Here is a 144,179-nt window from a genome sequence, read left to right as displayed (position 1 = left end):
TAGTCTTTAGTGTCTGGGAGTATGGGTCTCACACTCACACACACTATTATCTCGATCCCACCGCTATGCCACCAATATGTCACAAACCACCGGGGGGGTCACTCAGAAATCCCCCGCGCTGGCTACCAGTACGTCACAATCGGGGGGTAACAAGTGGGGGTCACCCCTCCTTTATACCTCCCGACCGACAGACAGAGCACGTGACGCGCTCTCTAGCGCCCCTCTTATAGTCAGGCCAATTATGGAATTGCCCGACAATAAGCAAGGAGGCCGCTATACTACTTATGCCGATTATTGAAGGGTCCCCGGTGAGAGTAGGGTATATATTCCCCCGACCTCCGCGGGCGGAATATATAAAACCTCCCTGAATCTCACTGGCCTCCCCACAATAATCCTTGGCACAACTCGCTGCCACCAACCGCTTCACGGTAACTATTAGCCGAACACACAGACGTGGGATTCAAGATCGAGATAACAGAACAGCCCAGGATTAATTATATAATTTAATCGCCTAAAGCACACTAGAAACTACAATATATACAATAGGGAATCTACAGAATATACAGTTATGTCAGAGTACAGTTACAGACAAAGCATGGTTTTCAAACAGGTATGCAATTCAATCAGTTACCTTGTGCGTCTGGCCACAGGGGGGCGCTGTAGACCAGGTTTCCAGGAACTCCCACAGATGTTTCCTACACGTGCCCCCAGCGAGAAGAACGCTGGAAAATGGCCGAAGTAGGGTTATCAACCTGGGCAGATCCAGGTCCCCTCCTACCTTAGTGACCTCACAGGGAAGCACTGCCACTCCCCCTGCATGGATCAGAATTATCCAGCAAAAGGGGATTTTGGCTATAACTTTGCCTGGGAGCGTCGTAGGCAGACGCCAATGCTCTCATTGTGACAGTTATGAATTTAGCTACAGAACGAGGGGACTCATGACCTGTCTGCCAGTTCCCCATTGGCTGATATCACGCCTGGGGCATTTCCCAATGTCCTGTTCCCATAAAAAGGGGGTGCCGGCATCGTCCACATGCGGAGACACCATTTTTATGGTTGCCATATTTATCGGAAATATGGCTTGCGAGATATGAACCATTTTTTACTGGAGTCGTTCTGTCTGGCTATTTCCATAGCCTTGCTAACTAGCTAGCAGCTCCTACTACAGGGTGACGGCAGGGAGTCATCCTGTGTCCATTGTCCTAAAGCCACCTAATTTCCATATCACAGGACATGGCCATGGATTTGTTGCTAAACCAGTTGTGTGAAGGGAAGGGGGTGGGGTGACACCAGGAGAGGGCTTCCTGACATGACTTGAATGTCATGATTTATCGTCATATCTCCGGATTTACCTCACAACACCGTACACAATAATAATTTCGGGCTTGCATCCATGCTGGGCTTATGACTTCCTTATTCTTCGTTTCCTATATACATACATGTGATTGTCCTTTTTGGTAGCCGGGGCCTCTTGATCTTTTGGCTCCGATCACCATTTATGTACATGTAATAATATTGCTCCTTGCGCATGCTCATTTCGAGCTCTAACACTGTCTGTGCATCTGTTGCACCTTTTTGAGCCTCTCGTCGCTCCGTACTGGCTCTGGCGCATGCGCATAAGCCCAGGGATAACATCACTATGCCGAGGCCCGGCTTGTGTGCTCTGCGCCTGCGTACGCACCTGCGCCCTCCTAATTATGGTCCGGACCGCGCGCCAGCGATGATCCAGCTGATCGTGAGTAACCCTCACCTATCTCCTTATATAGGAGCCTGTCGTCACAGTGCACTGTACTTTCCCTGACGAAGCCGCAGCGGCGGCGATACGCGTGGGGTGATCCTTTGTACCCCGGGTATGCGCCCCTCCACATTGAGTACTGGCTCTCTAATGGACCTTGCAGTGTTGTCCCCTTGATATTTCCTTATTGCTCCACAGGACTTACACTGCCTCCCCATAACCGCTCCTCTGCACCCTACTTTAGGTGTGCTGCCTCCCACTCCGAATTGACCATACTCCTGGATTGCCAGGTATCTAATGGGGGTTTCATTCCTTGTTGTCCAGCAGGGTGATGATGTCCTCAGGGGCATATAACAACTTATATTGCGTGTTTGGGGAGATTACCATGTTTTGGCTGGTCCCTTTATAGACCTCTCTTTATGGTTCCATGCCTGGTCACTACCCTTTAGCCTTCACTATTGTCATTGGTTATGTACCTTCTTTATATGTGACATTTTTCTATTGTGCTTGGATTAGGGTATACTAGGCTGCTACAAATTTTTCCCCTTGTGGCGGGGCTATGTGACTGCATTATTGTAATATTGTACTATTATCTATTACTATTCACCTGTGGGTACAGGATCCTGTTTATATTATATGTTTTAATTGGTTTTAAACTTTATTGTGCACTGTTAATAAAGGTTCTTTTTTCACATGACATCATGGGTTGTGCGATATATGCAATGTCTTTTCTCCTTTAATTCATTATGCTTTTTTGATGCGCTTGATGGTCACGTAAGGGGTGCTGGATTCACCTTTGGAGTTGTCAAGCATCAAGTCTAGGGTAACATTTAGGTCCCCGCATAGTAAGACTATGCCTTGTACCAGGGGGGGGGGGTTACGGTACATACTAATTTGGAAATAAAATGGTCATGGTGTTGGTTGGGAGCGTAGGTATTAATAATTGGAAAAGTTTGGCTACCAACAATTAAAGAGAGGATAATGTATCTGGCCTCACTGTCCACCCTACAATCCAGCACCTGGTGGGGTAGTAATTTGTGCTTGGCTATCGCTACACCCTTGGAACGGGAATCAGGGTTGTTTGTTAAAAAACTAGGTTGTGTAATATTTGTTCTTGATTGCGGGTGGGTGTCCCTGTTTAAAGTGAGTTTCTTGGAAGCATATCAATTGAACCTTATGTTTGTGAAAGTGGTAGAGGATTTGCGCTTGCTTCTCTGGTGTGTTGAGGCCTTTTGTGTTAACATAGTAACATAGTTTGTAAGGCGGAAGGAAGACATTATGTCCATCTAGTTCAGCCTATTTTTAGTGCAGCTGTTCTGCAGTGCTGAACCAGGGGAAGGTAAAAACCCACAGCGTAGGAGCCAATTTTCTTCATAGGGAAAATATTCTTTCCCGACTCCTAAGCTGAGTCAACTATCTACCTGTAATATTATGTTATTCATAACCTTCTATACTGTTGCTTTCAAGAAAAGCATCCATTCCTCTCTTAAATTCATTCAGTGAGTTGTCCATAACCACTTCCTCAGGAAGAGAGTTCCAGAGCCTCACTGCTCTTACCGTGAAGAACCCTCTTCTATGCTGATGTAGACATTTTCTTTCCTCCAAACGAAGAGAATGCCCCCTTGTTCTTGTCACAGTCCTTGGTACAAAAAGATCATGGGAAAGATCTCTGTATTGCCCTCTGATACACTTGTACATATTTATTAGGTCTCCTCTAAGTCTTCTCTTTTCTAGAGTAAATAGACCTAATTTTGATAACCTTTCTGGGTATTGTAATGCTCCTACTCCATTTATTATTTTACTTGCCCACCTCTGAACCCATTCAAGTTCAGTAATGTCTTTCTTGAGCACAGGCGCCCAAAATTGCACACAATACTCCAAGTGTGGTCTGATGAGTGATTTATACAGAGGGAGAACTATGTTTTCATCTCGTGCCCCCAGATCTCTTCTAATACATCCCATGACCCTATTTGCTTTGGTGGCAGCTGCCTGACACTGGGCACTCCAATTTAGGTTCTTATTCACTAAGATGCCTAAGTCTTTTTCCATGTCTGATTTCTCCAGCAGTTTCCCATTTAGTAAGTAATCGTAGCATCTGTTTCTCTTTCCCATGTGCAGAACCTTACACTTATCTGTGTTACACCTCAGCTGCCATTTTTCAGCCCAATTCTCCAATTTACTCAAATCCATCTGTAGTTACAAACTGTCCTCCTTTGTGTTAACTATCTTACATAGTTTTGTATCATCTGCAAATACTGATATTTTACTCTGTAATCCATCCTCCAGATCATTAATAAATATATTAAATAGTAGGGGGCCCAATACAGACCCCTGTGGCACCCCACTAGTAACCGTGGCCCAATCTGAGTATGCACCATTAATAACCACTCTTTGTTTTCTATCACTAAGCAGCTACCTACCCATCTACACACATTTTCCCCGAGCCCAAGCTTTCTCATTTTACTTAGCAGTCTTTTATGTGGGACAGTGTCAAATGCTTTACCGAAGTCGAGATAAATGACATCTAATGATTCTCCCTGGTCCATGTGAGAGCTTACATCCTCATAGAAGCTGATCAGGTTAGTGTGACAGAAGCGATCCTTCATAAATCCATGCTGATATGTAGTTAAACATTTATTAAGATATTGCATAATAGAATCCCTTAAAAAACCCTTCAAACATTTAACCACAACAGATGTTAAGCTTACCGGCCTATAGTTTCCAAGTTCCCTTTTAGATCCCTTTTTGAATATTGGTACCACATTTGCTAGCCGCCAATCCAGTGGAACAGACCCGGTTTCTATAGAGTCTTTAAATATAAGGAATAGAGGCCTGTCTACCACATTACTTAACTCCCTTAATACCCGAGGGTGAATGCCATCAGGGCCTGGTGATTTGTCAATTTTAATGTTACTAAGTCGGTTCTGCACTTCTTCCTGGGTTAGGCAGGTCATACTTAATGAAGCGTTTACATTATCACTCTGCATTTCCCCTGGATTATCCTTTTCCTGTGTGAACACAGTTGAGAAAAAAGTATTTAAAACATTTGCTTTTCCCACATCGCTCTCTATGATTTTACCCTCATTGTTCTTTAAAGGGCCGACACCATCAATTTTAATCTTTTTTCTGTTTATATAATTAAAGAATAGTTTGGGATTTCTTTTGCTTTCCTTAGCAATGAGTCTCTCAGTTTCCACTTTTGCTAAATATATTTGTTTTTTACACATTTTATTTTTTTCTCTATATCTTTTTATTGCTTCTTTGCTGCCTTCTTGTTTTAGCTTCTTCACTGCGTTCTTATTATTTATTGCCCCTTTTACATCCTTATTTAGCCACATTGGTTTTCTCTTGTTCCCCGCCCTTTTATTTCCGTATGGTATGGCTCGCTCGCAGTGGGTGTTTAATACGGATTTAAAAATTTCCCATTTATTTTCTGTGCTCCTATTTTTGAGGACATTGTCCCAATCAATTCGGCGAAGGTCTTCTCTTACGCTGCTTTCACACTACATTTTATTAACATGCGTCCTGTACATTTTCTTAATGCAAAAACGGATCCAGTGCAAATGCGTTTTCATTTTAATGCATCTGGCTTCCGCCCTTTACACTCAACAGAAACTGCCCTTGTCAAAGTGACCAATGACCTATTGACAGCAAAACGTAATGGTGACCACTCTCTGCTTATCCTTCTTGACCTCTCTGCCGCCTTCGACACTGTTGACCACCATCTCCTTCTCACTATGCTCCATTCTATCGACCTAAAGGACACTGTGCTCTCGTGGTTCTCTTTCTGGCCGTTCATTCAGCCTATCATTTGCTGGCTCCACATCTTCTCCTCTTCCTCTCACTGTTGGGGACCCTCAAGTATCAGTCCTTGGCCCTCTTCTTTTCTCCCTCTACACTGCCCCAATTGGAATGACCATCAGCAGATTTGGCTTCCAGTACCATCTTTATGCTGATGACACCCAGCTATACACCTCATCCCCTGAGCTCACCCCCGCTGTACTACAGAACACAAGTGACTGCCTGACTGCAGTTTGCAACATAATGTCTGCTCTCTATCTGAAACTTAACCTTTCCAAAACTGCCCGCTCATGCCGCTTGCACCTCAAGAACATCTCTAGAATCCGTCCCTTTCTCACAATGGAAATGACAAAAACACTCACCGTGGCCCTGATCCACTCTCGCCTTGACTACTGTAACTCTCTATTAATTGGTCTCCCCCTAACTAGACTCTCTCCTCTACAGTCCCTCCTTAATGCAGCAGCTAGGGTAATCTATCTGGCTAATCGTTACTCGGATGCCTCTGCTCTGTGCCAGTCATTGCACTGGCTGCCCATATATCACAGGATCCAATTCAAACTGCTTGTTCTCACCCACAAAGCTCTCCACAGTGCGGCACCCCCCTACATCTCCACCCTCCTCTCTGTCTATCACCCCACCCATTCTCTATGCTCTGCAAATGACTTTCGACTAACATCCACACTAATTCGAACCTCCCACTCCCGAATCCAAGAATCCAAGATTTCTTTCGAGCTGCACAAAACCTCTGGAACGCTCTACCCCAAGAAGTTAGGACAAATCACAACTTACTCAGCTTCAGACGCTCCCTAAAAACGCATCTTTTTAGGGCGGCCTATCACACTCCCTAGCCAAACTAATTTCACCTAATCCCTCTACAACTTCTCAGAACATAACCCCACGTCAAACTCCATGGCACCCAAATGCATCTCAAGGCTCTGGCCTATTGGTCCAGGAAGCCATTATCTATCCCCCATTTCCTTGAGATGGCTGGATTGTTATTGTAAATAAGCACTTGTACCATGCCCCTCCCCCCATCTCATTGTAGATTGTAAGCTCTCACGAGCAGGGTTGCCTTTTTTCCCTTTAAATATTGTATCTTCTATAATTGTTACTTGTTTGTATATGTTTATATATATGATATGTATATGAGCCTCCTGAATTGTAAAGCGCTGCAGAATACGTTGGCGCTATAGAAATAAAGATTATTATTATTATTATTTGCAATGGACTCGCATCAACATGCGTTTACATGTGTTTGCGTGCAGTTTAGTCAAGATCCAGCGACTTGCAGCTTTTTTAACTTTTTTCAAAAACTCTACTTGTAGCTTTTTTGAGCTGCGTCCAAATATACAGTGTTCATTTTAGGACTTGATCATATATCAGTGTCAAACATTAGAAATACCTTGTTTGATCACTGACAACTGATATCATTGAGAACTGATACCAGATCACTGACAACTGATACCTGACAACTGACAACTGATTTCTCATACCTGACTTTTTTTTCCTATGATATATTTCTACCTAAATATGAAATCCTATAAATAATGAACCTAGAGCTTAATGGTAAGACATCAGTGTCACACACAGCATTATCCTTTCAAATAAAAAAAATAATACACCCATCCACTAGGGGGGCTACAACCCAGAGCTCTGGCCTTTCCCACTTTTTGCCAAATGTACCGTATTTTTCGGACTATAAGACGCACCCTGGTTTTAGAGGAGGAAAATAGGAAAATAAAATTTTAAGCAAAAAATGTGGTCATGACACATTGTTATGGGGCGAGGATCTGCTGCTGACACTATTATGGGGGTAATGTCCCCAAATTCTCTACTATGGTATCCCATTCTGGTAATGATCCTCCTGCCTTGTATATGCAGTATATGTCCCTCATCCTACTATATACCGTCATCCTGCCATATGGCCGCATCCTGCTATATAACCCACCATGGCATATGGCCCCATCCTGCTCATAATATAGCCCCATCCTGCTCATATACCCCCATCCTGCTCATAATATACCCCCATCCTGCTCATAATATACCCCCATCCTGCTCATATACCCCCATCCTGCTGATATGCCCCCATCCTGCTCATATGCCCCCATCCTGCTCATATGACCCCATCCTGCTCATATACCCCCATCCTGCTCATATGACCCCATCCTGCTCATGTGACCCCATCCTGCTCATAATATACCCTCATCCTGGTCTATGGCCGCATTCTGTGGCACATAAAAAAAATAAACGTTCATACTCCCCTCACCTTACCTCACTCCCTGCAGCATCGCTCGTCCTCCCGTCTGTGTCAGCGGCAGCGCCACTGAATGGAGCCGTCCCCGTTACCCTGCTGCATCGCGATCATCTCCTGTGTCTGTGCCGGCGGCTGCGTGTGGATGCGTGCGCACAATGATGACGTGATCACTGTGCTAGTCTCCACCCAGCCGCCGGCACAGACACAGGAGATGATCGCGATGCAGCAGGGTAACGGGGACGGCTTCATTCAGCGGCGCTGCCGCTGACACAGACGGGAGGACGAGCAATGCTGCAGGGGATTGGTGAGTACTGTACACTGATTCACTGCTCCCCGCGCTGATGATGATGCACGGGGAGCAGTGAATACAGCCGCACATGATCACTCCAGGCCGTAGTTGCCAGGGGTGATAATGCGGGCCGGCTGTTTATCCCCCGCCCATCATCCCGCCCACCTGTCAGTGCCTGCTTCAGCGCTGAGGGATGATGGGCGGGGGATGGGCGTGCATATTAAATGAGCGGGTCCACGTGGTCACGGCAGGCTGCTACAGCCTGCTCGTGCCCCCGATGACCCGCTCCACCGCAGCACCCACATTCCCCGCAGCCCCCATCAGACCATAAGATGCACCCCCACTTTCCCCCAACATTTGGGGGGAAAAAAGTGCGTCTTATGGTCCGAAAAATACGGTAAATGATATGTGAGTGTGATCAGTGAGTGGTGATATATGAGAAGGTCACTGCTCAGGTCTCAGACATCAGACTGAGAATTGGCTAGACTGCTGAGACCATACTACCCTCAAACCAAACCCTTCCATGTCCGATTAACCACTCCGAGACAAGTTAACCAAAAATACAAACTTTATTAGGAGAGCTTTATAAAATCAGTAAACAACTCTCATCTTTTGTTGTGGATGGAGGTCGGTCACAGCACAATTAACCATTATAAATAACCACTTTCAAAACGAAACTTTGTGCCAGGCCGGACTTACGGCGCACTTTAGCTTTCGTAATTGAACTGTGTTCCTTGAAACCGCTGTGACTGTAAAAGAATAACCAAAAACTAGGGAGGGAGGATGGGACAGCACCGTCCGGATCTCACAAGGTGAGGAGAGACCGGATACAGGAAAAGAGGGAATATTTATAGGGGGAAAGAAAGGGATTATGGGAACATCCCCATTGGATAAACCCCTTGGAAGGGGAGGAGGGAGAATCGGACATGAGAGGGGAACATTAACCCCTTACTAACCGGGCACAGCAGTCAGGGTGCATTCAGTAAAACACTGACATGCCCCTGAAGACTGCTGAGACCATACTACCCTCAAACCAAACCCTCCCATGTCCGATTAACCACTCCGAGACAAGTTAACCAAAAATACAAACTTTATTAGGAGAGCTTTATAAAATCAGTAAACAACTCTCATCTTTTGTTGTGGATGGAGGTCGGTCACAGCACAATTAACCATTATAAATAACCAGTTTCAAAACGAAACTTTGTGCCAGGCCGGACTTCCGGCGCACTTTAGCTTTCGTAATTGAACTGTGTTCCTTGAAACCGCCACGGAGGAGCAGAGGCCCTAGACTGTGCTCCGACCCCCACCCATAATGAACAAGGCCTGCTCAATACCATCTTGCAGGCCTGATAAAAATATGTCTAGGCCAATGTTATTCAAATGAACGCCATCGTTCAACATCAGGGAGGAATTATCCCCTTCCAATTGCCAGTGTCTAACGACGATCCCTGCCTTAAAGCGGACAAAACGCGAAATACGTGAGTTGAGTGTCCGCCTCGAACGCTCCAGAGCCGCAGCTCCTTGAGCCCCTCGCCAAACAGGCCGGGAAATGACCTCGGACCAAACAAGGACAAGTTCAGGAAAAAAGGCATGAAACTTGTCCACGTCAGACCTCATTGTGGTGATAAGCTCCGCCAAACGGCGGGCACCGAGGTCATTACCCCCAGCGTGAATGACGAGGACCACTGGAGCTAAAGCAGACCTCGCAATGTCCACAACCTCCGGTATAACTTGAGGCCATATGAGACCCCTGACGCCTCTCCAATTGACTTCGAAGCCACGAAAGCCAAGGGCACGTCCTCCAGGTCGATTCTCAGCCCGCTGTCCTGCCCAGAAAATATAGGAGTGTCCCAATAGCCAAATGACAGGCTTGGCAGCTCCTAGAAGAAGAAAACTGTCAGTGACACATGTACAAGAAGGCAAACCTGTGCAAAAGAAATGGATTAATGAAGCAGTAATTCTGGTCTAATATATCTCGCAAAACACGCAGAACGCCACCGGCCTATGCGTTGAATGACTTCATTAGGCAATCCTGCCCGGGCGGCCTCAGTTGCCGCCTCAATCCGGAAGGAGTGAGTACCAAATTCGCCGGCAGGAAAGCCGAGGAACCTTAAACATTTACGGAAAACAGCTAAAAATTGGAATCTCGTCAGAGGGGAACCATCTTCATGTACTAGGAAGGAAGAACTACCATGGCGCAAAGCGATATAGTTAAGCGTCAATGTAACAGGGCACACTGGGCCATGAATGGCAAACAAAGATATCCAGAAGCCATTTCCGGTTTGATCGGTCTTAGATTTCCGAATTATAATCCTTAAACCCCCATTACACAATGCGACGTCGTCGTGCCGAAGGCCCCCATGAGTGCCTCTGGCAGGAGAAACCAACTCGCTAATGCGCAATGCGCCAAAAAAGGCAATAGCAAAAGAGGCGGAGAAAAGAGCAGACTCAAAAGGAGGGGGACAAACAGCAGAGATATGTCCGATGATACGAGAAAGAAGGCTAAAAGAAACCGGCCTTCTACACTCCCTTCTGGGCTGCCCCCTACCCCACCCCTTAACTGCTTGCTGGACTATAAAAAACTTAGTAACGTCCGACCAACCTCGAAGCTTGAAATGAAAGGCAAGTCCAGACAATCGGTTCCGCGCTACCGCGCAGGAAGCACCTTTATTATACAGATGATACAAATACCGGCAGGTAACGTCCAGTCTGGCAGAATCAGAGGTGGAAACCGGATAATTAGCTGCAACAGATAGCCATTCCTCCCATGCCTTACCGTAAGCCAGCCAAGTCCTCGGGGCCAGTGAAGACGTCACCAAAGGCATCAGCTGCATTCCAGCAGGTCCCATATGCTGGGTGGACACGACATTCCCTCTGGTTGTGCCCGAGGACACAGCTGTCGAAATTTCTGAAATTGAAAACGGGAAAGTGAGTCAGCGATAGCGTTGTACCTGCCAGGCACATGGCGAGCCCTAAACCACATATTGAGCTCGAGGCAATGCAGCACAAAAAATCTAAGTAACTTTAGGACTGGCAAAGAGGATGAAGTCAGATGGTTTATCGCGTGAACCACGGACATATTATCAGTCCAAAATAAAATCCGTTTATTTCTGAAAGCTGGGCCCCAGATCACAACAGCTGTTACAATGGGAAACAATTCAAGGAGGGTCAGGTTGGACACGAAACCTCTAGCGTGCCAAGATTGAGGCCATTGCTCAGCACACCACTGATCGCCAAAAATAACGCCAAAACCCAAAGATCCCGATGCATCGGAAAAAAGTGATAGTTCTTCATTGGAAATAACGTTATCCTGAAAACAAGTTTGACCATTATACCTGGATAGAAAATCATTCCAGATAAACAAATCAGCTTTCAAGCAGGGGGTAAGCCTGATGCGGTGATGAGGAAGGCGAACCCCTTTAGTGGCAAGTGATAACCTCCGGGAAAAAACTCGTCCCATTGGCATGACACGACAGGCAAATACAAGAAGGCCCAGCAAAGATTGCATCTGACGAAGGGTCACACTACGAACTGAACAGAAACCCATAATCAGCGAGCGCAGCTTTTCTACTTTGTCATCCGGAAGGCGAAATAGCATTGCATTGAATCTATTTCAATACCGAGGAAGGAAAGAACCTGGGAGGGGCCGACTGTTTTCTCCCTCGACAAAGGGACACCAAATCTGGACATCAAACTGCAAAACGTATCCAATAGAAGCTGGCAATGAGTGGAATCTTGAGGGCCAACAAAAAGGAAGTCGTCAAGATAATGAATAATAGATTGGGAACCAGATTCAACCTTCATGACCCATTCTAAGAAAGAACTGAATAGCTCAAAATAGGAGCAAGAGATCGAACAACCCATGGGAAGGCATGTATCGTAATAATAAAAACCATCTACGAAACATCCCAACAGATGGTAGCAATCCGGGTGGACCGGGAGTAGGCGGAAAGCCGACTCAATATCTGACTTGGCCATCAAAGCCCCCGGTCCCGCTCGCCTAACTAACGCAACAGCTTTGTCAAAAGAGACATACGTGACAGACGCATCCGATTCGGGTATACCATCATTGACGGATAAACCCTTCGGATGGGAAAGGTGATGAATTAATCGAAATTTCCCAGGCTCCTTCTTCGGAACAACCCCCAGCGGGGACACCCGTAAGTTGTAAAAAGGAATCGAATCAAAGGGTCCCTTTAATCTGCCTTTTGCTAACTCACAGGTTATTTTATCCAATAAAACTTCGTGAAGCTCCGTCGCAGACTTTAGGTTACGGGCAAAAAGGGGGTGTCTATTAAGTTTAAAAGGTATAAAGAAACCAAAAGAGAAGCCGAAGCGCAGATGCGCGGCCGCATCCTTATTGGGGTACCGGTCGAGCCATGGCCCCATCTCGGCCACGCTCACCGGCGTCCCGATTCTCAGGTGGGTTTGACTGCTTTGTTGGCAATTTCGCCGAAGGGCGGGGGCATTTGGCCGCTGCATGGGAGCCTCCGCAAGCAGAACATTCATGTTTATATCTGCAGAGACCAAAGAATCGGCAGTGCCCTTCGTTGAATTGCCAACATGTGCCGGGTCTACGAACGGCCACTGAACTGGAACCGGCGGAGTTGCCAGGGGCCGCGGCATGAAAGGGGGCTTTAGGAGTCATCATGAGACGCAACCAGGAATCAGTAGCTTTAACCCCCCACCCTAAGTGAGGTTGTAGGGCCAAACGACGCCTGAAATCCTCATCATAACGCCACCACGCAGATCCGCCGTGTGCTTTGTATGCGTTATAAATGGAATCAACATATATAAAAAGTTCCGAACAGCGTTCGGGATGTTTCTGACCCATAACACCTCCCAATACAAAAAAGGCTTGCAGCCAGTTATTGATAGTTTTTGCGACCCTGTGTTTTTTGTCAAAGGGGCGTTCAGCGGAGCGCCTCTCTTTGTCAATCGTAAATTGGTCAGTGGAAACCAGTGACCAAATGTCTACGTAATCATTAGCCCATATCTTGTTAACCGTCTCTGAGTCAAGGTGGGATCCTAAAGGGGACATACCACAAAAGAATGTGTCCTTATGTATATCAGCCCGAGGAGGAGGCTGAAATCTCTTCTCGGGCTGATTTCCAAGTAAGAGAGGGTTAACCAGAATTTTATTACCCGGGGTATTTAAATGAGCTAACAGAGCTTTTAACGACATAGCAGTATTATCAGCGGCTCCCCACACCCCAGAATAGTTGTACTCACCGACCGCTGGAGCATCTGTGGGAGTCACCGATACTTGTGGAGCCGGTACCGAGTCGGCAGCCTGCGGTTGAACCAAATAGGGTTCGGCATCTCTCCGGCGGCGTAATGTGATTTTCCCTAGTTATGAGGTTAAACCTGCAAACACTGTGTATAAGTCACTCTGCTGTGTGAGATGTGACTTCTGCACGGGCACAGATCAGCCATTACTGCAGATCCACACAAACAGGAGAATTTAAAAAGAGTTACATTTTATTTTCCCACTCCTGGGATGGAACCGAGGAACCACTCTCCAGAGGCAGCAACTTTACCCCTCGCCATTCCCTGGAGACATGGGGGAGGCTTTCTTGCCTTATGAGATTAACCGAGAGAATATTCTGCTCTAGTCCTGATTCTCAGTCTGATGTCTGAGACCTGAGCAGTGACCTTCTCATATGTCACCACTCACTGATCACACTCACATATCATTTACATTTGGCTGGAGGAGGGCAGTGGGAAAGGCCAGAGCTCGGGGTTATAGCTCCCCTAGTGGATGGGGGTATTTTTTTTTTTTATTTGAAAGTATAATGCTGTGTGTGACACAGATGCCTTACCATTAAGCTATAGGTTCATTATTTATAGGATTTCATTTTTAAGGAAGAAATATATCATAGGAATAAAAAAGTCAGGTATCAGAAGTCAGTGATCAGGTGTCAGTGATCAGGTATCAGTTGTCAGTGATCTGGTATCAGTTGTCAGTGATCTGGTATCAGTTGTCAGTGATCTGGTATCAGTTGTCAGTGATCTGGTATCAGTTGTCAGTGATCTGGTATCAGTTGTCAGTGATCTGGTATCAGTTGTCAGTGATCAGGTATCAGTTGTCAGTGATCTGGTATCAGTTGTCAGTGATCAGGTATCAGTTGTCAGTGATCAGGTATCAGTTGTCAGTGATCAGGTATCAGTTGTCAGTGATCAGGTATCAGTTGTCAGTGATCTGGTATCAGTTGTCAGTGATCTGGTATCAGTTGTCAGTGATCTGGTATCAGTTGTCAGTGATCTGGTATCAGTTGTCAGTGATCAGGTATCAGTTGTCAGTGATCTGGTATCAGTTGTCAGTGATCTGGTATCAGTTGTCAGTGATCTGGTATCAGTTGTCAGTGATCAGGTATCAGTTGTCAGTGATCAGGTATCAGTTGTCAGTGATCTGGTATCAGTTGTCAGTGATCAGGTATCAGTTGTCAGTTCTCAGTGATCAAACAAGGTATTTCTGATGTTTGACACTGATATATGATCATGTCCTAAAATGAACACTGTATATTTGAACGCAGCTCAAAAAAGCTACAAGTAGCGTTTTTGAAAAAAGTTAAAAAAACTGCAAGTCGCTGGATCCTCACTAAACTGCACACAAACGCATGTGAATGCATGTTGACGCGAGTCCATTGCAAATGCATTGAAATGAAAACGCATTTGCACTGGATCCGTTTTTGCATTAAAAAAACGTACAGGACACATGTTAAAAAAAACGTAGTGTGAAAGCAGCCTAAGGCCTAAGAGAGAGAGAGAAAGAGAACAAGAGAGAGGAAGAGAGAGAGAGAGAAAGAGAGAGAGAAAGAGAGAGAGAAAGAGAGAGAGAAAGAGAGGGAGAGAGAGGAAGAGAGAGAGAGCGAAAGAAAGAACGAGAGAGGAAGAGGGAGAGAGAGAAAGAGAACAAGAGAGAGGAAGAGGGAGAGAGAGAAAGAGAGGGAGAGAGAGGAAGAGAGAGAGAGAAAGAGAGGGAGAGAGAGGAAGAGGGAGAGAGAGAAAGAGAGGGAGAGAGAGGAAGAGGGAGAGAGAGAAAGAGAGGGAGAGAAAGAGAACAAGAGAGAGGAAGAGAGAGAGAAAGAAAGAGAGAACGAAAGAGAGAGAAAGAGAGAGAGAAATAAAGAGAGAAATAAAGAAAGAAACAAACTCACTCTCTGGTGTACTGAGCATGCCCAGAAACCACAAACAGGATCCTGTTTATCAGTATACCAGCGTTCACATGCGTTTGCGTGCAGTTTTGTCAGAATCCAGCGTCTTGCAGTATTTGGACGCAGCTCAAAAATGCTACAAGTAGCGTTTTTGAACAATGATAAAAAACTACAAGTCGCTGGATTCTGACAAAACTGCACGAAAACACATGTGAACGCATGTTGACGCAAGTCCATTGCAAATGCATTGAAATGAAAACGCATTTGCACTGGATCCGCTTTTGCAGCAAAAAAGCGTTCAGGACGCATGTTAGAAAAACCTAGTATGAAAGCCGCCTTAGAGAAGACATTCACCGAATTGATTGGGACAATGTCCTCAAAAATAGGAGCACAGAAAATAAATGGGAGATGTTTAAATCCGTATTAAACACCCACTGCGAGCGAGCCATACCGTACGGAAATAAAAGGGCTAGGAACAGGAGAAAACCAATGTGGCTAAATAAGGATGTAAAAGGGGCAATAAATAATAACAAGGCATTTAAGAAGCTAAAACAAGAAGGCAGCGAAGAAGCATTAAAAAGATATAGAGAAAAATAAAATGTGTAAAAAACAAATACATTTAGCAAAAGTGGAAACTGAGAGCCTCATTGCTAAGGAAGGCAAAAGAAATCCCAAACTATTCTTTAATTATATAAACAGAAAAAAGATTAAAATTGATGGTGTCGGCCCTTTAAAGAACAATGAGGGTAAAATCATAGAGAGCGATGTGGGAAAAGCAAATGTTTTAAATACTTTTTTCTCAACTGTGTTCACACAGGAAAAGGATAATCCAGGGGAAATGCAGAGTGATAATGTAAACGCCCCATTAAGTATGACCTGCCTAACCCAGGAAGAAGTGCAGAACCGACTTAGTAACATTAAAAGTGACAAATCACCAGGCCCTGATGGCATTCACCCTCGGGTATTAAGGGAGTTAAGTAATGTGGTAGACAGGCCTCTATTCCTTATATTTAAAGACTCTGCAGAAACCGTGTCTGTTCCACTGGATTGGCGGCTAGCAAATGTGGTACCAATATTCAAAAAGGGGTCTAAAAGGGAACCTGGAAACTATAGGCCGGTAAGCTTAACATCTGTTGTGGTTAAATGTTTGAAGGGTTTTTAAGGGATGCTATTATGCAATATCTCAATGTTAATAAATGTTTAACTCCATATCAGCATGGATTTATGAAGGATCGCTCCTGTCACACTAACCCGATCAGCTTCTATGAGGATGTAAGCTCTCAAATGGACCGAGGAGAATCATTGGATGTCATTTATCTCGACTTCGGTAAAGCATTTGACACTGTCCCACATAAAAGATTGATAAGTAAAATGAGAAAGCTTGGGCTCGGGGAAAAGGTGTGTAAATGGGTAGGTAGCTGCTTAGTGATAGAAAACAAAGAGTGGTTATTAATGGTGCATTCTCAGATTGGGCCACAGTTACTAGTGGGGTGCCACAGGGGTCTGTATTGGGCCTCCTACTATTTAATATATTTATTAATGATCTGGAGGATGAGTTACAGAGTAAAATATCAGTATTTGCAGATGATACAAAACTATGTAAGATAGTTAACACAAAGGAGGACAGTTTGTAACTACAGATGGATTTGAGTAAATTGGAGAATTGGGCTGAAAAATGGCAGCTGAGGTGTAACACAGATAAGTGTAAGGTTCTGCACATGGGAAGGAGAAACAGATGCTACGATTACTTACTAAATGGGAAACCGCTGGGGAAATCAGACATGGAAAAAGGCTTAGGCATCTTAGTCCATAAGAAGCTAAATTGGAGTGCCCAGTGTCAGGCAGCTGCCACCAAAGCAAATAGGGTCATGGGATGTATCAGAAGAGATCTGGGGGCACGAGATGAAAACATCATTCTCCCTCTGTATAAATCACTCATCAGACCACACTTGGAGTATTGTGTGCAATTTTGGGCGCCGGTGCTCAAGAAAGACATAACTGAACTTGAAAGGGTTCAGAGGCGGGCTACTAAAATAATAAATGGAGTAGGAGCATTACAATACCCAGAAAGGTTATCAAAATTAGGTCTATTTACTCTAGAAAAGAGAAGACTTAGAGGAGACCTAATAAATATGTACAAGTGTATCAGAGGGCAATACAGAGATCTCTCCCATGATCTTTTTGTACCAAGGACTGTGACAAGAACAAGGGGGCATTCTCTTCGTTTGGAGGAAAGAAAATGTCTACATCAGCATAGAAGAGGGTTCTTCACGGTAAGAGCAGTGAGGCTCTGGAACTCTCTTCCTGAGGAAGTGGTTATGGACAACTCACTGAATGAATTTAAGAGAGGAATGGATGCTTTTCTTGAAAGCAACAGTATAGAAGGTTATGAATAACATAATATTACAGGTAGATAGTTGACTCAGCTTAGGAGTCGGGAAAGAATATTTTCCCTATGAAGAAAATTGGCTCCTACGCTGTGGGTTTTTACCTTCCCTGGTTCAGCACTGCAGAACAGCTGCACTAAAAATAGGCTGAACTAGATGGACATAATGTCTTCCTTCCGCCTTACAAACTATGTTACTATGTTAACGCAAAAGGCCTCAACACACCAGAGAAGCGAGCGCAAATCCTCTACCACTTTCACACATTGTAAGGTTCAATTGATATGCTTCCAAGAAACTCACTTTAAACAGGGACACCCACCCGCAATCAAGAACAAATATTACACAACCTAGTTTTTAACAAACAACCCTAATTCCCATTCCAAGGGTGTAGCGATAGCCAAACACAAATTACTACCCCACCAGGTGCTGGATTGTAGGGTGGACAGTGAGGCCAGATACATTATCCTCTCTTTAATTGTTGGTAGCCAAACTTCCAATTATTAATACCTACGCTCCCAACCAACACCAAGATCATTTTATCTCCAAATTAGTAGGCACCGTAACCCCCCCCCCCCCGGTACGAGGCTTAGTCTTACTATGCGGGGACCTAAATGTTACCCTAGACCCAAGGCTTGACAACTCCAAAGGTGAATCCAGCACCCCTTACACGACCATCAAGCGCATCAAAAAAGCATAATTGCAACTACAACTCTATGACACATGGAGAATCCAGCACCCATCTGATAAAGACTACAGTTTTTACTCACCCCCAGGACTCGTACAGTCGATTAGATTACATCCTTATACAGCACAGTGCACTCCCTTGGCTCTCATCCACTGGGATTGGTAACATTATATTATCTGATCACGCGCCAGCCTATTGTGCCATTAAAGTCCCCTCCCTGCCAAACATGAGGGGGTCGTGGCAACTCAATGAGTCCTTGCTCCTGGATGAACTCTGTATGGTGGATGTCCACGCTACAATTGACCACTTTATCACTGATCACTCGCGGCATGACATGGCGCATGCTTATAAATGGGTGGCTCTTAAATGCGTCCTTCATGGTACGTTTATCAAACATGGATCACGTATTAAGAAGGACAGGGCTGTTGCCCTTAAGGTGGCTCTACAATTGGTCACCAACCTAGAGCTGCTCCATAAAAAAGCCTTGTTGCCCGCAACCATACAAGCAAACAGCTGCTGGACTCCTCCTATCAGCGCCTACTCCAGTCGGGAAGGGGTAAATGTTATGAGTTTGGGGACAAACCGGGCAGTATGCTGGCTGATGCCTTGAGGTCCAAAAGAACCCAGACCCTGAAACCCTGTATTAAAAATACACATGATAAACTGTCTTACACCACCCCTGACATTTCAGACACCTTCCACTCATATTACACTAAACTTTAGAATTTGTCCCCCAGACCCCCTACCAACCCAAATATAATTCCTGCCCCATCCTCCCCCTTCAAAAAGCTCAATGGGGTCCTGGTGGATGAGCTGGAGAGTCCTTTTACATTGGAGGAACTTCAGTCTGCAACCCGTGACTCACCCAGAAACAAAAGCCCTGGTCCAGATGGCTTCCTGGCCAAGTTTTATAAATCTTTTTCTGAACAATTAGCGCTCATCATGCTTTAAATTTTTAATTCTATCTCAGAATCCACACTCTTCCCAGCTGACTCTACATTAGCACACATAGCTCTAATTCTTAAACCCGGGAAGGACCCCAACTGCTGCAGCAGCTACAGGCCAATTTCTTTGCTTAATGAAGATTAAACTCTATGCCAAACTCCTCGCTAATAGATTGAACCCTCTCCTCCCTGGTCTGATACACCCGGATCAAGTGGGTTTTCTCGCTGGCAGGGAGGCCAGACACAACACTCTGAAAACTATCGATCTGGTCCAACACGCACGCACTCAGAAAATCCCCATGATGATCCTGTCGTTTGACGCTGAAAAGGCTTTTGACAGGATATCTTGGAGCTCGGTTTTACAGGCACTGCACAATATAGGACTGGGTCCTATTTTCAGGTCAAAAATCCTCGCCCTCTACCGCTTGCCATCTGCACAATTAAAAATCATTGGTTGACTCAACCTCTGTCGTGTGTCCTTGTGTGTACCACATTGAGCATGGAGAAAAGAAAGAAGACCAAAGAACTGTCTGAGGACTTGAGAATCCAAATTGTGAGGAAGCATGAGCAATCTCAAGGCTACAAGTCCATCTCCAAAGACCTGAGAGTTCCTGTGTCTACGGTGCGCAGTGTCATCAAGAAGTTTAAAGCCCATGGCACTGTGGCTAACCTCCCTAGATGTGGAAGGAAAAGAAAAATTGACGAGATATTTCAACGCACGATTGTGCAGATGGTGGATAAAGAACCTCGACTAACATCCAAACAAGCTCAAGCTGCCCTGGAGTCCGAGGGTACAACAGTGTCAACCCGTACTCTCCATCGGCGTCTGAATGAAAAGGGTCTCTATGGTAGGATACCCAGGAAGACCCCACTTCTTACTCCGAGACATAAAAAAGCCAGGCTGGAGTTTGCCAACACTTGCCTGAGAAAGCCTAAAACGTTTTGGAAGAATGTTCTCTGGTGAGATGAGACAAAAGTAGAGCTTTTTGGGAAAAGCCATCAACATAGAGTTTACAGGGGGAAAAAAAGAGGCATTTAAAAAAAAGAACACGGTCCCTACAGTCAAACATGGAGGAGGTTCCCTGATGTTTTGGGGTTGCTTTGCTGCCTCTGGCACTGGACTGCTTGACCGTGTGCATTGTATTATGAAGTCTGAAGACTACCAACAAATTTTGCAGCATAATGTATTGCCCAGTGTAAAAAAGCTGGGTCTCCCTCAGAGGTCATGGGTCTTCCAGCAGGACAATGACCCAAAACACACTTCAAAAAGCACTAGAAAATGGTTTGAGAGAAAGCACTGGAGACTACTAAAGTGGCCAGCAATGAGTCCAGACCTGAACCCCATAGACCACCTGTGGAGAGATCTCAAAATGGCAGTTTGGAGAAGGCACCCTTCAAATCTCAGGAACCTGGAGCAGTTTGCCAAAGACGAATGGTGTAAAATTCCTGCAGAGCATTGTAAGAAACTCATTGATGGTTACCGGAAGCGGTTGTTCGCAGTTATTTTGGCTATAGGTTGTGCAACCAAGTATTAACCCCTTCACGACCGGCCGATTTTTCGCTTTCCGTTTTTTTTTTCGCCATTCTTTTTCTGAGAGACGTAACTTTTTTATTTTTCAATCAATATGGTCATGTGAGGGCTCATTTTTTGCATAACGAACTGTACTTTTAAATGAAATCCTCAGTTTTACCATGTAGTGTACTGGAAAACGGCAAAAAAATTCCAAATGCAGAAAAATTGCAAAAAAAGTGCAATAGCACTATGGTTTTTGAGATATTTTATTCACTGTGTTCATTATATGGTAAAACTGATGTGTGGGTGTGATGCCTCAGGTCAGTGCGAGTTCGTAGACACCAAACATGTATAGGTTTACTTTTATATAAGGGGTTAAAAAAAATCAGAAGTTTGTCCGAAAAAAGTGGAGCACGTTTTACGCCATATTCCGTGACCCGTAGCGTTCTCATTTTTTGGGATCTATGGCTCAGTGACGGCTTATTTTTTGCGTCTCAAGCTGGCGTTTTTAACGGTACCATTTTTGCGCAGATGCTACGTTTTGATCGCCTCTTATTGCATTTTGTGCAAAAGTTGTGGCGACAAAAAAACGTCGTTTTGGCGTTTGGAATTTTTTTGCCGCTACGCCGTATACTGATCAGATTAATTGATTTTATATTTAGATAGATCGGGCGTTTCTAAACGCGGCGATACCAAATGTGTGTATATTTTTTATTTTTTTAACCCTTTAATTTTCAATGGGGCAAATGGGGGGTGATTTTAACTTTTAGGTTTTTTTGTTTTTTTTAATTTTTTAAAACTTTTTTTTAACTTTTTTTTTTATTTTACTAGTACCCCTAGGGGGCTATTGCGATCAGCATTCCGATCGCTCTGCAGTATCTGCTGATCACAGCTACAAGGCTGTAAACAGCAGATACGCTCTCTTTCTCTTTAGCTGTGCCGCGGGCACAGCGAAAGTGAAAGCAAGTCAGGTGTAGTACAGGAGTCATCACATGACCCTGTGCTACCATGACAACTATTGGGAGTCACGTGATCGCGTCACGTGACTTCCGGTATCGGCGGTAAGTAAAATTTTACCGCGATCGTGCTTATAATGGCGCTGTCACATATTGACAGCGCCATATAAGGTGTTAAACGGCACGAGCAGATAACGATTCTGCTCGTGCCTAGCAGGCACACATCTCAGCTGTGAAAATCAGCTGAGATGTGTGCCGATCGCAGCATGATGCTGCCGGCAGACCGCGGGCAGTAAGGTTATGACATTTAGGACGTAATTTTACTGCCCGCGGTCGTGAAGGGGTTAAGCTAATGCGGGCGTCACACGAGAAGATCTATCGTCGGGGTCACGGTTTTCGTGACGCACATCCGACATAGTTTGCGACATCGTTTCGTGTGACACTTAAATCGGTCACAAATCGTGAGTCGTGTACACGTCGCTTATTTTTAAAAAAATGTTTATTTTTCATGGCGCCGGTTGTTCATCGTACCCGAGGCAGCACACATTGCTCCGTGTGACACCCCGGGAACGATGAACACAGCTTACCTGCGTCCCGTGGCACCCGCCGGTTATGCAGAAGGAAGGAGGTGGGCGGGATGTTTACGTCCCGCTCATCTCCGCCCCTCTGCTTCTATTGGCCGGCGACTGTGTGATGTCGCTGTGACGCCGAACTTTCCTCCCCCTTCAGGAAGAGGATGTTCACCGCCCACAGCGAGGTCGCTCAGCAGGTAAGTACGTATGATGGCGGTTTAACGACTTTGTGCGACACGAGCAGCGATTTGCCCGTGACGCACAAACGACGGGGGCGGGTACGATCGCTCGTGCAATCGCACGATAGATCGTATCGTGTGATGCCTGCATAAGGGTGCCAATACTTTTGTCTGGCCCATTTTTAGAGTTTTGTGTGACATGATCAATGATTTGATTTTTGTTTCATTCTCTTTTGTGTTTTTTTATTGCAAGCAAAATAAATGAAGATAATAATACCAAAGAATTTGTGATTGCAATCATTTTCAAGAAGAAACTGAGTATTCTCTGACAGAATTGCAGGGGTGCCAATACTTTTGGCCAGCACTGTACTTATTTTCCCCACTGTATATTTTTAGATAGCAATAAAACAAACTTTGCACAAATCTATAGTACAGATGACAAATATAGAGTTTGTAAAATATGTCATGAGATAGATTTACTTTGATTTTTCCCTTTCGCCCATGACAGCACCACCTGAGAGATAGGTTCCGCCCACATCAGGTCAGGAAACCCACTGATAAAAAGGCGGTACCTCTCCTCCACATCAGTTTGGTTTCCTGTGCTGATGGGACAACCCATGGATTCTCCCAGGTCTGACCCGGAGTGGAAGTTTGGTTTCTTACCAAAAGCCGGCATTCGGGCCTGGATGCACCTCCCCAGGGCTTCGGCTGTCTGCGGTGGTGGGGCGCGGGCGCTCGGCTCTGCGTCGCCCCAGGCTATGTGATCCTCACACGGAGCCCGCGAGACGGGCGCCCTGCTGACGGAACGCCGGGGTGAAAAGGAAGTGACGCGGCACCCGGAAGTTCATCACCTGTGCATGTGCAAGGTGTTCCAAGATGGGGGCGCCCAGTAAACGGATTTCAGGTGGGAAATTTGAACTAAGGAGGTATGAGGAGTCACCTTCGCTGCATTCTGGTGAGTATGACTTCTCCCCTATTCAGGATGGAAGACAACTCTCCTCCAGAGCAGGATGTGCTGGAACAGCATACAGATTCCCAGGGCAGCGAGGGGAGCGCTCCTCCGGCAGGGCTAGTCCGTCCAGTCCGGCAAGTCGACATTCCAGGGGATCTGAGAAATCCAAATCTGGAAGTCATAAACTGCCTCCGAAACTGGTACCAGATCTGCCATCTTGGGGGGTGAGTGTCTGCTGCAGCAGCATTTCATTGTTTAAAAGTCCCCCCTATGTTCCCTTCTTTCTTCAGGAGGTACCTCTAACAGGAATCCTAGGAATTGTGGGGTTTACAAGGACAGTCTATCCTCAGATTACCAAGGGGGCCTTGTCCCACCTGTCTCAGACCCGCAACACACATCCGTTTTTTTTGTACGTGTGCAGTACGTATTTGCACGTACCGGAGACACGTACACACGGAGACCCATGTTATTGAATGGTAGATGGCACACACACGTAAAATCACACGGAACATGTGTCCGTGTGATAAGTACGTGTGTGCACTTTTCTGCACGGACGACATGTCCGTTTTTGGCCGGCAGCACGCAGGCACGGACCCACTAAAGTCTATGGGTCCGTGCCTGCACGGACCGCACACGGAGTATGTCCGTGTTCAGCACGTTTCGTGCATGTGCGTTTTTACACTAGCGATCTTATTTTTATTTTTTTTTAAATTAAATTCCGTATACTTACCTTTTTTTTCTGCTGTTCTCAGTCATACTTACATTGGCGCTCGGTTTTGTTCTTCCCCTGGCTCATACCGCTCCCCGATCACCAGCGCGGCGAGGAACAGCTGTGCAGAGAATACGCGGCAACAATTACATTGAATATGCCGGCCGCTCATTAATCAATCTCGTATTCCCTGCTTTCCCCACCCACAGACACCTGTGATTGGTTGCAGTCAGGCACGCCCCCCACACTGAGTGATAGGTGTCTCACTGCACCAAATCACAGCAGCCGGTGGGCGTGTCTATACTGTGCAGTAAAATAAATAAATAAATAAAAAAATGGCGTGCGGTCCCCCCCAATTTTAATACCAGCCAGATAAAGCCATACGGCAGAAAGCTGGTATTCTGAGGATGGGGAGCCCCACGTTATGGGGAGCCCCCAGCCTAACAATATCAGTCAGCAGCCGCCCAGAATTGCCGCATACATTATAAGCGACAGTTCTGGGACTGTACCCGGCTCTTCCCGATTTGCCCTGGTGCATTGGCATTCGGGGTAATAAGGAGTTTTTGGCAGCCAATAGCTGCCAATAAGTCCTAGATTAATCATGTCAGGCGTCTCCCCGAGATACCTTCCATGATTAATCTGTAAATTACAGTAAATAAACACACACACCCGAACAATCCTTTATTAGAAAAACCCCACTAACAAATTGCCTTGTTCACCAATTTTATAAGCCCGAAAAAGCCCTCCATGTCCGGCGTAATCCAGGATGGTCCAGCGTCGCTTCCAGCTGTGCTGCATGAAGGTGACCAGAGCTGCAGAAGACACCGCCGCTCCTGTCAGCTCCACGCAGCTGTCACTGAGGTTACTCGCGGCCAACGCTGAATACAGCTGATCGCGCTATTCCCTTCATTAGCTGCGTGGAGCTGACAGGAGCGGCAGTGTCTTCTGTTATAATATGGGGGAACCACATCCACTATTCTCTATTGTTAACCTTGCATACAAATCAGAGTGAAGAGGGGGTTAATGCCGCGCATCAGCCAAAATGAAGATGTAGCACGTTGATGTTATAAACGTATTCTTTTATTCCATCGGTCTACGTGTTTCGAGGATATACCTCTTCTTCAGGACCAGTGCATCAACATAGTATCTACTACTGTTACTATGTTGATGCACTGGTCCTGAAGAAGAGGTATATCCTCGAAACGCGTAGACCGATGGAATAAAAGAATACGTGCTACATCTTCATTTTGGCTGATGCGCGGCATTAACCCCCTCTTCACTCTGATTTGTATGCACATCCACGTGGGGCTGCAGCAGACGCCATCATCCTATGCTTTATCAGTGGTTGTGACTATCACAACCTTTTCAGGTGAGTGTATTTTTCCTGATCTACCTCACTGATCTGTTGGTATTACACTATCAGCGCTCCTTATTTTTCAGTTTCTATTGTCAACCTTAACAGGCTAGGTAAGAAACTATTGTAATATGGAAACTAACGTCTATTGTTCTCTGTTCTCAGCCATTCAAGCTGGGAAAAAAAACAACGGGGTAATCTTAGTAGAAGGAAACTGCATCTCTTACTCTTTGGTTTTGGCTTATGTATGGAAGCACCAAGCCTCAAGGCTGAGTTGAGAGATATTAGCCGTGCTGAAGTCAGGGAAACACATAAACAATCCACTAGGAATGATGGGGGAACTTCAGATAAATCAGGCGGCTCTGAACGGGGTTCCAGAAAATTTTCACCTGCCTCTTCCTCAGCCTTGGATTCCTCATCTTCCTCAGACGTGGACGGCAGACTATGCTTCCCATCCTCTGAGGTGACACCCCTAGTGGAAGCTGTCCACTCCACTATGGGGCTGGTGGATGATAAAGATCCTGAATCCACACAAGACCTCATGTTGGAGGCCTGGAATGCAGGTCCGTGGTACCTGGAAGGCTGCAGCAGGGGCTCTTCGCCCGGCGGTGGCAGGTACATGTGTAACAAGGTCCATAATGGTCTGGGTCCAACAATTAGAAGACTAACTTAAGGGTACCGTGTCTAGTAAGGACATTATTTCCTCATTTCCACGTATACAGGGGGCGGCAGACTTCTAGCGGATGCTTCCATCGACTCGCTCAAATTATCTGCAAAGGTAGCAGCTCTTTCCAATTCAGCGAGAAGGGCCCTCTAGTTGAAATGCTGGAAGGGAGACGTACAGTCCAGGAACAGACTATGCAGGATACCTTGTGAAGGAGACTTTTTGTTTGGATCACAACTGGATGACCTTTTGTCCAAAGTGGCAAACAATAAACAAGGATTTCCAGCTGTACAAACTCCATTCCATCGTAGCTGTCCGTTTCAGAGGAAGCAATTTTCCATAAGGAGCCTCCCAGAGACCAGAACTCCTGGAAGGATAGATGGAGGGGTCCTCAGGATTATGTTTGATCCATCATCCTCTACCAAGCCACGAGGCCTTCAATGACTCCACCATCCCAGTGGGGGGGAGGCTCTCCCTCTTCCTTGAGACTGTTTCCTCCAGCCCGTGAATTCTACAGCTCATTGCAAAAGGGCTGACATTACAACTGGAGTCGCCCCCTCGGGGGTATTTTATTGTAACATCTACAGTGCCTACAAGTAGTATTCAACCCCCTGCAGATTTAGCAGGTTTGATAAGATGCAAATAAGTTAGAGCCTGCAAACTTCAAACAAGAGCAGGATTTATTAACAGATGCATAAATCTTACAAACCAACAAGTTATGTTGCTCAGTTAAATTTTAATACATTTTCAACATAAAAGTGTGGGTCAATTATTATTCAACCCCTAGGTTTAATATTTTGTGGAATAACCCTTGTTTGCAATTACAGCTAATAATCGTCTTTTATAAGACCTGATCAGGCTGGCACAGGTCTCTGGAGTTATCTTGGCCCACTCCTCCATGCAGATCTTCTCCAAGTTATCTAGGTTCTTTGGGTGTCTCATGTGGACTTTAATCTTGAGCTCCTTCCACAAGTTTTCAATTGGGTTAAGGTCAGGAGACTGACTAGGCCACTGCAACACCTTGATTTTTTCCCTCTTGAACCTTGAACCTTGAACCAGGCCTTAGTTTTCTTGGCTGTGTGCTTTGGGTCGTTGTCTTGTTGGAAGATGAAATGACGACCCATCTTAAGATCCTTGATGGAGGAGCGGAGGTTCTTGGCCAAAATCTCCAGGTAGGCCGTGCTATCCATCTTCCCATGGATGCGGACCAGATGGCCAGGCCCCTTGGCTGAGAAAAAGCCCCACAGCATGATGCTGCCACCACCATGCTTGACTGTAGGGATGGTATTCTTGGGGTCATATGCAGTGCCATCCAGTCTCCAAACGTCACATGTGTGGTTGGCACCAAAGATCTCGATCTTGGTCTCATCAGACCAGAGAACCTTGAACCAGTCTGTCTCAGAGTCCTGCAAGTGATCATGAGCAAACTGTAGACGAGCCTTGACATGCTTTGAAAGTAAAGGTCCTTACGGGCTCGTCTGGAACGGAGACCATTGCGGTGGAGTACGTTACTTATGGTATTGACTGAAACCAATGTCCCCACTGCCATGAGATCTTCCCGGAGCTCCTTCCTTGTTGTCCTTGGGTTAGCCTTGACTCTTCGGACAAGCCTGGCCTCAGCACGGGTGGAAACTTTCAAAAGCTGTCCAGGCCGTGGAAGGCTAACAGTAGTTCCATAAGCCTTCCACTTCCGGATGATGCTCCCAACAGTGGAGACAGGTAGGCCCAACTCCTTGGAAAGGGTTTTGTACCCCTTGCCAGCCTTGTGACCCTCCACGATCTTGTCTCTGATGGCCTTGGAATGCTCCTTTGTCTTTCCCATGTTGACCAAGTATGAGTGCTGTTCACAAGTTTGGGGAGGGTCTTAATTAGTCAGAAAAGGCTGGAAAAAGAGATAATTAATCCAAACATGTGAAGCTCATTGTTCTTTGTGCCTGAAATACGTCTTAATACTTTAGGGGAACCAAACAGAATTCTTGTGGTTTGAGGGGTTGAATAATAAATGACCCTCTGAATAAACTTTTCACAATTTAAAAAAAAAATAAAAAAAGAAATAACATTCTTTTTTGCTGCAGTGCATTTCACACTTCCAGGCTGATCTACAGTCCAAATGTCACAATGCCAAGTTAATTCCGAATGTGTAAACCAGCTAAAACTGCAGGGGGTTGAATACTACTTGTAGGCACTGTATATGACAGGGAGAGAAAAGAATAGTGATCTCCATCTTAGAGCACTTAGGGTGGATCATAAAACAGGAAAATCTAGAACACAAACCTCAACAGTGTCGGTCTTTCTTGGGGCTGATCCTGGATTCAGTCGCTCAGAAGTCTTTTCTCCTGGAGGAGCAGATACTGAAGTCTCAATCCCTGGTCACCTTGGCGATTGAAAAACCAGTCATGACCCTCAGACAGGCTATGTCTCTTGTGGGGACCCTCACATCCTGCATCCCCACGGTTCTTTGGGCTCAGATAGATACGAGATCCCTTCAGATGGAGGTCCTGGTCTGACAGCAACAGTCAGGAGGCTTCTTGGATTTGAGACTCCGCTTGGATCCAAAGGTGTTGCTTTCTCTGTCCTGGTGGCAGGACTTAACTCTATTGTCCGCAGAGGTGTCCGGGTGTCCCAACATCACGGATATCATCCCAACAGATGCAGGTCACTTAGACTGGGGAGCTTACCTGAGAACTCACCTGTTACAAGGACTATGGGACGATCATGTGAGGACTCAGTCCTCAAACTTCAGTGAACTAACTGCAATAAAATCAGCCAGGGATCATCCCATGACAATAGATGCAATGCCGATCTCCTGGTCACAGGGTCTTCTATATGCCTTTCCACCCCTGGTTCTTCTTCCGGCGGTGCTTAGGAAGGTTCGGGAAGACAGGCCCTCATTATCGTCATAGCTCACTTCTGGCCAAAAAGAGCCTGGTTCTGTTGGCTCCAAAGACTGGCAATATCAGACCCTTGGATACAACCGGACAGGACAGATCTACTAGTCCAGGGACCAATGTGCCAACCCAAGGCTCCTACCCTCCACTTGACAGCGTGGCATTTGCAAGGCGGCTGCTCCTAGCACAGGGATTCCCCTGAGAATTTAGTAAAACTCTCCTTAAAAGTAGGAATCCGGTCGCCACTGGTATTTATTGAAGGGTCTGGTGAAAAATCCAGCAAGTTTCCTGGGCACAGATTGGGGGTCCCCCTCTCTTCCCGGCCATCCTGGAAATCCTTCAGTAAGGGTTGGATTGAACTTATCCACTAGCACCTTGAAGGTACAAGTTTTGGCCCTAGGAGCCCTCTATAAACATAACCTCAGAGAATAGATGGATTAGCAGGTTCATTAAATCCTGTGCTAGAGCGACTCCTGTCCCTTCTCCTTGCATGCCTCCCTGGGATTAAATCTTGTCCTTGATGCCCTTATAGACACCCCATTGAGCCCCTTTCAGATGTTCCCTCCAAGACCCTGAAGGTGGTACTACTCATTGCTTGACGTCCTCTAGACGGGTGGGTGACCTACAGGCGCTCTCCATTGTCCATCCATATACCCAAATTTTGGTCGGTAAGGTGGTATTGCGTACAGATCCCTCATAGCCTAAAGTGGTCAAGCCCTTCACAGGTCCCAGAAATTTATACTGCCTTCCATTGTGACCCTCCTTCCAATGACAAAGTGGACAGGCTCCATAACTTGGATCCCCCGGACTTTCCCTAGAACGTATCTACAAGCACCTTGGCTAGGTGAGCCCGGGATGCTATGTCACTGCCCTACTCAGCTAAGGGGGTGCCAGTTCCCCTGCAGATTAGGGCCTTTCCACTGGGTCACTTTCTACTACTTGGGCTGAGCGGGCAGAGGTGTCTATTGATCATATATGCAGGGCCGCCACTTGGTCCTCTTCCTCTACCTTTTTCTGTCACTATAGACTTGACTTGTCCTCCACGGCCGACCCTTCTTGGTAGACGGGTATTACAGGCGGTGGTCCCTCCCTTAGGTGATTGGTCTCTAGAATCTCTCAGGTGGTGCTGTCATGGGCGAAAGGGAAAAATCTTAATTACTTACCGGTAATGGGATTTTCAGAAGCCCATGACAGCACCCTTAGTTCCACCCTATGCACTGGTTATGGGAACCCTTCGGGGAGTGTTAGAGTTAATGGTGTATTCCTTTGGTGGTGGTGTGATTAACATTTTTGTTTGTGTTTTGCTGGTCCTCTCTGGCTCCGTAAACCTACTGATGTGGAGGAGAGGTACCGCCTTTTTATAAGTGGGTTTCCTGTCCTGGTGTGGGCGGAACCTATCTCTCAGGTGGTGCTGTCATGGGCTTCTGAAAATCCCATTACCGGTAAGTAATTAAGATTTTCCAATCTCAGGCTTTTCTTAGGTACAGCTCACTAAATGTTTCACATCAGATTGCTTCAGTCTATGAAGAGGGGGGGAGGGAGGGAGCAAGTTTGTGGTGTATCATATATGCTCCAGGGACAAAGAAACTGATAACAGAGCTAATAACTTGATGTTTTGGCTTCTATACCTATACAAGTCCTCATATAAGTCCTCATCAATCCTGTTGATGTATTTTCCCTGTATATTGTATGTATATTGTATAGAAGCTATCCTCCCAAAAGTACATGCGCTCAAAGAAAAAACAAGCATCAAGCATACAGAGGACATACAGTATACTGGACTATTTATTTATGCACAGTTTATTGAAAGTTTAAATATGCTTTAAGAAGTAATGACCTTAATCTTGTTATCCCGTTCACTCTAGCAGTCCTGAGATGAGTGCGGCCTTCCTTCTTTCTGAGTGTGGTTACTTTTTAGCCTTGCCTGTAGAGGAGGAGCTTCACTGGTGCTCAAGTGCAGCACAGACTTATCTCAGCTGAGACAAAGCCTAGATCCTCAGGCTACATACATTCACACACAGCGGTTTTGCGGATCCGTTTTTTGCAGTGAAATGCAGTGACTCTGGGCATCCCAGCAAAGTCAATGGGTTTCAAGATATGACATTCAGACACATCGTTTTGTGAGGATCTGTTTTTGGGCTCAAAAATGGATCCTCACAAAAAATGAGCATGTCAGATTGTGTGGCGTTTTTCTAATCTGCTTTTGCTATTGAAAACATTATCTATGAGCTCAAAAACTTTTCAGGTGATGCAGTTTTTTAAAAAGCTGATCTGCTTTTGCAGCTGAAAAACATATCCTCAAAAAACACAGCAAAAGCGCTGTGTGAATGTAGCCTTAAGGCTGCTTTACACGGTACGACCGATTGTAAACCAATTGTGACCAATTTCACAATCGATCGTACCCGCCCCCGTCCTTTTTGCGTCACGGGCAAATCGCTGCCCGTGGCGCACAAAGTCGGTAACCCCCCATCACACATACTTACCTCCCGTCCGACCTCGCTGTGGGCAGCGAACGTCCACTTCCTGAAGGGGAAGGGACGTTCGGCGTCACAGCGACGTCACGCGGCAGCCGGCCAATAGAAGCGGAGGGGCGGAGATGAGCGGGATGTAAACATCCCGCCCACCTCCTTCCTTCCACATAGCCGGCGAGAGCCGCGGGTCGCAGGTGAGCTGCTGTTCATCGTTCCCGGGGTGTCACACGGAGCGGCGTGTGCTACTCCGGGAACGATGAACAATTAAATTAAACGATATTATGAAACCTAGCGACCAGTACACGACTCACGATTTGTGAGCGATACTGCGTCGCTAGGAGGTGTCACACAGGCCGGCATCGCAAGCAATGCCGGATGTGCGTCACAAAAACCGTGACCCCGACGATCTATCGCACGATAGATGATCTGGTGTAAAGCAGCCTTTAGATTAGGAATAGAACAGCCATTTATAGGACATTTCATAACTTTCCCAAATTCCTATGAAAAAAATATTCAGCACATTCTGCATTGAACTACAGTACCAAATTTATTATATATTTTACGAGTCTGAGTCGGTCCATTTTATACAGATTCCACCAAAATGAACACCAACTCCGACTCCACAGCCCTGGGTGCATATCCCGGCATCCTTCTGGGTGAGGGTGCAGAAGTCATTTAACCAATTTGTTTGGTTCAAGGTTCGCTCCTGGCTTCGCAGTGGCATTCTCTCCAGACCAAAAGATGCGGGGGGGGGGGGCTGACGGACTGTAGATGTTGCGCCCTGGCAGCCGCTCACGCAAGGATCCTGGACCTAATGCTCAATTTGGAGTGTAAACTATGGGTCCGACATGCTTGGGACTTATGTTCCCTTTCTGTGCCAACTCTCCCATGGACATGGCCCGTGCTCCCCCGTCACAACATTGCAATGTCCTACGCCACTGAGCAGACCTTGTTAACTGTCCATTCCCCCCAAACTAATAGGCCTTTGCTGCACCCTCTTGGGCCCCTGATGCCGATAACGGACAACCCGGGGTTTCTGCCTGGGGCTTCATCTAATTCTTTTTTGGGTGGCTCCAGACAGAACCCCTTACGTCTGCTTCATGTGGCCCCAGACGGGGTCCTACTCCCGCTCTCCATAATTATTGTGGTAAGATACCCAAAATGCATTATCATTTTGAATATGCTCAACTTCGACATTTCTGAAACTCACAGGTTTGGGCTGAGTCACCGGTGTCCACCATCTCCACCATCGAATCTCTGTGGTTGACACAACTTAGAACAACCAACATACACGGACATTTAAACCGTGCCATGATTTGTACATGGATCGAGCCATATACAGAACATAAATGCAAAGAAAGAAAAACTGTACAAAGGCAATTTATGAAAATTGTATAAATTTATTAAACAATTCAGAATAGACATACATAAATATAATCAAAAGATTAAAATAGAACTTTGGTGAGAGGACCAGCAGGTGGCGCACTCACTCCACAGCTCCGTGACCAAAGGTAACTAGATAGAGGTATTGAGAGGGGAAAATAGCTGCAGTAAAACACTACACAGAGATGTCCACTGATTACCAAATAAACAGATAAATAACTAAATATAGCTAGCTGCCTTAGTGCATAAAGCAAAAAGGGCAAAGTGTCCATACAGCAGCAAAGCATATAATAATCACTCCACGACTCAGGTATTATATATATATATATATATATATATATATCTTTTTTCTGTTTTGAGGAGTTTTTTTTGCTGCTGTGATTGCACTTACCTTTGTGTCCCCTGGCCCTGGTTATTATATGCTTTGCTGCTGTATGGACACTTTGCCCTTTTTGATGAGAATAATGGGGTTGGGGGAAAATATGTGTAACTGGGTTAAAAACTGGCTCAGTGATGGGAAACAAAGGGTGGTTATTAATGGTACGTACTCGGACTGGGTCTCAGTTCATAGTGGGGTACCACAGGGGTCAGTATTGGGCCCGCTTCTTTTCAACATATTTATTAATGACCTTGTTGGGGGCATGCGGAGTAGAATTTCAATATTTGCAGATGATACTAAACTCTGCAGGGTAATCAATACAGAGGAGGATAATTTTATATTACCGGGAGATTTATGTAAATTGGAGGATTGGGCTGAGAAGTGGCAATTGAAGGTTAATGTAGATAAATGTAAGGTCATGCACTTGGGTAGAGGAAATAACATTTATGATTATGTACTTAATTGTAGAACACTGGGTAAAATAGACACAGAAAAAGACTTGGGTGTATGGGTGGATGGTAAACTTAACTTTAGTGGCCAGTGTCAGGCAGCTGCTGCCAGGGCTAATAAAATAATGGGATGTATTAAAAGAGGTAGAAGTGTTCATGAAAAAAATATAGTTCTACCTCTGTACAAGTCACTAGTGCGACCGCACTTATATACTGTGTACAATTCTGGTCACCGATATATAAGAAGGACATAGCTGAACTGGAGAGGGTGCAGAGAAGAGCCACCAAGATTATTAGAGGAATGGGGGGGCTGCAATACCAAGACAGGTTATTAAACTTGGGGTTATTTAGTTTGGAAAAACGAAGGCTTAGGGGGGGATCTAATCACAATGTATAAATATATGAGGGGACAGTACAGAGACCTTTCCATAGATCTTTTTACACCTAGGCCTGCGACTGGAACACGGGGGCATCCGCTACGTCTTGAGGAAAGAAGGTTTAATCATAATCACACACGAGGATTCTTTACTGTACGAGCAGTGAGACTGTGGAACTCTCTGCCGCATGATGCTGTAATGAGTGATTCACTACTAACATTTAAGCAGAGCCTGGATGCCTTTCTTGAAAAATTTAATATTACCAGTTATGTATATTAGATTTTATGACAGGGTGTTGATCCAAGGAACTAGTCTGATTGCCGGATGTGGACGAAGGAAGGAATTTTTTTCCCAATTGGAGCTTGTTTGCCACATTTTTTTTTTTTGCCTTCCTCTGGATCAACATGTTAAGCTATGGGTTGAACTAGATGGACTTTAGAGTCTCCCTTCAACGTTAAAAAACTATGGTACTGTGGCACTCCATTGCAGCCTTGAATATTGGGTTCCCTGGCGGTGTAAAGGTTAATCTCTGTGACACTCCACTCACTGCAGTCTTGAAAATTGTCGGGTTTCGCGGTGGGTGCATGACAGGCGGCGGGTGCGCGAAGCTCGGAAACGCAGCCAGGAGCAGGCGGGCTGATTAACCGGAGAGGAGGCGTGGCAGGAGAGGAGGAGGCAGTAGCGGCGCATGCGTAGTAAGCGATGCGAATTCTGGCCTGTCGATCATTTAGCCGCTAGTAGTGGCCAGAGGGTAGCGTCTACAATAGTTGATTTTTTTGAGGGAATGATGTCACCAGAAGGGGCGGGTTCTCCTCGTGCCGTGAAGATCTGTGAGCAGGAAGCAGCAGTGCTCGGGCTCGGTTGCGTCTAGTTCAGAGTTGATGTTTTGTGCTCCTCTGATCTAGCTGCTTCAGCAGTGAGCTGGCTATATCGGAGTTGATTTTTGGAGGTCTCATTTTCTCCACTCTGATCTAGTCGGTCACTACTGAAGTGTCTAGATCAGAGTGGGGTTTTTTGTGGTCCTCATTTTCTCCACTCTGCTATAGACGGTTCAGTGCTGAGGTGACTAGATCAGAGTGGATTTCTTGAGGCCTCGCTGTAGTCACGTGTTTGATCACCTCATTTTATCCACTCTGTTCTAGCTGATTCACCAGTGAGGTGGCTAGATCAGAGTGGATTTTTTGATGATCTCTCTGATCTTTTCTCCATTCTACACAGTTCAGTTTCTACAGCGGGGTCTCCAGGCCTCAGAGCCGCACACACTGCAGGTCTTCAGGATTTCCTCAGCATTGCACAGGGGCTGGAATCAGATTTATAATTGGAATGATTTCATGTTTTTATTTATTAGATAAACGGTTATATTTATTATTTTTTTTTCCAAAGGGCAAATTTTTATTTTCATTATTATTAAAACTTACATTGTATTATTGCTTTTTACAATATAAATAATGACACACAGCGCCGATTGTTCAGTTTTGGTAGAATTTTAATTTTACTATATTTCCACGAGTCGTGGCCGCAGGACTGACATTGAAAGAGTGGGCGGAGCCTCACAATGAAAAACGGAACCGCGCAGCTGACAGTCTTCATAACTTACCATATTGGGTCAGAGTGGATTTTTTGAGGATCTCCCTGTAGCCTTCATTCTGTACAGTTTGGTACTGAGGTGACTGGAATGGATTTTTTCAAAGAGTGGGAGGAGCCTCAAAGCAAAAAACGTAACAGAGCGCAGCCGAAAGTACTCATAATATACACATTGTATCGGAGTGGATTTTTTGAGGACCTCATCATAGCCTCCACTATGGACAGGTCGGTGCTAAGGTGACTAGAATGGATGTTTTTCTGAAGATTGGGCAGAGCCTCACAGGGAGAAGAGTACAGAGCGCAGCAGAGTCTTCACAATCTACAATATTGAATTGTAGTTGCTTTTTGAGGACCTCATTTTAGCAACTCCATTCTAGATGACTCACTAGTGAGCTGTCTAGATTGGAGTGGATTTTTTGATGATCTCCCTGTAGCCTCCACCAGGGGTTATACCACCAATAGAGGCACCGCTATAAGGCCCGTGAGTCACTGGGGCCCGATGCCAGTGCTGGCATCGATTCCCCCCCTCCCGCGGGCCCCCTGCCGAGGATCGCACTTTCATTTATATCGGCATCACAGATGCCAATACAATTGAAAGGAATGATGAGAGAAGGAGCAGAGCACTCCCTTTCTCATCATTCTCCCGCTGTGTGTCTGTGACACTCTGATGTGTCAGCACAGAGGAGCGCGGTGACGTCACTACTGCGCGCTGATGTGCTAAAATGTCAGAGCGGCAGAACAGTGGACACACGCTGAGGAGACCGGGGCAGTGGCTGAATGAAAAGAAGTGAGTATATTTTTGTATTTAAAAAGGACAGCCAGAGGACTATGGGGAAGCATACTATTATATGGGGGTTGCAAAATAGTATATGGGGGTTGGATATAACTATATGTTGGTGCACAATATTATATTGGGGCACCCAATATGGTGGTACACTATATGGGGCTTGCATACTAGTATATGGTGGAATGTAAGGGGTGCATACTATTATATGGAGGAATATAAGGGGTGTATACTACTATATGGAGGAATATTAGGGGTGCATACTACTATATGGAGGAATATTAGGGGTGCATACTACTATATGGAGGAATATAAGGGGTGCATAATACTATATGGAGGAATATAAGGGGTGCATAATACTATATGAAGGATCCCTTTTACATGGACTATAGGGGTACATTATAAATTGAGGACTATGGGGTTGGATAATCCAATATGAAGGACTATGGGGTGCTTTATAATATATATAGGACTATGGGGTTTGCATTATATGGAGAACTAATGGGGTTACCTTATACATGGACTATAGGGGTGCATTATATGTAGAGGATTATGGGGCTACAAAATACAATATGAAGGACACCTTATACATACAATGTGAAGGTGCATTAAACATGGAAAACTATGGGGCTGCATAATACCATATGAAGAACTATGGGGCTGCATTATAATACATATACAGTCAGGGCCAGAAATATTTGGACAGTGACACAAGTTTTGTTATTTTAGCTGTTTACAAAAACATGTTCAGAAATACAATTATATATATATAATATGGGCTGGAAGTGCACACTCCCAGCTGCAATATGAGAGTTTTCACATCCTAATCGGAGAAAGGGTTTAGGAATCATAGCTCTGTAATGCATAGCCTCCTCTTTTTCAAGGGACCAAAAGTAATTGGACAAGTGACTCTAAGGGCTGCAATTAACTCTGAAGGCGTCTCCCTCGTTAACCTGTAATCAATTAAGTAGTTAAAAGGTCTGGGGTTGATTACAGGTGTGTGGTTTTGCATTTGGAAGCTGTTGCTGTGACCAGACAACATGCGGTCTAAGGAACTCTCAATTGAGGTGAAGCAGAACATCCTGAGGCTGAAAAAAAAGAAAAAATCCATCAGAGAGATAGCAGACATGCTTGGAGTAGCAAAATCAACAGTCGGGTACATTCTGAGAAAAAAGGAATTGACTGGTGAGCTTGGGAACTCAAAAAGGCCTGGGCGTCCACGGATGACAACAGTGGTGGATGATCGCCGCATACTTTCTTTGGTGAAGAAGAACCCGTTCACAACATCAACTGAAGTCCAGAACACTCTCAGTGAAGTAGGTGTATCTGTCTCTAAGTCAACAGTAAAGAGAAGACTCCATGAAAGTAAATACAAAGGGTTCACATCTAGATGCAAACCATTAATCAATTCCAAAAATAGACAGGCCAGAGTTAAATTTGCTGAAAAACACCTCATGAAGCCAGCTCAGTTCTGGAAAAGTATTCTATGGACAGATGAGACAAAGATCAACCTGTACCAGAATGATGGGAAGAAAAAAGTTTGGAGAAGAAAGGGAACGGCACATGATCCAAGGCACACCACATCCTCTGTAAAACATGGTGGAGGCAACGTGATGGCATGGGCATGCATGGCTTTCAATGGCACTGGGCCACTTGTGTTTATTGATGACATAACAGCAGACAAGAGTAGCCGGATGAATTCTGAAGTGTACCGGGATATACTTTCAGCCCAGATTCAGCCAAATGCCGCAAAGTTGATCGGACGGCGCTTCATAGTACAGATGGACAATGACCCCAAGCATACAGCCAAAGCTACCCAGGAGTTCATGAGTGCAAAAAAGTGGAACATTCTGCAATGGCCAAGTCAATCACCAGATCTTAACCCAATTGAGCATGCATTTCACTTGCTCAAATCCAGACTTAAGACGGAAAGACCCACAAACAAGCAAGACCTGAAGGCTGCGGCTGTAAAGGCCTGGCAAAGCATTAAGAAGGAGGAAACCCAGCGTTTGGTGATGTCCATGGGTTCCAGACTTAAGGCAGTGATTGCCTCCAAAGGATTGGCAACAAAATATTGAAAATAAAAATATTTTGTTTGGGTTTGGTTTATTTGTCCAATTACTTTTGACCTCCTAAAACGTGGAGTGTTTGTAAAGAAATGTGACAATTCCTACAATTTCTATCAGATATTTTTGTTCAAACCTTCAAATTAAACGTTACAATCTGCACTTGAATTCTGTTGTAGAGGTTTCATTTCAAATCCAATGTGGTGGCATGCAGAGCCCAACTCGCCAAAATTGTGTCACTGTCCAAATATTTCTGGACCTAACTGTAGGACTATGGGGGCTGCATTATATAAGGACTAATGGCGTTACCTTATACATGGACCATAGGGCTGCATTAGAATACATGAAAGACTGCCGAGACCCACCCACCGGTTCCCCCTCCCCACGGCGCAATGAATGAGACCACACATGGATTACCTTTTCTTTTGTACTTTATTGAAGGTATCCACCATTCAATGTTGATATAAAAGGGGGTTGCTTGTTATTTTGGCCACAGCTCTAAACACAGGCACAAATCCACCTTAAACCTGAGGGAGGAGGCTCGATACCTAAGGCCAACCGTGGCAGGTTGGCTCTCACCAAATCCTTCTTCCACCGGCTGTGACTTCTGAACTTGTAACAAAACCTTAATGGAGGGAGGGCGGGCGATGCTCACCCTGAGGGCAGATTGTTGTAAGAGGAAGGAGGGACTCCGGAGGCTGCTTATATGACCTGGAGGAGGTCCCAGCAAGGAAGGGGGGCATTGCACAGTGGGGAGGAGGGAGAGGTGACCGTGGAAGGACATAGCAAGGGGCTCAGCAGTAAGGGGCAGCGCCATCAGCCGCAGTGCCCTGCAGATTGCCGAGACCCACCCACCGGTTCTCCCTCCCCACCGTGCAATGAAGGAGACCACACATGGATTATCTTTTCTTTTGTACTTTATTGAAGGTATCCTCCATTCAATGTTGATATAAAAGGGGGTTGCTTGTTATTTTGGCCACAGCTCTAAACACAGGCACAAATCCGCCTTAAACCTGAGGGAGGAGGCCCGATGCCTACGGCCGTCCGTGGCAGCTTGGCTCTCACCAAATCCCTCTTCCACCGGCCACGGAGTGGCGAAGGCCCAAGCCTGAGCTGCGACCCCCACACAGGGCCCTTATGGCCTGTTCGACCCCGTCCTGAATGTCCGACAGGAAAATATCTAGGCCTATATCATTGAGGCTAAAACCATCCTCTAACACCAATCGGCTGATATCTGACTCCAACATCTCGTGTTCCAGCACTATATCTCTTCCTACCGCTACAAATTTGGCGATCCGCATATTAACGTGCCGCTTTGACCGCTCCACAGCTGCTATATTCCTTGCCCCTGTCCAACTCAATCTCGGTAATATACTGGACCATACCACCACTGCGTTGCTGAAGAAACTGCTAAACCTATCCAGGTCCGCTTGCACGACCGCAAGCAGCTCCTGGATCCTTACGTTTACTAGGTCATTTCTACCCGCGTGAATAGCCAGCACTGCCGGGCCCGTGGCTATCCTTGATATGCTCACCACCTCGTGCAGGACCTGTGTCCAGGCCAGGCCCCGAACTCCTCTCCAGTGAAACTTGAGGTGACTAAATCCTAGCACGCTTCCACCCGATCTCGACTCGGCCCGCCGTGCTGCCCACAATATGTGGGAGTGACCTAGGATCCAGATGCTAGGTCTCGACGGATCTAGGAAGAAAACTGTTAGCTACTGTATCCAGCATTTTTTTTTTTTTTTGCATAATGTCAGCGACCATCTTTGTATTTTATCTATTTATTTTTTGTGTACCATGACGTGATAAACAGTGCAAACCTGGTGGCGGGAACGAACGATTAGATATGATTAAAAATTGTTTAAAAAGAACTGAAGTCCTCAGTGGTTGATACCTTTCAATGGCTAACTGAAAAGTGGTAATAGCAGCTTTCGAGACTACTCAGGTCTCTTCATCAGGCATGGTATACATACGGTACAAAGATATATTTTACCTGTATTAGATATGATTAGTTATCTGATGGATGGGGGAAAAGGTATAGCAACGACCGTGACCGGTTCAAGGGTAAACTTTGTGGTTGGCATGGATCGGGGGTTAAATTAGATCTGGTCTGATATAGCGGAAGAAACAGTCGGATTTCCAACGCCCTATCTGCTGTATCTCCTCATTCGTGAAGCCGGCCCTCGCTGCCTCGGTTGCAGCGCCGATGCGGAAGGAGTGCGTGCTATAATCCCCTGGCTGTAAGCCCAGGCTGGAAAGTGACATTTTGAGCAAGGCCGAAAACTGTGTTGCCGTGAGCGTGGATCCATCCGCATGCTCTAAAAAGAATTTGTTGGGAACCCGAGACTCTAGGTAACGCTGCAAGATAAGGATGGGACAGAGGGGGCCGGGAAACGGGAAAATAGGGAACCAAACTCCTCGTCCGAGCTGATCTTTTTGCAGCGCCCTATGCGAACCCGTAACCATCATTGCAGATTATAACATTGTCGCGTAGCAGACCGCCGGGACAAACTGAGGATCTGCTGACTAATATGCAAATCCCCGAAGAATGCGAGCGATAAGGCCGCCAAGAGCAAGAGGACCTCGCTGTCATTGGTGCATACGTCGCCTAGCTGGTTTTTTATGCCTGAAAAGATGGCGAATGAAATGGGCCTCCCGCTTTCCGTGCACCGACGCTTCCAGCCTTTAACAGCCTGCGTGAACGGAAAGGCCTTGGTGACATAGGGCCATCTGCGAACCCGAAAGTGAAAGGCTATGCCTGCGAGCCGCTGCTGCGCTACTGTACCAGACACGCCGTTAGTATGCAAATTGCGCTATATACCGAGCAACGGCATTGCTGAGAAAAACGCGGTCACCAGGCTAGGCAGCGGTTGAGCTAGATTTAACCATTCTTTCCAAGCCTTACCGTACGAACGCCACGTTGATGGAGCTAGGGATGCCTGGACCAAAGGCATCAGCTGTTCTCGGGGACCGTCCAGAGGAACTGTGGACACTTTTGGCCATTGCTGTCCGCTTCTGGGTGCAATGCTTGGAACGTCTGAAATTCAAAACGCGATAAGGCATCAGCAATACTGTTATCGATCCCTGGCACGTGACGGGCCCTTAACCAGATGTTATGCTCGAGGCACTTGAGAACTGAGTACTGTAGTAAGCTGATCACTGAATATGAAGGACTATGGGGACTGCATTATAATACATGGAGGACTATGCGGTGCAGTATATGGAGGACTATGCGGTGCAGTATAATATACGGAGGACTATGCGGTGCACTATAATATACGGAGGACTATGGGGTGCAGTGTAATACATGGAGGACTATGGGGTGCAGTATAAAATATATGGAGTACTATGGGGTGAATTATACATAGATGACTATGGGGTGCAGTATATATAGGACTATGGGGTTCAGTATAATATACGGAGGACTTTGTAGGCTGCATTATAATACATGGAGTACTATGGGGAGTTCATTATACAGTAATACATGGAGTACTATGGGGGCTGCATTATAATATATGCAGGATTATGGGGACTGCATTGTTATACATGGAGGCCTATGGGGTCTGCATTATAATACATGATGAGCTGTGGGGTGCATTATAATACATGCATGACTGGGGGCCTCATTATAATATATGAAGGTCTATGAGGGCTACCTTATCCATGGACTACAGGGGTGCATTATAAAACATGACGGACTATGGCGGTGCAGTATAATACATGCAGGACTATGGTGGCTGCAGTATAATATATGGAGGACTATGGGAGTTGTATTATAATATATGGAGGACTATGGGGTGCATTCTAATAAAATGAAGGGTTACATGGGACCCAATACACTATATGGAAGGCTATGTGGGGGCCAATATAATATTTGGAGAACTATACAGTCATATGGAAAAGTTTGGGCACCTCTATTAATGTTAACCTTTTTTCTTTATAACAATTTGGGTTTTTGCTATTTCAGTTTCATATATCTAATAACTGATGGACTGAGTAATATTTCTGGATTGAAATGAGGTTTATTGTACTAACAGAAAATGTGCAATCCGCATTTAAACAAAATTTGACCGGTGCAAAAGTATGGGCACCTCAACATAAAAGTGACATTGATATTTTGTAGATCCTCCTTTTGCAAAAATAACAGCCTCTAGTCGCTTCCTGTAGCTTTTAATGAGTTCCTGGATGAAGGAATATTTGACCATTCCGGTTTACAAAACAATTCCAGTTCAGTTAAGCTTGATGGTCGCTGAGCATGGACAGCCCGCTTCAAATCATCCCACAGATTTTCAATGATATTCAGGTCTGGGGACTGGGATGGCCATTCCAGAACATTGTAATTGTTCCTCTGCATGAATGCCTGAGTAGATTTGGAGCGGTGTTTTGGATCATTGTGCTGCTGAAATATCCATCCCCTGTGTAACTTCAACTTCGTCACTGATTCTTGCACATTGTCAAGAATCTGCTGATACTGAGTTGAATCCATGCGACCCTCAACTGTAACAAGATTCCCGGTGCCGGCATTGGCCACACACCCCCAAAGTATGATGGGGCTCCACCAAATTTTACTGTGGGTAGCAAGTGCTTTTCTTGCAATGCCGTTTTTTTTTGCCTCCATGCATAATGCCTTTTTGTATGACCAAACAACTCAATCTTTGTTTCATCAGTCCACAGGACCTTCTTCCAAAATGTAACTGGCTTGTACAATTGTGCATTTGCATACCTCAGGCGACTCTGTTTGTGGTGTGCTTGCAGAAACGGCTTCTTTCCCATCACTCTCCCATACAGCTTCTCCTTGTGCAACGTGCGCTGTATTGTTGACCGATGCACATTGACACCATCTGCAGCAAGATGAAGCTGCAGGTCTTTGGAGGTGGTCTGTGGATTGTCCTTGACTGTTCTCACCATTCTTCTTCTCTGCCTTTCTGATATTTTTCTTGGCCTGCCACTTCTGGGCTTAACAAGAACTGTCCCTGTGTTCCTCATTTCCTTACTATGTTCCTCACAGTGGAAACTGACAGTTTAAATCTCTGAGACAACTTTTTGTACCTTCCCCTGAACAACTATGTTGAATAATCTTTGTTTTCAGATCATTTGAGAGTTGTTTTGAGGAGCTCATGATGCCACTCTTCATAGGAGATTCAAATAGGAGAGCAACTTGCAAGTGGCCACCTTAAATACCTTTTCTCATGATTGGATACACCTGCCTATGAAGTTCAAAGCTCAATGAGGTTACAAAACCAATTTAGTGCTTTAGTAAGTCAGAAAAAAGTAGTTAGGAGTGTTCAAATCAAGACATTGATAAGGGTGCCCATACTTTTGCACCAGTCAAATTTTGTTTAAATGCGGATTGCACATTTTCTGTTAGTACAATAAACCTCATTTCAATCCAGAATTATTACTCAGTTCATCAGTTATTAGATATATGAAACTGAAATAGCAAAAACTCAAATTGTTATAAAGAAAAAAGGTTAACATTAATAGGGTGCCCAAACTTTTTCATATGACTGTACATACAAGGGGGCACAAAGACACAAGCTTGGGATGGGAAAGTTTTGTGCTCATGGAAAGAGGCTCTTTCCCGCAGCACCCAGCTTTCCAATGCTCTGATATGGGAAAGCTGGGTGCTGAGGACAAGATGGATAACAGAACATAGTAAAGCTGGGTGATTATAGAAAGAAGGATTTCAGATCATGGGAAACCTGGGTGCTGAGGGAAAGATCCAAGCGTTAACGTCATTATCCCATACCCCGAGTGTTAGCGTCATTATTCCATACCCCAAGTGTCTGTGCATTATCCCGTACCCCGTGTGTCTATGTTGGGGGGGGGGGGCCCAGGTCCAAACTTTGCACTGGGGCCCATCAAACTCTAGTTACACCACTGCTCAGTACAGAGATGACTAGATTGCAGTTATTTCACTGAGGTTCAAGATTTCTGGGCACTGTACTGTCTATAAGGCCAGAGTCACACTGGCGTATGACTCGAGAAAATCTCGCATTGACCTCGGCTTCATGTTAGACAATGCTGTAGCACAGATCTGCGATCTTTTCTTCAGTCCCAATCGGACTGAGGAAAAAATGGCAGCATGCTGCGATTGCAGGGAGTCTGGACTCACTTGCACTCATACAAGTCTATGGGTGCGTGTGAAACATCGCACTGCGCTCGGATGACATCTGGATATTCGCAGAGAAAAGTAATGAAAAAGATGGAGAGATTAATTCCTCCCTCTCCCCTGCACCTGTGATCCGATCACTGGATAGGATCACAGTATAATGACACTCGACTCACACTCACAGCAGAACCTGATCCGAGTGCCATTAGCATATCTCATATGATGCCTTAAGCGGGATTTACACGCTACAATATATCTAACAAGATGTCGGCGGGGTCACGTCGTAAGTGACGCACATCCGGCATCGTTAGTGATATCGTAGCGTGTGACAGCTATGAACGAGCAGAAATACTCACCTTGTTGTTCATCGTTGACACGTCGCTCATTTTCTAAATATTGAACGTCCAGTTGTTCAATGTTCCCGAGGCAGCACACATCGCTCCGTGTGACACCCCGGGAACGATGAACACAGCATACCTGCGTCCCACAGCTCCCGTCGCCAATGCGGAAGGAAGGAGGTGGGCGGGATGTTTACGTCCCACTCATCTCCGCCCCTCCGCTTCTATTGGCCGTCCGCTGTGTGATGTCGCTGTGACGCCGAACGTCCCTCCCACTTCAGGGAAGTGGATGTTCGTCGCCCACAGCGAGGTCGTTTGGAAGGTATGTATGTGTGACGGGGGTAACAACATTGTGCGACACGGGAAACAAATTGCCCGTGCCGCAAAAACGATGGAGGCGGGTGCGATCGCACGACACATCGACACGTGTAAAGCAGGCTTTATGCTAGTGTGGCTCTTGCCTAAGGAAAACCCTCTGAACAGTAACTCCATTCTATCTCACTACAGAGGTGACTAGATCAGAGTTGCTGCACTGAGGCTCATGATTTCTGAGCCCACTGTACTGTCTATAAGGACGTCTGGTGTACATCAACTCCATTATAGATGTTTCAGTAGAGATGACAAGATCGGAGTTGTTGCAACGAGGTCCATGATTTCTGGGTACTGTCTATAAGGACGTCCTCCCTGCAGCAACTCCATTCTAGCTGTCTCACTACAGAGGTGACTAGAGCGACCTAGGTCCATCATTTCTGGGTACTGTCTATAAGGACATCCTCTGTACAGTAACTCCATTCTAGCTGTCTCACTACAGAGGTGACTAGAGCGACCTAGGTCCATGATTTCTGGGTACTGTTTATAAGGACGTCCTCTGTACAGTAACTCCATTCTATCGAACTACAGAGGTGACTAGATCGGAGTTGCTGCAGTGAGGTTCATGATTTCTGAGCTCACAGCACTGACTATAAGGACGGCCTCAGCCAGTCCATGCATTGTGTTCCGAGATTGTACTGACGTTCATAGATGTTTGAAAAAGCCCTTATACAGATTACATGAAAGCTCCCATACACATAGGGATAAAGTCGCCCGGATCAGACATCAATCCGATGAGTATTGGGGCTTCCCGACTTACCTCAAGAATGGATGTAAAGGGAGGGAAGGAACCGGCGTGTTGGAATTCCACTTGTTGATCCTTTTGTTCTCTTGAAAGATAATCCACCCCCAGAGGAGGCAACATCTGCTCTCAGAGAAGAAAAGATCATTTGACCGAGCACTCCTGTATGTGATAGTCCAGAGAGAGCTGTCAGCCAAATGACTGTAGGGATTGTTTACAGGCCTTAAAGGGATTGTTTAGTGAAAACAAGTTATCACCTATCCATGGGCCAGGTGATCACCTGCTGATCAGTGTCCAATCACTGGGACCCGCACTGATTGGGAAAACAGGGAATTTTTATCCATGTTTCAGGTATGTGTGACATCCATTTTTAACATGGATGCCACACGTACCCATGTTATCTATGGTGTTTCTCACACATGCATGTTTTTACATGGACCGTGTGGCCCCACATTTCGCTGCACGCAGACATGTCCGTTTTTTCTCCAGCAGCACGGGGGTCACACACTGATGTGATCCGTATGACACGTATGGGAGAAAATACGTGTCTATGAAATAAAATTATTTTTTTATACTCCCTTGTCTTCAGCCCTGCTGTCTTCGACTTCGGCTCTGCTGTCACTTGCTTCGGATCCCCGCTCATTATACTCAATGAATATGCACTGCACGGATTACCTAGAAGCAGCAGCACCAGAGACATCAGTGCCAGGGACAGCATCACTGGGGGCAGGTGAGAATCCAGCAGTGTGTGCGCAGTGAGGTCAGGAGTATTCAAGGAACTCTGATGATATCTTGACGATACCCACCCTACTGCAGGTATAGTGACAGTGACTTCACGGGTTCATCAAAGTTCATTGGGTACTCCGATGAACCCATGACCTTACTGCCGCGACACCCACAGTACCACGGACGTCACAGGGATGTCATCCGAATTCATTGTGAACTCGGATTAACCCGTGACATCACTGCCGCGCCCGCACACATACTGCTGAGGTCGTCCCTGCGGTGACCTGAGCTCACCTTAGGATATCCAGGTCACCGAACGGAAGCATACACAGCAGTGTGTGCGCTCTCAAAATCAATGAGGAACGTTCTGTTCTCCATTGAATGAGACAGCAGTGTGGGATTGACGTGGCCACCCCAATTGGATTTTGGCAGACCAGGATTAGGGCTTTGATAGAGATTAATTTGAAAAAGAGGGTGTCTCGTCTTTATTTATTGAATGATTCTTTTTATGTCTTTCCAGGTTTGCTTTTGGGGAATGTCATGGGACCTCACCATGGATTACGGCGGAATTTTTATTTTTAAAAATCAAATAAATTGGTGAATGAGGGCCGAGTTGGAGGTTTTTTGCTCAAATAAACTTTGTTATTCCTATTTCAACTACTGGATTAGTAATGGCAGTGTCTGCTAGACGCCACCCATTACTAATACCAAGGCTTGATGCCAGCTGCAGCTGGCATCAATCCTACAATTACGCCATTTGCCATTGCACCAGAGCAACGGGAAGAGCAGAGTCCAGCACCAGAATTGGCGCCTCTAATGGATGTTCAACTTCTCAGGCGTTTGTGGGCTGCTATTGTAAGGGCTCATGCGCACGTAACTGCTGAATATTCGGCAGCGATTTGATAGCACATGTGCGCTTCAAATCGCTGCAGAAACACTGCATAATGTACGCCATTTTTTTGTTAAAAAAAGACTATTTCATGCGCACGGGGATGCTGCCCCCACCATAGACAGAGCGGGAGCTGCATCCATAGCACACGGAATAATTGACATGCTGCTTTTATGAACGCACGGATTTGGGTCAAAATTTTAGCAACCAAATCGCGGCATTCAAAAAAGCAATGTGCGCACGTATCATGCACAATCTACATAGATTGTGCAGGCGACGCAGGACACATGCATTTACGCTGCAGTGCTATACGCAGCGTAAATGCATGTAAGTACGCAACGTGCGCATGAGTCCTTAGGCTGGAAAGGGCCAAAAAACCAAGGCCATTTCCACCCTAATAATATCATCCCACAGTTGTCTGCTGTACCATGGGCTGGTTTTTAATAAAATGGAGGGGACCCCACAACATTTTTTAAAATCTAAAAATTTAATAAATAAGCATGGGATCCTCTCTATTTTTCATAACCAGCCAAAAGGTACAGCAGACAACTGAGGGTTGCAGCCTGCAGCTGCTGCTGTTCCTGTGCTAGACATGAAAATTGGGGTACCTTGCGTCTTTTTTTTTTTTTAATTAAAAAATAAAAATGGTGTAAAACAGCTGGTCAAGCTAACTATCTCTATATCACTATTCTATCTGTTCTATTTATCTTTATATATGTATTTATAATTTTTCAGGCTTTACACATTAAAAAAAAAACCCCAAAAAAACACATTCATTTCAGTATGTTACTTTTTTTTACCAATACCACACGGACGACCATACCGGCACGTGTGACTTGCACCTGTTTAAACACGGACATCTGAAAGGGGCCTTATAGATACCCATCTACTGTATGTACTATCGTTTTGAGTTGCTGCAAATTATGATGTTCTCCTCCTTGGCTAAAAATACTTCTCAAAATTTCTAAGGAGTATTGTTACCCCTCTAAAATATGTAGTGTGACCTCTGCCAGAGCCTGTCCTATGGAACAGCGGTGGCACCAGCTTCAGACGCTCAGCAAAATGCAACTTACGTCCCTTTAAATAAAATAAAAGGTTTCGCCCCAAATGACCTGAATCAGGCGGTGTGAGCCTCATGGAGTTATGTCACCACAAAAGGAGGGAAACACCAAGAAACAGGACTGGGGCCTAATAAATGGGGGGCATAATAGGATCAGGGGGCTATTAAAACACAAAATAAACTGTCAGCGAGATCTGAACAGTTTACTGTGGGTCTACATGTGAGGACTGGAAACTACCTCCAGCAATGTGTGACCGCAGCCCGATACAGATCCAACCGGCAATGTGTGACCGCAGCCCGATACAGATCCAACCGGCAATGTGTGACCGCAGCCCGATACAGATCCAACCGGCAATGTGTGACCGCAGCCCGATACAGATCCAACCGGCAATGTGTGACCGCAGCCCGATACAGATCCAACCGGCAATGTGTGACCGCAGCCCGATACAGATCCAACCGGCAATGTGTGACCGCAGCCCGATACAGATCCAACCGGCAATGTGTGACCGCAGCCCGATACAGATCCAACCGGCAATGTGTGACCGCAGCCCGATACAGATCCAACCGGCAATGTGTGACCGCAGCCCGATACAGATCCAACCGGCAATGTGTGACCGCAGCCCGATACAGATCCAACCGGCAATGTGTGACCGCAGCCCGATACAGATCCAACCGGCAATGTGTGACCGCAGCCCGATACAAATCCAACCAGCAATGTGTGACCGCAGCCCGATACAGATCCAACCGGCAATGTGTGACCGCAGCCCGATACAGATCCAACCGGCAATGTGTGACCGCAGCCCGATACAGATCCAACCGGCAATGTGTGACCGCAGCCCGATACAGATCCAACCGGCAATGTGTGACCGCAGCCCGATACAGATCCAACCAGCAATGTGTGACCGCAGCCCGATACAGATCCAACCGGCAATGTGTGACCGCAGCCCGATACAGATCCAACCGGCAGTGACTGATCACTAATGTCACACCGAGCGTTATCATTATAGAGATGAACATTCAGCCCATACGTCTACAACAGTTTTATTAAAACAAGTATCAATAATTCTAACAAAGAGAAATATTTATAGTTTTATTTTTATAGAGAACCATAGATTCCATGCTGCACAAGTGAAGGGGTAACACAAAATACAGATATAAATTACAGTGAATAAACCAATCCTCACAGACGGGTGCAGAGGAGAGCCGTGCGTTTTAGGTGTAAAAATTGTATTTCTGCAGTTACCATAAAAATCCTCTTGTTGAATACATTGGAGGACACAGAAGGGTGACGTGGATTAGACCACACTGTTCTCTCCGTCTCTAAGGTGGGACGACGGGGGGCAATTACACCCAGTGCCGATAGCCACAAGCTGTATATGAAAAACAAAGGGAGAAGATTAATAACACACATAGTTCCCTGTGCGAGCCTCACCCCCCCCCCCCCCCCCACGTGCAACACGGCCCTCTGCAAGCCCCCGAAAGTGCTGCGTCACCCCCTACCTAGTGCGAGCCCCACTAAAATGTGCAGCCTCCCCCTGCGAGCCCCACACTACGCGCAGCCTCGCCCCGCTGCCCAGGGCGAGCCCCACACTACGCGCAGCCTCGCTCCGCTGCCCAGGGCGAGCCCTCACAACTCGCACCAACGCCCCGTGCGAGTCCCCCAAACGTGCAGCGTCACCCCCTGCGAGCTTAACCAAACATGCAGTATAGCCCCCTGCAAGCACTTTCAAACGTACAGTCACCCCCTGCCCAGTGTGAGCTCCCCCCCCAAACGTGCAGTGTCACCACCTGCAAGCCCCCCCCCCCAAACGTGCAGTGTCACCCCCTGCCAGCCACCCCCCCAAACGTGCAGCGTCACCTCCTGCCAGCCCCCCCCAAAAGTGCAGCGTCACCCCGTCAGCCCCCCCCCCCCAAAACGTGCAGCGTCACCCCCTGCAGTGCCAGCCCCCCCAAAAACCGTGCAGCGTCACCCCCTGCCAGCCCCCCCCCAAAAAACGTGCAGCGTCACCCCCTGCCAGCCCCCCCCCCAAAAAAACGTGCAGTGTCACCCCTGCCAGCCCCCCCCCAAAACGTGCAGCGTCAACCCCTGCCAGCCCCCCCAAAACGTGCAGCGTCACCCCCTGCCAGCCCCCCCAAAACATGCAGCGTCACCCCCTGCCAGCCCCCCCAAGACGTGCAGTATAGCCCCCTGCAAGCCCCCCCAAACGTGCAGCGTCACCCCCTGCCAGACCCCAAACGTGCAGTATAGCCCCCTGCCCAGTTCCAGCCCCCACCAAACGTGCAGAGTCACTCCCTGGCAAGTGCAAGCCCCCCAAAACATTCCACATTGCCTCCTGCAAGCCTCACCCCAAACATACAGCGTCGCCTCCTGCCTAGTGTAACCCCCACACATTATGGAACCCGCCACAGCATCATCCCCTGTACCCTGTAACCCCACATATCCCCCTTCCTTATGGAAGCCTCCACAGCCCTGTGCTGCAGCTTCAGCCCCTTCCCTGTGATATATACACGAGCTGCAGCCCCCAGTAGTGACAGGAGACACTTTTATTTCTTCCCCCAAAATCCAGTGTGACCTCAGCTCTATAACTAATGAGGAAAAGCTGAATCTTCCCACCTCAGGGTCAGGATCCGTCCGCTCTGCACAGGAGCCCGAGCACTGCTACTTCCGGTCACAGATCAGGGGAGATGCTAGAGAATACAGGCTGCTTGCAGATTATGACGTCACTTCCGGGGCGTATTCAGGTACTGTTAGGGGGCGTGTCCTTTATTCAGCGCGGCCTGTAGCTCTAGGCTCAACCGATCTGGATTTTGGGGTAAGAAATAAAAGTGTCTCCTGTCACTACTGGGGGCTGCAGCTCGTGTATATATCACAGGGAAGGGGCTGAAGCTGCAGCACAGGGCTGTGGAGGCTTCCATAAGGAAGGGGGATATGGGGGGGCTACACAGGGCAGGGGGCGATGCTGTATATTGGGGGGCTACACAGGGCAGGGGGCGATGCTGTATATTGGGGGGCTACACAGGGCAGGGGGCGATGCTGTATATTGGGGGGCTACACAGGGCAGGGGGCGATGCTGTATATTGGGGGGCTACACAGGGCAGGGGGCGATGCTGTATATTGGGGGGCTACACAGGGCAGGGGGCGATGCTGTATATTGGGGGCTACACAGGGCAGGGGGCGATGCTGTATATTGGGGGGCTACACAGGGCAGGGGGCGATGCTGTATATTGGGGGGCTACACAGGGCAGGGGGCGATGCTGTATATTGGGGGGCTACACAGGGCAGGGGGCGATGCTGTATATTGGGGGGGCTACACAGGGCGATGCTGTATATTGGGGGGCTACACAGGGCAGGGGGCGATGCTGTATATTGGGGGGCTACACAGGGCAGGGGGCGATGCTGTATATTGGGGGGGCTACACAGGGCGATGCTGTATATTGGGGGGCTACACAGGGCAGGGGGCGATGCTGTGGAGGCTTTCATAAGGAATGTGAGAATAAAGGCCCTGTTACACACAGGTAAATCTGCGGCAGATCTGTGGTTGCAGTGAAATTGTGGACAATCAGTGCCAGGTTTGTGGCTGTGTACAAATGGAACAATATGTCCATGATTTCACTGCAACCACAGATCTGCCAAAGATTTATCTGTGTGTGACGGGGCCTTAACACTAGGCAGGAGGCGACGCTGCACGTTTGGGGGGCTTACACTGGGCAGGGGGCTATACTGCACATTTGGGGGGGCTCGCAGGGGGCGACGCACGTTTGGGGGGCTCACTGTGCATGGGGCTACGCTGCTTGTTTGAGGGGCTCGTAGGGGGGTGACTGTATGTTTGGGGGAGCTTGCACTGGACGGGGCGACACTGCACGTTTGGGGGACTCGCAAGGGGGTGGTGCTGCATGTTTGGGGGCTTGCAGGGGGTGACGCTGCAGTTTAGGGGGGGCTCACTCTGGCCAGGGGGTGACGCTGCACATTTGGGGGGTTTGGACTGGGCAGGGGGCAACGCTACATGTTTGGGGGACTCGCAAGGGGGTGGCGCTGCACGTTTAGGGGACTCGCAAGGGGGCAACGATGCACGTTTGGGGGACTCGCAAGGGGGCAACGCTGCACGTTTGGGTGGATCGCAGGTGGCGACGCTGCACTTTCGGGGTGCTCGCAGGGGCGACGCTGCACGTTTGAGAGGATCGCACTGGGCAGAGGGCGATGCATGTTTTGGGGGGGCTCGCACTAGGCAGGGGGCGACTGCATGTTTGGGGGGGCTCACACTGGGCAGGGGGCGACTGCATGTTTGGGGGGGCTCGCACTGGGCAGGGGGCGACTCTGCACGTTTGGGGGGGCTCGCACTGGGCAGGGAGCGACGCTGCACGTTTTGGGGGGCTCGCACTGGACAGGGGGCGATGCTGCATGTTTGGGTGCGACGCTGCACTTTGGGGGTGTGCAGGGTGTGCTGAGCAGTTCGCCATGTTGCACGCTGGGGGGCTTACACTGGGCGATGCATGTTGTAGGGGGCTTACACTGGGCGATACTGAACATTGAGGGGCGTACACTGGCTGATGCTGCATGATGGGACCACATCGGGGGTGGGGAGTGTAGGAAGGATGGATGGGGCACATCGGGGGTGGGGACTGTAGGAAGGATGGATGGGGCACATCGGGGGTGGGGGCTATAGAAGTCCATGGCTTATAGGGAACCTGTCACCACTTTTTTGGCGAATAAGCTGCGGCCACCACCGGGCTCTTATATACAGGATTCTACCATGCTGTATATAAGAGCCCAGGCCGCTGTGAGAACATAAACACTTTATAATACTTACCTAACGGTCGTGCGGTCGGCCATATGGGCGTCTCTGTTCTCCGGTGCCAGCACCTTCTCTTTCAGCCATCTTCGTCGTCTTTCTGAAGCCTGTGTGCTTGACGCGTCTACGTCATACACACTCGCCGATCCTGCGCAGGCGCACTACAATACTTTGATCTGCCCTGCTCAGGACCTGAATGCCGGCGAGTGTGGATGATGTTGGACGCGTCATGCACCGCGGCTAGAGAAGGAGGACGAAGATGGCCGAAAGGGGCGGCACCAGAGAACGGAAACACCCATATGGCCCACCGCACGACCGTTAGGTAAGTATTATAAAGTGTTTTTTATGTTCTCATAACGGCCTGGGCTCTTATATACAGCATGGTAGAATCCTGTATATAAGAGCCCGGTGGTGGCCGCAGCTTATACGCCAAAAAAGTGCTGACAGGTTCCCTTTATCATATTTCCTCCAGCAGGATATATATTTTCTCTTCCTCCTTTATGGACCTGAAATCCCGGGAAGATATCATAGTCTCCTGAAGTGAGTGTCCCTCACTGCTGAGTGTCCCTCACTGCTGAGTGTCCGTCACTGCTGAGTGTCCCTCACTGCTGAGTGTTTGGTGCAGTGTAGCAGGAGGTGGGTTTCATCCTTCCTTGGCCTCCAGGTCAGTGTTGGCACAGTCTGTCCTCCCTGGGCTTGTAGCTCTGCTTGTGTGGGAATTGATGGCTAGACTGTGGGCACTGAGTCTATATTGGCTCATAGTCCTGCGGTCTCTGGGGTCTGGGGGTTTCTCCAGATATGGGGTCAGTCTGTAGTCTCTGGTACGTGGTCAGTTTCTGTGAGGTGTAGACATCGGTCCTCCAGTCACTGACACCTCTCCTGGCCCTCGTCTACCATCTTCCTGATTCTGGCTTTTGTCAGGCTGCTGTGATTGGTCATTTTGTCCTGTTGGGTTTGGGAGAGCTGTGCCAGGGGTCCTGGTCCATCTGGACCACCTATATGTATCAGGGCTTTATGGTGATGGGAGCGTGGATTGTTATTCTGTAGGTGAGACTGACATGACAGTGCCCTCTTCAGAACTGCTAGGTGTAGAGGGAATCTGCCCAGCTCGGCCTGACAGGCGCTGTTGGAGGTGCTTTGATGGACGTGGAGAAGGCGCCTACAAAATTCCAGGTTGAATATTTATGTTGGGCTGGAATCCCACCTTGATCAATCTGGGTAAGCCCGGTTTCACACATCCTTCTTTTTGCCGGTTTTGCGGATGCGGCGAACTCCCGTACAGTGTATACAGTATAATGACAGCGCTGTAACGTCCGGGTCACATGCGCCGGTTACATGACAGCATGTGACCGGCGCTTGTCGCACTGCCACTGTACTGTATACACTGTACTGGCGTGCGCTGCATCCGCCAAACCAGCGAAAAGCCGGATGTGTGAAATCGGGCCAAGTGTGAGGGCCCCAGACTTCACTGCCGTACAGGAGGATTTCGGTGATGATGGAATTGAAGATTTTTAGCCAGACCCTCACTGGTGGCTTCAGATGATAGTTTCCTTCGGATGGCATAGCAATCTCTATTGCTTGTTTGAAGCTCCCTGACTGGTGAATTTCCAGGCCCAGGTAGGTGTATGTGTCCGTTCCTGTATGAATGCAGTTTTAAGACAAATGAAGGTGCTGGTCCGATCTTCATTTTTCTCTTCTGGAACTCTATGATGTTGGCCTCTTTTTAGGTTGATCAGTGGCGCACACGTAGAGCTGAATTGCTCCAAGATTTGTAGGTTGTCTTGGAGGCCTTTCTCAGTTGGTGTCAGCAGCAGGAGGTCATCTGCATAGAGAAAATGTCACCTGGGCGTCATGGAGTGTGAGACCTGAAGCTGTGGAACATTCCAGAGCAGTGTACGCTCATTGATAGAGATATTAAAGAGCGTTAAGGTGGCTTTACAGGCTACGACATCGCTAAAGTGATCTTGTTGGGGTCACGGAATTTGTGACACACATATGGCCGCTTTAGCGATGTCGTTGCGTGTGACACCTATGAGCAATTTTGAATCGTCGCAAAAACGTTCAAAATCGCTCATCGGTGACATCACCCCCTATTCCCAATTATCGTTGCTGCTGCAGTAACAATGTTGTTTGTCGTTCCTGCGGCAGCACACATCGCTACTTGTGACACCTCAGGAACGAGGAACATCTCCTTACCCACGTCCCGCCAGCAATGAGGAAGGAAGGAGGTGGGCGGGATGTTCGTCCTGCTCATCTCCGCCCCTCTGTTTTGATTGGGCGGCCGCTTAGTGACGTTGCTGTGACGCCGCACGAATCGCCCCTTAGAAAGGAGGCGGTTCGCTGGTCACAGCGACGTCGCTAGGCAGGTAAGTAGTGTGACTGTTCCTAGAGATGTTGTGCGCCACGGGCAGCGATTTGCCCGTGTCACACAACCGGTGGGGGTGGGTACGCACGCTACCGATATCGGTAACGATATCGCAGCGTGTAAAGCGGGCCTAAAGGCTGCTTTACACGAGTCGATCTATTGTGCGATGCATCGTTGGGGTCACGGATTTTGTGACGCTCTTCCGTCATTCGTAACGACATTTTCTCATGTGACAGCTCCTTGCGAGTCCAACCGATGCCTAATCGTTTGAAATTCGGCCATCGTGTACTCATCGTTTAATTCCATAAAATCGGTCAGTTTAGTCTTAATGAACGACACGTTGCAAAGTGTGACACCGTGTAATCGGCCATCCTCGTAGTTGTTTGTGACGTCAGTAAACGTTCAGGGCGTATTTGTGGTTTTAAATAATCACGCCTAATCTAATCGGATTGGTTGTAGCAGATGCGTTTTGATTGGTTATTACTGTTATAAAATACGGAGCTGTAGTCATGATGTCAACATTCAGCCTTGGCGTCATGCACAGTGTTTTATAGTGCATTACTCCTAATTTTTCTTACGTTTGTTTGTTCGCTGCCAATCGCCCCATTTTGTGACTCCGGAATGTAAAGCATACTTGTTGATGACCTTGGAATCTCATGATCTCTTGTGAAGTCAAGTAGATCAAAATACCACAGCCGTGGGACATAAAGATCGGCAGTCGCAGCCCCTGAACATCGTGACTCCTCGACTTTATTGAGTTCCTTTTTATATACAGTGCGTATTCCTTGTATTTTTTTCTTGATAAGATTTACATCCACAGGCTCATTAGGAAAATGGTTTTTATAGATAGTAATCAGATCCGCATAAGCTGCTTGTTTGATGCGTTTGTTACTATATTCAGGCGATTTAATTTTCAAAAGACAGGTTAATGTGCGATATTTTTCAATGAAATCACGCAAAAATAATTTGTTTTGATGAGCCGTCATCTGGGAATGAATATATGAGAACATTTTATTTGACACTGTTATAATAAACATGTAATCTTTTTTCTTTTTAAAAGAACAAAAAAGAAAAAAAAAAACAAAAAAAACATTGTGAACGGCTAAATGACAATAAATAAACCATACAAAACCAAATTTAACCCACCTTTGGAAGATAGATACTCTGAATTCGTCATAAACCAGACCACAAACAACAAACAAGATTGATGCTAAGGACACACGAGGCAACAAAGACAGACGCAGAAGAGAAACTATATATATGGTATGTAACCAATCAACCACATTAGCAGAACTGGATTGAGCAGGTCAGAAGAATTCAGGGCGTGCAACAATCCAGACAACGTCACGGAGGGCTGTATAGCGCCTAATTACGCCCATACAAAAGACAGATTGACCAAAGGAAAACATGTGTGAAGCCTTTTGGACGTCCGCCATGGCCAATCAATATATCGATGAGCGCTTTGTGGTCGTTTGACAACACTCAACGTGTGACACATGGACAACTACCTATCAGCGATACAAACCAAAAAAAAAAAAGACTTTGCCAAATAAATCGCACGATGGATTGACTCGTGTAAAGCAGCCTTTATACTTAGGCTGCAGCCCTGTCTGACTCCTCGGCTCTGCTGGAAATAAGCCATTCTTCTACCATTCACACTCACACTGCAGGGGTTCTCGGTTTAGGAGCTTTTGATGACATCGTAGGACTTTCCTACTATTCCGCTCTCCAGAAATTTCAAGAACAAGCCCGGGTGCCACACGGAGTAAAAAGCCTTTTTAACCCCTTCACGACCATGGACGGATATATCCGTCATGGAGCGTGTCCCGTTAAGCCCCGCCCCCTGCCTCGGGCAGGCGGCGGCGGTCGGCACACATATCAGCTGTTTTCAACAGCTGACATGTGTGCCTGCTAGCCGCTGGTGGAATCGCTTCCATCCGCGGCCATTAACCCCTTAAATCTTGCTGCCAAAGTCTGGCAGCAAGATCTAAATGCGCGCGGCCATGTTTTATACTTACCGCCGCCCCCACCGGAAGTCACGTGCGTGATCACGTGACTATCGGTGGTTGCCATCGTAGCACAGGGTCATGTGATGACGCCTGCAGCTATGATGTTTCAGTTTCGTTTTCCCTCGGCACGGATCAGAGGGAAAAAGAAAGTGACTGTATCTGCTGTTTACAGCTGTATAGCTGTGATCAGCAGATAGATAATAGCGATCGGATTGCTGATCGCTATAGCCCCCTAGGGGGACTAGTAAAATAAAAAAAAAAAGTTTTAAAAAATAAAAAAAACACAAAAAACCTAAAAGTTCAAATCACCCCCCTTTCCCCCCATTGAAAATTAAAGGGTTAAAAAATAAATAAATATACACATATTTGGTATTGCCGCGTTCAGAAATGCCCGATCTGTCAAAATATAAAATCAATTAATCTGATTGGTAAACGGCGTAGTGGCAAAAAAAATTCCAAACGCCAAAATTGCAAAAATGCAATAACAAGCGATCAAAATGTAGCATCTGCGCAAAAATGGTACCATTAGAAACGTCAGCTCGAGACGCAAAAAATAAGCCATCACTGAGCCATAGATCCCAAAAAATAAGAACGCTATGTGTTTCGGAAAATGGCGCAAAACGTGCACCACTTTTATTGGACAAACTTGTGAATTTTTTTAACCCCTTAGATACAAGTAAACTTATACATGTTTGGTGTCTACAAACTCGCACCGACCTCAGGCATCACACCCACACATCAGTTTTACCATATAGTGAACACCGTGAATAAAATATCCCAAAAACTATTGTGCCATCACACTTTTTTTGCAATTTTTCCGCATTTGGAATTTTTTTGCTGTTTTCCAGTACACCATATGGTAAAACTTATGGTTTCATTTAAAAGTACAACTTGTCCCGCAAAAAACAAGCCCTCATATGGCAAGATTGACGGAAAAATAAAAATATTACGGCTCTCGGAAGAAGGGGAGCAAAAAACAAAAACGGAAAGTGCCCCGGGGCTGAAGGGGTTAAAGTCCACAAAACAGGTGTATAACTTCACGTACTTTGTTTTGTGGATGTGGTTCTGAATGAGACTGTGCAGGGTGTAGATGTGATCCGTGGTGCGGTGGTTTGGCACGAAGCCTGGTTGGCTCTTGCTTAGGACATTGTGCTCGGTGAGGAAACTGAGGATCCTCTTGTTCAGGAGGCTGGTGAACAGTTTTCCCAGGTTCCTGCTGACACGTCTTCCTCTGTAGTTGGCAGGGTCATACCTGTCCGCACTCTTGTGGATGGGTGTGATAGACGCTTGCTTCCAGGTACGAGGGAAGAAACCGGCACTGAGCACAATATTGAACAGTTTAACCAATTCAGCTTGTATTTCCGGTGGGCTTTATTTCAGCATCTCTGGGGGGTTTCCATCCGGACCACTGTTTTTTTTTTACACCTTATGGAAGAGATTCTTTCTGCAACTTCCTGTAATGTAATTGGTGTATCCAGAGGGTTTTAGGAAATTTTTTACTTTCTCCTCCATCGCCTTTAGTTTTTAAAACTTTGAATTTTTATTGAGATTTTCAATTTACGTTTTTCATACATAAAATAAAACATAAAATTCACAATTCTTATCGAACCTAGACAAACAATGACAGGACAGGTGAGGAGGGTTAGGAGGGGAGAGGAGAAATAGGAGGGAAGAGGGAAGGGTTTCAAGAGTCCATGCTCCTTCCATAGGACCCATAGGCCTCAGTCTCACAGATCCTCCTGTCCCGCAAAGTAGTCCCATGGTGCCCACACGGCCTGGAAACAGTCAACTGTGTCATGCAATAGTGCCGTGAGATGTTCCATGCGTCTAACGTCCAGTAATCTATACTTGAGGCTCTGGAGTGAGGGTGTCCCTGGCTGCCTCCAATTCTTTGCAATTAAGCATCTGGCCGCCGTAAGGATGTGGGACAAAAGCTTAGAGGCCGTTTTTCCCAATCCCCCATTCCCAAGACCCAGAACATAGATCAGGGGATCAAGATCAACCTCTATATATAGTACTTTATGGATCAACCCTCTAACCCGCTCCCAGAAGGGGACTATCCCTGGACAGGACCAGAATATGTGCAGAATGGTGCCCCTGCCTCCCCCGCATCTCCAGCAACAAGCCGGTATGGAGGGGTCTATGCCATGAAGGAAATCTGGAGTGTGGTACTAAAATAGCTAAATTTTATTGATATTTTCCTTATATAGTGTGCATATTGACGTCTTGGTGGCGTTTCCCCAGATTGCTGCCCATTCCTGAGGAAGTATCCGCCTTCCCAATAGAGACTCCCATTTCCGCATGTATGGAAAAGACCCCTCGGGCCCCTCCCGTGACTCAGAAAGCAAAATGTAAATTTCCGAAATCAGCCCCTTAGTATCAGTGCCCCTTCTGCAAATTTTCTCAAAATCTGTGGGAATCGAGGCCCCTTCCCTGCCAAACAAGGAGCCAGCCAAGTCTCTGATCTGCATATATTGGAAAAACTCTCGATTAGACAGAGAGAATTTATCTCTAAGGTACTCAAAGGAATGGATCTACATTGTACTTCCATCTATAATGTCTGCAAATCTGAATAGACCTGCCTTGAGCCAGGGGTGCACCATGTCCGACTCCAGACTGCTTGGGAGCAAGGGTTGGTATATGAAGGACACCAGAGGGGAGCAGGGGGATGCCAAAGGAAATCTTCTAATGCAAAATGCCCAGAGGTCCCTAGTGAACTGCATCGGTCCAAGAAGAGGGGGGGGCGAATCACACCGGGCCGGGGGCCACAGGAGCGCGTTTGGATGTATAGGCGCCAGCCAAAGTTTTTCAATCTCAGTCCACCTGTTTTATGCCCAAAGGGACACCCAACAGGGGATCCTCCTAAGATGGGCCGCCCAATAGTATTTTAGGATGTCCGGGACAGAAAGCCCCCCCCTGTTTCTCCGAGCCATCAACACCTCCCTGGCCACCCTATGAGATTTATTTGGTGTAACAAACGTAAGGATAGCCGCCTGAAGGGACTTCAGCTCCTTTATTGGTACCTTAACTGGGAGGGTTTCAAAGAAATATAATAATTTTGGGAGCAAGCTCATTTTAACCGCCGCAATGCGCCCCATCCACGAAAGAGGGAGGGGCAACCACTTGCTCAAAAGAGTTCTCAGCTCTCGGAAAAGGGGGGGGAAGTTAAGGTTATAGAGGGAATCATAAGTAGATGTGAGGTTAACCCCCAGTAACTTGACCGCATCCAACGAAACTTAAAATTCAAACGCAGGTAATCCAGGGCCACCGGGTCGAGATTCAAGGGCATTGCCTCCGTTTTGCTAGAGTTGATCTTATACCCCGAAAGGCTCCCGTACCTACCCAAGGTGCACATTAAAATTGGAAGGGACACATGGATGTTAGTAAGTGTAATGAGCACATCGTCGGCAAAAAGCGAGATTTTAAACTGTTTATTCCTGACCAGGACCCCCGAGATGTCTGGGTTGCTCCTGACCGAGGCCGCGAGGGGCTCTATGCATAGCGCAAAAAGGAGGGGGGACAGGGGGCACCCCTGCCTGGTGCCATTGGAGATGAGAAAAGGCTTAGAGATGTGGAGGGGGAGTTTGATAGAGGCCGTAGGAGCGCTATACAGGGACTTCAAGGCCCGCATAAAGCCACCCGAGATCCCAAAGACCTCCATTGTCTTGAAGAGAAAAGGCCACGCAAGGCGGTCAAAAGCCTTCTCTGCATCTAGACTCAACACCAACGCTGTTGCTTCGTCCGATTTGCCACATCCACCAGGTCTATGACCTTCCTGGTGTTGTCCCCCCCCGACGGCAAGGGACAAAACCCACATGGTCTTTATACACTAGTTGGGGCAACCATCGATTAAGCCTGGCCGCCAAGAGCTTGGTGAACATCTTCAAATCGGAGTTCAAAAGGGCTATTGGTCTATAATTAGCACAGTCCAATGGGTCCCTGGGTGGCTTGGGCAGGAGGATTAAATGGGAGTGTAGCATGGATGGAGGGATAGGGTCACCCTGAAGGAAAGAGTTAAACAAGGCGGCCATGTGTGGGAGGAGCTCCGCCGCAAACACCTTGTAATAAAAATAAGTAAAGCCGTCCGGGCCCGGTGACTTCCCGCCAGGCAGGGCTTCCAGAACTTGCTCCAGTTCCTCTGTAGTAATCTCTTCATTCAAAGCCGCGGCTGCTCCGCAAGGCAGTGAAGGGAGCTCAAGGGCCGAAAAATAGTCCCCAAGTGCCCCAGCCCCGCGCGAAGCCATGCCCGGGGGAACCGGAAGGTTATAAAGCTTGTTGTAGTAATTGAAAAAACTGTCAGCTATTGAAGCGGGGTGATAGTGGATAGTGCCCTTTTCGTCGCGCAGAGCCTGAGGGCTTGAGGATGTAGCGCGCTCCTTAAGCTGCCTGGCGAGTAAGGTATGAGCCTTATTACTCCTTTCATAGTATCTTTGTTTGGAAAAGGTTAGCAATTTTTCTGCTCTGCCAATTGCCAAGTCTCTCAACTTTTCCCTAAGGCTGATGACTCTCCTAAGAATAGTCAGTGATGGGGCAGCCGCCAGTCTCCCCTCCTGTAGCTTAAGATGGGCCGTTATAGAGTCCCGCTGGCTTGTGGCATTCTTTTTAGCCCTGGCGCCCTCTCTAATGCATAGTCCCCTCATCACTGCCTTGTGAGCTTCCCAGAGTGTTGCCGGCGACGTGACCGTGCCCGTGTTCAACTGAAAGAATTCGACCAGTTGCTAATTTAAAAAGGCCCTAGTGTCGGGATTTTTGATCAGAGATTCATTAAGGCGCCAATGCTGAGGCCTAGGTCGAGGACCATCTTTCTTGAAGTCCATTATGAGTGGGGAATGGTCTGACCACGTAATGGATCCCATTTCCACCCTCTCAAGACGCCCCAGCAGCTGTGAGTCAATGAAAAAATAGTCTATTCTGGTGTGCGTCTGATGCGGATGCGAGTAGAAGGAAAAGGCCTTCTCTCCCGGGTGGTCCACCCTCCAAGCGTCGTATAAAGCCCCTGATCTAATGAGCCTACGAAAGTCCCGGGACAAATTTTTCAAAGCACCCGATGGAGGGTGTCCACCCACAGAGAGTCTGTCGGCCACCTCCGAAAAAGGGATGTTAAAGTCTCCCCCCAACACCGTAGAGGCCGGTGCCAGTCCGCCTATCAGATCGAGTATTTTCTTAAGAAAGCGTATCTGCCCTTCATTAGGTGCATAAATGTTGGCCAGTATGTGCGGGGATCCCCCCAGTTGGCCCTCCAGAATCACATATCTACCCTCTGGATCGCAGTGAGAACCCGTAATTTGTAGAGGACAACTGGAGGATATTAAAATAGCAACTCCCCCCCTCTTGGAGCCCGAGTAAGCCGAGTAATGGATGGGAAAGCGGTGGGACGCAAATTTGAAAGTGTTTGATTCCACAAAATGTGTTTCTTGGATAAAGGCTATGTCTGCACCTGATGTTTTCAGTTCCTGTAGCAGCAATTTCCTCTTACGGGGTGAATTCAGACCTTTTACGTTAAGAGAGATAATGCGGGTCATATCTAAAACTTAGAAGTAAGAAAAAGCTAATGGCACACCTATACCGTCGGGGGCATGACTTCCCCTGTGAAGCCGGCCAGAGGAGACGGTCCATACGACAAAGGGCCGCAGCTCCCAGGGACTCTAGAAGGGGTGGTACCTGAAAGGACACATAAGGAAAAAACATCGGGGAGGGGGGAAGACAAGGACAAACATAGAAATGAACATGAATTAAGAACATTAACCAAAATGCATAAACCTTACGCATAGATTCCCAGGGGGTCAACCCGGAAGGAAGAGACCTAGAGGGAGGTTCCCCAACCCGTCTGAGCTAGGAGAGCCACCCACCTCACTCCCCAGTAGCCCTCCCACGGGGGTCAGTCCAGTGGGCACGGGCCCGTGCCAAAAGGAAACAAGGAAAAAAAAAACCAAAAAACCTCAACCACTAACTCCAAGTAAGGGGACCGGGCTCCCGCCAACCCCCCTACCCCCCACGGCATCATTGTGGCTACAGCCCCCCCCCCCCCTATGCAGCTTAACAGACCCAGAGGGCCGCAGATGACACAATGGACAGTCAGAGGCTTGCTGTAGAGAGAGTCACAGTATCACAAAGCATGCTCAGCCACTGGAACTCAGAGGGTATAAGAAATAGGCACCAACCAGGTTAAGAAGTGTCCTCAACGGTGAGCCGGGGAGGGGAGAGACCCGCGGCCCCTACCTCCTCTCCCCCCCAAAGCCCCACGCCCTCCACCCCTCACCTTGGACCACACGGGAGGGGGCGGCCCTTCCAACCTTTGCAAGTCCCAATCTGGGATACAGACCGCTGGAATGGCCAGTGCTTCACAGAACAGAGTGGTATCTGCTGGAGTGCGAAGGGTCGCCGATTTACACCCTCTGCGCGCTGTTAGTGCAAACGGGTAACCCCAGCGGTATGGAACCTGGTGCTCCTTCAGGCTCGTGAGGAGGGGTTTGAGGTGCCGCCTTTTCTGGAGTGTGATGCGAGAAAGATCCGGGAAAAGCTGGATTTCCTTGCCATTGAACACAGGTGCCGTGCGCCTCATTGTAGCCTTAGGCTATGTGCGCACGTTGCGTAAATTCATGCAGTTACGCTGCGCTTTGTAGCGCAGCGTAACTGCATGCGTCCTGCGTCCCCTGCACAGTCTATGGAGATTGTGCAGGGGCCGTGCGCACGTGGCGTTTTAGAGCGCAGCGCTTCGGCTAGTGCCGAAGCGCTGCGCAAAAAGAAGTGACATGTCACTTCTTCCGTGCGCTTTGCCGGCAGCTCCTGCTCTGTCTATGGCAGGAGCTGCAGGCATAGCGCACGTTCTCGCCGGCACCATGCGCTTCAGAACGGAGCTTTTCAGCTGCGCTCTGAAGCGCACCTTTTACGGTGCTGGGCTAGTACGCAACGTGCGCACATACCCTTAGCCATGATCAATTCTTTGGTGGAGAAGTCGTGAATGCAACAAATGATGTCCCGGGGTTGGGTGGATAAATTCTTCGGCTGTAAAGCCCTGTGTGCCCTGTCCAGCTTGATGATGTTAGAAGGGGGAGCGTCCAATACTTCATTAACCCCTTAACGACCCATGACGTACTAGATACGTCATGGATCGTGTGCCGGTAAGCCCCGCCCCCTGCCGCCGGCGGGCGGCGGCGATCGGCGCACATATCAGCTGTTATCAACAGCTGATATGTGTGCCTGCTAGCCGCGGGTGGAATCGCTTCCACCCGCGGCCATTAACCCCTTACATTTCGCTGCCAAAGTCTTGGCAGCGATATGTACATGGGCGCCGCCATGACAGTGACTTACCCCGCCCCCACCGGAAGTCACGTGACATGATCACGTGACTTTCGGCGGTTGCCATGGTAGCACTGGGTCATGTGATGACGCCTGTAGCTAACATGAGTCACTTCCTCTCAATGCCGGAATACAGCCGGCATTGAAAGTGAAGCAGCAAATCTGCAGTTCTCAGCTCTGTAGCTGAGATCTGCAGATAGTGCAGAGCGATCGGATTGCTGATCGCAATAGCCCCCTAGGGGGACTAGTAAAATAAAAAAAAAAGTAAAAAAAAAAGTTTTAAAAAATTAAAAAAAAATAAAAAAACCTAAAAGTTTAAATCACCCCCCTTTCACCCCATTGAAAATTAAAGGGTTAAAAAAATAAAAAATACACACATATTTGGTATCGCCGCGTTCAGAAATGCCCGATCTATCAAAATATAAAATCAATGAATCTGATCAGTAAACGGCGTAGCGGCAAAAAAATTCCAAACGCCAAAATTACGTTTTTTGGTCGCCGCAAATTTTGCGCAAAATGCAATAACAGGCGATCAAAACGTAGCATCTGCGCAAAAATGGTACCGTTAAGAACGTCAGGTCGAGACGCAAAAAATAAGCCATCACTGAGCCTCAGATCCTGAAAAATGAGAACGCTACGGGTTTTGGAAAATGGCGCAAAACGTGCGCCACGTTTTTTGGCAAGCTTGTGAATTTTTTTTAACCCCTTAGATACAAGTAAACCTATACATGTTTGGTGTCTACGAACTCGCACCGACCTGAGGCATCATACCCACACATCAGTTTTACCATATAGTGAACACGGTGAATAAAATATCCCAAAAACTATTGTATTGTACAATCCCACTTTTTTTGCAATTTTTCCGCACTTGGAATTTTTTTGCCGTTTTCCAGTACACTATATGGTAAAACTTATGGTTTCATTTAAAAGTACAATTCGTCCCGCAAAAAACAAGCCCTCATATGGCAAGATTGATGGAAAAATAAAAAAGTTACGCCTCTCGGAAGAAGGGGAGCAAAAAACAAAAACGGAAAGTGCCCGGGGGCTGAAGGGGTTAAAGATGGATTGTAGTATGGAGTTTGTGTCCTCGGGCCCATCTGACTCTGGGACCCCCCTCACACGGACATTGCAACGGCGTCCTCTGTTGTCGAGATCCTCTATGTGAGACTGCATATCCTCCATAATTTTTTGTTGCGATGTTGCCAGTTTGTGTAATTCTGATACATGGGATCTGGTGATGTCATGCTCTTCCTCCAGGGATTCAATTCTGCCAGACAATTGCTGCAAATCTCTCCTCACTTCAGCTATTTCTGACCTGCAAGTTGCTTTAACCTCATGTATGAGGCATTGAAAGTCCTCTTTAGAAGGAAGTTTACTTATGAAATCATGCATGTCCTTATAGGAGGTGTCTGGCCCTTTAAGGTGAGCACCTGCAGTAATAGACGCTGGAGTTTTAGTCTGGTGCTGGGGAAGCTGGGAAGGTTGATCTCCACACCGAGGCCCAGAGGGGGGAAGCAGGCTGCTCTGTTCCCTGATATTACCAGCTTTGGCTGCAGTCCCTTCTTCTCCTGGCAGTGGGGAGGGCTGCCCCCCGACCTCCACCTTATCTCCCACCGCCACTATGTGCTCCTGGGCCTGCTGCTGCTGTGCCTGAGGATCCGATGCAGTGCAGGGCTGCTGAGCCAAGGCATCCCCTGTTGCAACTGCTGCAGGGACTCCTCCACTCCCCCCTGTGTCCCCGCTCACCCACTCCTCCTTCTCTTGCTGCTTAGCAGGCCGGGCCGGTGCCTCCATTTCCCCTCCATGCTCCTGGAAAGATGGCGTCCGGGCCTCCCCTGGACCCTGTTCCTGGTGTGCAGCGGGGGGGCCACCGATGCCTGCTGCGACGGTTTAATCCTCCGTGGTCCGATCCTGAGAGCCGGTGAGTAGGTTTGTGCTTATGATAAGTGCTGATTTAGCTGAGGGTCAACAGGAGCTCCTCTTCCCCACGTCCACTCAGCTCAGCATCCTGGACACGCCCCCCGCCTTTAGTTTTGATGTTCTGTTTTCCTGTTCTTGGCTTAGTCCTTCTTTTGGGATGTCTTTGTAGAGGTCTCTGAAGTAACCGGAGTGATGTCATCACAGCTCAGTCATTCTCTGCCTGAGGCTGGAGTCACACTTGCGTATGATTGCGTCCGATTCTCATGCCGGAGATTAGGACGATTGTTTGCCACTTGTCATCCTTGTGCTGTCCGTGTGCAATCTGTTTGTTTTCTCAGCAGCTTTTAGTCATTTACAGGACCTTTTATAGGAGCATTAAGGCCTTGTGCACATGCTGCGGTTTTTGCTGCGGTTTTGCTGCATGAATTGCTGCAAAAAATGTTCATAACCTTTCTGCAGTCATTCCCCAGTAAAACCTATGGTAAAAAAAAAAAAAGATGTGCGCACACTGCGTTTTTTCCCCTTCAGGTTCTGCTGCAGAATTTCTGCAGCAAAAAGAATGTGCATGTCACTCCTTTTCCGCAGATACCTGCGGTTTTTGCCATAGATAATGCTACAAAACCGCAGGGAACAACCTGCAGAAAATTCACAGCAATACCGCAACCAAACCGTGGTAAAACCGCATGCGGTTTTCAGGTGCGGTTTGCTGCGTTTTTTTTTACCACAGGTGCGGTAATCTTTCAGAAGGTGCAGAATTTGCTTAAGAATATTCCATTTTCTAGTGCGCACAGGGCAGTGTTTTCTGCTACATGATAGAATTGTATCCAGAAAAACGGATGTCACTAGGACGGTCCGTGTGACATTGTTTTTTTTTCTTGCACCCACAGATTTGCATTGGAGAGTCTCGAGCGAGATACCTGTGCAATCGCAGCATTCTGTGATTTTTTTTTTTTTTTTTTTTTTTTTTATTTATTTATTTTATTTTTTTTCAGTCCAATTGGAGCTGAGAAAAAAAACGCAGATTGGAGCTGCCTCATTGATTAACTTTGTTTTGAGGCCAATGCGAGATTTTCTCACATTGCACTCGTGCGATTCATATGCATTCAGCATGAAGCCATGTTCTATGGCCACACGCTGTGATTTCAGATGTAGCAGAGATGCAATCGTCGTGGGACCTTGTGTGGATTATGTCGGTCCTGGGTGTATTGGGGGTTAATAAAGGGGTGCTTTTTTGTATTTTATTTTAGATAAAGGATTTTTTTGGTGTTTGTGTTTTTCTTTTCACCTACATATTACTAATGAGGGGTCTCATAAACACCTCCCCATTACTAATCCAGGCCCTAGTGGCAGCTCTGGGCTGCCATTAACCCCTGATTACATTGATTGTCAACAAACCAGGGCAATCGGGATGAGATGGGTAAAGTGCCAGGACTGGCGCATCTAATGGATCCAGCAATTCCAGGCGGCTACAGCCTATATTTAGGCCGAGGGGGCCCAATAAACATGAGTCTCCCCAGCCTGAAAATACCGGCTTCCAGCTGTGAGGTTTATCATGGCCGGGTATCAAAATTTGGGGGGAGGGGGCAGATTTTTTTTTTTTTTTAAATTTATATAATTTTAAATAAGCTGCATGCGGTTCTTCTTTTTTTTTTTTTTAAATTCACAGCCAATGTAAGGGTACGGCTGGGGGCTGCAGCCTGTAGCTGTATGCTTTATCTGTACTGGGTTTCATAATGAGTTGATGCTACACCAATTTTTTCTTATTTTTTTTATATATATTGCAGTCAGACACACTGTTACACAGGCTGGGGGCGCGTCTGACTGCAACCAATCAGAGACGTGGGGACTGGCAGTGGGCGGAGAAGCAGTGAATGTGTGTGAGGTTAATGAGGTTATTGCTGCATGGAAACTCACAGTATAATGTGTCTGCTCCAATGCCACTATCCCTTCTACCACCATTTTAAAGCACAGGACTCTGGTCCCCATAGACTTATATGGGGACCGCCATCCGGCCAGATATCTGGGATCAATTCCGGGTCCGAATCAGGTTTTTTATGTTAATCCCATATGGACCTGCTGTTACGGTTGCTGCGAGCACTGGAGACTATGTCCAGATTTCTTGCTACTGCACATGTGCGAGCGCTGGAGACTAAGTCCAGATTTCTTGCTACTGCACATGTGCGAGCGCTGGAGACTAAGTCCAGATTTCTTGCTACTGCACATGTGCGAGCGCCGGAGACTAAGTCCAATCTTGGAGCCATTGCACATGTGCGGGTGACATCATCGCTGACACGAGGTCACATGTCTCTGACACCTTCTATGCCGATTGGTCGCTGGTCATGTGCTTGTGACGGCTTGCTCGGTGATAGGCCAGCATGACGTCACTCCTGTCGTTCTGGCAGCGGATTGGCTCTGGTGTCCTCCATCTTGGATGAGGCACAGAGTCTATATAAGACCCTGACACACGCCGCATGGTGCTCAGTCCTCTTGGTTCATGCATATGAGTAGACGCTCTGTGCGCGTTCCTCTAGGCATTCCTCTGTCTATGCTAGGTGAGCGCTACCGGCAGGGTAGCGTTCTTATACCTTACAGCTTCGGCTGCTGTCCGTATCCTTACCTCTTAGGGGAGCGGACATAGGCAGGTGCCTGAGGCACATGGTCTGGCTGGGCCTTGTGATTCTACTCGTAGGTGGACGTTGCCGCTAGGGTAACGTTCCTTATACTGCGTCTGGCAGTTGTTCGTATCCTCGCACACTAGGGGAGCGAACAGAGGTAGGAGCTTTGTGCGGCTTACGCTGCTGTTCGTCTCTTTTGCACCACTAGAAGAGCGGACCTAGGCAGGTGCCATATCTAGTGGTTCGTGTCCTCGCACACTAGTGGAGCGAACGCAGGTAGGAGCTTTGTGCGGCTTACGCTGCTGTTCGTCTCTTTTGCACCACTAGAAGAGCGGACCTAGGTAGGTGCCATTTTGCACACATTGCATTTGTCTCTGTGATTATTAACAGAGATCATTCCACACACCCTCCAAGTAAGGGAGGAATTGCTTTACTTACTTATTATATCCTTCTGTGAGTTAACAGAGGTATTGCACTCTGCCATAGTCTGCAGCAGAGTCTTTGCACGGTGGACCCTGACTGTCTGATACTCCTTTAGGTTCTTATCAGATAGCCCCCCGTAACATTAGGACTGAGCCAAGGGTCTGGCAGTTATGGCAGAATATCAGCAGTTACACCGTTACATACAAGTACTTGAGTCACGGCTCAAGAGTATAGAGGATAAACCTCAGACCATGGTGACATCTGCACATGATCCTCGACTTGCTCTGCCAAACAGATATTCTGGCGATGCCAGATCATGTCGTGGTTTCATTAGTCAGTGTCAGATACACCTAGAGGTCAACTCTTCTCGCTTCTCTACGGAGAGGTCCAGAGTAGGCTTTATCATCTCCTTACTTCAGGACAAAGCCTTAGAATGGGCGACTCCCCTATGGGAGCGCTCTGATGTGGTTACTCTGAGACATCAAGACTTTCTTGATGCTCTTAAGGCGGTATTCATGGGTCCGCAGGTTACCCATGATGCGGCCCTGAGACTGTTAGATCTATCTCAGGGTTCGTTATCCACTAGTTCTTATGCCATTGCTTTTAGAACTCTGGTGGCAGAACTAGATTGGCCAGAGAAGGTGTTGATTCCTATCTTCTGGAGAGGGTTGGCAGGCTATGTCAAGGATGCCCTTGCTACTCGTGAGGTCCCTGCTTCTCTGGAGGACTTGATCACAGTAGCAACGAGGATCGATGTACGCCATAAGGAACGTAGACTCGAGGTCTCTTCCTCACGCCCTAAGCATCGGGCTATTCCAGTTGTTGAGGGTCCACTACCATCTTCCTCAGCATCTGAAACATCTCCCACTCCTATGGAGTTAGGTCATACGTTCTCCAGACTACGCAAGTCTGGTCCTCCTATATGTTACGTATGTCGTCAGGCTGGGCACTATGCCAACAAGTGTCCTAGTCATCAGGGAAACTCCCTGGCCTAGTAACCATTAGAGGGGGGTTACTAGAGACGTCTTCTGCACCCTCTAAGTGTTGTATCCCAGGTCAGCTCTCGTTATCTGAGAATACATGGCCTATTATGGCTTTTGTGGATTCCGGAGCTGACGGGATTTTTGTGTCCTCAGGATTTGTAAAGGGACACAATATTCCCTCTATCATGTTAGATGCGCCTATTCCTGTCCGTGTTGTTAATGGAACTATGTTGTCTGACTCCATTACATTGAGGACAGTTCCCTTGCGCCTTTCCCTGTCTCAGGGTCACATAGAGGAGATTTCTTTTCTTGTTTTGCCTGAGGGTATAGACGACGTCCTTCTGGGCCTTCCATGGCTTCGGACTCATGCTCCTCACATTGACTGGGAGTCTGACAGCATTATTAGTTGGGGTTCGAAATGTCAGTCCCGATGTCTTCCCTTACCACCTAAGGTCGTTGCGGTTGCATCAACTGATCTCTCTCCCATACCTACACCCTATTTGGATTTCGCTGACGTGTTCTCCAAACAGGGTGCTGAGGTTCTTCCACCCCATAGGCCGTATGACTGTGCCATAGACCTTATCCCAGGTTCGGTTCCACCTAAAGGCAGGGTTTACCCCCTGTCGATACCTGAGTCGGAGGCCATGTCGACCTATATAAGAGAGAGCTTAGAGAAGGGGTTCATTCGTAAGTCTGTCTCTCCCGCGGGAGCTGGGTTTTTCTTTGTTCGGAAGAAAGAGGGTGATTTGCGTCCCTGCATAGATTACAGGGGTCTCAACGCAATCACAATAAAGAACAAATACCCATTACCTTTAATTTCGGAGCTCTTTGACAGACTGAGAGGAGCTCAAGTTTTTACGAAGTTGGATCTGCGGGGTGCGTATAACTTGGTACGAATTCGAAGGGGTGACGAATGGAAGACCGCTTTTAACACCCGAGACGGTCACTATGAATACCTCGTCATGCCTTTTGGGTTATGTAATGCACCCGCAGTATTTCAGGACTTCGTAAACGATGTGTTCAGGGATTTACTGTTATCCTCAGTAGTGGTGTATCTGGACGACATCCTGATTTTTTCTCCTGATCTGGAGACTCATCGTCAGGATGTCGTTCGTGTCCTTTCCCGTTTAAGGGAGCACTCATTGTTTGCTAAACTCGAGAAATGTGTATTCGAGCAGTCCTCATTGCCTTTTTTGGGTTACATTATCTCACAAGAGGGTCTGGCTATGGATCCTGCGAAGCTCTCTGCTGTCCTGCAATGGTCCGAACCTCATTCCTTGAAGGCGGTGCAACGCTTCTTAGGATTCATAAATTATTACAGGCAGTTCATACCCCATTTTTCTACTTTGGTGGCCCCTTTGGTGGCCTTGACTAAGAAAGGTGCTAATCCCAAAGCCTGGTCTACTGAGACATCTCAGGCTTTTGAGGCAGTAAAAAGACACTTTTCAACTGCTCCCGTTCTTCAAAGACCCGATGAGAGTAAGCCCTTCCTCTTAGAGGTTGATGCCTCTTCAGTGGGTGCTGGTGCGGTCTTGTATCAAAAGAACGGTGCAGGTAGAAAAAGGCCGTGTTTCTTCTTTGCTAAAACCTTTTCACCGGCAGAGAGAAACTATACCATTGGGGATAGGGAACTGCTCGCCTTGAGATTAGCCTTGGAGGAGTGGCGTCACTTGCTGGAAGGAGCGAAACATCCTTTCCAGGTCTATACAGACCATAAGAATCTGACGTACTTACAAACCGCTCAGCGTCTGAATCCTCGCCAAGCCCGCTGGTCCTTGTTTTTCTCCCGCTTTCACTTCTCCATCAACTATTTGTCTGGGAGTAAGAATAACAAGGCAGACGCCCTGTCTCGCTCTATGCTTTCTACCCAGGAAGAGATTGACGAACCTCGTCTTATCCTTCCCTCCAGGGTTTTTCATACGCTCTCCCCTGTGACGTTAGACCAAATCCCACCGGGCAAGACCTTTGTTCCGCCTGATCGACAGAATGATATACTGTCATGGGCCCACACCTCAAAGGTGGGTGGGCATTTTGGTATTAGGCGGACACGAGAGTTACTGGAGAGGTGGTATTGGTGGCCACACTTAGCCAGCCACGTCAAGAGATATGTCGGTTCCTGCTACTCGTGTGCTCGCAACCGTCCATTACGGCAGAGACCGGCTGGGCTCTTGCATCCTTTACCAGTGCCAGATAGACCATGGGAGGTGGTAGGCATGGACTTTGTAGGTGATCTTCCATGTTCACAGGGACATAGATTTGTGTGGGTCATTACGGACCATTTCTCCCGGATGGTTCATCTCGTACCGTTATCGAGAATCCCATCTTCCAGGGTACTAGCCAAACTATTCCTCAAGCATGTCTTTAGGCTTCACGGGATGCCAGATCGTATCATTTGTGATAGAGGCCCACAATTTACTTCCCGTTTCTGGCGAGATCTTTGTAGCCTTCTGCAAATTGAGTTGAATCTCTCTTCGGCATACCATCCGGAGACTAATGGTTTGGTTGAACGTACCAATCAATCTATGATTATATACCTTCGACACTTTGTTGCTGAGAACCACGATAACTGGTCCTCCCTCCTACCCTGGGCAGAATTTGCCCTTAACAATTCGCTGGCTGAGGCCACTGGGCAGACACCGTTCGTACTCAATAATGGGCAACACCCTAGGGTACCGGTACCGTTTCCCGCCGCTGCACCTCCTCCTCTTGTGGCCGACTGGGCAACTAATGCCAGAGAGGTTTGGGATCGGACTCAAGAGTCGATCCAAGCAGCTAAGGACCGTATGAAGACGGTGTCCGATCGGTTTCGTCGCCCGGCTCCTGTCTTTTCTCCAGGGGACTTTGTGTGGCTCTCTGCAAAACACGTGAGACTTAGAGTGAGCTCTGTCAAATTTGCTCCTCGCTTCCTGGGTCCTTATGAGGTTCTTCGACAGGTAACTCCTGTAGTCTATCAATTGAAGTTACCTGTCCATCTTAGGATTCATGACAAATTCCATGTCTCACTGCTAAAGCCGGCTATTTTACCTCACGCTCGTGAAGTGCACTCTCCTGCCTCTGATTCCTCTCGCTCTAGCTATGAGGTACGAGCCATAGTTGGTTCTAAGATGGTTAGAGGACGCAGGTTCTTCTTGATAGATTGGGAGGGCTATGGCCCGGAACATCGCTCTTGGGAGCCTGAGGAGGCTGTCCATGCTCCCGACTTAGTTGCCAATTACCTGCGTCGCCGGGAGGGGGGCCCTTGAGGGGGAGGTACTGTTACGGTTGCTGCGAGCACTGGAGACTATGTCCAGATTTCTTGCTACTGCACATGTGCGAGCGCTGGAGACTAAGTCCAGATTTCTTGCTACTGCACATGTGCGAGCGCCGGAGACTAAGTCCAATCTTGGAGCCATTGCACATGTGCGGGTGACATCATCGCTGACACGAGGTCACATGTCTCTGACACCTTCTATGCCGATTGGTCGCTGGTCATGTGCTTGTGACGGCTTGCTCGGTGATAGGCCAGCATGACGTCACTCCTGTCGTTCTGGCAGCGGATTGGCTCTGGTGTCCTCCATCTTGGATGAGGCACAGAGTCTATATAAGACCCTGACACACGCCGCATGGTGCTCAGTCCTCTTGGTTCATGCATATGAGTAGACGCTCTGTGCGCGTTCCTCTAGGCATTCCTCTGTCTATGCTAGGTGAGCGCTACCGGCAGGGTAGCGTTCTTATACCTTACAGCTTCGGCTGCTGTCCGTATCCTTACCTCTTAGGGGAGCGGACATAGGCAGGTGCCTGAGGCACATGGTCTGGCTGGGCCTTGTGATTCTACTCGTAGGTGGACGTTGCCGCTAGGGTAACGTTCCTTATACTGCGTCTGGCAGTTGTTCGTATCCTCGCACACTAGGGGAGCGAACAGAGGTAGGAGCTTTGTGCGGCTTACGCTGCTGTTCGTCTCTTTTGCACCACTAGAAGAGCGGACCTAGGCAGGTGCCATATCTAGTGGTTCGTGTCCTCGCACACTAGTGGAGCGAACGCAGGTAGGAGCTTTGTGCGGCTTACGCTGCTGTTCGTCTCTTTTGCACCACTAGAAGAGCGGACCTAGGTAGGTGCCATTTTGCACACATTGCATTTGTCTCTGTGATTATTAACAGAGATCATTCCACACACCCTCCAAGTAAGGGAGGAATTGCTTTACTTACTTATTATATCCTTCTGTGAGTTAACAGAGGTATTGCACTCTGCCATAGTCTGCAGCAGAGTCTTTGCACGGTGGACCCTGACTGTCTGATACTCCTTTAGGTTCTTATCAGATAGCCCCCCGTAACACCTGCCTCCCGGGTATCTGAGAGTCCGCTCATCACTATCTCTCCATCTATCTATCCATCTATCATCGATCTGTCTATCTCTATTAACTATTATCTAATTATCTGTCTATTTTCTATCCAAATCTATCACTATTAACTCTCCATCTAATTTATCTATCAGACAGCTGGTATAAATCCTTGAGGAGGACGAGGCCGAAGATCAGCGCAGAACACAGGAGAAAGGGTCAGTGCAGTGATCTATCTATTATCTGTCTGTATTATCTATCACATATCTATCTATTATCTATCACTATTATCTGTCTATCTATATATCTATCTATTATATATCTGTCTATTGACTTCCACTATACTCAGTAAACAAGTCGATCCCGTCCGAGCATCAAAATGCTTGTTCCAAGCACCGGAGCATGGTCGCACTCGCCGGAGTCTATGAAGCGGTGTGTGCACATACGAGGTCTACACTGATAGACAAATAATCACAATACAGAGCCCAGTGTATTATATCAGCGAGCAGAGCATCTCAGGACTAGAGATGAGCGAACCCGATGTTTGGTGTTTTGTTTTTTTTACTTGTTTTTTTTTGAGCCAAATGCCGACTTTCAAAAAAACAAAAAACAGAGTTCGGATGCTTTATGTAAGCTGAGCAATGGCGCCAGCATCGCTGTGCTCAGGTACGCTCGGTGCTCAGCCCGGTGCGAGCCTCTTGCAGTGTTTAAACTGCTCACACTGAGGGTAACAACAGCGGGATCACATGTAATGTGCAACCCCCCCCCCCTCATAAAAGATAAAAATGGAAAAACTCCGCCCACCCTCTCCCGGACGTATTCTGCTTATAACTGGCATTATGTGGGCGGAGACTCGAACGGCCAATCAGTGACTTCCATTGGGGTTCGGGTCAATTTCCAACTAGTGGAGGTACGACTGCTGCCGCCGAACCGAACTTTCACAGGTTCCCTCATCTCTACTCAACACCCCAAACTGGGAGAAAAGAAAGTGAATAAGAAGATGAAAAAGATTTTATATAAATCAAAAAAATGTTTCATACAAAAAATCCAAAGAAAACATAAAAAAAATTATACATTTGAAACAGGTTTTTGATGTTTTTGCAGCCGCCCAGTGTGGTGTAAAATAAAAGATAAAGCAGAGATCCGGGGGGAGGGGGGATGATGTCAGCGCTGGCACCATTCGTTCCCCTGCTCAGCATTGCAGATGTCGCCACAGTTGAAAGCAATGATGAAAGATGGAGCTCTCTGCTTCCTCCTCCATCGTTCTGCTTCGGTGTCTGAGATCTGGCGTCTCAGCACAGGGGGGCGCGATGACGTCACTACTGTGTGCCCGCTGTGCCGAGATGTGCAGAGCTGCAGAACACGCACCACTGCAGAGACCGGAGCAGTGCGGGAGAGAGGAGAGTTTTGTCTTTTTTTTTTTTTTTTTTTTTATATATATATATATATATATATAATAAGTGAGTATATTGGTGGCCAATGGCCGTAATACTATGTGGAGGACTATGGGGGTGCATTATACGCTATGGAGGACTATGGCGGGTGCATTATATTATATGGCGGACTATAGGGATGAATTATAATATAGAAAAAGTGCATTGTAATATATGGAGGACTATGAGGGCTGAATTATACTATATTGAGGACTATGGGGTGTATTACAATATATGAAGGAATATGGGTATGTATTATATATGGAAGACTATGGGGTGCATTATAGTATATAGTAATATATGGAAGGCAGTGTGAAGCCCATTATACTAAATGAAGAGCTAATGGGTGCGCATTATATATAGCGGAATATGGGGGTTGCATTCATGGCCGGCTTTAGGTATGTGCGATTAGTGCGGTCACACGGGGCTCCAGCCGGCAGACAGCACAGGGGGTGCTGGAGGGAGCATCAATTCACTTTCATTTGCTGCTCCTGCGGTGCACAGGCTCCAGCAGAGGGTGCCCTCCCATCCTGTGTGCTCTGCGTCCTGTCTTCACCAGAGAGAGGGGGTAGGGCCGCCTGCACTGCTGCAGCTGGAGAAGCTGCTTCTAAAGAACCTCTGAACTCCAGGAGGCCAGGAAGGCAGTGAGTATAATGTGAATCATGTATTATGTGCCGTCTGTCTGTGTTATGTATAAGATATGTTTGTCCTGTATAGTGTGCAATATGTAGCTGTGTTTCTGTGTATACATTCTGTCTGTCTGTCTGTCTATTTATACATCCATCCTATTATCTGTCTGTCTATCATCTATTAAGCATCAATCTGGCGCACAGACACAGCCAATGCCCCGGTACGCCCCAAAACTGGACACAGAGGGGACCCGGCGGCAGGGGCGTTGCTGGCATCCAAGACTCGGAGCTTCGGCTCCGAACTTCTTGCCTGCAGCCCTGAATCTTCTGCCACTACCGCATTGAACTGTTTTAGCTTCAATACAGTTCAATCCTGTAACAGAGCAAGAGTTTCATGCTCTATCATTGCCAGTCTCCTAAGCTGCAAACCGCTACAGGTCTATGGCTTAGGAGATGTCATCGTGTCACAAGTGCAGCGCGGGGAAGTCATCGCATAGCACTGCCTCTGCAGGCCGCCATAGAAGAGGAGACGGAGGCCTCGGTATTGGGAATCGGGATTAGGTGAGTGTAATTTTTTTTTTTTGTGCACAGGAGGCTGTGTGGGGGGGCTCCTGCCGTGCACAGGAGGCTGTGTGGGGGCTCCTGCCGTGCACAGGAGGCTGTGTGGGGGGGGCTCCTGCCGTGCACAGGAGGCTGTGTGGGGGGGGCTCCTGCCGTGCACAGGAGGCTGTGTGGGGGGGGCTCCTGCCGTGCACAGGAGGCTGTGTGGGGGGGGCTCCTGCCGTGCACAGGAGGCTGTGTGGGGGGGGCTCCTGCCGTGCACAGGAGGCTGTGTGGGGGGGGCTCCTGCCGTGCACAGGAGGCTGTGTGGGGGGGGCTCCTGCCGTGCACAGGAGGCTGTGTGGGGGGGCTCCTGCCGTGCACAGGAGGCTGTGTGGGGGGGGGCTCCTGCCGTGCACAGGAGGCTGTGTGGGGGGGGGCTCCTGCCGTGCACAGGAGGCTGTGTGGGGGGGGCTCCTGCCGTGCACAGGAGGCTGTGTGGGGGGGGCTCCTGCCGTGCACAGGAGGCTGTGTGGGGGGGGCTCCTGCCGTGCACAGGAGGCTGTGTGGGGGGGCTCCTGCCGTGCACAGGAGGCTGTGTGGGGGGGCTCCTGCCGTGCATAGGAGGCTGTGGGGAAGCTCCTGCCGTGCATATGAGGCTGTGGGGGGGCTCCTGCCGTGCACAGGAGGCTGTGGGGGGGCTCCTGCCGTGCACAGGAGGCTGTGTGGGGGGCCCCTGCAGGTATTTGCATATAGTTGGTGTGGCCCCTAGAGTTACCTCCTCCTTTGGACCCCAGACACCCCAGTCTGACCCTGCATCCATCTATCTAATCTATCCATCTATCTTTCATATAGTATCTATGTGTGTGTCATGTATATGGTGTAATTTATGCAGGAGCACAACGACCAGGCCTGTGAGTGATGGGGCCATTACTATTTCCTCGGATGCAGGTTAAACAGCATTGAGGAGCAGATGGGCACTGGCTCCCTGTTCCGCACTTGCTCTGCAGCTGTGGGCCCCTGATAGGCGTAATGACATCAGGGGGAGCCTGTGTATGACATTACCCTCTCTTCTGTCTCTCTCTCATTATTCCGCCTTTTGCAAATAGAAATAATTTTGGTTCCTAAACGACCTAAAACGGGAAAGATTTATTCTGATTTCATGTCATATAGAGAGAAAAACCTGCAGATGTGTCTCTATAGAGAGCGGAGGGAAAAACCTGCAGATGTGTCTGTATAGAGAGCGGAGGGAAAAACCTGCAGATGTGTCTCTATAGATAGTGGATGGAAACTTCTGGTGTGAACTGTATGAAGGAGTTGTAGAGTCAGAGTTGGAATCGGTGACATTGAGGAGTCGGAGGTTTTTCTTAGCGACTCCTCAGCCCTGGTGTGGAGGAGTCGCTGTGGAGGGATCATACACTGCTTGTGGGACACTTTTGTTGGTATTATACATTATGGGGCAGTGAAAGGGGAATCTTTGGGCTTCATTAGGAGGAAAATTACTTTGTAAGGGCTGTAAAGTTGTGAGAGAGGTTCTTATATGACCCAGCTGAATATTAATTACATTTTTATTTTTTGGGGGGGGGTACCAATTAGAACTTCCGCTATGGGGTCCCATGATTTCTATGTACGCCTCTGTTCACCCTCTTAAAGGGGTTATCCGGCTTATTTTGCTTTTTTTTTTATTTCACTATTGGGCTACATTAGGGCAGGTAAGTAGACAGTAACTCCCTACCTGCCCTGCTGTCAGCCCCTCTCCTCCGGCTCAGTGCGGTCTTGTGACGGCTCCTGTCGTGATTTTGCTGCTTCCTGTGATGTCACAACGACAAGTGCAGGAGCTTATGTTCTGCCTTGTCGATGGGCAGAACAGTCGACGTCATGTAGTCGCCCTGCTGGGCAGGTACAGTGCATGGAGTCCCCACCCCCCTTCCCCCACACCCTCCCACACATTCTCCCCTACTCTCCCCACACTCCGTACTCTCCCCTTCCACTGCTATGGGGCCGTGAGCTGGGGGGAGGGGCCTGGCGGCGGCTACCGCGGGGTCATCTCCAGCACCGGGCCCCCTGCTCAGGATTGCATGTTCAAATGTATCGGCATCACAGATGTTAATACATTTGAAAGCACAGATGACAGGAAGCATCTCGCTGCTTCTCATCACTGTCCCGCTGTCTGCTCTGACAGTTCAGGACAGCGGTGGCATCACTACTGTGCTGATATGTCCCGAGCACAGACAGCGGGCGAACGAGGAGCAACGGCGGGGACCGAGGAGAGGTAAGTGTGTATACCCTACACGGTGGGGGTGCAGAGCGTCGTAGGGGGGTGCAGAGCCCAATGTGTGGGAAGGGGTGCAGAGTCTGATGTGTGGGGAGGGGTGCAGGGCCCGATGTGTATGGGCGGTGCAGGGCCTGATGTGTATGGGGGGTGCAGGGCCCCATATGTATGCAGCCTGCAGAGCCCGATGTATGGGGGGGGTGCAGAGCCCGATGTGTGTGGGGGGGGGCAGGGCCGGATGTGTGTGGGGGGTGCAGGGCTGGATGTGTGTGTATGGAGGGTTCAGGGCCCCATATGTATGCAGCCTGCAGAGCCCGATGTATGGGGGGGTGCAGAGCCCGATGTGTGTGTGTGTGTGGGGGTGCAGAGCCCGATGTGTGTGTGTGTGTGTGGGGGGTGCAAGGCCCGATGTGTGTGTGGGAGGGTGCAGGGCCCGATGTGGGGGGGTGCAGAGCCTGATGTGTGTGGGGGGGTGCAGAGCCCGATGTGTGTGGGGAATGCAGGGCCCGATGTGTGGGGGGGTGCAGAGCCCGATGTGTGTGGGGAATGCAGGGCCTGATGTGTGTGTGTGGGGGGTGCATGGCCCGATGTGTATGGGGGGTGCAGGGCCCCATATGTATGCAGCCTGCAGAGCCCGATGTGTGTGTGGGGGGTGCAGAGCCCGATGTGTATGGAGGTGCAGGGCCTGATGTGTATGGGGGGTGCAGGGCCTCATATGTATGCAGCCTGCAGAGCCCGATGTATGGGGAGGTGCAGAGCCCGATGTGTGTGTGGGGGGGTGCAGGGCCCGATGTGTGGGGGGGGTGCAGGGCCCGATGTGTGTGTGTGTGTGTGTGTGGGGAGGGGGTGCAGGGCCCAGTGTGTGTGTGTGTGTGTGTGTGTGTGTGTGTGTGTGTGTGTGTGTGTGTGTGTGTGTGTGTGTGTGTGGGGTGCAGAGCCCGGTGGGGGGGAGGGGGGTGCGGAGCCCGGTGTGTGTGTGTGGTGGGGGCAGAGCCCGGTGTGTGTGCGTGTGGGGGGGGGTGCAGAGCCCGATATGGGGCTGTTATTTCTAATGCTAGAGTGATAACAGGTCAGTGCTGGGCCGAATACTGACAGCTAAGGCTATGTTCACACGTCCGTTGTTTTGCATCTGTCACAATCACTTGTGTGACTGATGCAACGGATGCGTTGCAGATAGTGGCACAACTGATGTGACTGATTGCAAAACAACGATACGTTTTGTTTATTTTTTTCTTTTTCTTTTTTTTTTACTGTTTAACCAGCGGCCCGGCTATTATGAATGATCAGCTGATCGCTCACAGTAGCCTGGACGCCGGGTGATCAGCTGATCGCTCACAATAGTCGGCAGCCGGGTGATCAGCTGATCGCTCACAATAGTCGGCAGCCGGGTGATCAGCTGATCGCTCACAGAAGCCGGCTGCCGGGTGATCAGCTGATCGCTCACAGAAGCCGGCAGCCGGGTGATCAGCTGATCGCTCACAGTAGCCGGCTGCCGGGTGATCAGCTGATCGCTCACAGTAGCCGGCTGCCGGGTGATCAGCTGATCGCTCACAGTAGCCGGCTGCCGGGTGATCAGCTGATCGCTCACAGAAGGCGGCTGCCGGGTGATCAGCTGATCGCTCGACCGCCGAGAGCGAGAGAGAGATTGATTTGAATAATTAAACACAAGATTTGACCATGCGCGGTGAAATCAAAAGGATTCCGCTGCTCAAAAAAACATTACATGCTGTGTTCCTGCCACCCGATGGTCAGTCGTTCCACCACTGATTAGTCGCGTGGCGGATGCAACGCAATGGCATCAGTCACAATCCGACGCTCATACAAGTCTACGGGAAACAACGGAATCCGCCAAACAAATTGCGTTGTTTATCAGAGCGGTGGATTGTGATGGATACTAAATAGCGGAAATGTGAACATAGCCTAATGAGTGTGCAGAGGGTGGGAAGAGGGCGGGGCTGGACAGTGAGGCCGGGTGGGGCCAGCTCTGACTGTGAGGTTCGGCATAGGAAGTTTTCATGTTTGGTTGAGCTGAAGGTAAATAACCTGTCTGCAGAGAATGAAGGAATAATTCAAGAGGAACAACAGTTAGGAAACAAAAAAAATGTAGGGGTGATTTAGTACATGCGCACGCTGCGTTTTTGTCGCGTTTTTGCTGCATTTTTTTGGTGCAGTTTTGTTGTCAGAACTTTCTGACCTCTGACTTTCCAGCAAAGTCTATGAGAAGTCAGATTTGTAATGTGCACCTTGCAGTTTGTCAACATTTTTTTTGTCAAACGTTTGTGACAAGAAAGATGCAGCATGTTTATTCTTTCTTGCGTTTTTGTCAACATTTGTCACCCGTTGAAGTCAATGAGGACATCAAAAAGGCAAGGAAAAATGCATGCTATCAAATTGGTGCATTTTGCATGCGTTTTACCTGCGGTTTTGTCAACAGAAACGCAGCTCACCAACTTAGTTCCAGAATGACAAAATCAATGCTGGAGTGAATTTGACATGTCGGAGCCTGTGTTGGTTTCTCTGTCTCTCTTGCAATCTCTCTTTCTCCCCAAGCAGTAGATACTCACCGATCACGGCTGTCACACTGCTCCCCCGCCTCTCATCTTCTTTCGGACCTGCTCATTAGCCTCATACATATTGACTCCTCCCCCCGTCTGTGATTGGCTGGTTGCAGTCAGACGAGCCCCCATGCTGAGTGACAGCTGTCTGACTGCAACCAATCACAGCTGCGGTGGACGTCTCTACATAGAGCGACTCTCTTCAGTGCTGTACTATCAGCGGAGGAGTACTCGAACTGTGACAGCAAACACCTGAGTGATGGCACCGCTGACACTCGGGTGGTTTGCTGTGACAGCTGGAGGACATCAGGCTTGAACCGCAGTGAACCCGTGATGTCATTGCTGCGACACCCGCCGTACTGCGGGAACCGTAGCTGTGATGTCAGGAATTCACCCTAGTTTATTCTGATCGCTGCGGCTCTGTACACACTCAACATTCACAGCTAGCAGCCATGCTGTATGAGCGCTGGCTGTGACAGGACAGGGATGTAGCAGAGCTGGAAGCGTCGTGGGACTTCGTGTGGATTACTTTGGACCTCGAGGGGTGTTTTGGGGGTTAATAAAGTGGTGAAAGAGGGTGGCTTTTTATTTCAAATAAAGGATTTTTTTGGTTGTTTTGATGTGATGTGGGGTGTCTCATAGACGCATAACATCACTAACCTAGGGCTTAGTGGCAGCTATGGTCTGCCATTAACCCCTTATTACCCCTATAGCCACCGCACCAGGGCAACGGGAAGAGCCGGATCCAGCTCCAGAATTGGCGCATCTTATGGATATGACACTTCTAGAACGGCTGTGGGCTGCTATTGTTAGGCTGGAAAGGACCAAATAACGATGGCCCTTTCCACCCTAATATTATCAGCCCCCAGTTGTCTGCTGCACCTTGGCTGGTATTAAAAAAAATGAGGGGATCCCACGTCATTTTTTTTAATAAATCAAATCATTAAAAAAAACAACGTGTGGGATCCCCTCTATTTTTCATAACTAGCCAAGGTACAGCAGACAGCTGAGGATTGCAGCTGCTGCTGTTCCTGTACTGTATATGAAAAATGTGGGGACCCCATGTTATTTTTACCCCCAGCCTCCCCAACAAAAAAAAAACAGCTAACCAAGCTGGCTATTCCTCTATCAAGCTATTCTGTTATTTCTTTCTATGTATTCTTTCTGTTCTTTCTTATTATCTAATCTATATGTTCTTATTATCTATCTATCCATCTAGCTATTCTTTCTATTTTTTACTATCTATCATCTATTCTAGCTATCTATCTATCCATTATCCTTTCCTATCATATTTCGTTTCTCCTTCAAAAAAAGCTGTGAGAAAAAAACGCACTAAAAACGCACCTACATTTCAAGCATTTTTGGGACATTTCCAGGCTCACTCTGACAAGGTGCAGTTTTGGTTGCAGTTTGTGTGCAGAAAAAACTGCAGCGTGCGCATGTAGCCTTATATTACAATACAGCACAGAATAGCTTGCAAAAAATGTTTGCGCTTATGTCGGACAACGCCTTTAAAGAAAAAAAATTGAATAAAACTAATGTACCTCAAAAAGAAAGCTTTCAAAAATATAACATTGACTAAAACAATTCTAAAATGACGGAAAAATAAGCATTAGGGCGTCCAAATTGTGAAGACAAAACAATAAAGGAAATCCCAATGTCATAATGTACCACACTAAGTGGATCCTGCCACGTCTGCTTCTATCCCTGCTGAACTGACTCTGGGGCCGCACGGGCGATATAGGAGGCGTAGAGGCCATGCATGGATTGGTCTCAGGGGCCACACGGCTCTGGTAGCAGAAGCGTCCATCTAGAACCTTCCACATGACTTTTCCTTCTGTCCCTGACTTTTACATTATTTATTTTACAGCTTTGAAATTCAGGGAAAAAATATGCAGAACGCTGCAGACACAATGGAAAAAGGAGAAATGGATGTGCGGAGTGATGAACGGAGTAGAGACCTTTCCACAGGTAACCCTCCTCAGTGAAGAGTCACCATTAAATAACAAGGAGAACACTCACATTCCCAGCTGCAAGGAGAAAATGAAGTTACATTCTCCCTGCTGCTGCTCGTATACAGTCACCAATGCAGTGCGGGAAACAGTAACAGTTACCGCTCACAGGCTGTCAGCCAAGGAACAAGAGGGTTGATTACTGGGCGCTCAGTATCTAGTGAGTGGTGACTGTTACAGCCTCTCCCACTGTGCTGGTGACTGGAAGTGAGCAGCTGCTGGGAGAATGTAACTGCATTTTCTCCTTGCAGACACTGTCACAATTTCTCCGCTGTCTTGGACGCAGTGAGTGACAATTTTGCCTCCCTATGGAATCAGGGCCGTGCCAAGCTGTTAGTTTATTGAGCGTCAGCTCAACTGTCCAATCTGAAACTGGGAGGTGCTTGGTTTCTTCAGGGGTTCCCTGTTCTGAGTGATTGATCAGTTACTTAGCTGAGTAGTTAGTCCCAAAACCATGGTATCACGGAGGTGCCAGGGTAACTGGAGAAGGGACCCCCCGAAATGGGCCCTCAGACTAGGGATCTTGTGCTGTCCCTTTTCCCAGGTGTAGGCTTGATGGTATCCAAGTCTGGACTGCCAGCGTAACACTAACTCCTATCCAAAACCTGATCTAACACCCCCTCTCCCCCCCACTGGGAAAGGAGATGCAAACCCCACAATGGATCGCCACAAAGACCGGAATCACAGGAGCATAAATTGAAGGTATCATCTGCAGTAACAAGTAATATCTCAAACCTTAAATAGGGAGAAGACAGCTGAATAGAAAGTAGCCCCCCCTCTCAAGGAGCCACAAACCACTCCACAGGACTGGAAAACAGTGTAAAAGACTCAGCTGAAGCTGAGCAGCTAGTTTCAGGTTGCTTGTGAACAGAGTCCGTCGCCACCGCGGCTCCCTGCGAATGTGGGCCTCGGTTATCTGTGCTGTGTTCTGATCTATAGCTGCCAGACCTTGGACCTCCTCTGACCATCCATTTGTCCATATCCGCTATCCCCCTGATATTCTGACCCCAGAGCTGACTACGCCTTTGTCTTTCCCCTTAGTTCACGGCATGTTCTCTTTGAACGTTTGATAACCCTGCCTCACGGCTTGTCCATGCAGTGACTAACGTCACACACTGTTCTAATAAACCAGATAGATATCATTTAAATGCTAGGTACTCAGATTACCACTATATCTGCAGGTAAACAGTGTTTTTGTAGCTGCCAGGTTTTCTTTAACTCCTTCTCGATATGTAACATATTATTACATCCTATTACTTTTTGCGGGCTCAAAAGCTGAGTCTCCATTATTGCCAGCAGATGATGCCTGAGTTATTCAGTGGAGGTAAGCTTCACCCATTGCTGTTAACTTTTCGATCTTTGACAGCAGCATTTGCAGCACGCAGCCTATGGGGTACAATGTTCCACATATCCAACACCCCCAGCAACATTTATCATTGGGTGTATATGGATCGCCATAATAGCTGGGGGTCTGCTAAAGACCCCTTGCCCTATATAAGGGTACTCCTATGATCTCCACACTTAGATACATTCCTTCAGTGGTGTAGATTTCAAAATGACATAATTTTTGGGGTGTTTCCACTGTTTAGGCACATCAAGGGCTTTACAAACGTGACATGACATCCTCTATTTCAGCCAATTTTGTTCTCCAAAAGTCAAATTGTGCTTCTTCCCTTCCGAGCCCTGCCGTTGACCCAAGCAATAGTTTTCCACCACATATGGGGTATCAGCGTACACATGAGAAATTGCACAACAGAATTACCGTATATGGTCCATTTTCTCATCTTACCCTTGGGAAAATGAAAATTTGTGGTTAAAGCAACACTTTTGTGGGAAAAATTAAAATCTTTATTTTTTTCCTTCCACATTGCTTTAATTTCTGTGATGCATCTAAAGTGTACTTTGGCATTGCATTACTGCTGTAGGAATATTACAAAAAGGGGATAAATGCATTGCTAACGTGAAAAATGAGCAAAAAGACATAGGTACTGCGTTACTGCTTCAGAGATATTTGCAAAGAGAGATTCTTAGCTTATGTATTGGCAAATCCATGTGAGCCCGATAACCTCGACAAGGTGATCTCATTATATTGGGAACCTAACCTTAAATGACTCTGTGTGATTAAAAATCTGCATGTCTGCTTCCTGGCTAAATAAAATGGTGGACACACCCTAGCTATAGGGCAGAGTGCTTGGTCAGGTGCTTGTCAAGGTTATCGGGCTCACATAGATTGGTCAATACATAAACTAAAAAATTGTTTAAAAGAACTGAAGTCTTCAGTGGTTGATACCTTTTTAATGGCTAACTGAAAAGATGGAACTAAAGACACTTCTGAAGAAACGTGCACAACTGGACAGTGACATATTTTTCTTATCCAAATGCAAAAAGGAGAATCTGATCCTCAAAGGACTCTGGATTACAAACCCAATTCTACATACCTACAATACCCATTATGCACAAAACCTTTGTCACAGCACTTCTGAGAGACTTTAGCCTGCTTTACACGTTGCAATTTCGCATACGATATCGTATGCAATTTGCAACGCCCCCACGTTCAGTTTGTTGAACGTGCCACACAAACGATTAACCCCTGTCACACATACTTACCTTCCATACGACCTCGATGTGGGCGGCAAATGTCCACTTCCTGGAGTGGGAGGGACGTTCGGCGTCACATCGACGTCACGCGGCAGCCGGCCAATAGATGCGGAGGGGTGGAGCTGAGCGAGACGTAAATGTCGCGGGCGGAGGGGCGCGCTCGCTACGCTCGGGTCCGGGGCTTCTGCTGCAGCTGCTCGGTGGCTCGAGCGGTGGGCCGGACCCGGGGACTCGAGCAGCGCTCCTCGCCCACGAGTGAAAAGGGGTGGTTTGTTTGGGGAGATAGTTCGTGACGCCACCCACGGGTCGTGGTGATGATGGCACCACCGCTGCTGGTGACGGGGATCCTGGGAGCGATGGTAGGGAGCAGCTAGGATGTCGTCCCCTTCGTGGGTAGGGGTTGGTGTTCCCGGGGCCCGGTGGTGATACGGGGAGGTTGGATAGCTGGGGTGCAGGGTTGCAGGGACAGCGCGGCGTGGTGCCGGATGGCACTGTTGTACTCACTTAGACAGAAAGTCACAAAGTCTCTGGTAAACCAAACGGCTGGATGGACGGGTCTCGCAGCCGGCTGCAGTGTTTTTCCCCTGACCCCGGGTTGGTATTGTGAGTCCTTTCCTGCACCTTCTTGTACGCTCCTCCTGTGCTCCGGTTTCCAGCTGGCTCCTCTGTTCGGTACCGGACGGGCCACCACCCTGTCCCGGCTATCTACGGTTCCACCAAGACTGTCTTCCTTGCCCCTGCAGACGGCCACTACCGTTGATTTCACATTACATTTGTTGATCTCCCTAAGGTCAACAATGCTTGCTTAAGTAGTCTTTTACTAGGCATTGCCCCCACTAGCCAGATTCCTACTCCACACTGATGAGGGGCAAATACCCCGAAACGGCTGTCTGTGGATGGATACCATGTTTGGTATAGGTGGTCTCCTTGACTGGAGACTGCCCTTCCCGTGGTTGTTCCTTCCCAATGAAAGACCTGGCTAGTTTCCTGCCAGCGTTGAGAAACACGTGATGGTGTCTCCGCGGCTTTCTTATTTGCATACTACCGTCTGCCTGACTGGCTACACGAGGGTCCTAGGCTCCAACCTAGGCCCCAGTCTGCGTCTGCCTCTCTGCACACCTCCTCACCCTTCCTCTGCCTGGACTTGTCTGAACTTGTTTTCTGCCTCAGGCCAGCTAGACTCCTCGGTGGGCGTGCCCATCTGCCTGACTCCGCCCACCTGGTGTGTCTGTCTGAACCCGAGGGAAGAAATCAGGTCTCACTGGGGATGACTTCTGTGAACTGCTGGGGGTGGGGGTGTGTGTGTGTTGTTACCTGTGACCCCTGGCTAGTCCAGGGCGTCACATAAACATCCCACCCACCTCCTTCCTTCCGCATTGCTGGCCGGGAGCCGCAGGACGCAGGTAAGATCTGTTCATCGTTTCCGGGGTGTCAAACACTTCGATGTGTGCTAACCCAGGTACGATGAACAATCTGACGTTCAATTCTAGAGAAATGAATGACGTGCGTGCGATGAACGTTTTAACGTTCAATCACAATCGCACATACCTGTCACGCTACAACATACCTTATGATGCCGGATGTGCGTCACTTAAGATGTGACCCCAACGACACATTGTAAGATATATTGTAGCATGTAAAGCGGGCTTAAGGAACCACCTTTTGCATGTCTTCTACAGCATCAAGAGTAAAATCCAGAGGGAATTTGAAACACAAAGGAAGACACTTCCAGAAAGCACAGAGCAAAAAGTACAACAATACTACTACAGACTACAAACTCTTCTGATCCACAACAAGGAAAAGAAACTACATAGACTGCGCCTCAATTCTGGACTTAATACAAACAGGTTGATAATAAAGCTAAAACCTGACAACTTGGACAACCACTCCATTCAAGACACAAAAGCATGTAACTGTATTATCAATCTCTCGGATTATAAACGAAAGAAAGTGGAACTTGCTGTGCTTTCTAGGGGATTCTCATTTTGTCCTAATAAAGCTCTAGACAAAACTGAACTCTGCAGCGACATGGAAGATTACTTCAGGAGACTACGTCTGAGGGAACATTTTAACGATGCAGATCTTTCAGAATCCACCCAGACTGAAGGAAGACGGATCTTGACAACCATGAACAGGTCAGATTGGACACCTCCACCAGGACGCAACCCTTATTTGGATAACTATATAGACACTTTCAGACATTTGGTAAAATCCACTATCCTAGACACACACAGGAGGCAACCATCCAACATCAGTGCCCAGGAGAGAAGGGCCATAAAATCTTTGAAAACCAACAAAGAAATCATCATTAAACCTGCAGACAAGGGGGGTGCAATAGTCATGATGAACAAATCAGACTACATGAATGAAGCACGCAGACAACTGATGGACACACGCTACTATAAAAAATTGGAGTCTGACCCTACACAGGACTATTATAAGGAACTTAAGAAGTTGGTCTCTTGTCTGCATGACATATCCTCAACAGCTGATGAACTGAAACCGGTAAGTCCAAGAATAGGCACATTCTACATGCTTCCGAAAATTCACAAATCTGGAAACCCAGGAAGACCCATCATTTCATGTGTGGGCACTGGGCACCCTCAATGAACAAGTCTCTGGATGGTAGAGGGTATCCTTAAACCCTTGGTAAGGGATACATCCAGGACACTACTGACCTATTGAGAAAACTATCAGCAATAGGTTCTCTACCACAGGGAACCATCCTTGCCACCATGGATGTGGAATCCTTGTATTCTAATATTCCACACCAGGATGGATTGAATGCCTGCAAAGTCTTCCTGGAAAATACAGGAACTGATGCCGATTCTTTAGTGAAGCTTACAAAATTCATCCTCACCCATAATTAGTTTGCATTTGACAATAACATATATCTACAGGAGACTGGGACTGTAATGGGAAGCAAAATGGCACCACAATATGCAAATCTTTTCATGGCCAAGCTTGAGAGTGACTTTTTATCCTCTTGTCCTATCAGGCCTCTGGCCTACTACCGTTACATTAACGATATTTTAATCATCTAGACAGTCTGAGGAGCAGCTGAAGACCTTCCATGAACACTTTAATCCGTTTTATCCCACCATCAACCTAACACTCAACTACTCCTGCACTGAAATCAACTTCTTGGACACCATCATTAAACTACGGAACAATGAAATAGAGACATCCCTGTACATGAAGCCAATTGACCGTCCAACATACCTGAAATGGGACAGTTTTCATCCAAAACACATAGCCTGGCTGTATACAATAGTTTATCAGGTACAATCGGATATGTTCCAACAGTACAGATAAGCTGGGTTCACACACAGCGACAACGACGTCGCTGTTACGTCACCATTTTCTGTGACGCAACAGCGATTTAGTAAGTCGTTGTTATGATCGCTGCTTAGCTGTCAAACACAGCAGACGAAGCAGCGATCATAACGACACGCGTCGCTGTGGAAGCCATCCTGCACTTGGTAACTAAGGTAAATATCAGGTAACCATTACCCGATATTTACCTTGGTTACCAGCGCACACGCTTAGCGCTGGCTCCCTGCTCTCCTAGCCAGGGTACACATCGGGTTAATTACCCGATGTGTATTCCGGCTACGTGTGCAGGGAGCCAGCGCTAAGCGGTGTGCTCTCATGCTGCCAGTGCCGGCTCCCTGCTCACGTAGCTGGAGTTCACATCGGTTAATTAACCCGATGTGTACTCTGGCTGTGTGCAGGGAGCCGGCACTGGCAGCGTGATAGCGGCGGTGCTAGTAACTAATGTAAATATCGGGTAACCATGGAAAGGGCTTCTTGGTTACCCGATGTTTATCTTGGTTACAGCTTACTGCAGGCTGCCAGACGCCGGCTCCTGCTCCCTGCTCGCTTCAGTTCGTCGCTCTCTCGCTGTCACACACAGCGATGTGTGTTTCACAGCGGGAGAGCGACGAGCAAAAAATGAAGCAGGACATTCAGCAACGAGCGGCGACCTCACAGCAGGGGCCAGCTCATTGCTGGATGTCACACACAGCGACAGCGACGGAAGTCGCTGCCACATCACAGAAAATGGTGACGTAGCAGCGACGTCGTCTCCATCGCTGTGTGTGACACCACCTATAGAGACAATCACCTTGAGGGCCTCAGAAAGACCTTTATGAATCAAGGCTACCACCCAAGAACAATTGAAAACCAGATTACAAGAGCCACGAGAATATCAAGAAACCATCTCCTACATTATAAAACTAAAGAAGAAAACAACCGGGTCGCTCTTGCAATCACAATCCACATCTGGAGGTGTTAAGAGGAGCTACACGGAAACCACAACTATTACTGCAAAAAGATGCCCAGTTAAAATCTATTTTTCCAGCCCCCCCACTTCTGTGTTTTAGACAGCCCCCAAATCGAAGAAGCTTCATTGTCAGAAGCTCCCTGTCTTCTCCAACAACTACAAGAACACTTCCCTTCAACCAGAAAAAATGTAAGACCTGTCAATTTATATTGACAACGGACAAGATAGATTCCCAGATCACATCAGGACTACAAGATCCCAGGTACCTTCAGCTGCACCACAACCAATGTGGTGCACTTAATTATATGTACTAAATGTAAACAATAAATAGCTACTGGGTAACAATTCACTGGGAAATGAACAATGGTAGCAAAGTGAAAAATAGTCAATACGCCTAAAACATAGCCTTTAATATTCCATTAGTAAAAAGGTCAGAAAAGGACCTAATGTTAAAAAAGGACAATACAAAAATCAATAAGAAAAATATAGCCAGAGAAATATATAATGATCCTATAATCAGACCAACTGACTAATCTTAAATTCACCTTATAAAAAATGATGTGAATATTGTATCCAATACTGGAACATACCGCGAAAACAGCGGTGATAAGAACATAGGCGCGCTCTGCCCAGGCTTTTCCTGGTCTTGATGGAATAATTGTGCCATATTGTGTGGGTCATTTTTTGACCGGAAATTTGGAGTTTATCTCTCCCCTGATGATATAAGAAACGCGTTGGGAGAACTATGCACATCGCTGGATACATGTTTGGAACCTGTGGGGATCCTGAGTCATGTAGTTAAGGACCAGGTTATCTTGCCTTTGGTAGCCATTACAACCCAGCACTAGTGCTTCATCAAATAGGGAAAGGGTGGCACGGCAGATGGGGTAAGACCGTTCCTTTTCCTATGTTCTTATCACCGCTGTTTTCGCGGTATGTTTCAGTATTGGATACAATATTCACATCATTTTTTATAAGGTGAATTTAAGATTAGTCAGTTGGTCTGATTATAGGATCATTATATATTTCTCTGGCTATATTTTTCTTATTGATTTTTGTATTGTCCTTTTTTAACATTAGGTCCTTTTCTGACCTTTTTACTAATGGAATATTACAGGCTATGTTTTAGGCGTATTGACTATTTTTCACTTTGCTACCATTGTTTATGTACTAAATGTCCAACTGGGGTCTGTATGTAGGGGACACAGGACAACAGCTCAGGACAAGGATGAATTCTCACCGCCACACTATTAGAGACAAAAGGATAGATCTACCTGTGGCCAAACATTTTTGTAACCCAGACCACAGCATCATGGACATGAAATTGCTGGTATTGAAAGGTAACTTCAAGTCCCAGAGAGATAGGAGACTATGGGAGTACAAACTTATGCTGACCTTTGACACATTCAGAGCAGGAATGATGAATGTGTCTCATGGATTCATGTCTTTTTACATCAATTAAGAGATGTGCTCCTCAGACCATCCAGGGGCATCACAGCCCTGGACCAGACCTCAATCAGAGGTCAATAAAACTTTCACACTGAACTGCAACAATATTTATGGCCACAGCAGTTTGTCCTCTTGCCATAGTGATAGTTCTGCTTCACATAACTTGTTTTATTTACTGCCCCATTCTATGTCCTGTTGTGTATAAATATGTGACTCTTCACATTTTGTGTTATATTGAGCCTGAAGAAGAGACCTGAGTAGTCTCGAAAGCTTGCTATTATTACCATCTTTTCAGTTAGCCATTAAAAGGTATCAAGCACTGAGGACTTCAGTTCTTTTAAACAATTTTTTTCTCTACTGGCTAACACGGTACAAAGATCTATTTTACCTGTACATAAACGAAGAATCTCACTTTGCAAATATCTCTAAAGCAGTAATGCAATGCCTATGTCGTTTTACTCGTTTTTCTCATTACCTATGTAATAATCCCTTTTTTCTAATATTTCTACAGCAGTAATGCAATGCCAAAGTATCCTTATATTATAGAGTGCCACTGGATATACTTTTGTAGATATGTTTTATTGAATGTCGTTTTGAGCACTTCGAAGGGTGCAGTTTTTAAAATGATGTCATTTTGGGTATTTACTGTCACATAGGCCTTTTAAAGTAGAACACTACACACTTTAGAATTTGTATGGATTTATGTGTGTCTGTGTATGTTTGAGGTTATATTATTAAAAGCTTATAACTTCAATTTTATTTATGGCAGATGACGGTACCAGGAGTTCCAAACAGAATGCTAAGGGAAGTGAAAGTAACAAAGAAGCAAAGCCATATTCATGTTCAGAATGTGAGAAATGTTTTACTCAGAAATCAAAACTCATTACACATGAGAGAATTCACACAGGAGAGAAGCCTTATTCATGTGCAGAATGTGGGAAATGTTTTACTCAGAAATCAAATCTTATTACACATGAGAGAATTCACACAGGAGAGAAGCCTTATTCATGTTCAGAATGTGAAAAATGTTTTGTTCAGAAATCAGGTCTTGTTAAACATGAGAGAATTCACACAGGAGAGAAGATATATTTATGTTCAGAATGTGAAAAATGTTTTGTTCAGAAATCAGGTCTTGTTACACATGAGAGAATTCACACAGGAGAGAAGCCATATTCATGTTCAGAATGTGGGAAATGTTTTGCTCAGAAATCAGATCTTGTTACACATGAGAGAATTCACACTGGAGAGAAGCCATATTCATGTTCAGAATGTGGGAAATGTTTTGCTCAGAAATCAGATCTTGTTACACATGAGAGAATTCACACAGGAGAGAAGCCATATTCATGTTCAGAATGTGGGAAATGTTTTGATCGGAAATCAAATTTTGTTACACATGAGAGAATTCACACAGGAGTGAAGCCATATTCATGTTCAGAATGTGGGAAATGTTTTGCTTTAAAACCAAATCTTGTTAAACATTTGAGAATTCACACAGGAGAGAAGCCATATTCATGTTCAGAATGTGGGAAATGTTTTGCTGACAAATCAGATCTTATTACACATGAGAGAAATCACACAGGAGAGAAGCCATATTCATGTTCAGAATGTGGGAAATGCTTTGCTCAGAAATCAGATCTTTTTACACATGAGAGAATTCACACAGGAGAGAAGCCATATTCATGTTCAGAATGTGGGAAATGTTTTGATCGGAAATCAAATCTTATTACACATGAGAGAATTCACACAGGAGTGAAGCCATATTCATGTTCAGAATGTGGGAAATGTTTTGCTTTAAAACCAAATCTTGTTAAACATTTGAGAATTCACACAGGAGAGAAGCCATATTCATGTTCAGAATGTGGGAAATGGTTTGCTCAGAAATCAGATCTTGTTACACATGAGAGAATTCACACAGGAGAGAAGCCATATTTATGTTCAGAATGTGGGAAATGTTTTGATCGGAAATCAAATCTTATTACACATGAGAGAATTCACACAGGAGTGAAGCCATATTCATGTTCAGAATGTGGGAAATGTTTTGCTTTAAAACCAAATCTTGTTAAACATTTGAGTATTCACACAGGAGAGAAGCCATATTCATGTTCAGAATGTGGGAAATGTTTTGATCGGAAATCAAATCTTGTTACACATGAGAGAATTCACACAGGAGAGAAGCCATATTCATGTTCAGAATGTGGGAAATGTTTTGATCAGAAATCAAATCTTATTACTCATGAGAGAATTCACACAGGAGTGAAGCCATATTCATGTTCAGAATGTGGGAAATGTTTTGCTTTAAAACCAAATCTTGTTAAACATTTGAGAATTCACACAGGAGTGAAGCCATATTCATGTTCAGAATGTGGGAAATGTTTTGCTTGGAAATCACTTCTTATTAGACATGAGAGAATTCACACAGGAGTGAAGCCATAGTCATTAATAGATTGTCTGTTTTAGTAAATAGTGAAAGTCTATTAATATCTGTTAATAAAGAGTTCATTTTATGTAATTACGGTTGTGTACTTTTTATAATGGATCATTTAAAAATAAAATAAAAAATAAATTTTTATTTTTATATAGCGCTAACATATTCCGCAGCGCTTTACATACATCAGAAACACTGTCCCCATTGGGGATCCCAATCTAAGGTCCCTGTATGTCTTTGGAATGTGGGAGGAAACCGGACTACCCGGAGGAAACCCACGCAAACACGGGGAGAACATACAAACTCCTTGCTGTTGTCCTTGGTGGGATTCGAACCAAGGACCCCAGCGCTGCAAGACTGCAGTCTTAACCACTGAGCCACCGTGCCGCCTGTTTCCAAAAAATTCATCTTTTTACACATTTTTAATTTGATGGAGAAATTTATTTTTTTTGGTATAGCCAAGCTGTACGCTTTATTCATCCATTTGTATATTGCTTGAATGAGAGCAGAATCCATTTAGTTAAATCTACACTCCTTTTTGTTTTTGTGTAAGAGCCTGTACTGTGTCTCCCCTGGTGTAATGCAGCAGAGACCCCTCTGTTTACTTTGGATAAGGGCTTATATAGTTTCAGTTTCTTTGTTAAAAGTGAAGTTCAGGAATGTGAAACTAAAAGTTTATATAGTCTTATAGAAATTAGTGATGATGATGTAATCTTTTATTTGTTTGAAACAAAGGGAGAGCTACTTCTGATACTTTATTGTCTCAGAGGGGTGTCTTCTATACATACATACATGATCTTTATAATTTAATTAGGACCACTCGCACAAAATCTTATATGTCCCATGCTGACTGGCAACAATAAATCTGGTGCCTGAACAGCGACCCCCTATTTCTGAGAACCGCTGATCCAACCACCTTGCCTTCCTCAGAAAGACAACTCAAGCTGTATCAAAAGGTAAGAAGCTTATTCTCACAATATTCGAATTTGATACGTGGACAGTTTAGCAAATTTTACCACCTGCAAAGAATGGAGAGGCTGTAATTTTTATTGTAGGTAACTTCAACTGTGACAGAATAAAGAAACAATACAGAAAATTACATTGCATGAACTTTAAATAATGAATTTAGATTTTATTACGTTAAATAAGTATTTGATACAATGGAAATACAGCACTTAGCAATTGGTACAGAAACCTTTGTTTGCAGTTAGGCTAGTTTCACACTTGCGTTGAACGGCATCCGTTGCATTGCGTTGTGTGACGGATGCCTTGCAAATAGTGTGATATAAAGGGCAACGGATTCCTGTGAAATAACGCGTTGCGTTAACTTTTCTAGCTGAGAGAGCGCCCCCATCATGACGGCACACGCAGGCACTATCGCACTTATCACGGCACACGCAGGCACTACCGCACTCCTCATCTCCAACACGCAGGCACTATGGCACCCATCATCACCGCACACACACAGGCATTACCTCAGTGATGTCCCTGCTGACAGCGCGACTCAGTTCAGTTACTGCGTGGAGCTGACAGAGAGCGGTCGTGTTCTACGGCTGCTCCTGTCAGCTTCATGTAGCAGAGCTGGATGCATCGCAGGACCTCATGGATTACGCTGGACCTGGAAGGGTATTTGGGGATTTTAATAAAGTGGGGAAAAAGGGTGTTTTTTGTCTTTTATTCCAAATAAAGTATTTTTTCGGGTTTATGTGTTTATTTACTTTCACTTACAGGCTAATTATGGAATGTGTCTCATAGACGCCTGCCATGATTAACCCAGGACTTAATGGCAGCTATGGGCTGCTGCCATTAACTCCTTATTACCCCAATTGCTACAGCACCAGGGCAATTCGTGATAAGCCGGGTAGAGTCCCAGGACTGTCGCATCTAAGGAATGCGGAAATTCCGGGCGGCTGCTGGCTGTTATTTTTAGGCTGGGGGCTCCCCATAACGTGGGGCTCCTCATCCTGAGAATACCAGCCTTCAGCTGTGTGGCTGGTATCAAAATTGGGGGAGGGGGGACTGCTCACCGGCTTTTAAATTTTTTTTTTTTTTATTTATTGGACTGCACGATATAGACCCGCCCACTGATGGCTGTGATTGGTTGCAGTGAGACAGCTGTCGCTCAGCGTGGGGGCGTGACTGACTGCAACCAATCGTAGGCACCAGTGGGCGGGGGAAGCAGTGAATACTAAATGGAATAATAAGCGGCTGGCATTTTCAAAAGAGGAGAAGCCGCCAGAGAAGTGTGACAGCCGTGCAGCGCCACACCGGTGATCGGTGAGTATGAGAGAGGGAGAGACAGACCGACAGAGAGTTGGAGACCGAGAGAGAGAGCGAGATCAGGAGTGCTTTTAAACTATTTATAATGTTCTGTTGGACATGCTGAGCATGCTCCGTAGAACGTGACTGAGTTGTGAGTGACTGAGCCAAACCCATGGCGACAGAATCCAGCACCATAGACATTCATTATGCCTCGTAACGGATCCCAACGGAATCCTGCGGAGTTTTTTTTTTTTTTTTTGTTTTTTACCAGCAATAAAAAGCGCTACATTCAGCGTTCCCTCCGCTCGACGATCACTGACGGTCAGTGACAAAACAACTGATGCATCGCAGAACGGATGCAACGCAAGACCATCCGTTGCTATCCGTAGCTAATGGAAGTCTATGAGGGATAAACTGTTTCCTGCAACGGTTACTGTAATTCCTCAAGGCGGAGGATAGCAACGGATGCCATTCAACACAAATGTGAAACTAGCCTTACAGAGGTCAGATGTTTCCTACAGTTCTTGACCCAGTTAGCACACACTGCAGCAGGGATTTTGATTCACTCCTCCATATAGATCTCCAGATCTTTTAGGTTTCTGAGCTGCATTGAGTTTCAGTTCCTTCCAAAGATTTTCTATTAGGCTCAGGTCCTTAGTTGCCCTGTCTGTGTGTTTCGGGAAATCGTCATGCTGTATGGGGTACTTTGCACGCTGCGACATCGCTACTGCCATATCGTCGGGGTGAAATCGAAAATGACACACATCCGGCGCCGGTAACGATGTCGCAACATGTAAAGCCTAGATGCGCCGATAAACGATCGCAAAAGCGTCATAAATCGGTGATCTGTGTAGCGTTGGACATTTTCATATTGTCGCACCAATAGGAGATACCATGTTGTTCCTCATTCCTGCGGCAGCACACATCGCTGTGTGTGAAGCCGCAGGAGCGAGGAACATCTCCTTACCTGCCTCCACCGGCTATGCGGAAGGAAGGAGGTGGGCGGGATGTTTACGGGGACGGGTACTATCGCGCTTGGCATCACTAGCATTGGCTAGCGATGTCGCAGCTTGCAAAGTACCCCTAAGACTCAGCCACGATCCATCTTCAATGCTCTAATACTAATTCTAGTTTGGTCTCACTTGACCACATGACCGTCTCCCATGCCTCTCTGGATCATCCAGATAGTCATTGGAAAGATTCAAATGAGCCTGGATATGCTGGCATGAGCAGGGGGACTCTATGTGCCCTGCAGAATTTTAATCCATGAAGGCATAGTATGTTACAGTAATATTTGATAACAGAGAGAAATGGAGAAGGGTGATAATACCGCGCCAAAGATCACTTCTGGAACCGTAAGATTAACGTATCTTTATTGGCATAGGTCTACGCATTTCCGGAGCTCCTCTCCCTCAGGACCGTAGAGAACCAAGAGACATCAAATCTAAAATTGTGCCTACTGACATACATTAAATAGCCATATTGACGTCATAAGGACCATCCCTCTTGAAAAAAACGAGCGGGAAAACAAGTTGCATTAAAACATAACGTATTACAAGCATTTGCATATACAAGATAATGAAATATGTGTGTAAAAATCATATGAAGAAAATAAACCAAAAATAAACTAATATGCACAAAATAAAGCAAAAATGTGATGTGAAATAAAATCGATGTGTACTATATTCAGGGTTGAATCCCACTATGCATATGTGTGGGGGCTAGAACTCCCCCATATTTGTAGTAGTGCAGAACATTAGAGGTTACCAGAGAGGTACACCATAGCCACCACGGTGTGTGTGAGTTGTCTGTTTAAATAAAGAAGTGGGAAGCTTTTATTAGAGAATAAAAATATATAAGAGTAAGGGTAAGGCAACCCATAAAAGACTGTGAAAAAAACTTAATACGTGTATATTGTGAAACTAAAACCGAAGTGACATGAGTGGGATCGGTATGTGAAATCGCTGCAGATCTTCACATACTGACGGCAGTTCACAAGAGTTCAATAGCGTGAGAAAAAATGAAACCGCGCCTGCGCCAAGGAGCCGGCAGGTTACAGAAGTTCAAGACCGTGGGAAATTAACACAGAGCGCATGCGTCCCCTCCAAACATAGAAACTAGTGTTAGTGCTAATATGTAGAAGCTCACATACATATATGAAAAAAGTATGGGATCAAGTGAAAGTGGAGATAATATTTACAAGGAGTGATGTCTCTAATCAAGAAAAAAACCAAAGAGAAAATTGCATGAAAAATACCCTGACTATAAATAAATAAATTGCAAGTGCTTAATAACAGGGTACTTAGTGTATACATTTTTGCAAAAAGGTAAAAAGCTGTCTCACCTCGTCAAGGTGTACCCATCTGAGACAGTCCCTAACCTACTGAAGTTAAAAACATTATCAATACCTGACTTGTGTCATGTCAAACTCCAATATGAATGGTGGCAAGTGGTCAGCTGTGTCCCAGATTAAATACACAGTGAAGTGAGACGCAATTAGTTGTTCAGTCTCAGTATTAGGAGGGCTGCGCCCCCAACTTGCAAAAAAGCAAGATAACATACAAAAAACACAAAAAACCTGAGCTGAAACAATGTTCAGTAAACATGCAACATTAAGCATGTGAATTGCAGCCTTAAAGCTGGTGTCACACACAACGACAACGACGTCGCTGCTACGTCACCATTTTCTGTGACGTTGCAGCGACGTCCCGTCGCTGTCGCTGTGTGTGACATCCAGCAACGACCTGGCCCCTGCTGTGAGGTCGCCGGTCGTTGCTGAATGTCCAGCTTCATTTTTTGGTCGTCACTCTCCCGCTGTGACACACACATCGCTGTGTGTGACAGCGAGAGAGCGACGAAATGAAGCGAGCAGGAGCCGGCACTGGCAGCTGCGGTAAGCTGTAACCAGCGTAAACATCGGGTAACCAAGGGAAGACCTTTCCCTGGTTACCCGATGTTTACGCTGGTTACCAGCCTCCGCCGCTCTTGCTGCCAGCGCCGGCTCCTGCACTGACATGTGGCTGCAGTATGCATCGGGTAATTAACCCGATGTATACTGTAGCAAGGAGAGCAAGGAGCCAGCGCTAAGCAGTGCGCGCGGCTCCCTGCTCTCTGAACTGTGACATGTAGCTGCAGCACACATCGGGTTAATTAACCCGATGTGTGCTGCAGGAGAGCAAGGAGCCAGCGCTAAGCGCGGCTCCCTGCTCTCTGAACATGTAGCACAGCGACCTTATGATCGCTGCTTCTGCTGTGTTTGACAGCTAAGCAGCGATCATAACAGCGACTTACAAGGTCGCTGTTACGTCACCGAAAATGGTGACGTAACAGCGACGTCGTTGTCGCTGTCGTTTAGTGTGAACCCAGCTTAAGACTAGAAAAAAAACAAAGAGAAAATTTCATGAAAAATACCCTGACTATAAATAAATAAATTGCAAGTGCTTAATAACAGGGTACTTAATGTATACATTTTTTCAAAAAGGTAAAAAGCTGTCTCACCTCGTCAAGGTGTACCCATCTGAGACAGTCCCTAACCTACTGAAGTTAAAAACATTATCAATACCTGACTTGTGTCATGTCAAACTCCAATATGAATGGTGGCAATGGTGGGTATTTTTCATGCAATTTTCTCTTTGTTTTTTTTCTAGTCTTAAGGCTGCAATTCACATGCTTAATGTTGCATGTTTACTGAACATTGTTTCAGCTCAGGTTTTTTGTGTTTTATGTCTCTAATCAAGCCTGTATTGGTGGACAAGAACCATCAACCCAGTAAAACGGCCTGAATTACGGGAAAGTGTGTGCGATTACCCTGCTGGACGTGAACACAGAAGAAACCGCTAGTCCAATCCAGGGAGCAAAGATGTAAAATAAAAGAAATGTACATATACCGTCTAAGAGGAATAAAAACATTAACATATAAGATAAGAACCTATTCAATAAAAACATAGCTCATAAGGGAATATAAAAAAAGACGGGGGTACAATAAAAATTGTAATAATAAATATCAGAATGTATAAAAATATATTATTATATATATATACTTTAAACTAAAATCATAATGTAGCCTATGTACTGCCAATTATAAATAGCTAAAACCAGATAGGGAATATATAAAAAACAGTTTTTAGATTATATATATATAAAAAAAGGGGTTTTTTTTAATAAATATATGAAAACGCATAATACATCCTATTCAATGAAATAAATCTGTAATCTCATTAAGCCCCCGGGGTTTGAGAGTATTAAGTCTATATATCCAAAATATCTCTTTTTTGTTGAGTACCCCTATTCTGTCAGGAACACGTGGAGGTATCTGTTCAATGGGGGTAACTTTGAGTTTTATTTTCTTCCCATGCACTAGAGTGGCGTGCCGTGATAGACCATGGAGCATGAACCCCACCTTAATGTTGTGTCTGTGGGAGTTCATGCGATTATGTAACGGTTGTGTCGTCCTCCCTATATAGCGTTTTCCACAGTCACATTCTATTAAATAAATTACAAAGTCAGACTGACAGGTAAGGTGCCCTTTTATCATACAATCTGTGTCACCCGGGGTTGAGCCAAAGTAAACCCTTCCATGTTGGATATTACTGCAACAAATACAATTCCTAGTACAGCATCTATAAGATCCTATAATCTTGTTCTTGGTATTAGTGGCTGGAAAAACCTGATTTCTTAATCTACTGGGGGCCAATTGATTCCTTATGGAAGCTCTGCGGAATGTAATCCCTGGGTGCATAGGCAATAATTCTTTTAGATAGGGATCATTATGTAGTACGGACCAGTGTTTTTTTAGGATCTTCCTAATCAGTTCGCCATCACAACTAAAAGTAGTGAGAAAATTTGAAGAAAACTTGTCATTATTCTGGTCATCTCTTTTTTGCAGGGTACCCATTTTTCTGATAAGATCAGTTTGTCTAAGATCCTTATTAACCCGATAGGCTCTCTTAATCGTGGCCAAAGGATATTTTTTGTCAAGAAACCTCTCTCTCAAAATGGAAGCTTGATTCTTAAAATCCTCGTCCAACGTGCAATTTCTTCTAATTCTTTGGTATTGATTTTTGGGTATATTCCGCAACCACTTGTCATAATGATTACTGGTGAAATTAATATAACCATTACTATCCACCTTTTTAAAGAATGTTTTGGTGAAAATGGCATTATTATTAGGTGTAATGGACAAATCAAGAAAATCAATGGAGACACGATCTATTGTGGGTGAGAAGTTCAAGCCCCAGGTATTATTTCCTATATCCTCTAGAAACAGTGAACAATTATTGTCAACGTTATCCCAAATAATGAATAAATCATCGATGTATCTTTTGTAGATGACCACATGTTTATAAAATTTTGATGAGTATATATACTGTATTTCAAAGAGCCCCATCACCAGATTAGCAAAGGTGTGGGTGCACGTTGGACGAGGATTTTAAGAATCAAGCTTCCATTTTGAGAGAGAGGTTTCTTGACAAAAAATATCCTTTGGCCACGATTAAGAGAGCCTATCGGGTTAATAAGGATCTTAGACAAACTGATCTTATCAGAAAAATGGGTACCCTGCAAAAAAGAGATGACCAGAATAATGACAAGTTTTCTTCAAATTTTTTCACTACTTTTAGTTGTGATGGCGAACTGATTAGGAAGATCCTAAAAAAACACTGGTCCGTACTACATAATGATCCCTATCTAAAAGAAGTATTGCCTATGCACCCAGGGATTACATTCCGCAGAGCTTCCAACCTAAGGAATCAATTGGCCCCCAGTAGATTAAGAAATCAGGTTTTTCCAGCCACTAATAACAAGATTATAGGATCTTATAGATGCTGTACTAGGAATTGTATTTGTTGCAGTAATATCCAACATGGAAGGGTTTACTTTGGCTCAACCCCGGGTGACACAGATTGTATGATAAAAGGGCACCTTACCTGTCAGTCTGACTTTGTAATTTATTTAATAGAATGTGACTGTGGAAAACGCTATATAGGGAGGACGACACAACCGTTACATAATCGCATGAACTCCCACAGACACAACATTAAGGTGGGGTTCATGCTCCATGGTCTATCACGGCACGCCACTCTAGTGCATGGGAAGAAAATAAAACTCAAAGTTACCCCCATTGAACAGATACCTCCACGTGTTCCTGACAGAATAGGAGTACTCAACAAAAAAGAGACATTTTGGATATATAGACTTAATACTCTCAAACCCCGGGGGCTTAATGAGATTACAGATTTATTTCATTGAATAGGATGTATTATGCGTTTTCATATATTTATTAAAAAAAAACCCTTTTTTTTTATATATATATAGTATAAAAAATTTTTTTATATATTCCCTATCTGGTTTTAGCTATTTATAATTGGCAGTACATAGGCTACATTATGATTTTAGTTTAAAGTATATATATATATATATATATATAATATATTTTTATACATTCTGATATTTATTATTACAATTTTTATTGTACCCCCGTCTTTTTTTATATTCCCTTATGAGCTATGTTTTTATTGAATAGGTTCTTATCATATATGTTAATGTTTTTATTCCTCTTAGACGGTATATGTACATTTCTTTTATTTTACATCTTTGCTCCCTGGATTGGACTAGCGGTTTCTTCTGTGTTCACGTCCAGCAGGGTAATCGCATATACTTTCCCGTAATTCAGGCCGTTTTACTGGGTTGATGGTTCTTGTCCACCAATACAGGCTTGATTAGAGACATCACTACTTGTAAATATTATCTCCACTTTCACTTGATCCCATACTTTTTTCATATATGTATGTGAGCTTCTACATATTGGCACTAACACTAGTTTCTAGGTTTGGAGGGGACGCATGCGCTCTGTGTTAATTTCCCACGGTCTTGAACTTTCTGTAACCTGCCGGCTCCTTGGCGCAGGCGCGGTTTCATTTTTTCTCACGCTATTGAACTCTTGTGAACTGCCGTCAGTATGTGAAGATCTGCAGCGATTTCACATACCGATCCCACTCATGTCACTTCGGTTTTAGTTTCACAATATACACGTATTAAGTTTTTTTCACAGTCTTTTATGGGTTGCCTTACCCTTACTCTTATATATTTTTATTCTCTAATAAAAGCTTCCCACTTCTTTATTTAAACAGACAACTCACACACACCGTGGTGGCTATGGTGTACCTCTCTGGTAACCTCTAATGTTCTGCACTACTACAAATATGGGGGAGTTCTAGCCCCCACACATATGCATAGTGGGATTCAACCCTGAATATAGTACACATCGATTTTATTTCACATCACATTTTTGCTTTATTTTGTGCATATTAGTTTATTTTTGGTTTATTTTCTTCATATGATTTTTACACACATATTTCATTATCTTGTATATGCAAATGCTTGTAATACGTTATGTTTTAATGCAACTTGTTTTCCCGCTCGTTTTTTTCAAGAGGGATGGTCCTTATGACGTCAATATGGCTATTTAATGTATGTCAATAGGCACAATTTTTGATTTGATGTCTCTTGGTTCTCTACGGTCCTGAGGAAGGGAGCGGAGCTCCTGAAATGCGTAGACCTATGCCAATAAAGATACGTTAATCTTACGGTTCCAGAAGTGATCTTTGGCGCGGTATTATCACCCTTCTCCATTTCTCTCTGTTATCTGCCATCGGGTGGCTGCAGCCGGGATCAATACTATACATGCGATTAAAAGGGTTGTGACTTGCACAACTTTATCTGGTGAGTATTCACTCCCCCCTCCTCACCCCACATTATTGGGGTAATACCCTATCTGCGCTTCCTTTCCACAGCTTCGTACACAGTAATATTTGAGAATGTGGTCCCAGTTCTCTTCAGGTCATTGACCAGGTCCTCCTGTGTAATTCTAGGCTGATTCTTGACCTTTCTCAGAATGATACTTACCCCCAAGAGGCGAGATCTTGCATGGAGCCCCAAACCGAGTAAGATTGACAGTTATTGAGGGACGTGCATGCAGCAGAGCATTGGGAGATGTGCGCGCTGCAGAGCATTGGGGGCCTGCATGCGACAGAACATTGGGGGCCTGCATGCGGCAAAGCATTGGGGGTGGGGCATGCGTGTGGCAGAGCATTGGGGGTGGACATGTGGCAGAGCATTGTGGGCGGGCATGCGGCAGAAATTTGCGGGCTGGCATGCATGCAGCAGATCATTGAAGGCGGGCATGCAACAGAGCATTGCTGGTATGGGTTGTGCAGAGCGCTATGTAAGGAGCACTATGCAGCTGTCCTTGGTGACACTAGATATTAGCATCACTTTGCGCTCACTAACAAAATGGCTCCGCACTGTGATCCTTAACTTCATTCTCTGTTATCCTTTTGGAAACACGCAAAACAGAAGGCGGAGGTGACATCACACACATGGACAGATTACACCCACTTTTACTGCAGTTGTAATGTGAGCTAGTTATACAGTACAGTAGGTCTACAGTAGGATTTCAGCAGCTGCTCCCCCTAGTGCTTAAAAGTAAAATATCAAACATTTTATTTTTCTCTAGTCACCTTCCACGACAGCACACAGGAGGTTACCTCTCTACCCTAATAGGGACAGAAAACAGAGGTTAAATAACCCCTTTTCCACCTCCCATCTCCAGTGTTGTTTCCTTTCCCTATGGGGCACGAAAAGGTGACCTGCGGTGCTTCCGTGGCTAGTGATGAGAACGTCGCATACATACTTCCTTACCAATCGGGCAGCTGAGGTCTGAGCCAACCCGCTTCCTCCTCCATTGCTGCCTCCGTTTCATTTGGATTTGGGACCCGCCTGCCCCTCCTGCACCTCAGAGCTAAAGCTGGGTAGGCTGACTCACCAGGGGCCTCCTTTAGCTCCTCGGCACCTCCTCTCTCACGGACGATGGCTTTGGGGCGAGTAGAAAGTGACGTCATCAGGGGCTCCTTGTCAGTGTCACTTTCAGATTTCATACATTGCACTGTGGAACACATGCGTGATTACAGCACCGTGGCGGTAAACCAGGCACTCGCCCCGTTAGATGGCCTGCGTTCCTCCCGACCGATGGTAGAGGTGGAATCACCCCATAGTGGGAAGCTGGGATATCATCCGGACTGCAAAAAGTTCCCTGTCAAAGCACTCTCCAGGCTGGACTGAGGATGGAGGGAAATCGCTCTACCCACTCTGCTTCTGTGGAGCCCAACACAGCCCCCGGTTCAGTGAGTATACTGCAACTTGGGGGAATAGAAAAGTAAAGAATCTGGCTCAACTGTGATAATTGGTGCTCAGAAGTCAAAATTTAACCAAAAGAGAGAAAAGAACTTCAGCACTCAAAAGGAAAACAGTGGCAAATGTGTTTCTTTTGAAAAAGATTGTTTTTATCAATGGCTTTTCATATGAAAAAAAAAAAGCGAAAAAACAGTTGTTGACGTTTTGGCTAATACAATAGCCTTTCTCAATAAACTGTCTATATATATACAGGGTATAATCAAAAAAATATATGCATGGAAAACCTAGTCACCAGTTTAACAATTCCGTGGAATGTTATGAGAAGGATAGCAAGAGTCTGCTTTTGAAATCAGTCGATGATAATCATGCAGTAGTGAGATATATGCGGTCAGGAAATTACCTGTTATGAGAAAGATAGCAAGAGTCTGCTCTTGAATCCAGTCAATGGTATACATGCAGTGATGGTATCTAGTGAGCACCTGATCCAAGGACAGAGTGAAGAAGACTGGTGACGAGGTTTTCCATGCATATTTTTTTTTATAATACCCTGTATACATACAGTTTACTGAGAGGCTATTGTATTAGCCGAAACGTCAACAACTATTTTTTTTCTCTTTTCGTTTTTCATATGAAGAACCATTAAAAAAAGCAATCTTTTTCAAAAGAAACACATTTTCCACTGTTTCCTTTTGAGTGATGAAGTTTTTTTCTCTCTCGCAACTTGGGTGAAGGTCAGAAGAGATAAGAATGTGGCATCCAAGAAGGAGAAGACCTCCAGTCGTAAATATGTTGTGTAGCAAGAGGCTTTCTTCGGGCCATAATAAGAGACTATGCCAACCCTGTACTGACTGAGTAGTTAGAGAGGAACAACCCTCCCTCATTGAAGAGTTAAGAAGCCTTGTACGTCAGGAGGTTCAGTTTTCCCTAGCATCCCTCTCTCAGCCTCTTCCCATTGCAGCCCCTGCACCCAAGAAGAGGAAACAGCCTCATGGAGGAGTCTCAGAGTCAGACTCTTTAGACGGTCCATCATCACTACCAGATGAGGTCATAGAGGAGAATGAAGGTATCTCTTCAGTGGATAAAGTCGAGAACAAATATTTCTTCTCCATGGATGATATGGATGAACTACTGGGAGCGGTGCGGGATACTATGGGGGTTGAGGAAAAGAAATCTGCCATGTCAGTGCAGGAGGAAATGTTTGGGGGTTTAAGAACCCAAAAGAAAGTAGGATTTCCCGGTGCATGAGATCATCAGAGATATGATTCTCTAGGAGTGGGACGCCCCAGAGAAGCGCCTTATCATTCCTCGGGAATTGAGGAACTGGTTCCTGCTAGAAGACAATCCTGCCTGCTACTGGGAGGTGCCTAAGGTGGATGTACAAGTAGCCAGAGTGGCCAGAAGGACTACTCTTCCCTTTTGGGGATTCATCACAATTTAAGGATCCCATGGACTGTAAGATTGACCGCGTTCTTAAGAAGTCCTGGGAGACCTCCGCGGTACTACATAGGACCGTGGTGGCCTCTACATGTGTAGCCAGATCACTGTTCAGGAGCATCTCGCCCAAGACACACCAAAGGAAGATCTCTTGGCTTCCCTTCCACCTCTACAGATGGCGACAGGATGTCTTGCAGATTCATCGGCCGAGTCAGTCCAGGTGACAGCAAGAAGTGGGGTTCTTTCAAATTCTGCAAGACGAGCCATTTGGCTTAAACTTTGGAGCTGCAAAGCGGCTTCTAAAGTTAAGCTATGCTCTATCCCCTTTCGGGGAGAATATGTTTTTGGCCTAGCCCTGGATGACATCCTGGAGACGGCAACAGATAAAATGAAGCTGTTGCCAGAGGAGAAGCAAAGGATAAAAAATTTTCGTCCCCCCACCAGAGTCAGCCTACCCAGTACCAAGGGAAAGATAAAACGGGTCAGTGGAGTTATCAAAAAGGGGGCAAAGGTAGTAACATCTTTAAGTTCCGGATTCCGAAGATCGGAGCCATCATCAAGAGAAGCAATGACTCCATCAGAAGAGGGGTTCATCTATCCAGGTTTCTTCATCAGTGGCAAAAGATTTCGTCAAATCAGTGGGTCATAAACACCATCAGGGATGGCCTAAAAATCGAATTTGCCACATACCTACCACCTGTCTAAGGACACCCTTATGCTAAGCATTCAAAATCTCCAAAATGTAGGAGTAATATCTTCAGTACCAGAGACAGAGGTGGGTCACGATCATTATTCCGGTCTGTTCTTAATAAAAAAAAACGGCGCCCCCAGGCTGATTATAAATCTGAAACCATTAAATCGTCATATCGTCCACAGACGTTTCAAAATGAAGTGCGTGAAATCCACCATACCTCTTATCAGTCACTGGTTTTTCATGGCTACTATCAATTTAAAGAATGCATATTATCACATCCCAATCTGTCACGCTCACAAAAAATCTTCCGTTTCGCGGTTCGTCACAACGGGTTTCTCCATCACTACCAATTCAACGCCCTCCCGTTTGGTCTCTTTTCAGCCCCTCGGGTGTCCACCAAGCTAATGGGGGAGGTAGTGGTGTTCATACGAAGTCAGAACATTTGTATCATTCCTTACCTCGACAACAGGTATCGATGACCCTTAAAATCCTACAGAGATTGGAATTTGTGATAAATCCTCAAAAAATTGGACCTACTTCCCTCTACAAGGAAGGTCTTCCTCAGAGTTACCATCAAACAAATGTCCTTTCTGCCCATAGACAAACAAGTGAGGATGAAAAACAAAGTTTTTGCCCTGCATCATCAGCGATGGATAACCCTAAGATTCGCAATGTCAGTGTTAGGATCTATGACGTCATGTCTCCCAGCAGTGTCCTGGGCTCAAGCTCACTACAAGCTCACATCCTAGCTTCTTGGAACGGTTCTCAGAGGTCCCTGAACAAAAAGATATCTTTGCCAGGTCCAGTAAAAACATCTTTGCTGTGGTGAATGATTCCAACTCATCTACAAAGGGGAGTCTGCTGGAATCTGGAATCACTGATGACGAATACAACGAATGCCAGCCAGAGAGGCTGGGGAGCGATAGTCTCTCAAGTTCCCTTTCAAGGTCTCTGGTCCCAGGAGGTCAACCGCAGATACACAAATTACTGAGAGCTAGAAGCTGTGGACCAAGCTGTCAGAGCAGCATCCCCCATGATCCAAGGGGCACACGTGATAGTCTACTCGGACAATATGACGTCTGTAGCACACCTTCGTCATCAAGGAAGCACACGCCTCATGAGTAGAGATGAGCGAACCGGTCGCGGTTCGGCCCGACCACTCGAACCGCATAGGAAACAATGGGAGGCAATCACAAACACATAAAAACACCTAGAAAACACCCTCAAAGGTGTCCAAAAGGTGACAAACAACTCACAACACAACACAAACACATGGGAAAGTGACAAGGACATATACTCATGCGAAAACAAAAGAGCAGGACAAGGAAAAAGAGGAGGAGACACAGATATATGAGTATATGCAAGGAAACATCAATGCCACTACTGTGCAACTTGAGCCCTGCTCATTTTAGGCTTCCAATCTGGATAAATTGCCTGAGCTTGCCACGTGCGCCTTGGGGATCTTGTCGTGTCCTGCAGCCAGCGTTCTCTCGGAACCTGTCTTCAGTGCTGCTGGGGGTCTGCTGGCAGATAAGCACACGTGTCTGTCCACTGACAATGTGGACATGGCTCTCAGAGGACTTTTCTTCCCCTGGGTCAGCCAGGGGAGGCGAAAGGCACACGTATTTTTGAGAGTGCTTCATGCAAAGCATCTGTTTCATTTTGAAAAGGGGCATCAACTGATGCCAGTCAAGTGGGGTGTGTGTGGCCCAATTAGTGGCAACGAGGGAGACTGTGGTTGGAGTCCCCTCGCTGTGTTTCTAAAAGAACCAAGATGAACAAGTCATGGCTCTCAGAGGACTTTTCTTCCCCTGGGTCAGCCAGGGGAGGCGAAAGGCACGCGTATTTTTGAGAGTGCTTCATGCAAAGCATCTGTTTCATTTTGAGAAGGGGCATCAACTGATGCCAGTCAAGTGGGGTGTGTGTGGCCCAATTAGTGGCAACGAGGGAGACTGTGGTTGGAGTCCCTTCGCTGTGTTTTACATGCTTTTCGAAGGGCATGACATGCCTAAGAGGTTGAGTTTCAGCATCTGCAACTTGCTGGCTACAGAAAGGCTGCCTTTACACCCTTTTGAGACCGAGGATTTTCGAGACCTTATGCCCATTGCAGTGCCCCAAGAGCCGATGGCCATTCGCCACTCCTTCTCCAAGAAAGGCGTGCCCGTGCTACCACAGCAGGTCACACACAACATCACCGATTCCTTGAGAAACTCTGTGTGTGACAGGGTGCATTTCACCACAGATACTTGGACCAGTAAGCATGGACAGGGGAGTTACATGTTGCTGACTGGGCACTGGGTAACTATGGTGAGAGATGAAGAAGGGTCTGCTGTACAAGTCTTTCCGTCCCCACGAGTTGTGTGTTTTAATCCTTCCTCTGTATGTACAAGTTCCTCCACTGCTTCTGCCTCATCAACCTCGTGTTGTTCCTGCACCTCAGCCCAAACCCTGTGTGGTCAGGCCACCCTTCCTTGTAACTGCGCCCAAGTAATCCCACACACCTCCTTACTATGCTGGCAGCAGAGCTCAAGGCCATCAGGCGGTCAAATGTTTACTTTGAAATGTAGGGGAAATGTGAGACACCGCTGAGGAATTGTGGACGGTTAGCTCTGTAGAGTGAGACAGAGTTTCATCAATGGTTGTCTCCACTCAACCAGCAGCCAGGGAATGCCGGGTGCGACAATGATGCTAAACAGTCTGCGGCCCTTCTTCAGGGCAATGTGACACACGTGCCTTGTATGGCTCACGTGTTGAATCCGAATCTCCAGCAATTTTTAAAACACTATCCCGGCCTACATGTCCTTCTGTCGAGGGCACGGTGTAACGCCTGCCTGGATTGACACACTCAGACGGGCTGTAAAGGATAGGCTAGAGGGAACCCACTCACCAAGCTGGACCCCCAGAACCCTGAAACTCTTTAATCCCTATACAGTGATGTTGAATGACACAGGGCCCAAGTTGATCAATACCTGTGGAAGGCTGCAGTTCCAGAGAATAGTAGTCATGCAGGGTCAAAACATAAATTGAGGAAGAGGAACAGAATGGGAGGAACAGGACTTAATCAGAAAACAAGCAGAGGTGAAATGCAAATCGGCCAACGAGGTACCTAAACAGCAAGCAGGAAAAGTAGTCAGGTAACAAGCACACAAACCCATAAAACTAAACTGGGGGTAACAGTAACCAGAGGTTCATAGCTTTGTCTGGCAGTGGTCTGCAGACAGGAGGGGCCTAAAAAAGGGTGTTGTGTCTTCCCATTGGTTGTAGCTGCATGATGGTACTTCATCTGTGAGATACCCACCACCTGCATTCAGCCTCTGGTTCTGCATCTGTCAAGGTAACGCAACCCAGTGGGTGACCATAACCTGCGTCCACCTGTGCCGCTGGCATCGACTCCTCTCCCATCATCAGCACTATGCACGAAAGGAACACGTTGTCACCTTGCGACAGGAGTACAAATTGACGTAGCGGACTACGGTGGCGACTTAACAGCTGTGTGCGGCAATGATGCAAACATGGCAGCGTGCCTTCGTCAGGCCCATGTGACACACGTGACTTGTATGGCTCACGTGTTTAATCTGATTCTCCAGCAATTTTTAAAACAACATCCTGGCCTACATGGCCTTGTACAGCGGGCACGCTCGCTATGTGCTCACGTCCATCGTTCGCACTCAGTAGCTCAACAACTTTCATCACTCCTGAAGTCTTAAGGTCTGGCGGTTAAACGTCAGAAATGCGATGTTCCGACATGCAGGAATTTTAATCTGCACATGTTGCAGCGTCTGTGGCAGCACCGCAGAGCCCAGCTGAAATACGTTATTATGACGTATACCCTGGGCTAACTTGATCCAGAGGTGATGCAGATCACGCTGCTGGAGTGGTGTCAGATCAAGGACATATGCACCGTTCTACACAGTTTACAAATGTCGACGCAGATGTTTAACACTGGCGATGATATTCTCAGCGTGACAATTTTGGTCATCTACATGATGGAACACACTGTAAGTATTATTCGGAGTCAGGTGTTGGTCCAAGAGGAAGGGAGGAAGTACTGGAGGAGTCATATGCGGAAGGGATAACAAGATCTACAAGGTCCAGACGGTCAGCGGCACTGTTAAATAATGGGTTTACGGCGACAACTGCATAGCCAGTATATAATGATTGGAGCGAAGATAGGTCAAAAACATATTATGAATTTATTCAGATAAAAGTTGGAGGGTTACAGTCATTAGAGAAAAATAACTGTCTTGGCTTGAGTTAATAGATGGAGACAGATAGAAAAAATAACAGTTCATATCTCTTACATCGCTGTAGTGTGTAAGTCGTCTCGGGATGGTCTGTAGATGGTCTGGTCGGATGGGTCCGTCTTTCTCCTGTCACCTTCTGCCTCTCCCTCCTTCTCCCCAAACCTTTGAAGTGTGGGCTTCTTTTATAACCCAAAACCCCTCCTCTGGATTGTCCTTATCTCTTTACATGGTAACACAAAAACTAACTATCCTTATTTTAGGTTTAGCATTACATCATGTCACGTGGTACATTTTACCCGCGAAATAAGTGTACTTGCGCACTAGAGACCTGTAACAAAACCTACTTCAGTCTTATTTATAATTCCTTTGAAGCTCGCTGAGCTTTGACCTCAATGTAACAGTAACTTACAGTAAGAAGTTTCTCATGGCTATTTCAGCTCTTAGCCCAACATTCTAAACAATATATAGCACTACTTTGACAACTTTGACAAACAATGTCAGATGGCTTTGATGGACGACTAACAGATGAGTTTGGTTCTTACCATCTCAAACTCTTGGTTTAGCATTTTCCAACTCACAGGCATCCTTAAAGGGATGGGCGATATACATATATTTATGAATATATGTAATCCAGTCTATGAATCAATCTCCATAAACTCACTATTTTACAGTCCCCCCTTATCTGGAAGTTTGATGAACCCCGGGAAACCCTAACTCAATCGTGTCATCATTCGTATCACATACATTCTTGTTGGAAATTCTAGACCAATATTTGACTTGATAAACCAATCTGCAACTTTCTGTCAAAAAGTCATCTTGCGATTTAACATTCCTCTAAGAATGTTATCTTCCTTTTTCATTTCTATTTTTATGTTCCTATATATCTTCTGAATTCTACACATCACAAAAACTTGATATATAATACACATCAAAACTAATAAAAATATGATTATGATGGGATTAAATAAAATATTACCAACCGCTGACTGAAAAGATGACTTAGACCAGGAATGTACAGATTTACTAAAACTCTTCCACCAAGTTCTACCTGACATTCCATTCCATTCGTGTTCAATATCACTTAATTCACCTTGTTCATGTCTGAATATAATTTCTTCTTCCTTTAACTGTTTCGTTAATAAATCTAACAAACCCTTGTCTTTCTTTATTTCACTTGTCCACATATCCCAAGGAAAATCATTTATCTGTGATAAATTGAATTGTATCGGAAATGCCGTTAAGTTTCTCTTTCCTATAGAAGTGATATTAAAACTTCCTTCTTTCTTTGAAAGAGATCTCACATTTCCTTCTATACAATACAAACCCATAGGTAGGTTTTCCTTATGTACACAAGCAGAATAGTAAACAGAAACCTTCTCTGTCTCAGACATGACCTGAAAACAAATCTTATTTGGACTTACTGGAGTCACCAGATCATGTAATGTCTGTACAGTCTCTATTCTCGCATGACAAGAAGAATGATTATGAAAACATGAATGATAAATCACCTTATCCTGTCCAGGTAAACACATCACCTTAGAAACAAAATGCAAACATGAAGAAATGTCTACTTGTTCAGTGTTCACTCCATCAAATGCAAAATCTGTGTACTGCAGTTGATAGAACACTTGTTGTGTGTTGCTCACAGGTATACCCAAAACTGTAACAGGAACAATAGTTCCTTCTCTTCCAATCACCGGGATTAGCGATGTGCCAACACAAATGTTTCGTTCACATCCTAACCACTTATTTACCCACAAATCCGTATGATTCAATGCAAAATCATACTCTACAGGTAAATTTCGCAGTATTCCCAGTGGAGTAATTCCACTCTGTAAAGCTTGTGCAATCAACTTCAAATTAGAAGAGTACTCTACCTGTATCTCCAGGCACGCTTTAGCTACTTGTGTTTCGTGTGTGCTTTCCACGAGAGCTAATGTAGCATCCTGTAGATGTGACACGGAAGAGCCTAGTACAGCAGCTGTATTCATTACCATCCTTTCAAGAAGTTGATTCAGACTCTTCTGAACCTTTACACCTTTTCCTCCAATAAAACCAATATTATCCAAATCTGACTTAAGTGTCTGTATATTCATGGCATTAGTCAGACTTCCCACTGTCCCAATTCCTCCCAGAATTCCTTCTAACACTCCTCTCTTACTCCTAGTCTGAGTTGTTCTTTTCCCAAACCACTGTTCTATCCCCATCTCCATGTTTGATAGCAAAAACTGTGGAAAGAAAGCGCACATAGGGTTTTAACCGATAGATATAGGTGCAGGGAATAGGACAGGTACTCACCTGCTTCAGTTGTGACAGGCACAACTCCTTGTCAGCATGGAATAAATGAATACAAAAGTGGTCAGCTGCAGCCCCGATATTGCAACAGGATGGGGGATGATCAAAAAGAAATCGGGTTAAATGCTGCGCTAAAAACCACAATCCAAAGATATATCGTGAATTCCTTTTCTTTATTTTCACAGGTCAACGCGTTTCAAAGGCATCTCCACCTTCTTCATCAGGACAAAAGTCAGAAAGAAAGGAACAGCATAACACATGCTGCATGCAGAGGATATATATATATATCCAACTGAAGTAGCCACGTTTACAGAGTTGACGTCAGCTGGCTGATGACTAAGAGTCACATGGGGAAGGCAGGAACATACAGACAAAAAGAGAACAAAGAGAAAAAAAAAAAAAAAAAAAAAAAAAAAAAAAAAAAAAAAAACAACACACCTATGGGGGAAGTGTTATTTGTGAAAATGAAAAATCATGGTAGAACATTATAATCGTCCTTTGAAAATAATGTTATAAGGGGCAATAAACCGACTGGTGCCAGAAAAACCATATAGGGTTATAAAGAGTGATTTATGAAAATCATATTTAAAAATTGATTATTTATTTTTATTATTCACCAAGAAGGGGATTGTATGGAAAAAAAGGTGAGTGTAAAAGGGAACAATAATAGTTTCAAAGAATGTAAATGGGTCCTCACAAAACATTTGTAATAGTCTTGGAGGGCCAGAAAAAGGCAAAAATCACTGGATGGAAAGGTAATAAAAAACAAAAAAAAAAAAAAACAAAAAACACTTTTTTTTTTTTTTTTTTTTTTTTTCTTTCTTTTCTGTTTGTCGAACGCGAGGATACTGTAGCAGAGTGATAGGGAAAAAGACCTGTGCTGTGAAGGAGGTGACGAGAGTTCAACAGCGTGAGAAAAAATGTACTGCGCATGCGTGAAGCACCGCTGCAGCGAGAACCCGCGGGGAAAGGTGAAATAAGTTCATAGCGTGGGAAAATAAAAAAAAAAAAAAAAAAAAAAAAACTATTTGCGCGTGTGCGGGACTCTGTCTAAGAAGGAGCCATCCTAAAATGGGTTGTAGTGAGTTCATGGTGTAAAAGAGGGGGAAAAAAGGGGGGGAGGGGAGGGGAGAAATTAGAAAGGCTGATAATGATGAAGGGAAAAAAAAAAAAAAAAAAAAAAAAAAAACCAAACCCTGCAGGTTTATATTTAGGAAAAAAGAACATATGGAGTTATAAATGTAGAAAATGACAGCTACAACACAACAATGAAGGAGAAAGACAAATATTGTGTATACATATGAAGAGAGTCAAAAATTGATATCTGAATAAATATTATAAAATGAAATAAAATGAGACGCGTTGAAGATTAAAAAAGCATAAATTAACCTGATACATTATTATTAAGGGAAAAATAAAAAATCATAAAAATATATAGTAACATTGGTTTATAATAATAATTAGATAAAATACATATATATATACAAATCTGAATAAAATGGAGAAATTACCCATAGAGGAAGAAATAAAAAGATAACACTATGTGGGTAAAATAAAATTGTATATCTTATACTAAATAGATTTTTTGCATGTATATATGAATTTTAAAATGCATATAAAAACTAAGATTTATGGAAAAACGAACAAGCAATACCCTAAGAAATAAATTAATAAAAGAGATCAGTAATTTCATTTAGACCTGCAGGTTTCAAGGTACCAAGTTTATGGATCCAGAAGGTCTCCTTTTTACTTAACATATCCAACCTATTGGGTGTGTTAGGTGGAATATGCTCAATGGGAGTGATTTTGAAAGACATAGTCTTATTATGGAACAAGGCGCAGTGTCTAGAGAGGCCATGTAGCATATACCCAATTTTAACATTATACCTGTGTGAATTCAGTCTGTTTTTGAAAGACATAGTCTTATTATGGAACAAGGCGCAGTGTCTAGAGAGGCCATGTAGCATATACCCAATTTTAACATTATACCTGTGTGAATTCAGTCTGTTGTGCAAAGCTTGACAGGTCCTGCCTACATATTGTTTGCCACAAATACAGTCAATGAGGTAAATAACATGATCTGATAGGCATGTTAGATGGTCCTTTATAGGGAAATTTTCAGACCCTGAGTGGGAGCAAAAAAATGTCCTCTTATGGTAAATGCTCTTGCAGCATAGACAATTTTTGGTATTGCATTTATAGGACCCTATCAGGGAAGTCAGGCTTTTAATTTCCTGTATGTCCCTTAATCGACTGGGAGCTATTATATTTTTGATAGTGGGGGCCCTCCTGAAAGTGATGCCAGGACGAGCGGGTAAAATGTCTTTCAAAATGGGGTCGTTCAATAGTATGTCCCAATGTTTGGCAAATATATTCCTAATTCGGAGATTATCACTGCTGAATGTAGTTAGAAAGTTGAGGGAAAAGGCATTATCCAGATCATCCACCCTTTTTTTCGGTTGTAGGGATTTTTTGGAGACTAATAAATCCCTTTGTTTAAAAGTCCTGGTCGCGTTATATGCTTTCTTGATCAAGGTTTTGGGGTATCTTTTCTCTTGGAAGCGGTCCCTTAAAATGTCTACTTGCATCTTAAAGTCCTCTTCTGTCGTGCAGTTTCTCCTAATTCTTTTATACTGATTGATAGGTATATTTCGCAACCATTTGCTATAATGTTCACTGTTATAATTAATATAGCTATTGGCATCTACCTGTTTGAAATACGTTTTAGTGTATATTCTATATGTATAGTCTGCACAACAGACTGAATTCACACAGGTATAATGTTAAAATTGGGTATATGCTACATGGCCTCTCTAGACACTGCGCCTTGTTCCATAATAAGACTATGTCTTTCAAAATCACTCCCATTGAGCATATTCCACCTAACACACCCAATAGGTTGGATATGTTAAGTAAAAAGGAGACCTTCTGGATCCATAAACTTGGTACCTTGAAACCTGCAGGTCTAAATGAAATTACTGATCTCTTTTATTAATTTATTTCTTAGGGTATTGCTTGTTCGTTTTTCCATAAATCTTAGTTTTTATATGCATTTTAAAATTCATATATACATGCAAAAAATCTATTTAGTATAAGATATACAATTTTATTTTACCCACATAGTGTTATCTTTTTATTTCTTCCTCTATGGGTAATTTCTCCATTTTATTCAGATTTGTATATATATATGTATTTTATCTAATTATTATTATAAACCAATGTTACTATATATTTTTATGATTTTTTATTTTTCCCTTAATAATAATGTATCAGGTTAATTTATGCTTTTTTAATCTTCAACGCGTCTCATTTTATTTCATTTTATAATATTTATTCAGATATCAATTTTTGACTCTCTTCATATGTATACACAATATTTGTCTTTCTCCTTCATTGTTGTGTTGTAGCTGTCATTTTCTACATTTATAACTCCATATGTTCTTTTTTCCTAAATATAAACCTGCAGGGTTTGGTTTTTTTTTTTTTTTTTTTTTTTTTTTTTCCCTTCATCATTATCAGCCTTTCTAATTTCTCCCCTCCCCTCCCCCCCTTTTTTCCCCCTCTTTTACACCATGAACTCACTACAACCCATTTTAGGATGGCTCCTTCTTAGACAGAGTCCCGCACACGCGCAAATAGTTTTTTTTTTTTTTTTTTTTTTTTTATTTTCCCACGCTATGAACTTATTTCACCTTTCCCCGCGGGTTCTCGCTGCAGCGGTGCTTCACGCATGCGCAGTACATTTTTTCTCACGCTGTTGAACTCTCGTCACCTCCTTCACAGCACAGGTCTTTTTCCCTATCACTCTGCTACAGTATCCTCGCGTTCGACAAACAGAAAAGAAAGAAAAAAAAAAAAAAAAAGTGTTTTTTGTTTTTTTTTTTTTTTGTTTTTTATTACCTTTCCATCCAGTGATTTTTGCCTTTTTCTGGCCCTCCAAGACTATTACAAATGTTTTGTGAGGACCCATTTACATTCTTTGAAACTATTATTGTTCCCTTTTACACTCACCTTTTTTTCCATACAATCCCCTTCTTGGTGAATAATAAAAATAAATAATCAATTTTTAAATATGATTTTCATAAATCACTCTTTATAACCCTATATGGTTTTTCTGGCACCAGTCGGTTTATTGCCCCTTATAACATTATTTTCAAAGGACGATTATAATGTTCTACCATGATTTTTCATTTTCACAAATAACACTTCCCCCATAGGTGTGTTGTTTTTTTTTTTTTTTTTTTTTTTTTTTTTTTTTCTCTTTGTTCTCTTTTTGTCTGTATGTTCCTGCCTTCCCCATGTGACTCTTAGTCATCAGCCAGCTGACGTCAACTCTGTAAACGTGGCTACTTCAGTTGGATATATATATATATCCTCTGCATGCAGCATGTGTTATGCTGTTCCTTTCTTTCTGACTTTTGTCCTGATGAAGAAGGTGGAGATGCCTTTGAAACGCGTTGACCTGTGAAAATAAAGAAAAGGAATTCACGATATATCTTTGGATTGTGGTTTTTAGCGCAGCATTTAACCCGATTTCTTTTTGATCATCCCCCATCTCCATGTTTATGAGATGTGATTGACACTGAGGAAACCTGGTAGAGATCTTCCAATGAGACATATTGAAAGTCCATACCATTGTCATAAATTCTCCATCCCTTAATAAGGACTTGGACTGAAATTGATTAATTTGGAAAGGAGAAGACGGCATGAACCTCGTGTCTGTGCATGCACTATCTGCTGCTGACCAAATATTCACACTAACGTCTTTACAATCTCTGTAATGTGTCTTTGTTTCAACGCAACACTGGTAAATTCCAGAGTCCCTGGAAGATGGATTCTCTATGGAAAAAATGAAAGTATCATCCATCCACCTGATATTACCAATCTGACCTCTGTGAATGACATTAGTTGGACTGTTTAAAAAACGTCCCAAAAACGATGAATTTTTGGTCCATGTCAACAAAGACTCAGAAGGCAATTTCAACCTTGTGTTACATTTTAACATTATGGGTAATGTATTTACTTTATTATGTACTGTCTGTGGTGAAACCCTTATTTCCGGAACTATAGTGTTAGTAACGGTAAACACTACAGATACCTGAACTTGCACAGGTTCCCGTGTTATCTGGAAATTCCATGTTTTGACCCAATCTTTATCTCCTTCTGTGATGGAGAGTAAAGAAGGATCCAGAATTTTCCCAAAAACCTGAGTTTTTAACAAAATTTCTGTTTTGGATCTTCCAAACTTTCCCTTTGCAATCATGTCATTTGTAATATCACCGGACCATACAGCAGGTTCATCACCTCTGATCTCTATGTTCCAGTATAGTACATCTGTAGGAGAACATTCCCATGTACCAGTTTTATTATTGTGTACATATTCTCCTTGTAATTGTGTGAATCTAGTTTTAGGTCCTGCAATCGCATGTAATATTATGTCTGTGTCGTGTATGAAATGTAATTCAATGCAACATTTTGTTCCATATCCCATGCAGATATTCCCTATTATCTCCACAGAATTGTCCGTGATGTTCTCTGTCAGTAAGTTCCGTGTATCTGATCCTCTTGGTCTTCGAGAATGTTGAATCTCTCTAGTCCGTTCATTCACATCATTGACGATTGTTCCTTGATGTAACATGTAAACAATGATGAAAATAAAGCAAAGCAGCAGGAACGTAGATCCCATCACGTAGAAGCTTGTCTTGAGCTTGGGAAGATGTTCTTTCTCCAGAAGGCTTGATGTCATCTTTCCTTCACAGTCTTTAGGTTCTTTATTCCAGTTCGTATAGGAATCCATTTCTTCCTGGAAAGAAATGCAGTATCATTATTTTGTCACAAATATTTTGCACTGGTCAACGTGAACCCACACTTTTTGTGTTTTCCGGGTCTTTTTTACCACATTTGACACTCGGTGCACAAGAATCATGACTTGTCCCATAGTCTCAAGGACTTCAAAAGGACCTTCCCAATTACACTCCCATGGTCCACTCTTGCGAAAGGTTTTGATCATCACTAGAGCACCTTTCTTGAATTTGGACTCATAGGGTGGCTCCATTTTCTGCATTCTCGATGCCGCATATGGCAGAATCGCTTTCAGGTTCTCCTGCAGCGATCTCAACCATTGGGACCTTGAGATAGCATCTTTTTGTGGAGTGGATAAAAATGGCTCATGTGGAAACCACAATGGCATTTTTCTTCCCGTCATCAACTCAAACGGAGTGAATTGAGTTGTAGAAGAGATTGAACCTCTTATACTCATCAGTATGAAAGGAACCTTGTCAACCCAAGTGTTACCTTTGTCCAAAAGCATCTTTGCAATTCTGGACTTGATTGTCCTATTCATTCTTTCCACAATTCCCGCAGATTGTGGATGATAGGGGACATGAAATTGCTGTCGTGCCCCTAGAATAGCACAAGCAGTTTGCATGATTTTACCTGTGAAGTGGCTACCTCGATCGGAGGTAATCATCCTTGGGATCCCCCAAGTACAAAAGACATGTTGTACCAATTCCCTTGCTGTGGACAAAGCATCATCTTTCCTAACAGGTAATATTTCTACCCATTTTGAGAACACATCTACCACAATCAATGCATACCTGAGACCATGTTTACCTGAGGGTAAAGGACCAATATAGTCTATCTGCAGTGTAGACCATGGACCATCTGCAGGTGCGATCCGTAGAAGTGGTGGCTTCTGTCCTTTAGGTCTTGGATTTATTTGGGCACAAATGAGACATGATAGGACAACACTTTGAACTGTTTCGTCCATTTTTTCCCAATAAAATTTCTCCTTGAGAATGACTAACAATTTCTGTTGTCCCAAGTGACCTAAACTCTCATGGTTGTATCGAGTGAATTCTACCTGTAGATGTTTTGGTACAACTGGACGCAATTCTCCATTTGAACTGTGACACAAAACCCCATTTTCACAGATGAAAGGAGGTTTTGGATCATCCAGAAAAATAACAAGAGAAGGATCTTTTCTCTGTTCTTCTGCAAATGAAGGTATGTACGTGTCTGCTCTTTGAACCGCTGAAATCTCAGAAGGTTCAGAGTCAAACACTTCCTCTCCTGTCAGGGCAGCTTCTTTGGCTAGAGCATCTGCGGTTGCATTTCCTACAGATAACTCATCATCAGATCTTTGATGTGCAGCGACTTTCACTATAGCAAATCTATTTGGGGCCCTAGATGCCATCTCAAAAATTGATTCTAGAGTTTCGCGGTGCAACAAGGCTTTGTTGGACGAGTCCACATAGCCTCTCCTTTCCCAAACAGGCAGGTAATCGGTTAGGGATCTGACAACATAGGAGCTATCACTGTAGATTACCATTGGAGTTTGATCATCAGCTTCATTCAGCTGTAGGACCATTCTTACCGCTTCTATCTCTGCCCTTTGAGCTGAGAAATGACTCGGTAACTTGTGTTTTACCACTTGTCCTCGCTTGGAATAGAAAATTCCATATCCTGTGTGATAGTGTCCTTCCAGAAAAAATCTAGAACCGTCTACAAACACAGGTTCATCTGCGTCTTCCGACTGTCGTCTGAAGAGAGATGGACTTGGTTCATGGAACGTTTCTATGCAATCATGGGTTTGTCCTTCATACTGCATCAATTGAGGAAGAACATACTTGGCCTTATAATCTACCTCAATTTGATTTGGAGACAATGAGAGCAACCAATGGGCAAATCTCTGATTTGACACACCTGGGATGTTTTTCTCAAAGAGAAGTTTCAGTGTGGAATGTGGCGTTTGGAGAATAACCTTTTGGAACCCGATGATGTGTTGAGTGATTTTTATCGCAAAATACACTCCCACCAGGTGTCTTGCGCACACCTCAAACCCCCTCTCAACAGGTGAGAGAAGCTTAGAGAAGTACCCCAAGATTCTCCATTCCCCCCCTTGCAGCTGCAGCAAAACCACAGAGATACTTGTCTCTGAAGTGTGTGCTTGAAGCGCAAAAGGTGCGTTCTTTTCCACCATACTTAACGCAGGTGCGTGTTGTAGATCATGTTTCAATTGTGTGAAGGCTTTTTCCTGTTCAACACTCCAGGGACCAAAATAATCATCATTGTCACCTTTTAAAAGATCATCCAAAGGTCTGGCTTTGTCAGCAAAATTTTCAATGAAATCCCTTGAGTAATTTACAAGCCCTAAAAAATGTCTTAGTGCCTTGTGTGATGTTGGAATAGGAAGAGATGCAATTGCCTCTATTCTGTCCTGTAGGGGTCGCCGTGTACCTGGACTTAGCAGAACTCCTAAAAACCTGACCTCAGTCTGCATCAGCTTGACCTTTTTGGTATTCAGTTTTAAACCTGCATCATGCAGCAGCTCAAACAATTCTGCAAGCAAGATCACGTGCATCTCCTTGTCCTCCGTACTCAACAAGATATCGTCCACATATTGCAATAAACATTCCGGACGAGAAAATTTCGACAAAACGTTTGCTAGCGCCTGATGAAAAATGCTTGGCGACATACTAGCCCCCTGAGGAAGCCTACAGCATACATATTGCTGATCGAGGTGGTTGAATGCAAGCTTATATTGACAACTTTGCTCAATCGGTATACTGAAAAAACCATTACTGATATCCAATACTGAGAAATACCTTGCCTTAGCATCCAATCTCGACATCATGTCATGTGTATCAGCTACAATCGGTGCTACATTGGGAGTACACTTATTGAACATCCTCAAGTCCAACAACATCCTATAGCTACCATCGCTTTTCAGAACACACCACAATGGATTGTTACAAACCGAATTTGCCTTACGTATGACACCTTGAGCCAACAATTCCTGTATAATCTTCGACATCGGAGCAACTGACTCCGGAGGCAACTTATACTGACGCTGAGGAGGTGGGTCTCGGCCTTCAATTTTGACAATTACATCCTTCATTGTTCCAACCTCATTCCTGTACTGAGCCCATAAAGAAGGAAACCGCTGTACTAACTCAGTCAATACTTCATCACCACCAGTTTCAGGCCACAAATGATCTGCTGACACTACATCGGTCAAACAAATGGTCCCGACATGACTATATTCATCTGGATCAATAACTACCGCCTTACAACCGTTAGAATCTTTCCATACTGTTTTGTTACCCAAATCAATAATCCAGCCATGCTTTTCCATAAAATCAGTGCCAATTATATTCTCAGTATCCTGACAACACCAAATATCCATTTTCGTTTTCAAAAAACCAGGTATTTCCAAAGAAACATCCTGCTCTAAAGTCACCTTTGTTCCATTTTTACCACTGAAACCAACAATTGTGCATACAGGGGAATCTGGCTTTAAATGTAAATCAACATTTGTGACACTCAATTGCGCACCTGTATCAAGGAGAAATGTTACTTCCTGACCTTCAAGATTTACCTTTAAAAATGGTCGACCACAGCTATCCATTGAAACTCGAGTGACAAATTCCAGTGGATGCAGCCTGGGGACCGGCTTTGCCAGTCAGGATGATGGAGAAGGGAGAAGAGCAACAGGTGTCTTGCCCCTTCCATCCAATCCCTGTATGGACATTTCCCTTATCTGTCTGGTCAGAGGTGCATATGGTGATTGGTTATTTCTGTTGTCAGTATGAGTGGGCGTGTATGGTGATTGGTTATTTCTGTTGTCAGTACGAGTGGGCGTGTATGAAGGTGGAGGTGCTGAAGATGGGGGAGGTGCACTGGATGTGTTTGGCATCAGTCCATTCTCCTTACCCAGCCTTTCCTCAACTCCCGCCCTCAGGAATTTCTTGCATTCCCACTTCAGGTGTCCGGGTAGGCCGCAAAAAAAGCAATGAATTGTGCTTTTCCTGTTACCCCCCCCTGAATTCTTGTTTTTAGAATTCAACACCGGTCTTTTGTTGTTTTTGATCTGTTTTTCCTGGGATACTAATGTGTCAGTGTTCCCTTCTATCATGGCTATTTTTGATTTTACCTGATTTTGCTTCATTCGTCTACGTATTCTATCAATAAATGACGTGACCTCTTGTAGACTTTCCATCCTAGAAGCTATTTCGAATGAAGCAGGGTCCAAATATTTAAACTTTTTAACAAAGGCCTTGATCATGGAAGGCGGTTCTTGATCAGATCCGATTTCCATTATCAAACGATATCCTTGCTCGAATTTGACTAAGAATATGTATGGATCCTCCTGTATGTGTGTCTTAAGGTTTTCTAACAATTCGACTGTTGGGGTAGACTCTCCTGTGGTAAAGAGAATCAACTGTCTCAGCCTATCTTCCTTTGTGTCATGGATCAGGTCATTGTGTTCGTCAGTCCTAGGTGTTGCTTGTAACCTTTTTGCCATGTGGGAGGGAAGCCATACCCTATAAATCTTGTTTCTCTGTTCATTTGTTAGATTATATTTATCGGAATGTGACTCAAAAATGTCCGCATTATGGAAGGCGTCCATTTTATCATCATATTTCGGTATGTCTTTAATGATTTTCATTAATTGGTCATGGATTTTAATGTTAAGACGGGCAGCCTTATCATGTAACTTCTTTTTCCGAAGTTCCCCCTCATTCAGACTCTCGTCCTCGGCCGTATCCAGCCTGTCCGGGATGTCTGAACCTGAAGCTTCTGTCTTGTTCTGTCTCGTATTAACAGATACATATTTAATATCTTTCCGTAGTTTTGATATTAAATCTGCTCTTGTTTCCAACTGATCCTCCAGATGTTCGATATGTTCTGCTAATATCGAACAATTTGGACAATCCGTTGTTTCTGAATCTGTGACGTGTGTGTCTGTTGTATTGGGCGTGTCTGTTGTTATGGGTGTGTCAGTCACCATGCAGATAGTGTGTGCATATGGCTGTGCCCCACCCACCATGGAGTTGTAAGTGTATACCATACCCAATACATTCTGTATCTTTTTCTGTAACCGATTTATAGTAAAAAACTTTTTATCTAGCTTAGAATTCTCAAGTTCACATTGCCGGTACAGATTTGACCATAACTGTGCGTCACTATGTGTATGATCAAAAGAATACTCTACATGACAGTTACTAAAATAATCATGAATAAAATCCATTTCTCACCAGTATGTGATGCTTGTCCTTGAATGGCTTCAACCGTCTGTTGGATGGATGGTCCTCAGATGGCTCCAACCGACTGGATGGATGGTCCTGGAATGGCTTCAACCGTCCGTTGGATGGATGGTCCTCAGATGGCTCCAACCGACTGGATGGATGGTCCTGGAATGGCTTTGACACATACGACCTCCGTGCAGCTTTTCACGTTAACCCTCTCTTAGGTTCTGATGTGGACACAGTGTATCGTCGTTCGCCTGCAGCTTGGACAGAAATTACTCACAGACCCCCACAGACCCCCCTTCTCGGACAAAGGCAGGGAATGACGTGAGAGAAAAAAAAGAGTCCTTCTGCAAGAATAGGCAGCGTGAAAAAAATCACCTTTCACAGAAAACAGCTGTGGTTCACAATCATTCAGGCTGGTGCTCGCCAAATGTTAAATAATGGGTTTACGGCGACAACTGCATAGCCAGTATATAATGATTGGAGCGAAGATAGGTCAAAAACATATTATGAATTTATTCAGATAAAAGTTGGAGGGTTACAGTCATTAGAGAAAAATAACTGTCTTGGCTTGAGTTAATAGATGGAGACAGATAGAAAAAATAACAGTTCATATCTCTTACATCGCTGTAGTGTGTAAGTCGTCTCGGGATGGTCTGTAGATGGTCTGGTCGGATGGGTCCGTCTTTCTCCTGTCACCTTCTGCCTCTCCCTCCTTCTCCCCAAACCTTTGAAGTGTGGGCTTCTTTTATAACCCAAAACCCCTCCTCTGGATTGTCCTTATCTCTTTACATGGTAACACAAAAACTAACTATCCTTATTTTAGGTTTAGCATTACATCATGTCACGTGGTACATTTTACCCGCGAAATAAGTGTACTTGCGCACTAGAGACCTGTAACAAAACCTACTTCAGTCTTATTTATAATTCCTTTGAAGCTCGCTGAGCTTTGACCTCAATGTAACAGTAACTTACAGTAAGAAGTTTCTCATGGCTATTTCAGCTCTTAGCCCAACATTCTAAACAATATATAGCACTACTTTGACAACTTTGACAAACAATGTCAGATGGCTTTGATGGACGACTAACAGATGAGTTTGGTTCTTACCATCTCAAACTCTTGGTTTAGCATTTTCCAACTCACAGGCATCCTTAAAGGGATGGGCGATATACATATATTTATGAATATATGTAATCCAGTCTATGAATCAATCTCCATAAACTCACTATTTTACAGGCACCTTGGCGGCAGTCATGGTACGGTGGGGGAGAGGGATTATCAAGGGAGCATAGTATCAGCAAAACAGTTGAGGAAGGTGCAGGAGCCCAGGAAGAAATGGAGGACGAACTGGTGATGGGCATGGAAGACTCAGCAGATTAGTGAGAGCTTGCTCACATTTTGGTTGTGCGAGGTTGTGGGGAGAGGGCAGAGGAAGGAGGCACGATTCTCACCTCTCCGCCACCAACACACCAAGGACTTGGTCCTCCTGGATGCTCAACACACATGAGCGCCTTCTTGCTGCACTACCTACAACATGACCCTCGGATTGTACGAATTCCAAGTCATGCTGACTACTGGGTTGCCACACTGTTAGATCCCCGGTACAACACAACATTTTGTGAAATAACTCCTGCCATAGAAAGGGACGCATGTATGCAGGAGTATCAGCAGAAGGTGGTACGCAATCTTATATCTGCTTTTCCACTAAACACCAGTGGTGCACAGAGTGAATCTCAACGCTTTTTCATCGATAGGAGGAAATGGTCTTACTTGTCCACATCTGAGGGACTGAGGGCTGGCTGCTGTGCTGAGACGGCGTTGAGTACGGTGTCTCTGCAGAGTTGCATTTTTGGTCATATACAAACTGAGTTGAAAAAGGACAGATGCTGGTGGAAAGGGGAACAGGTGTGTTGGAAAGGGTAAAAAAGTTTGTGTCCGTGGGTTTGGTGGTTAAGCAACATTAACATTTGCTGAAGAAACAACATCTGGTATGGTGGGACTGGCAGATTTGGATAAGGTGGTATATACTATGTTACCGCTATATCAAAAATATTAAGAAGAAAAGAAAGAGAAAGGTAGATATCCCAATCGCCATTTGGTGTCCACCGTGCTCACAGATGGAAAAGGAGAGGTTGGCAACTGGAAGGTTAGGTGGAGGATACAGAGCAGGTTGACTCTCAAACAAATAGTAGCCTGAACCGAGTTAGACGCAACTCGGATGTGGAGACTTGGAGCCCTGTTAGTGTGACAGGGTCCACACGACCACCCAGCCCCGTAACTCCCTGTTAACAACACAGGGGCCATTGGTTATCCAGTCCGTCTGCGTAGGGGACACACCTGTGGACAGCAGCAGGCCTGTTTATGCCACTGGGCTGCACTAGCAGGACTGGTAGGACAGGAGCTGTTCTTAAACGTTCTGCGTTACCAACTGTGGTGGCGGCCTGCATCGATGACCTATCCCTGCCTACCTCTGGCCTAAAGCCGCAATGGGTTCAACACATGGAGGTGTGCTCTTTCGGAGCATAATAGAAGACTGGGCACCTTCTTCTTGGCTCCAGCCCCTTTTATAACCTGGGTCCGTCCCAAACCAGGGTGGACCACAATGCACCTCCTGGAGACAAAAGCAGAGTGACACGTCATCATGAGTGGCATAACTAGCGTCCTATTTTGAACCGCCACTTGAATGATGACCTCATGGCTGCCACAACCAAAACACCTCAACAGTCATCGTCTGACCAACAACAATGAGGTGACAAGTCATAGGGACGGCCCTCTGCAAGCCTGTTGGGAGTAGCCTGGCCAAATTGTCAGGACACCTGATTCCCTGTGGTCTATATGGGCTCCCCACATCAGGGGCAGGGCCAAAGAGTTCATTACCCGACCTAGCCTCTGATTCAGTAAGTGCCTGAGCATGCTCAGTAGCATGAAATACAGTTTCTGAAAAAAAGACTATCCGCTTCAGCATGCTGTCTAGGCACAACACAGGACTTAGACCCGGCACGGAGTGCAAGTACCTGTGCAAAGAGGCTTTTCTCAGTCAGTGTGAAGCCCCACAGGTGTTGTGTTGGTGCATTACCTTCAGGGACGCCACGTGGAGGAAGAGTCTGGTCACACTTAGGATGCTTCTTTATATGTATTTTCGTGATGCCACTCTCAGTATTGCGGTCAGTGGGGACCGCCACTGCAGTGTAAGGGGACACCTGGGGCTGATGTTGGGTGCAGTTAGTTTTAGTGGCCTCCCGAGAGTGAGTCAAGCACCAGGGCCCTGTGTAAGTGTGTTGAGCCGCAGGTCGCAGAATGACTCAGGCACAGTCCAAACGAGCATGCGCTGTAGCCCAAAATTAAGACTTTGCCTCAGGAATGACACAGTCAGGCAGAGCATGCTCAGTTGGCGAAACACTGGAGTTAGGCTGCGGCTGGGTTAAATCGGCACACAGGAAGGAGCAACTGCGGAAACACTTCGTTCAATTGTGAGGGGAGTCATGTTGTACTTTGATGATGAGCACCGTAATGCCAGTGAGCAGCATCCTGTGCCACAGACCAACATTCTTACGGTGCTGTCTATACTGCTTACCGTGAGAGGAGGGTAAAGTCTGTATTTCTGGCAACTGGACATCACAGTACCCGGGTACGGTAGGCTGTGCCCAGACAATAATGCGGGCAAGTAACACTTTGTTTTATTATGAAAACACATATCTGTTCTGGGTAGGACGACTATATAGACAATCACACCTGCTGCCTCTCCACTGTCAAATTGTCATGTACAGTTTAAATCATAGAGGGACAGCGACACATGTTTGCATTGAATGTTGCTTTTCAATATTTACATGACTGTGTTGCAAAGCTGTGTGGTTTGCATTCACACTGTTATCATCTGCCTTATCTGTGAGGCTTCAGCTAAGGGGTGCTTCACACACAGCGAGATCGCTGCCGAGATCGCTGCTGAGTCACGCTTTTTGTGACGCAGCAGTGACATCATTAGCGATCTCGCTGTGTGTGACACTGAGCAGCGATCTGGCCCCTGCTGCGAGATCGCTGCTCGTTACACACAGCCCTGGTTCGTTTTCTTCAAAGCCGCTCTCCTGCTGTGACACACAGATCGCTGTGTGTGACAGCAAGAGAGCGACAAATGAAGCGAGCAGGGAGCAGGAGCCGGCGTCTGACAGCTGAGGTAAGCTGTATCCAAGATAAACATCGGGTAACCAAGGTGGTTACCCGATATTTACCTTAGTTACCAGCCTCTGTAGCTCTCACGCTGCCTGTGCTGCCGGCTCCGGCTCTCTGCACATGTAGCTGCTGTACACATCGGGTTAATTAACCCGATGTGTACAGCAGCTAGGAGAGCAAGGAGCCAGCGCTCAGTGTGCGCGGCTCCCTGCTCTCTGCACATGTAGCTGCATTACACATCGGGTTAATTAACCCGATGTGTACTGTAGCTAGGAGAGCAAGGAGCCAGCGCTCAGTGTGCGCGGCTCCCTGCTCCCTGCTCACACTGGTAACTAATGTAAACATCGGGTAACCATACCCGATGTTTACCTTAGTTACCAGTCTCCGCAGCTTCCAGACGGCGGCTCCGTGCAAGCGCAGCGTCGCTTGCACGTCGCTGCTGGCTGGGGGCTGTTCACTGGTCGCTGGTGAGATCTGCCTGTTTGACAGCTCACCAGCGACCATGTAGCGATGCAGCAGCGATCCTGACCAGGTCAGATCGCTGGTCGGATCGCTGCTGCATCGCTAAGTGTGAAGGTACCCTAACAAGGGTATTCAGGGTGGGTGATGTGTTTTGTCTATGTTTAGGTAGATAACTGGGAAGCTCTTGTGATGCGCCACTAGTAAGTTGTCTTCGCACACACACGCACACACACACACAGAAACACACAATTACTGCTGCTACGCAGAGGGCTTAGCAAGCAGTAGGCAACTGAATAGATTGTTCTATTATTTCAATTTAATGCATGGTTCTTATTGTTTGTTTTGGGAAAGTGAAAGAATCATTTATGAACCCAACTGCAAACAGTGCTTTTCATGTTGCGTGGTTTTGCTGCATACTGTGGATCCCACCAAATACAAAACTTAAAATGAAGCATAAGTCGCAAAGGGAATTTCACTGTGCTACAATGCGGCCTAGCGGGGCTGTGCAACCACCGCCTGCCCCATCACGTGCATCTGCGTGCTCTTCATCCTCTGTGACTGTGGGGACAGCAGTCACACATGCTTTTTCACACTGAACTTCCACCCCGTTACCCGTAAGCGGGAGTGTGATTGGCAGGTCGTCACTTGTTTTTTAAGTGCAAACAGATGGTATTGTTGAGCAGTCAGACATCGAGAGAACCACCATTGGATGAAGGAAACATTATATCCACACCTGCACCTTCGTGAAAGATTGGCTGGACTACCTGCAGTTAATTATTGCGTTCCAGAAATGGAAAGGAGTGTAGAATGCACAGGTGTTGTACCTTGCTTGGCAGCAAAGGAACAATATCTTAGTATTCCAGACAATTTTAGGATGGCAGAAAAAGTGTCAGCTCTTTGGGCAAATTAAATAGCGTGGCAAAAGTGGGCAGGTGGGTACAGTGGCCGTGTTCTGTGTGTACTAGGACAGTAAAGAAAGCCTCACTTTCTATCCCTCCTAATGATGAAATGCAGTAAGGAATTCCCTGAGTTTGCTATAAAAATAGCGTTGCAAAATGTGCATGAGGGTGTCATACAGAGGTGCTGCAAATAGCTTGGCACCATTGGGGCACAAATGGAGTACAACAGGCACTTTTTGTATGCCACTAAATGGCAGCATTTTTTGCTATTATTATAGCTTATTAAAAACAGAGCAGGAGGGTGTCATGCAGAGGTGCTAGAAATAGCTTGGCACCATTGGGGCACAAATGGAGAACAACAGCCACTTTTTGTATGCCACTAAATGGCAGCATTTTTTGCTATTATTATAGCTTATTAAAAACAGAGCAGGAGGGTGTCATGCAGAGGTGCTGGAAATAGCTTGGCACCAGTGGGGCACAAATGGAGTCCAACAGCCACTTTTAGGATGCCACTAAGTTTACTCAGTGTTTGCTAGTATAATGGCTTAGTAACAATGAGTTTGAGTGTGCAAAGGGCAGGAGGGTACAGTGGTAGGGTTGTGGGTCTGGGTAGAGGAAAGGAAGCCTGCCTTTCTATCCCTCCTAATGGGGAAATGCAGCGAGGAAATCCCTGACCTTAGCTACACAGACTCTGTCATCTTGTGTAGCTGTTAAAATCTGTTTTCACGGACCTGACTGTCACCTATGGCTCTGACCCTGCCGGTATTAGCCCTTAAAAGGACTAATAGAAACATCTATCCCTATTCTGTATAGCGCTGTGTATAGAGCGTACGCAGCAGTATCGGAGACAGGAGCTACGCCAGCGGTGACTGACACCCAGACGCAGAAGGCAGATAATGGCGTGCTGGAGGAAAATGTCCGTTTTTATAATGCATGGACATGTGACATGGACATCCTATCATACATGCCGAGGCTTCTCTGGCTAAAAGTCCACTTAGCTGTGTGTGTGTCTGGGATTGGCTGACATGCTGGCCCGCCCCACTACACGCGCGCTTAGGGAAGGAAGACAAGGAAAAAAAAAAAAATGGCGATCGCCATTATCCAAACAGCAGTGATCTGAATGCGCTGTTCCCGCACACTATACGCTGAAATTTCATAATAGTGTGAGTCACAGAGTGACTTACACTATTACAGCGGAAAGCCAGCTAGTAATTAGCTTGTCTTTTTGCTGCTAGAACCGTTCTCGAACGTATCTAGAACTATCGAGCTTTAGCAAAAAGCTCGAGTTCTAGTTCGATCTAGAACAGCCCCCAAAATCACTCGAGCCGCGAACTGGAGAACCTCGAACCGCGAACCGCGCTCAACTCTACTCATGAGGATTTCCGCAAAAATATTTTGTTGGGCAGAAAGACATCTATCTCTGTCGGCCGTCCATCTGAAGGGTTCCGCAAATACCCAGGCGGATTATCTCAGCAGGAAGGACATTCATCCTGGGGAATGGTCTTTGAAGGCAGACGTATTTCACATCTTAATCCTGAGGTGGGGCCATCCAGAGGTGGATCTCTTTGCGAACAAGCAGAACGCAAAAGGTAAATCAACTTTTTTCCCTGAATCCCAACGATCAGGCTCTAGCAGTGGATGCCTTCTCCCTCCCTTGGAGGTTTCCACTAGCCTATGCTTTTCCACCAATACAACTACTGGCAAGGACTCTGCAAAAGAAAACAGACAAAACGCCTACCATAATGGTCGCACCAATATGGTTCAGGAGAAGTTCGTTTGGGGCCCTCATAAACTTGTCTCAGGATGGGCCCTTCATATTGCCTCAAGTCCACGACTTTCTCCATCAAGGTCCACCCTTCCACCAAGATCTCAGGAGACTGAACTTGGCAGCGTGGCTTCTGAAGCCATAATTCTGATAGCCATTGGCCTGTCAGAGAGAGTAATTGAGACTCTTCAAAAAAGCCGTAAGCCAGACACCAACCTCACATATTTCAAGATATGGAAAACCTTTACCGCCTGGTGCAAACCTCAGGTTCCTGACCTATTTCATCTGAATGTGGCTCACATCCTGGACTTCTTACAAAACGGTCTTGAAAAAGGTCTGTCCCAGCACTTTTAAGGTCCAGGTATTGGCATTGAGTGCTTATTTTGATCAAGACCTAGCAAACCATCACTGGGTAAAAAGATTTCTCTCTTCGGTGTTCAGGTCTTGTTGTAGACAACTAGCTATACACCATGTTCCAAATTATTATGCAAATTTATATTTTTCTCTGATTTTTCTAAACGGTCGGTGCAAATGACAGTCAGTCAAATTAGTCATCACCCGTTAGAGTATACATCAAATTTTATTGAAGAAACCTCCCAATGATAACAGTATAATGTTCAAAATTAAAAAAAACAAAAAAACTTAAAATGCACTGTCCCAAATTATTAGGCACAGTAGAGTGTCTAAACATTTTTATATGTTTTAAAGAACTGAAAATGCAGCATTGTTAGGTCACATTCACTAAAATAAAAAGCTATTTAACTCCAAAACATCCAAACAGGCCAAGTGTTACGTCACCGCCGGAGTCCGCTCCATCGACTTCTGCTCCGATCGCCAGGCGACGCCGTGTTCCTGCCGTGGATGGTGCTGGTGATGGGAGAGGAGTCGATGCCAGGGCACCGGTGGCCGCAGGCTCCGTTCATCCACTGGTCTGGGTTTCCTGGGGATCTTCAGTGCCACTGGCTGACTGTAGGTGGCGGGTGTCTCCCAGGTGAGATACCATCATTCAGCTACAGCCTATGGGAAGACACCACACCCTTTTTAATGCCCCTCCTGTCTGCTGACCTCTGCCAGAGATAGTTCTGAGAATTCTGGTGCCTGGTTCGTCCTGTGATTTCGTGTGCTGATTACCGCTTGTTTCCTGACTACCCTCCTGCCTGCTGTTTTTGTACCTCGCTGCCCGATCCGGTTTTGACCTCTGCTTGTTTCTGATTACATCCTTTGCCTTCTGATTCTGTCCCTGTTCCGCAATTCCTTGTTTGACCCTGCCTGATGACTACTCTCTCAGACTGCAGCCTTCAACAGGTAGTGATCTCCAGGGTCCTGTGTAATTCCAAATACCTGTATAGGGGTTAAAGGGTTTCAGGGTTCTGGGGGTCCTGCTTGCTGAGTGGCTTCCCTCTAGCCTGTACATTACAGCCTGTCTGAGTCTGTGGATCCAGGCAGGCGTTACACCAATTTATATGTTAACATAGGAACCTTTCTTTGATATCACCTTCACAATTCTTGCATCCATTGAATTTGTGAGTTTTTGGAGAATTTGTTTAAATTTCTTTGCATGATGTCAGAATAGCCTCCCCGAGCTGCTGTTTTGATGTGAACTGCCTCCCACCCTCATAGATCTTTTGCTTGATGATACACCAAAGGTTCTCTATAGGGTTGAGGTCAGGGGAAGATGGTGGCCACACCATGAGTTTATCTCCTTTTATGCGCATAGCAGCCAATGACACAGAGGTATTCTTTGCAGCATGAGATGATGCATGAAGATGATTTTCCTCCAGAAGGCACGTTTCTGCTTTTTGTACCATGGAAGAAAGTTGTCAGTTAAAAACTCTATATAGTTTGCAGAGGTCATTTTCACACCTTCACGAACCTTAAAAGGGCCTACCAGCTATCCCCCCATGATTCCAGCGCAAAACATGACCCCTCCACCTCCTTGCTGACGTCGCAGCCTTGTTGGGACATGGTGGCCATCTACCAACCATCCACTACTCCATCCATCTGGACCATCCAGGGTTGCTCGACACTTATCAGTAAACAAGACTGTTAGAAAATTAGTCTTCATATATGTCTGGGCCCACGGCAACCATTTCTGCTTGTGAGCACTGGTTAGGGGTGGCCGAATAGAAGGTTTATGCACCAAAGCAAGTCTTTGAAGGATCCTACACCTTTAGGTTCGAGGGACTCCAGAGGCATCAGCAGCTTCAGATATGTTTGCTGGTTTATAATGGCTTTTTAGCAGCTGCTCTCTTAATCCAATGAACTTGCCTGGCAGAAATCTTCCTCATTCTGCCTTTATCAGCACGAACACGTATGTGCTCAGAATCAGCCACAAATCTCTTCACAGTACTATGATCACGCTTAGGTTTTCGTGAAATATCAACCTACATATGACCATTGGTCACTTCTTAATATAATAATGTCCAAAAATAGACAGACAGGTATTTTATGTCAAATTATTATAACAAACTTTATATTTTCTGGGACATTTAGTGAAGACCGTGTTAGATAAAACCATGTGCAAACCCGTGCATAAAACTAGACAGGGCAGTGTGGTCAAATGTACAATATCCTCATATGAAAAATGGCTGAATGAGGGAATATTTAATGCTTAAATGAATACAATAAATTATGAAAATATCCTTATATTAATATAGATCACAATATTCGTATGGTCCATTACAGTTAGTTATTTTACTATATTGTAAAGATCACCATGTGTGGTGTCATAAATAAATTACCAATAGAAACTATTACTGATAGAGTCGTCACTATTAAGGCATATGACCTATATTGTTCTATAATAAGACAGGTAAGCTGTTATAAATATGGGTGTCACCATGTAAATATGCACGTTTATGCAGATCAAAATAAATACCGCATAGATGTCAAACTTGTATTCTATATACAGAATGTCATAAAGGACCATGTATATAGAGAGTATATAAAAGTTAGTGACAAATTAGATCAGAGATACCTTTTACAATGTATCAAATAACACCATACACGTATAAGATATTAACATATAGGAATCACCACGGCCAGGCGTGTGGGTGAACTTCAGGCTCTTTCCATACTTGAATCTTATATGAAGATTCTTGATGATAGGATTGTCTTCCGTCTGGATCCATCGTTTCTTCCAAAAGTGGTGTCAGACGTTTATAGAAACCAGGACATTATCCTATCATCTTTTTTGCCAGAACCCGGCTAACCAGAAAGAGATGGAGTTCCATTCACTCGATGTGTGTAGAACGTTGGTACTCTACCTAAAGAAGGCCGAATCCTTCAGGAGGGATTCCAATCTTTTTATCCATATTGTGGGTCGGAATGCTGGGAAAAAGGCAGCCAAAAGCGCGTTATCCAACTGGATAAAAAACGCCATCAAAGAAGCATACTCTAATCAGGGCCACCTTCCTCCGGATCGCCTAACCACTCATTCCACACGATCAATGTTAGTTTCCTGGGCCGAGAGGGCGGATGCTTCCATCAAACAGATTTGCAGAGTCGCTACATGGTCGTCTGTCCATACTTTTACCAAACATTACAGGCTAGACTTGCTCTCCAATAAGCACCTGGCCTTTGGTCGTAAAGTCCTCCAAGCTGTGTCCCTCCCCAACTTTTTTGTTGGTACTCCTCCTGTGTCCTGTCGTGGAGGGTGACTAGAGAAAATAGAATTTATCTTACCGTTAATTCAGTTTCTAGGAAACCCTCCTTGACAGCACAGTTATTCCCTCCCTATCATTTTCCTTTGTTCTGCATTTTAATGGCATATTTCTGGAATAAAGATTTAGACCATTCATGCATTTGTGGTTACTTTGGAAAACACTGGAGATGGAGGTGGGGAGGGGTTATTTAACCTCTTTGTGTTTCCTGTCCCAATTAGGGTGGAGAGTAAACCTCCTGTGTGCTGTCGTCGAGGGTTTCCTAGAAATCGAATTCACGGTAAGATAAATTCTATTTTTTTTATATTTTGCTTATTAAAACCAATAATAATATAAACAAAACATTACAGCATTAATACTTTACATTTTTTTCAGTTATTGAATTTTTTTTTTTTTTTTGACGACACCTTCCCTTTTAGTACAGAGATGACTAGATCGGAGTTGTTGCACCTAGGTCCATGATTTCTGGGTACTGTACTGTCCATAAGGACGTGCTCCCTGCATCAACACCATTCTTGCTGTCTCACTACAGAGATGACAAGATAGGAGTTGCTGCACGGAGGTTAATGACTTAAGAGCTCCCAGTATTGTCTATAAGGATGGCCTCTGCCAGTCCATGCATTGTGATCTGAGATTGTACCAATGTGCATAGATGTCTAAATAATCCCTTATATAGATTACATGAAAGCTCCCATATACAGGGCTAAAGTCGCCAGGATCAGACAACAATCCGATGTGTATGGGGCCTCCCAACTTACCTCAAGAATGGATGTCAAGGAAGAGTAGGAGCTGGCGTGTTGGAATTCCACTTGTTGATCCTTTTGTTCTCTTCAAAGATAATCCACCAACAGAGGAGGCCAACATCTCTCTAATAGAGAACACAAGTACATTTGGCCGAGCATTCCTGTATGTGATAGTCATGAAAGAGCTGTCAGCCAAACAGTTGAAGGGATTGGTTGTGTATGGGCCTTAAAGGCTTTGTGTAGTGAAAACAAGTTGGTACATCTCCATGGGCTAGGTGATAATTTGCTGATCAGTGCCCGATCACCAAGACCTGCACTGATTGGGAAAATGGGGAATTTTTATCCATTACAGAATGGAACAATAAGATGGATGTCCAACCACTGCTCTACTCATTCTCAATGTGGCTGCAGAAAAATAAAAACAAATACAGAGAGAAAGAAAACTGGAGAAAAATGCACCAATAGGGTCTTATCCAGTAAAACAATCCGCGAGTGCAGGTGTATACACTCGCCTGGTAGGGTTGTGAAAGTCACAACTCCTAGAAGTAGCTTAGTAGAATGGTGAACATCCGCAGCCCCGGAGGTAATCAATAGGAGCGTGAAACACGAGAATCGGATTTTTTTGCCGCGCTATCACCAGGAGATAAACGATGTTGATATTACAGCATCTCTTTATTCTATGAACAGGTCAAGTCAACGCATTTCAGAGATCACAGTCTCCTTCATCAGGACATCAGAGAAAAATCAACATTGAAGTATGGCCGGGGTGAACCCTTATATATGCAAGTACATACACGCCAGAGGACCGCCCGCTGTATTTCAAATACTGGCGAGATCTCTGACAGTTACAATAACGGATATGCAAATAACAGAGCATATGCATCAAAACAAAGTGTATAATCGCCTTAATAAATAAAATGTAAAAACGCAACATTTGTGAGTATTTAATAACCAAAATTGAGAAAAAATGTATGAAAAAATAATTAAAGAGAAAATCGCTGTGAAAATTAAAATATATGGATCCTGGGAGACGTCATAAACGGATCTAGAACTTAGCATCATAGAATAGGGCATATATATGGAGTAAGGAGGTTAGTACGTGGCACTATAGTGGTATATGAATTAGGTGCCTGCGAGTTATGGGTATAACGATAAAAATGGAATAAAGAAAAAATGTATGTGAAAATAATAAGACATTACCCATTGTCTTGAGAATACTCATGTAGAATATTCCTAGTTGGTGATATTTTAAGTGAAACAGCGTATATAAAGGAAATTTAGAGTAATTAAATAAAGTGTGTGTTGAAATGAAATGTAAAGAAACGGTTCTGTTTGCTGAATTTGTAAACATTGAAAAATAAATTAATGAATAAAAATGTAATGGTGTAAATAGTAAAAATAAACGGGACATGTGTCATTGGGATAGAACTCTACGACGACGTGGGAGATCATCACATACACCATTAGTATTAGCCTCCACCAGAAGGTATGGAGTAAAGGGAAAGCAAACACTGAGAAATGCCCAAGGCGCCAATGAAATGTATATTTGTATCATAATAGAATATTGTGTGTTAGAAACACTATGAATGGTGATTCTATGTGAACGGGAAAAGAAGAGACAAGGTAATAACAGTCGTTTCACATGGAAGCAAGTGCCAGAGTAAAGCCAAGTGCGCATGCGTCACCACAGTGCAACAGTCCAACACGCCAGTTCCTACCCTTCCTTGACATCCATTCTTGAGGTAAGTCGGGAAGCCCCCATACTCATCGCATTGTTGTCTGATCCTGCCAACTGTAGCCCTATGTCTATGGGAGCCTTCATGTAATATGTATAAGGGCTTATTCAAACATCTATTTACGTCGGTACAGTCTAAGAACGCAATGCATGGACTGGCTGAGGCCGTCCTTATAGACAATACTGGAAGCTCTGAAATCATGAACCTCAGTGCAGCAACTCTGATCTTGTCATCTCTGTAGTGAGACAGCTAGAATGGCGTTGCTACAGGGAGGACGTCCTTATAGACAGTACAGTACCCAGAAATCATGGACCTAGGTGCAACAACTCCGATCTAGTCATCTCTGTCCTGAAACATCTATAGTGGAGTTGCTGTACACAGAATGTCCTTATAGACAGTACAGTAAGCTCAGAAATCATGAGCCTCAGTGCAGCATCTTCGATTTAGTCACCTCTGTAGTGAGATAGAATGGAGTTACTGTACAGAGGACGTTCCTTATAGATGGTGCTGGGAGATAAGACATCATGAGCCTCAGAGCAGCAACTCTGATCTAGAGCCTCTGTTATGAGACAGCTAGAATGGAGTTGCTGAACAGAGTGTATTCCTTAGGCCAGAGCCACACTAGCATAAGGCATCAGATGCGATATGCTAATGGCACTCGGATCAGGCTCTGCTGCGAGTGTGAGTTGAGTGTCATTATACAGTGATCCAATCAGTGATCGGATCACAGGGGCAGAGGAGCAGGAAGGATTAAACTCTCCATCTTCTCTATTGCTTGTCTCTGCGTATATCTAGATGTCATCCAAGCGCAGTGTATTGTTTCACACGCACCCATAGACTTGTATGGGTGCAAGTGAGTCAAGACTCCCTACAATCGCAGTATGCTGCCATTTTTACTCAGTTCAATTGGGGCTGAAGAAAAAAATCATATATCTGAGCTGCATCATTGTCTAACATTAGGCAGAATACAATACGAGATTTTCTCGAATCATATGCCAGTGTAACTCTGGCCTTATAGACAGTACAGTGCCCAGAAATCATGAACCTCAGTGTAACAACTGCAATCTAGTCATCTCTGTACCGAGCAGTGGTGTAACTAGAGTTTGATGGGCCCCAGTGCAAAGTTTGGACCTGCCCCCACCCCTCAACACACAGACACACGGGGTACAGGATGACACCGACACTCGGAGTATGGGATATTGACGCTGACACTCGGGGTATGGTAAAATGACGTTGACATTTGGCGCTTTCCGTCAGCACCCAGGTTTTCCATAATCTGAAATTCCTCTATCAGCACCCAGCTTTCCTATGTTCTGATATCCATCTTGTCCTCAGTACCCAAATTCCCCATGCTCTGCTATACATCTTTCCCTCAGCACCCAGCTTTCCCATATCAGACCATGGGAAAGCTGGGTGCTGCGGGAAAGAACCTCTTTCCCTCAGCACAAAACTTTCCAATCCCAAGCTTGTGTGTTTGTCCCCCCTCTTATATAGTTCTCCAAATACTATAATGGCCCCCACATAGCCTTCCATATGGAATAAAGGTTCCCACGTAACCCTTCATATTATTAGAATGCACCCCATAGTCCTCCATGTATTATAATGCAGTCCTATAGTCCTCCATGTATTGTAATGCATTTCCCATAATCCTCCATGTATAAGGTAGCTATCATAGTCCTCCATATATTATAATGCAGCCACCATAGTCCTGCATATATTATAATGCAGCCACCATAGTCCTCCATATATTATAATGCAGCCACCATAGTCCTCCATGTTTTCTAATGAACTCCCATAATCCATGTATAAGATAGCCCTCATAGTCCTGAATGTATTATAATGCAGTCCCCATAGTCCATCATATTGTAATATTCACCCAATAGTCCTCCATGTATTATAATGCAGTAGCATAGTCCATGTATAAGATAACCCCATTAGTCCTCATACAATGCAGCCCCGATACTCCTATGGGTATTATAATGCACCTTATAGTCCTTCATATTGTATTATGCAGCCCCATAGTCCTCCATGTATAATGCACCCCTATAGTCCATGTAAAAGGTATCTTTCATATAGCATTATGCACCCCTTATATTCCTCCATATACTATTATGCACCCCTTATATTCCTCTATATAGTATTATACACCCCTTATATTCCTCCATATACAGCAGTAGTATATGACGCGCCCACAAGGTCTTGGGGGTTACTCTTCACTTGGCCGGTGTAGGAATGGGGATGTCGCAGCGGCCAGGCCCAGTTCCATGACCCTGGCGGTGTCTATAAAAGGGATTGATGGAGTTGATTTAGTGATTTTTTTGTGACGCCCCCTGTGATATGCGGCTATTATGTGCCGCCGCTGTGGGAGGTGCTCGCTGGGGCAGATGGTGTGATGCAGCAGAGTTGGTGCAGCTCTCCACAGGCAGAGCTGTGCTGCAGTGATGCGCTGGAGCGCGAGGGCAACAACCCCGGCAGTGATTGGACGACACAGTGGTTGCACTTAAAATTCGTTACTCACTGAGGTGTCATCGCCTTTGTAGTGCTGAGCTCCGCTGTTATGGGCTCCAGTTGATCCCGGATAGAATGGAGGTTAAGACCGGTGTTCCCTTCTGTGTGTCCTTTCTTGTGGTATTCCCTCCACCCCAGCTCCTGGGCCGCGTAACAGGTCACGGGTGTCCGCTGCACTCCCCGCGAACCCTGGGATCCCCCTTCTTCCTAAGAGCCTGGGTAGAGCACTCCAGCTCCAGACCACGGGCCCCTTGCTGTGTGCTCTCTCCTGTTGTCTGCTGTTGCTTGGAGTGGAGGTCCCGACTTGACTGACTTGAGTGTGTGATGGCCACTAACTTCCCCTGAAGGTGCCCTGCCTCCCGGGTTGCTGAACTCATGGGCAGGAGGTCCCATACCTCATGATGGCCACCCCCCAGTCCCAGTGGGAGGACTCCTGTACTGAGTGTTGTATATATTATGATGTACACCGGTGAATGACCTCCTCCTTACCCAGAATGAATACTGCACCTCAGCTGAGGTGTAGTACCCTGTGGCGCCCGACGCCACAGGGGGCCCCACATATACACCCCTTATATTCCTCCATATAGTATTATGCATCCCTTATAGTCCTCCATATAGTATTATACACCCCTTATATTACTACATATAATAGTATGCACCCCTTATATTCTGCCATATACTAGTATGCAGCCCTCATATACTGCACCACCATATTGTGTACCCCAATATAGTATTGTGCACAACATATAGTTATATGCAGCCCCCATGTACTTTTTTGCAACCCCTATATAGTAGTATGCACCCTCATAGTCCTCTGGATATCCTGATTAAATACACAAATATACTCACTTCTCCTCATTCCCCCACTGCTCCGGTCTCCTCAGCGTGTGTCCACTGTTCTGCTGCTCTGACATTTTAGCACAGCGGCGCACAGTAGTGACGTCACCGCGCTCCTCTGTGCTGACACATCAGAGTGTCACAGACACACAGCAGGAGAATGATGAGAAAGGGAGTGCTCTGCTCCTCTCATCATTGCTTTCAATTGTATTGGCATCTGTGATGCTGATATAAATGTAATAATGAAGAACCAAAAGAGGAAAGGGTATACCAAAAATTGGGATCACCACATTACAATATAAAGAATAAATATTTTATTATTGGTATAAGCAGAGAACAAAAGAGAAACACATATCTCCACACTTAAGAGTGCGGACACACAATAACACGGCTAAAAACACTTAAAAAGCCAAAGGCATGGAAACCTACACGCCAGGAAGTAAATCCATATAATGAATACACTACATGTAGAGGAAAGTACTCTATAATATATTAACACAAAGCCCGGTCCCAATGCTAATCCGTAGTATCCAGATGTGCATGTAGTACAAGATATGGGA

General features: G+C 45.7%; 1 protein-coding gene across 3 annotated transcripts; it reads left to right on the top strand.

Moving 5' to 3' along the window:
- The first annotated feature begins 51,502 nt into the window (after nt 1-51,502).
- Nucleotides 51,503-95,756, top strand: LOC142258730 (uncharacterized). 3 transcript variants are annotated; one of them, XM_075331343.1, is made up of 4 exons: nt 51,503-51,584; nt 75,646-75,708; nt 84,790-84,890; nt 94,033-95,756. In XM_075331343.1, exons 3-4 carry the CDS (start codon nt 84,812-84,814, stop codon nt 95,694-95,696), a joined length of 1,743 nt encoding a protein of 580 aa, XP_075187458.1. In that variant the 5' UTR covers nt 51,503-51,584; nt 75,646-75,708; nt 84,790-84,811; the 3' UTR covers nt 95,697-95,756. The 3 variants fall into 3 exon arrangements, with proteins under 3 accessions (XP_075187458.1, XP_075187459.1, XP_075187460.1); XM_075331344.1 differs by lacking the exon at nt 51,503-51,584 and adding an exon at nt 54,108-54,197; XM_075331345.1 differs by lacking the exon at nt 51,503-51,584 and adding an exon at nt 68,314-69,027.
- Nucleotides 95,757-144,179: the final 48,423 nt, after the last annotated feature.

Source organism: Anomaloglossus baeobatrachus, assembly GCF_048569485.1.
Source record: "Anomaloglossus baeobatrachus isolate aAnoBae1 chromosome 3 unlocalized genomic scaffold, aAnoBae1.hap1 SUPER_3_unloc_3, whole genome shotgun sequence".
In the NCBI taxonomy this organism is placed as follows: Eukaryota; Metazoa; Chordata; class Amphibia; order Anura; family Aromobatidae; genus Anomaloglossus; species Anomaloglossus baeobatrachus.
This window is presented reverse-complemented; position numbering and strand designations above follow the sequence as displayed.

Coding starts and splice junctions, on each gene's coding strand:
- LOC142258730 (XM_075331343.1), top strand. CDS start 84,812: ATGCAGAACGCTGCAGACACAATGGAAAAAGGAGAAATGGATGTGCGG. Junction 84,891..94,032: donor GAGTAGAGACCTTTCCACAG/GTAACCCTCCTC, acceptor TATTTATGGCAG/ATGACGGTACCAGGAGTTCC.